The 144179-nt window shown below is 35.0% G+C and overlaps 1 protein-coding gene across 1 annotated transcript; it reads right to left on the reverse strand.

Annotated features, from left to right (window-relative positions):
- Positions 1–29918: 29918 nt before the first annotated feature.
- Positions 29919–97112, reverse strand: LOC149550180 (uncharacterized). Its single transcript, XM_089793289.1, has 15 exons — positions 96919–97112; positions 96745–96810; positions 96328–96656; positions 34664–37048; positions 34518–34583; positions 34296–34414; positions 34011–34214; positions 33825–33908; positions 32903–33652; positions 32504–32792; positions 32250–32336; positions 31500–31685; positions 31283–31360; positions 30918–31198; positions 29919–30815 (listed from the first exon to the last, which is right to left on the reverse strand). The coding sequence occupies exons 3-15, from the start codon at positions 96590–96592 to the stop codon at positions 30084–30086; spliced, it is 5526 nt and encodes a 1841-aa protein (XP_089649415.1). The 5' UTR covers positions 96593–96656; positions 96745–96810; positions 96919–97112; the 3' UTR covers positions 29919–30083.
- Positions 97113–144179: the final 47067 nt, after the last annotated feature.

A 144179-nucleotide genomic window follows, 5' to 3' on the forward strand; every position in this document is an offset into this window, starting at 1 on the left:
ATGCATGGGTTTTTCGTTAACGCCATGGCACCTCGCCATTTTTTGAAACCTCCAGGCCGTGAAACTTGTTTGCTCGCCGCCATGAAACTTCTAACCTGCCATACTCTGCGATCTGCGACTGAACCCATCCCACTCGACGCCTTGTCTGCAACTGCACCGCACTTTGGATGACACCTGGCAATCCTTGGTGAGACTTGGTCCTATCGATCCACATGGCAAATGGTCGCTATGTCGCCATGATAAAATCCCTGCATCTTCGCCATAGTGAGATGGCACCATTCGTCGATGCGACCCAATCCAACGATCATGAGGACTCATCGTTCTTCATGTTTTCGCCCTCCATGTCGATACACCTGGCATCACCTTGAGACATGGCCCCACTTGACATGCGTCACCAGGGCACGATGTCACTGTCATAACCCTCGCGCAACTCCTCCATAGCATGATGGTGCTTACCGTTGATCCAAGCTGATCTGACGGTGGTGATAGTAAGCCCCGACTGTGTTTGCCATGCCGACAGGAACTCTGACCTGGCACCCGTGGTTCCTTCTGATTTGTTGCCGTAACACCTGATTCTACCGGTCATTGAAACTCGCCGCCGTGAATGTTTCTGTTGGGCGCTATGTCGCTATTGAGATTTTTCGACCGATATGCGATAGCGACATAGCGCCAAGGGCATTAAGAACCTTTTCTAACCCGCAGAACGTTGGAGCTACCCCTGCAACGTGTTATCAGGGCATCATCGTGCTATAATAAATATCACGCATTTCCTTTATAGCGCAATGGCACCAACCGTCAGTACCGCTTAGATCTAACGGCCAGAAACTTGTAGGTTGTAACATTAAAAAACTTATTCGAGACTAACTGATGCACGAGCCACACTTTCAAATTTAAATTCTTGGCATTAAAACCAGAGGTAACACTTCTAGCGACTCGCAGGGGGCATGAGCCTGCTCAATGCATGACCAGTGCCTGAGAATGATCCATTGGGCCATGGAGTCAGAAAAGAGGGCCTGGAAGGTATGAAACTGAGAGTTGCAAGAAACCCTAACCCTTAATGAGGAAATCAAAACATTAAAAACTCTTGAACTCTGGTTTTGTCTCTACAACTTGGAAACAAAAACAGGACCTCCTCAGCAACCTGAGACTTGTCAAAACTTCGGGAACTGGCGACTCAAGAAGTGAGTCATGTGCACGCGCACTTATTGTAAAACATGAACAGCAGGGAGCAACTAAACTAACTATGTACATGGATTCACAACTTTTTCAAAAATAGGGCTTCAGATGGATCCCATTGCCTGGAATGGGCAGAATTTCACCATTTGGCCTGCTTAGCTGGAACGCATTGGCCTGTTTGCAGTTGGAGATCAAATAAGGGCCACTCCATAGTGGATCAAATTTGGAGTGCCTTCTTGGTTTTGCTCTGTCTGAGTCCCACTTGAGAACTAAATCTCCCTCTCTAAAGATTCTGGCCCTTGCCTTCTTATCAAAACTCTTCTTCATCTACTACTGGTGTATCTCCAGGGTTTGCATAGCTTTGTTTCTCTTTTCTTCTAGTTCAATCAATTCTGCCATCCTCACTGACATGGAACTATTTTCAACCAATTCTAGCTGATGAGCCAATTCCAAGGATGGGAATTCCAACGAGATTGGAAGTCTGGCCTCCCTACCATATACCAGCACAAAAGGTGAATTCCCAATAGATCTCTTGGGTGTTATCCTATCAGCCCATAGAGCAGTCCTTAATTTTTTATGCCAGACCCTCTGATTGTCTTCTATCATTCTCCTTATGATTCTGATCAAATTTTTGTTGGAAGATTCAGCTAAACCATTACCTTGGAGGTAGTAATTTGATGATGTGCTCAGATAGATATTGTGACTCATTGCCCATGCATAAATCTGGGTTCCAACAAAAGATTTGGCATTATCTGAAATGATAGTAGAAGGAGGTCCAAACCTAGATACAATTCCATCAAGGAATTCAACAACTGATGGCTCTGTAGCATCCTTCAAGGCAACTGCCTCTATCCACCTAGTGAAATAATTAGTAGCAGCCAAGATCCATTTATGACCTGCACTAGATGGAGGATTAATGGGGCCTATAAAATCCAACCCCCACTGGGTGAAGGGCTGATCCACCTGAATGGGGTGAAGAGGAAGAGCTACAAGTCTCTGTCTGCCTGAGAAAAAAGCACATTTCTCACATTTTCTCACATACCTATAACAATCATGGAACAGAGATGGCCAATAATATCCATCCCTCATGATCTTCATGGTGGTTTTTCTTGCAGAGAAGTGGCCACCATTAGGGCAATCATGAAGTTATTTAATCATCCTCTCAACCTGATCCTCTTCAATACATCTCAACAGGGTCCCATTAAAATCCCTCCTGAATAGGATATCATCAATCACAACATAGGGAATGGACTATAGTCTATATTGTCTTCTTTTAGCTCTGTCCAATCCCTAAGGGTATCCATTCCCTGATAAAAATTTCCTCATGTCATCCATCCAACTCCTTGGGGCATTAACATTTCTTTCCTCCTGCTGCTCTGCAATTGCCATAGCAGTCCCTTCATCTGAATCCTGACCTGATAACATTTCTTTTCATAATCCTCTCCCTCTTACCAATTTGGTAATCTGAATATCAACATCATATTCCATTACCCTAGTGATCCATCTAGCTCTCTTTTCACTGATGTCTTTGCTTAACAGGAAGTCTTTTACACTCACATGGGGCACCAACAAATGGATCCTATTGTGGGATAAGAGGTGTCTAAATTTCTTCAAGGCTCTAATGACTGCAAGGGCTTGCTTCTCAACAAAGCTATACTTATTTTCATATTCCTTGAGTCCTTCACTAAAGAAGGCTATGGGCTGCTCCTCATTCTTGTCATTTGTCTGAGTCAAGACAGCAGAAACACTTGACTCGCCACCTAAAGTGTAGAGGATGAAATCTTTCTCAAAATTTGGGTTCATGAGAGTGGGGGCTAAGGCTATGGCTGCCTTGGTTTCTTCAAAACTCTCCTTCCCCTCCTTGGTCCATGAGAAGACCATATTTTTCTTAAGCATGGCTGTGAGGGGTTTCACCATGATGGCAAGATTAGGAATAAACCTTCTTACAAAATTTATCCTACCAAGGAAACTTTGCAGCCCTTTCTTGTGTTTAGGGAGAGGAAGGGCAAGTATTGCTTTTGTTCTTTCTGGATCAATGGTCAACCCATCCTTAGATACAATGTGTCCCAGTAATTTTCCTTGGCTTGTAGCAAAGACACACTTGGCTGGATTGAGGGAAACCCCAAACTCTCTACATCTTAGAAATACCTGTCTCAAATGATCAAGATGATCTTTTACATTCTTGGAATATACAGTTATATCATCAAGGTATACTGAGACAAACTTGTCAATTAATCTTTTGAAAGCCACCTCCATTGCCTTTTGGAATGTGGCACCTACATTTGTTAGTCCAAATGGCATCTTGCAATAAGCATAGGTGCCCCATTTAGTAGTAAATGTTGTCTTATATCTGTTAGATTCTTTAACCAACACTTGGTTATAACTAGAAAATCCATCAAGAAAAGAGAACCTCCTTGACCCACTGACCTTGGACAGAATTTGCTCCATAGAAGGGAGAGGATGGTGATCCTTAAGGGAAGCCTAATTAAGATCCCTAAAGTCCACACACAATCCAATTTCTCCATTATTCTTCCTTACAGGGACAAGGTTAGCCACCCATGGTGAGTGTTTGATAGGAAAAATTATGTTAGCTTCAATCAACTTGGATAGTTCCTTCCTCATTAAGGGTTCAATCTTGGGATTCACTGGCCTCTATTTTTGCCTTATTGGTTTGAACCTATCAACTAAATCTATGGTATGCTGAAACAAACTGGGGTCAAACCCCTTTAAGTCACCATATGTCCAAGCAAACATATCATTATATTCTTGACATAGATGAATGAAATTTTCTTGCTCCACTTCAGAACATACCTTCCCCATGTTAAGAGATTTTCCATCTGCAATAGTAACTGGGGCATGATCATCCTGTTCTGCAGCTAGATTTATTCCTTTGCCTCTTGTCTGATCATCAGGATTAAAGACACTCTCCAAGGTAATGAGACACTTGGGCAACTTGTTGGAACTAAGGTGAATGATCTGATCACCATACTGATCTTGTAGTCTTGACTGATTTCTTTCTGAAAATTCTGCTTCATTCTGCAAGAAACTCACAATCTGCTCATCAGACTCAAACACCTACCAATGAGTATTATTATCAGGAATAGCAGGCCTTACTACCACTCTTATTTGTTGCTTCTTCTCTTCCTCAAGATTCCTTGGCACATCATAAGATGCACCCACTGCTGCAAGTCTATCAGCATATTTGTTTTCTTTCCTAGGAATGCTCTGGATATTAAATGCTTGGAAACCCTCAAGAAAATCCCAGACTCTGTGTTTGTAAGACTTGAGCAGGCCATTTTTGGTGATATTTTGATTTCTCACTTGGTTCACTACCAACTCACTGTCTCCATATACTTTCAAGGCTTGAATTCCCCTCTTTTGGGCAAGTAGGAGACCTTGGATCAAAGATTCATACTCGGCCACATTATTGGTACAATTGAATTGGAGCCTAAAAGAGAAGTAGTATCTTATTTGTGCAGGAGAGATCAACATAACACCAGCCCCTGATCCATTTCTATTCCTTGAGCCATCAAAGTACATACTCCATATTCCACTTATGTCATCATTAGCTCCAACAAGATCAGGAACTTGAGCCTCCTTCTCTATTATGCAATATGTACTAAGGCCTGTCTCAAGAGTTTCCGACATAGGTTCAAACCGACATGTATTTGCCCACTCATCTAAGAAGAAATCAGGAATCTCTACTACGGAGGTGGCAGGCTCATTTACTATGTCATTTTCATCCATCTCCAAAATAGGGCAATTCATATTAATGAAGTTGGGGGTGTAGGGTTCAGTGTGATGAAGGGCTTGAGGTTCTGCTCTAATTGAAGCATTGGCCCCATATCTGGTCTTAAATGACATATAAGACCAATCAGTAGATATGAATCCACCTATTTGGACAGTGAAGTCTCTTGAAAGACAGATGGAAAAATAGGGATTGACTTCAGCAACAGATATGTCTTGAATCACAGTACAACCAGGGCATGCATGTAGGGCCATTTCCACATTCCTAAGGATGCCTACGGTTTTGACAGTACTCCCATCTAGTTGTAACACATTCCTAATAATGGGCTCATATTTCATTCCTAAAGCATCAGCAACACACCTAGGCATTACTGAGCTACTAGCCCCTGAATCTATCATGCAATTATGGACTAACTTGCCCCCTATAATCAGAGAAACATAGAATGGAGGAGGTCTAACCTTTTTATTTTTCTCCACATCACCTGCTGGTTGTACTAATCTAGTGTCACTCTCCATGGTAGATGACTAATCTTTGGGTTCAATCTTTTCCAATTCTTGCTATAGCATCCTTTTCTGCATTGGTATGGTGGCAACGGCATCCCACATGGAAATGCTTACATTGGTTTTCTTCATTTGCTCCACCACACTCAAGGGTGCATTAGGAATTTTGGCAAAAACTTTGGGAGCTGTACCCATGAGAGGCTGAGATGGAGCAACATAGGGATCACTTGCATCCTCCTTTCTTGGACCTTGCCTTTGCTGTTGTGAAGTGTTTGTCCACTCATTTACTTTTTTTGTATGAGGTATAACACTTGAAGTTGAGGCCTGCTCAGGAGAAAGGGGGGCAGTATGTTCCATAGCTCTCTTCTTGCTTCTTGTGTTATGAGCAACGGAATCCTAGTTTACATTACAATGCTCCTCCATCTAGTGATTCATAAAAGAGAAATCACCCTGCCTCTGAACATATGAGGCCTCGTTGGGATGATCTTCCTTGTATGATTGCTTTACTGCGGACTCCTGGACAGTTAGGGCCAAATAAGATTCTGCCTTCTGACATAGGCAGTAGGGATAAGAATAGTTACATGAAGGACATAAGTCTTGATCTTGGGCTAAGTTATTTTGAGGAACTAAGGCTCTATTCTGATTTGAGCTTGAAGCAGCAGCATTACTATTTTTCCTATTCTGATCAAAAGAGCTATTCCAATGATTAGGAGGCCTATCACCACATGGAGCCTGATGTTGTAATTGGGGGGGCTTGCCACTTTGGGCTTGCTGCCTTTCTAAGGCCACCACCTTGTTACTCATTTTTTGTATTAGAGAAAAACTATCCTCTAATCTCTTCCCTTGTTCCTTCAACTCCTTCCCCTGCTCTTGCAATTTTTTATCCAGAGTCCTCTCTCTTTTATCTGTATTCAGCACTAGACCTTGGAGAATTTCCTTGAGTTCATCTATTCTGTTTGACGATGTGGAAGCTTGGGGAACTGGAGTAAGGGTTTGTGATGTAGAAATCATAGGAAGGGGGGCTATTGATGGTTGGTGGTTGGGAACATCAGGAAAGAAAGGAATAGGAGGCCTTGGAGCCAACTTTCCTCCTTGTATTAGGATGTTCTCAGCCTTTATAGCTGTCTCATAAGCATTCGGTAACATATCTCCTCCCATAGTTTGGATTGTAGTGGCAATGTCACTGTTGAAAGCTCTAAGGTAATGCAAGAAGGCATTACCAGGGGTAGGTTTCACTATAGTAGGTATTCTATCCCATGTCTTTTGGAATCTGTAATTAAAATCAGTCATACATTCATGGGGGCCTCTTTTTATTGTAGTCAGCTGCTCTAGTAGTGACAAATGGTCACTCATATCCTCAAAATGTTTGCATAATCCTGCTCCTAGTCCATCCCAATTGGTTATGGAACCATGAGCTAAGCCTCTATACCACTGTAATGCTTTTCCTTTTAAAGATGAGGCTAGAAGTCTGACAACAACATTGTCTTCTGTAATACCATTAATATTGCATACATTCACTACCTCTTGGATATGCTCTAAAGGGGAAATAGAAGTTTCACCAGTAAAATCAGGTATACTTTTTAGTGCAGATACTGGTATATCATGTCTTTGGGCTAACAACAAAGGAATTCCACCATTAAAGGTGGCAAAAGTATGAACTCTTGGTTGTGCCATATAAACAAGTGTTCTATTGATGAGTGTTGATGGCAATCTAGGCTGAGTTCGAATAGTAGGGGGAGTAGAGACAGATCTTATAGGTATATCAACTATTATTCTACCCGTAACTGGTGATAATGAAGTTCTAGTCCTTCTTCTCCTAGGATTTGAAAGAGAAAGCTCTTGATATTGAAATTTACCTCTAGAAGACGCCCTTGTTTCAGTCCTAGGCATGAATCACTGCAAACATGGTCTGGAACTAGACCTTTTGATGTTTAGAGTCGCCAAGTACTTGAAGAATCAGCCTGTTGAAGGCTTGAAAACTAAAGCCAACACTACTATTTCAGAATTTATCTCTGGAATTCTTTCTTCTTGACACCAGTAGACCTAAACTCTTCTGATATGAGTCCCACTGGGCGTGCCAAAAACTATTGTCACTTAGGTTTGCACCCTTGTCCAAGGCCTATGCGTGAGGACAACCTAGTGAAACATGGAAACAACCTCCAAGCTATAGGACTTGAACTGCGAGGTTGAATCTCCGGAGAAGGCCGGCTTCCTCTTAATGTCAGGGCACACCTATCTATTCTTAGAAGGGAAAGGGAGAAAGAGAGCATTAAAGCAAATCTACCTAGTCTAATCTAAGGCGGTGATGCACCAAAACAGAGTGTTTAGACTCATTTTCTGCCCATATATGCACTACAGAACTAGGGTAACATTCAAGGTCATACATTCATTCAGACTTATATCAACCAACAGCCACATACAGATCAGGAGACCAACTGAATAACACCAGGAATAGAAGATTTCACTTGTTTATTATTCAATAGGCCAAAGATAGATACAATATGCAGACCGCTGATCTCAACAATGCATCAACAAGAGGCAAAATGATACACATACACGTTGATGGCTGAAAGAGATGATACAGGATGTTTATCTAGCTCAGGGACAAAGGGATTTTACACTGCAAGTCTGCAAGCAGCAGTAGAGAAAATCAGGAAGAGTCAACCTTAAGAACAGATCACCAAATTGCCTTTATAGATTAGGCATAACTGAAGATTTCTTCATTACATTCACTTCTCACCTACTGGCATTAACTTTCCATCCTGAGAATCCAATCAAAGATCTGATCTGAACATGGCCTGCATACCAAGAAATCTGATATCCCTCTGAGAAAGAGCCTGGAGAAGACAGGAACGATGCCACAACATTCCCTGACATGGTAGATGGATCGACCGGATGGATGGAGTGTCTTCTTGCACTTGGCATTCATTTCAAGTTGGTAGCAATTAATCCCACTATCAGATTGTGGCAAAACCCAGATTTCTCATCACTCATGATTTGTGTACCCATTAGAATCGATCAGCCAAACAGGCTCGACAAGCCAACTGGGCCATGCAGGCCAATCACAACTTCGATCTCGCCACCCTGGCAGTCTTTTACGTTTGACTGGGTGCTTACCACCCTTTCCGTGCGACTGGGTCCCTTTTGTTTGGCACCACCTCAGCGACGCATCCTGGTGAGACTTGACCCCACTGACACATGGCGGAAGGGTGCCAAGTCGCTATGCCAAAAACCTTGCAACTTCGCCATGGCAAGATGGCGCCTGCCGCTGATCCATTTCCAATCTGATGGTCACAAAACTTGACCTCCCATGACCCACCTTCTCTATTGAATTGTTGGGCCTGCTAGTACGTGGCGTCTCCTTGTTGTTATGTTAGCTACTTGAGTCTAACTGCGTCAACGGCATGAAATGTGGCCCCGCCAGGACACGTGGCGCACGGGCGCTATGTCGTCGACGTTAACTCTCGGGCAAGTCTCGATAGCGAGACAGCGTCAATCGTAGATCCCTGCAGATTCGACGATCATGAAGACTCGCCATTCATGCTGAGACTACTGGGCCCGCTGTATGCCGTGCACTGACTCATACACATGGCACCACCTCATTTGGTTCTTCGAAACACTAGCTGGCAACCCAAGACCTGATTCGCAGAGCGACCACATGTCAGCTAGGCACCATGTCACTATGTAGAAATTGAGACCTAATTCCCATAGTGCCATAGCGCCTACTGATAGTGTGCCCTGAGATTTATATGCGTCCCCATCTGATTCGCCACGTCGACTGCGCTTGCACGGCACCCGCTGGGACCTATCCATCTGATCATTCCTTGCCACGGTGAACTTTTTATTTGGGCGCTATGTCGCCATCAAAAAATGCATGGGTTTTCCGTTGGTGCCATGGCGCCTCACCGTTTTTGAAACCTCCGAGCCGTGAAACTTGTTTGCCCACCGCCATGAAACTTCTGACCTGTCGTACTCTACGATCTGCCACTGGACCCATCCCACTCGATGCCTTGTCTGCAACTGCACCGCACTCTGGATGACACCTGGCAATCCTTGGTGAGACTTGGTCCTATTGATCCACGTGGCAGATGGTCGCTATGTCGCTATGATAAAATCTGTGCATCTTCGCCATAGTGAGATGGCGCCATTCGTTGATGCGACCCAATCCAACGATCATGAGGACTCATCGTTCTTCGTGTTTCTGCCCTCCATGTCGATACACCTGGCATCACCTTGAGACATGGCCCCACCTGACACGCATCACCAGGGCGCGATGTCGCTATCATAACCCTTGCGCAACTCCTCCATAGTGCGATGGCGCTTACCGTTGATCCGAGCTGATCCGATGATGGTGATCATAAGCCCCAACTGTGTTTGTTGTGCCGACAGGAACTCTGACCTGGCACACGTGGTTCCTTCTGATTTTTTTCCGTAACACCTAATTCTGCCAGTCGTTGAAACTCACCACCGTGAATATTTCTGCCGGGTGCTATGTTGCATTGGAGATTTTTTGGCCGATATGCGATAGCAACATAGCGCCAAGGGCGTTAAGAACCTTTTTCGACCTGCGGAACACCGGACCCACCCCTACAACATGTCGTCAGGGCGTCATCGCACTATAATAAATATCATGCATTTCCTTTATAGCGCGATGGTGCCAACCATCGGTACCGCTTAGATCTGACGGCCAGAAACTTGCAGGTTGTAACATTAAAATACTTATTCGAGACTAACCACTGCACGAGCCACACTTTCAAATTTAAATTCTTGATGGTAAAACCAGAGGTAACAGTTAATTAAATTAAATTTGATTTACTAGATGTAATTAGTTGTTAATGTTATTATTATCTAGAGTTTTTTTATCTAATGGTATTTATGTTGTTAAATTTTTTAAAATTTTGAATATATATATATATATATATATTATTATTATTATTATTATTATTTTATGAATAATAATGATTATTATTTGGAAAGAAATAAAAACATAGTGCTATTATGAATAGGTTCTTTTGAAATATGGAAATTGGTAAGGGCTTTATGATTGAAATAAACTTTGAACCATATCTACTAGAAAACTTTTACAAATGAAAAATTGAATTTTATTCCAAAATGATACTTATGAAATATTGTTGAAAACTAAAATGGTTCAATAACTATGCTTGTATTTAAAATATCTTTATGTTGTATGTTTTATCTTGAGATGGGTTTTTGGGGAAACCTAGTGGTTTGGCCAAATAGGAATTTTTACCAAAGGCTTGGGAAAGTTGACTTTTATTATGGCTTTATGTTATATTTTTAGTCATGATTATCTTTTGATGATTTTAATCTTCAAAAGAAATGTTTACCAAATTTAGTTGTACAGTGTAGGTTAATTTCTCTTGGGTTCCCTATGTTGGAAATATAAGAGGAGTAATAGAGAGGGGAGGGGTGAATCAATTACCACAAAAATAAATCCTAGATCCCTTAGATGCCAATACAAATTAAAACATAAACACTATTAAACTGAACTCTATTGCAACTCGACAAACATAGGCACTCAGTTTACACTAGAAAATGTTGTAACTTGGCAAGTATTGAAATATCAATTGTAACTTAGCAATAATTGAATATATAGATCTTAAGATTTTAACTGTGATTAACCTTAATTAACTTATTTGCATGTACACATAAAATAAATAGAATGAACACAAGTAACACCAAGATCTAACATGGAAACCCAATTCAGGAAAAACCACCAAATGCAACTAGTTTCTATTTTTCACTCTTCTGAATTGAGCCCTATTAGGAATAAACCCTATTAAAGGTTACAAAACACACTATTAGGTGTAACCCTATTAAAATATTTAATCACCCTATTAGGAGTGGCTTTGTTAGAGGTCTTCAAGGCACTTCAACTAGAAATTCCACCTTGTTAGAGGATTTACAAATAGTTGTTAAGTCAACTTTGTTAATAGATTTAGATTATTTACAATGATACAACTTGATTATTGATGTAAACTTATCTTTGTTGATTTTAGATCTCAATTTAGGCTTGTATATTTGCTCCTTCTAGGTCAAATGCATCTTTCTAGCTCCACAAGGATATTCTACTTATCCTTCCAATTTGCTTCCTCTAAGTATCCATTTATCTTCACACTTCTTCTCATTCAATTCCACAAATTGACATTATATTTATATCTTATGCATTATCAAGTCAACTTGAATACAACCTAGAATGATTAATATTCATCTCCTTAGTTGGATAAAACCATCAAACGATATCATTTAACTCAATAAGCTAAAACAAGAAAATCCTTCATTAGCCAAACCTACTCAATAGACACTAACCAAAACATATTTTCCTTTGTTAACAAAGTGAGCTCGGTTAATACTAATTTTCATGCCAACTTGCTTTGTCTCCCAAGTGAACTAAGTAGACATTGGCTTCTATGAATTATGTTTGGTAACCGAGTGAACTCAGTTAACACTTGTTGCCTTCCAGCTTTCCTTTATCTCCTGAGTGGATTTGGTATACACTATCTTCTAAGTTTGGAATACATAGGAATTCTCGGTGGACACATGGAACTATCTTCATTGCTTGAGTGAGCTCAATAGACATTGATTGGCGATGTGTGACATTTTATGTAACATCAAAGACAATATAAAATTGATCAATTATTTTCAACAATCTCCCTCTTTAGCATTAATGGAAACAGAACATGGCATTATACAATGAAATTACAAAGGAAAATAAAGTAAGGAAAATATCTTTAGTTTGATTCGGATTCTCATCTATGAGAACTCCCTCTATCAGTGTGAACTCCCTCTAAATCCAATTTTCTTCCTTTGTCAGAAAACACTTCTATCTTCAACATCTTCTTCTAATAGAAAACTCTCCCTCTTTGATATAAGACCAATTTCTTCATACAACTTCAACTTTTCTCGGTCTTGATATCTCCATATGACATCAAAAATTTCTCCTATCAAACTCTTCATAGAATTATAACATAAAAACTCTCTCCCACTTTAACATCCAATGCCAAAGACTATGAACAATATATTTTCCAATGTACCTTAAGTACAAATTCATATGCAATCTGCCCTTTCATTACTATACCAACTGAATTGGTCTTCAACATATTTTGGTTGATGCATCACTAAATATTGTGTAGTGAGCTTCAAATAAGGGAATGACCCCTAGCTTACCTCTTAGATGCAAAAAATGCATCCTGGGGTAATGGCTTGGTGAATATGTCTGCAATCGATTCTTTAGTATTCACATATTCCAACCTTGCTTCCTTGTCTTACACCAATTCTCTCAAGAAATGATATTTTATTGCATTGTGCTTGCTCTTGGTATCGATCACTAGATTATTTGATATGTTAATTCCACTAGTGTTATCATAGAAGATAACCACTAGATCCTTGATTTGTACCATAATACCTACCAATAGTTGCTTGAACCAAACAATATTGGAATAATTGACTACTACTGCAACATATTCTGCCTCTATTGTTGACTAACATATGCAATTCTACCTTTTGCTTGTCCAAGATACTTGTCCAAGAATTCCCCACCACTAGTGCTCTTCCTATCATCAATGCTTCATGCCCAATAAACACTGGTGAACACTTTTAACTCTAACCTGCCTCCTTTCTTGTACTATAAGCCATAATCTTTAGCACCTTCTAGATACCTAAATACTCTCTTGATTGCCATCATATGATTTTCTTTAAGATTAGCTGAGAATCTTACCACCATACCAACTGCAAGAGCAATGTTAGGCCTAGTATGTACAACATACTCTAGTTTACAAATAATTGATCTATATGTGGTCTAATCTACCTCCTTGGAATCATCATATTTGCAAAGCTTATGTCTAGTAGACATAGGTGTTCCAATAGGTCTTAAGTCCTCCATTCCAAACTTCTTTAGTATCTCTTTGATATACTTAGATTGAGTAATGTAGATACCATCTTTCTTCAATTGAATCTACAAGTCAACAATGAATTTGATCTCTCCAAACATTGACATCTCAAATTTCGTACTCATTTCTTTCAAAAAAGATTTACATAGGTCACCATAACTAGTAAACAGTATATCATCCACAAAAATTTATGCTAGAAATATCTCCTTCTCTAATCCTTCTTTGATGTATAGATTGTTGTTATCATTTGTACCTCATGTCAAGCTCTGGGAGCTTGTTTGAGACTATATAATGCTTTGTGTAGTTTACAAACCATATCCCTTTTGCTAAGTTCTACAAAACCTTTAGGTTGTTCAATGTAGACTTTCTCTTCTAGAATTCTATTCAAGGATGCAGATTTCACATGCATCTAATACACTTTAAAACTTTTATGTTTTGCATACACAAGTAAAGTCTTAACATCTTCTAATCTTGCAATAGGAGCAAAAGTTTCACTACAGTCAATACCTTTCTATTGAGAATAATCTCTATAAACTAACTTTGCTTTATTTCTTGAAACTTCTTCATCTTCATTTAGCTTATTTTTGAAAATGCACTTCGTGCCAATCACATTCTTATCCTCAGGTCTAGGAACAAGATTACAGGTCTCATTCCTTTCTATCTACTCTATCTCTTTTGTTAGGATAAACCACGGACAGAAATAAAAAACTACATGCAAATATAACCAATAACAGAAAATAATAGATCACATAGAAATTAACACAAGGCACCAAGATTTAACATGGTTCACCCAATCCCTGGGTTACATCCACCAAACAACAAGTCCGATACACTTGTAAGGAAACTTGGCAATAAATAATATAACCATTTCCACATAACCCATAATAGATCTAAAATAAACACGGAATTAAAATCCACATGCAAGAGAATAGACAACATACCCATAAAATGTGACACAAGATATACCCTGACAAACCCTCATTGAGGGAAAAACCCAACCTCCAAAAGTATCCATCATCATGTATTATTCAGCAAAAATACCATTGCCATACAACCATGGAAGCCTTCATGGCCATAGCCACAACTGAGCACACTATGTGAACAAGCATGAATCCACACATCCCATGCCATGCTTCCAACTTTCACAAATGCTCCCTTGGCTAACCTGTCAAGCCTTGTCCCGCTTGACTCTTGCCTTTTTCACTCTTACTCTCTCTCTACAACAACTACCCTTGTGGCTGCTTATATAGTAGCAAGTCTCACAAAACCACCAAGTGGTATTACATAAACCATGTGCTAATACCATGTGCTACCTAACCCACTGACCCCACATTTAATATTGGGCATTTAATTCTTTTTCTCAATATTAAATAATTACATGAAATATTTTCACAATGTTACAATACAACTCATCAAGAATATTCCATAAGAATCTTTACATGTTGCACATCCATCTAGGCACAACATTACATAATAAAATAAAATAATAAAATAACAATATTATGCAATGTGTGCAACACCCATTATCTCAACAATCTCCCACTTGTTGTATACATTGCATAGGGTCAATCCGTAGCCACATAAATGGACAAGGGAACAATCCCTTCCAGCACATCCACTATCATGGATCAAAAAAATACACCAAGTGCTCCATCCTGGTACCCACAACAAAATCAAAGTATCTAGCATCTCAAACATGAATGATCTCACCTCCTATTATGCCACTACCACTGGACATACATAGAAGCCATCCAAAGAGAAAGCCACCCAACCCGTCGCATTAGAAGATCATAAAATCATGTACCAACTAAAATTCCAAGCACAAATAACCTGATCCAAAGGTAATCACATGTATCTGTAGTTGTCAAAATATATCCATAGCTGAAATAGCACCCACAAAAATGTGCTAAACCCATCCAACTATCCATACCTCTAAAGGTATAACAAGTGAATCTCATATCACTGACATATCCAATCTATAACTTGTAATCACAAGCCTCAAGAGAAATACCTACCACATATCTACCAAGAAGCTCCCACTGCAAAAGATAATGTCAAATCTATAACCAATCCACTCACAACATCTCAAAGAAGTGAATTCATGTAGTATCAAGGACATCCACAATACATAATCCAATACCTTGCAAGAAAAAAAAAACTCTCATAACAAGTCTCCAACAGTCTCCCAAATTCTCCACAACCAATAGAGGAAAGAGATAAAGGAATAACCATGTCATCTCTCACATGACATATATGAGCACAAACTAGTGATCACAATCTCCAACCAATCTCAAATCCAATGTAGGAAAAAAATGAACATCTAGGAAGATAACTGAGACCAGAGCAACCATGCAAATCATAACCTTTATCATGTCTTTCTACACACACCTCTAGATGTAAACTGTGCAAGTATGATCTCCTCCATAAAACCCCAAAAATAAGCACCAACAACACCCAAACCATACCATATAACTAATCATGGATTTAAGCCTCTCACAAGAAGATCAAACTCAATAAAACCATTCTTAAACCAAGGAAAATGCCCAATATAAAATCATCTCCCAAATTTAACCAGCATAATAACATATGCACATGGAGATAACCAATGCTAAACTATCTCTCAAATGAACCCTCCAGAACTAACTCATGTACCATAGCTCAAGATCCATATCCATGAAAGACAAGCATAAATATAATGCAACTGAGAGAAACAATGGGCTATACCTCTCAAGTAGAAAACTGCCGAGTAGACCAAGAGTGGGGTATGAGAATGCTCATCAAGATAGCCAAGTCTCCAACCAAGACTCATCTAAGAACAATCTCCTCTCAAGTCCATATCAAGTGACTGCCCCTTGGACTTCCTACTAAAACCATCAACCATCCCAACAAATACTTCTCTAATCCAAGAGAAATCAGCATCACCACCATCTCGAAGTATCCATGAGCACCTGTAACCAATCAATCCATGCCAACTCCAAATGCAACATAGTAATATCGTGAAGTATCCAGCTTATGATTAGTGCACTCAATACCAAGAAACTAAACCAAGATCAATGTCAAAGTTCCAACCATGGCCTCAGGAACATAAACATGAAAACGTGATCTTACCATCTCAACTAAAGAGATAACATGCTCCATATTAACATACTATAACATGTCAAAACTCTAAACGCGTATCAAGAGTATACCATGACATATTAATGAAACCATCCTCATACCAAGGATAACATGCCAAATAAAAGCATAAACCACACCTTTGCCAAGAACTTTGTGAGTCCTCAAGATGTAACCATCTCCACACACCATGAAGAAAACTATCTCCACATACCAAAAAGAACCATCTCCACACACCATGAAGATAACCAAGAACTCCATGATTCCTCAAGATCTAACCATCTTCACACACCATGAAGATAACAAGTGCACCATGCAAATGTCAAAGATGCTTCTGTAGTAACAGGATCTAAGACAAACTTCCAACATCTGCAAACACTCAATAAATATATCAATGCCAAAAACTCCCACTCAACTGTGGTACCAAGTCACCTCTGGCATCATAAAATTCATCTCCTACATGAAGATCCAAACCAAACTAGGAACTAATCCTGCACTGTCACCCCATCACTGTCACAAGCTTCCACTAAACCATGTATCCAAACTATCCATGACATAATGATAAAAAACCATCCTCTAACCATGAGCATCAACCAAGGCATCAAACCATCAAAGGACTCAAAGTGCACATCATGAGCTCCTCATAAGAAACCAAATAACCATGATCCTCAACCAAGAAGATATACCACCATAACTAAATCAAAAAATCTAAGCTAATGAACATCAAGGATGTACCTGTATAACCAATCATGTCATGCCAAAATCCATGACACCATGATCACATCCATGAACCGAGCATCTGTCTCTCAAAGTGTCCAATCTGTTAGCATAAAATAGTCAACCATAATCCTCCACCATGACTATACCTGGTAACAACATCTCATCCCTTCTACATGAAGAAAGAATCAAAAAATCGTATGACTTAGGGCATAGACAACCCAAAATCCAAGCCACCAATCTGAATATGCATCAATAACGAAAGATCAATGGGAAAAGACAACCCATAACCAAGCCATAAATGCAACTTGTAAGTATAGACTGCTTACAACACTGCACAACTTGTAGACCCAACAAGTCATCATGCATATCCGAACCAAATACTGATAACCATATCATCATGAGACAAATCTGAAATATGAATTGAGTATACAATGACATCAAATCTTAAATCTCCAATGCCATAAACTCACAATGTTACCATAGTCAAAATATACCATAAATTGTTTAGATAAATATATCACCAAATAAATTATACCAAACCTACACCAAATCTAAACTAATGTATAGAGCTCTCCAAGAGCTTTCCGTTGACTACTCGAAGTCCAAAATCTGACTCCGTATGCCCAAGTTATGCCCTAATCTGTGCTCAAAATAAATAACATCCAACTTTAGGGCTCTTAAAACTTGACAAAATATCAAAATCGTAGAACCAAACCTACACCACATTGTAGTGCTCTGAATTAGCTTTCTAACACCTATAAGAACTCTAAAATTTGATATTCTGAGAGAAAGTTATGGCCGTTTTACTAAGACAGTCTTTTTATCATTTTCACTGCGATTTTTCATTTTTTATTTTTATTTTTTCAGTGACGAAAATTTCGACGGGATTAAATTTGACGGCCATCATGGGATGAAATCAAAAAACTCTTTCATTTCCTTTCAACATGGCCAAACTAAGGCATATTATATATCAAAATTTATGGAAATGTTGACCTGGATCCAATGGTGAGGTCTATTTTTACCCAGGAGGTCATTTTTCCAAGCTACCCCCCAAAACCCTCATTTTAAATGAAACATCCAAAAAAAAAAAATTGTCCAACAATTCACATGCCCAAATATTTTAACATCCCATCATAACAGCAAATCCAAAACTCTCAGATCTGCAATAAATCATTCATATATCTTGCCATTTTCTTTTATCCTCTCATTGCATTTCGCATCACAACATAATGAAAATAACCCAACCCTAAGCTCTTTTTATACAAGTATTAAACCGCTTTAGGGTTATAACATGTCGGCCATAATATGTCAGCTACCATGTCGACTACAACCCGAACCCCACTATTTATGAAGTATGTACAATACTTTCCTGATCAGTCACCACAATCTAACAATCTCCCACTTGGGGACTGATCAAGCTCCACACTAAACAACAATCTCCCACTTGGAGACTGATCCTGTAGCAATACCACTAACACATGGGGCTGCCACTGGATCAAACCACCCTAGAATCTATTGTTCTTTTATTCATGTTCACTCTAAAAGACCAACCGAAGCTGAAGAGGAGTTTAGCTTCTCCCTTGTTACAACCTTTGTCAACATATCTGCTAGATTGTCTTTGGTATGTATCTTCTCTAGCTTTAACTGTCCATCCTCCAAAACTGACCGAATGAAATGGTACCGCAACTGTATGTGTTTGGTCTTAGAATGCAGAGTTGAATTCTTAGCAACATGAATGGCACTCTGACTATCTGTGAACAAATAATTATCCTTCTGAGGATGTCCCAATTCTTCCAAGAAGAACTAAAGCCATATCATCTTCTTGGCTACCTTTGTTGCAGCAACATACTCTACCTCTGTAGTGGATAGAGCATTAATCTTCTATAACCTAGAAACCCAGCTCACAGCTGCCCCACCAACAGTAAAGACATAACCTATAGTACTTCGCCTGGTATCAATATCCCCAGCCAAATCTAAGTCAACATAGCCTTGTAAATTAGTAGTAGAGAACCCAAAGTGTAAACACTTATTAGATGTTCCTCTCAAATATCTGAGAATCCACTTGACAGCATTCCAATGCTCAAATCCTGGATGACTCATATACCTACTAATGACTCCCACTGCAAGTGCAATATCTAGCCTAGTGCATACCATAGCATACATCAAGCTTCCTATAGCTGAAGCATAAGGTACCTTGGACATCTTATCCTCCTCTTCCTGTGTCTTGGGACACATTTCCTTAGTCAATTTGAAATGATTGGGTAAAGGTGTGCTGACAGCTTTAGCATTCTCCATAGAGAAACATTGCAACACCTTCTCAACATAATCAGCTTGAGATAGTGTCAATGTTATGTTCTTCCTATCTCTGCAAATCTTCATACCAAGGATTTGTTTTGCTACCCCCAAATCCTTCATAGAAAATGCATGTGCTAACTGGCGTTTTAGCCCCTTAATATGATCCATGTTAGACCCAGCTACAAGCATATCATCAACATATAAACATAAAATAATGTAGCTATCATCATCCAACCTCTTAAAATAAATACAGTAATCTGAATGGCACCTGTTATATCCATGCTCATGCCAAAAACTGTCAAATTTCAGATACCATTGCCGAGGTGCTTGCGTCAAGCCATATAAACTTTTCTTCAATTTGCACACTAAGTTCTCCTTACCTTTGACCTCAAAACCTTGTGGCTGAGCCATATATATTTCTTCATCCAAATCACCATAAAGAAAGTTTGTTTTAACATCCATCTACTCTAAATACAAATCTTCAGTAGCCACAAGACTTAAAACAGTACGAATAGAAGTCATTTTAACAATAGGAGAAAATATCTCATCAAAATCAATTCCCTTTTTCTGTGCAAATCCTTTTACAACTAACCTAGCCTTAAATCTTTTCTTACCTCCTTCCTCTTCTTTCAACTTGTAAACCCACTTATTCTATAAAGCCTTTTTACCTGCAGGCAACTTGCACAAATCTCATGTCTTATTTTCCAGCAAAGAGTCCATTTCATTGTTCATTGCAGACTCCTACTGAATCTTAGTATCCACCTGCATAGCTTCATCATAACTTTCAGGTTCACCAACATCAGTAAGTAAAATAGAATACAAAGAGGGAGAAAACCTTTGTGGAGGTCTAATTTCCCTTGTTGACCGTCTAACATTTACTGGTGTGTGTGGTATTTGTTGTTACAATTGTTGCACATCATGAGGAATGGCTGGAACATTAGCTTTTGGAGTATCATCCAGCACTACATAATCATATTCTTTCCTCTCATGTTGCTACAACAGATCTTTGTACAACACTTTCTCATTGAATATGACATCTCGACTTCTAACAATTTTAAGATTTTCAAAATCCCAAAGCATATAACCAAATTCATTAATGTCATATCCAACAAAGATACATTTCTTTGATTTAGCTTCTAGCCTGGTTCTATTTTCAGAGTCTATATGAGCAAAAGCTTCATAACCGAAGGTCTTGAGAAAAGAATAACTCGCCTTCTTACCAGTCCATGCTTCCTGTGGAATACCATAGCCCGAAGGTGTAGAGGGACCTCTATTAATCAAATATACTGTAGTATTAACAGCCTCCACCCACATGTGTAAGGGAAACCTAGCATGCAACCTCATGCTCCTTGCGCGCTCCATTATAGTCCTGTTCATGCGTTCAGCCACTCCATTTTCCTATGGAGTCCTTGGAACAGTTTTCTGTCTATGAATACCATTAGTGGAGCAATAATCTTCAAATTCATGACTGCAATACTCACCACCATTATCAAATCTAAGATATTTTAATTTCTTACCAGTCTCATTTTCAACCAAGCATTTCCATTTCTCAAAAGTTTGAAATACATCAAATTTTTGTCTAAGGAAATAAACCCATACTTTTCTAGTTGCATCATCAATAAATGTAACATAATAATGAGAGCCACCAAGGGAAGATACCTAAGCTGGTCCCCATACATCTATATGCACAAGCTCTAATTTCTCCTTTTTGTTTTCCTTCCCAATCTTTACAAAACTCACTCTCTTTTTTTTTTCCATACACACAACTTTCACAGAAATCCATATTCACACATTTCAGACCTGGTAAAAATTTCTTTGAATGAAGTACTTTCATACCTTTCTTACTCATGTGCCCAAGTCTATTGTGCCAAAACGTTGTATCAGAATCTACAGCAGCTATTTGTTCTCCTTGCTCAACTGCAGCAATTGTTCCTGAACATTCATTTTTCTCTGAAACAATCAAAGTAGTAGGAACAATATGACCTGTACAAAGATATAAGGTTCCTACTTTCACACCTTTTGCTACTACAAGGGAACCTTTTGAAACCTTCCAATTTTTATCATTAAAAGTAACTACACAACCCTCGTCACCGAGTTGTCCGGCTGAAATTAAATTCCTACTTAGTTTTGGAACATGTCTTACCTCATGTAGTAGCCAATGATTCCCATTCTGCAACTTAATCTTAATTTTTCCCTTTCCAACAATCTGACAGGGTTCATTATCCCCCAAATAAACAAGCCCAAAATCCCCTTGGACATAATCAATGAAATAACCTCTATGAGGTGTAGCATGAAATGAAGCACCAGAATCTAAAACCCATGAATCATCAACACTCTCTAAAGACAAAAGCAAAGAATCCTCTTCGAATTTGTTACTTACCACATTTGCCTCCTCGTCTCCATCTGATTTATCTCCTTCATTTTTCTTTGGATTCCAACAATCTTTTTTTTTGTGCCCTGGTTTCCCATAGTACCAGCAATCATTTGGTTCTCTCGATTGAGACCTCCTCCACTTTGACTTTCCTCTTCATTTCCCATGATTGCCAGAGTTACTTCATCTTTCAATCGTTCTGCCCCTGCTTTGTGCATTCAAAGCACTTCTTGATGTAGATCCACTTGAGGATTTCCTACGAGTTTCCTCACTCAAAACAACACTGATCACATCATCATATTTTAGGGTACTAGATCTAGGAATAGAATTACTCACCGCCATTACCAAGCCATTCTAGCTTTCAGGCAAAGAACACAAAATCAAGAGAGCCCTAGTTTCTTCATCAAAATTGATATCCACAGAAGATAACTGACTAGTAATAGTATTAAACTCATTTAAATGATCTGCAACAGATCCACCTTCTGCCATTTTCATATTAAATAAATGCTTCATGAGAAATACCTTGTTTGAAAAAGAGGGCTTTTCATACAGTGTCGCTAGGGTTTTCATCAAATCTTCTGTCGTCTTTACTTTTGTAATATTAAATGCCACCGATGGTGCCAAGCATAACTGAATGCTTTCGAGCGCCTTTCTGTCCAAAAGGTCCCATTTAGCCTCTAACATAGTTCCCTGATTCTTGGCTTTACCTTCCAACGGCTCCCATAAATCCTTCTGATATAGGTAGTCTTCCATTTGCATCTTCCATAACTAGAAGTTCTGCCCATTAAACCTGTCAATCCTTAGCTTACCCTCATCTTCCATCGCTCCCACTCAATCGTGAGACTCCCACTTAACCATGAGACATTCCTGCGGAGGATAATTGAAAGAAAACCTTGCTCTAATACCACTTGTTAGGATAAACCATAGATAGAAATAAAAAACTACATGCAAATATAACCAATAACAGAAAATAATAGATCACACAGAAATGAACACAAGGCACCAAGATTTAACGTGGTTCACCCAATCCCTGGGCTATGTCCACCAAACAGCAAGTCCGATCTTATTACAATCCAGTGATTACAACCTGATTACAATCTGTAATCCCTTACAGCTCAATACCGCCAATTTTGCATCACAACATAATGAAAAATACCCAACCCTACGCTCTTTTTATACAAGTATTAAACTGCTTTAGGGTTATAATATGTCAGCCATATGTCAGCCATGGCCCAAAAATTTTTTTTGGGGCGATGCCCCAAACCCAACTATTTATGAAGTATGTACAGTACTTTCCTGATCAGTCACCACAATCTAACATCTTCAATCATTGCTTCAATCCAATTTTCATTATCAAAAGAATCTTTAACATTTCTAGGTTCAAATTCAGTAAGAAAATATGTACCTTTTAATTCATTCCTTGTCATTGTATCAATTGGTTTGTCTCCAATGATTTTCTTAGCTACATGGTGCCTTTTGACATATCTTGCTAATATAGGTACTTTGGATTTATAACTTCTCTCACAAAGATTAGCATGATCTTCTAAATCAGGCTCAGGTCCCACTATTTTTCACTCAAGTCCTTCTGATGAATCGAGTTGCATTGGTTGCAACTTAGTATCCTCTGTGACTTAGGTCCTTTAGACTGTGATTTTGGTTGCACTAGGTGTAACTCAAGTGCTTTCGAAGATTTTGGGGACTCAGGAGGTGAAGCTTCCTAACTTCCAATTAGATTAGGTAAAGTATTAGGTTCATAATACACAAACCCTCTATAATCCTCAAGTTCTTTGTATCTCTCTTCTTCACTCTTTTCTGCAAATTCATCAATATTCACTTGTACACTTTCTATGACCTTATGTATGGATAAATTAAAACACTTACATGATTTTCTTCTCCAAGAGTACCCTAGGATTATGCTTTCATCACTTTTGATATCAAATTTACCTTTCTTAGACTCCTTCAAGATATAAAATTTTTTACCAAATACCTTCAAGTAACTTACACTAGTTTTATAGCTATACCATAGTTCATAAAGTGTTTGATTTGAGTCTTTCTTCAGTTGTACTATGTTTAAGGTATGAACTATTATATTGATTTCTTCCTTCTAGTATTTGATTGCAACATTCTTTTCTATCATCAGGCTTCTTGTACAATCCATGATAGATGTGTTCCTTCTTTTTGCTATACCATTCTATTGAGGTGTACCAAGAGTTGATATTTGTCTTTTGATTCCTTTCTCAATGTTGAATTCATTGAATTCATTTCAGATGAATTCATCTGATCTATCTGACCATAGACATTTTAATTTCTTTTTTGTCTCTTTCTCAACTCTATCCAGATATCACTTGAATTTTTGAAAAGCTTTAGACTAGTCTTTCAAATGCATTATGGACATCATTCTAGAATAATCATCAACAAATTGAATGAAATACTTATCTCCACTATAGCTCTCTATGTTAATAGGTCCACAAAGGTCTGTATGAACCAGCTCCAAGGCTTCTTCTAAATGATAGTTCTTTCTTTCAAAACTAGTCTTTTCAATCATTCCAATTTGATTTTTTTGCATAGACCCATATTAGGTTTCCTCAAACTAGAAATACCTCTTACTCTTTTGTTCTTTCTTATCTTGACTAGGTTATCAAAGTTCACATGACATAACCTTTTATGCCATAACCAACTTTCTTCCACTTGAGCAGTGAAACATGAACTTTCACTTAGATCTAGGTAGAATAAGTTACCTTTTGTTTGATTATCAGACCCAACTAGATTTCCTTTTCCATCTAGTAGTTTGGCCTTCCCATTCATGAATTTTGCCTTGAATATAATGTTATTAAACTATTCCACACTTGGTAGAATATGCTTCAGTCCTTTAACCCAATAGGCATTGTTACATCTGAGTTCATTGGTTAGTGAAATACAACCTTTTCCTTTTATGCAACAAGACTCGTTATTATTAAATCTAACACTTCCACCATCATAGTGTTCCATATGTTCAAACTTTGATTTTTCACCAGTCATATGGTGAGAACAACCGCTATCAATAATCCATGTATCATTGTTACTAACATGAGAAATAAGTGTCATCATATCTGACTCATCATCTAATTAATCTTTTACAACTATATAGACCATTTCATCATTGTCACTACTATTAGAATCTTTAGCCATAAAACAAGATTTCTTACCATTGTCCTTATAGCCCTTGTGGCTTTTGAATTCCTTCTTGCCTTTGAACTTACTTCTTTTCTTTTCATCCTTTCCTTCTTTGTTTGGATGCCTTGCAGCAATGTGACCAACTTCTTCACATCAAAAACAAATTAGAGGAATTTTACCTTTGTAATTTCCTCTACCTTTGGGATATTTTCTTACAAGTAGGGCTTCAATAACTTCAAGATCACTATTAGAACTTTCTTCCTCTTCTTCACTTTCAAATTTCATAGCTTTTGACTTTCCACATTTCTTCTTGAGTGAAAGCTTGGCTTCAAATGTAGACTTAATGCCTTTGGAACTAGGAACATAGTTATCATAGTTATCCAACTCAAAAGTTGTCAGTCTTTCCACTAAAGCATATAGATTTATCTTATTATTTAGATCACATCTCATATCTTGAATAGCAGATAATCTAATTACATAGATAGGAAGAAGGGTTCTAAGTACCTTGATTACAACTATTTTATCATCAATGTCTCCTCTAGAGGCTTTGATTGCACTTGAACTTTCTTTGACTCACTCAACATACTTTACAATGTTTTCATCCTCTCTCATCTTCATCTAATCAAACTAGTGTCTAAGACTTTCTGCCTTGGCTCTTCATACATTGTCATCACCTCCATAGATATCTTTCAGTTTGGTCCACATTTCATGAGTAGTAGTGCAACCTTTGACCTCATCAAATTTAGCATAATTAAGAGAACAAGCAATATCAATCATCATGATGTAATAATTTTTCCTTTTACCAATCTCTTCAATTGTCAATATTCTAGTAGGAGTTGCATATTGATTATCTAGATATTTCAAACTTGAATCATTGATAGTTTCCAAACACAACCTCATCGGTTCTTGCCATGTTGCAAAGTTGTCTTTATTCAACGTGGGAATCTCTCTTCTGTAAGACATCCTAATCTTTAGCTTGGATCATTGAAAACTTCTCTAAAAGCACCAAAAGCTCTAATAACAATTGTTGGAAATATAAGAGAAGGTTTCACTTACTAAAAAAATAAATCCTAGATCCCTTAGATGTCAACACAAATCAAAATATAAACACCATTAAACAAAATTCTGTTGCAACTCTACAAACACACAGGCACTTGGTATATACTAGAAAATTTTGTAATTTGACAAACATTGAAATCTTATTTGTTACTTGGCAATAACTAAATATATAGATCTTAATATGCTAACTGTGATTAACCTTAATTAGCTTAGTTGCATACACATAAAGTAAATATCACGAACAAAAGTGACACCATGATTTAACCTGGAAACTCAAGTTGGGAAAAACCACAAATTGCAAATAGTTACTATTTTTCACTCTTTTGAAGTGAGCCCTGTTAGAATCCAACCCTATTAAAGGATTTAATCACCTTGTTAGGAGTAGCCTTGTTAGAGGTCTTCAAGACACTTCAAGTAGAAATGCCACATTGTTAGAGGATTTACAAATAGCTATTAAGCCAACTCTGTTAAGCGATTTAGATCACTGCTACAATAGTTAGAGAGTAATAATGATATGATTTGATTCTTGATGTAAACTTGTCTTTGTTGATTTCATATCTCAATTCAGGCTTGTATACTTGACCCTTCTTGATCTAATGTATCTTTGCAACTCCATAAGGATATTTTGCCTATCCTTTCAATTCACTTCCTCTAAGTATCATTTTATTTTCACACTTATTCTCATTCAATTCCACCAGTTGATCTCATATTTATATCTTATGCATTGTCAAGTTAGCTTGAATACAACTTAGAATAATTATATTCATCTCCTGAGTCAGCTAATACCATAAAAAAAATCATTTAACTCAATAAATCAAAACAAGAAAATCCTTTGTTAGCCAATCTTGCTCAGGAGACACTAACCAAAATAGATTTTTCTTTGTTAACCAATTGAGCTCACTTAATACTGTTTTTCATGCTAACTTGCTTTGTCTCTTGACTGAACTCAGTAGACACTAACTTCTACAAATTCTCTTTGGTAACTGAGTGAGCTTTGATAACAATCATTACCTTCCAACTTTCCTTCATCTCTTGAGTGGATTCGCTAGACATTGTCTTCTAAACTTGGCATACATAGGAATGCTCAGTAGACATAGAGAACTATCTTCATTGCCCAAGTGAGCTTGGCAGACACTGACTAGTGAATATATGACATTTTGTGTAACATCAAAGACAATATGCAATTGATTAATTGTTTTCAACACTCTAGTAGTGCATTAAACATTGATTTCCATTAATGGTTTCCACAAGCATTTTCAGCTTTGATGGTTAACCACATGGTCAAAATATATGGTCCCCATGTATGTGTGTTGACTCGATTAGGTATATTAGAATAGTAAAAAAGAGGTTTATGGCCATTCTTTAATTCCAACCTAAAACATTTATCAATCACTAACTAGATACTAGGTTAGAGCCATTAGAGTCCAATAATGTAAAAAGGAAAACTAATATGGAATGGATAGGACAACTATTTATTCATATCCTTAGTCTCTACTATAATTTGTGAGAAAATATAAGGTATTACCTTGATCGAGCATTGGGCAATTGGTGAATTTCTTAAGAATACTTTGAATGATGAAAAAACATAAAAGATTTCCATATAATTGAAAACAAATTATCTTAATTGTTTAAACACATTTCATTAATTTGATTTCATAATTTTTATCACAATTACTATGTAGTTATTTCTTTAATAATAATGATTAATTTTTTAATTTTTTTTTATTTTTTTTTTACCTTGGAAGAAATAAAATAACCATCACTTTCTTTAGATCCACAAGGAATGAGGTTTAGGAGCAAAATGGCTTTCCTCTCTATGCATCAGTATAAAATCCAATTTCTTATTATTTGGGGTAAATATACCAATATTTTGGAGTTATACATTCACCACAGTGTAATTATAAGTTCATGATGCATTTTTCTAGTTGCCTATTTAGATTTCATCTCTCGGGCATGGTTCCTAAAGTATGGTTGAGAGAGAGAGATAGAGAGAGAGAGAGAGAGAGAGAGAGAGAGAGAGAGAGAGTAGAACTTTGGACACCATAAGAACACCCAAACAAATCTACCACAATTGGATTCATGGTAGTGGGTTTAGGAATGAATGACTTTCCACTTCAATAAAAGACTCTAGAAAATTAACTAGTGAGAAGCCATCAAAAACATCGAATAGGTGTTCTTAAACCTTAGGAAGCAAGAAAATAACTTACAGGCATAGAAGTATAATCCACCTCTAAAATAACTAATAAGCACAAACCTCTCTTTAATGGATAATATACTAGAGATGAGTAGGAAGAAGATGGAGAATGATGTGAGGAGTAAGGTACATAAAACATAAATCAAGCATTTACACTTGGTCCTTCTACTACTCCTATACTATGTCCTAGTAGACTAGTCACAACCCTCAAAGAAGGGGAAAAAATCAACTTGCATCCTCAAAGGCCTCCCCTCCCCCAACATGACTTAAGAAATGAGGGGAGAAACTAATAGAAAAATCATGATACGAGCTTATATTTATGGCTAAGTGGCATTAATTGGGTGACCACAATGAGAGTGAAGAACCAAAATGCTCAAAAGATGGAGAAGGGTTGTCAAAAGCTAGAAAAAGGGAAGAGAAAAGAAAGTACATCAATCAATCTCTTCACTAGAAAAACAAAAACTAGAGTTGGACATTAAAAAACATAGAGGTCCGGGATTTGGAGTGCTGATGTAATGCCTAAAAGTCAAACAACCTCAAGGGATGTAAATATTTTTGGATTTAGCAAACATATGAATTGAAAGGGCTTTTAGAATGGTGGATTAATGGTTAGAGTGTAGACCTGGGTTTTGAATAGATTGTGGATATTCATTAGAGGATAAATAATAAGGAAATTTAGACATTGGATAAAACCTACAAATTGAATTGAATACCTAAACTACTCATATTTACTTTAGTGTCATAGTTGGAACTTGTTGCAACAGTGCTTTGAACCAATAGTCCCAATGACCCTTGTCCATAATCCTTTATGAAATGAACAATGCAATCTAATAGTTAACAACATAGACATCTAAGAACACTTCCTACTATTCTTCTACCTTTCACTACTAAAATGCACAACATTTTCACTTTGCCCCCATCTTAATTTATTTATTTAAGACACAACTTTTTTTTAATATCAAACTATTTGAATTTTATCTTAAATAAATGTCTTAAAATTCTATCTTATGTAGTAGTGTATCTATAGAAAAGATACAATAGTCAAGATGTGGATATTCTAGCTTTAAGAATTAATATTTGTAAAAAAATATTTTAACATTCATATCATTCATTTCAATCATAGTTGGATTTAATTATTTCGAGCTTGATCATATTTTTGGTAAATAAATTCTTTAAAATTTTGAGTTTGTAAGTTGTCTTGTGAATTTTTGCATAGTGATCATGTATCCCCTAACCCGTTTTTTTAGATTGAAGGGAGGAATTGTAGATATTTTTTTTCTAAAAAGGCAATTCTTATGCTATAAGTCATGTATGACTTCTAGTATCTATATTTTCTTTACTTAACCAGTTCAAGTGGTGTTGGATTCCCATATGAATAGAGTGTGGTAAATCATAATACTATCATTCAAATTTACTCTTGATCATGCATGTTTCAATATATTGACATTTTAAGATTATAGATATGACCTAGAAATATTTCACTTGCTATATACATATGTTTAGATTTGGTTATAGTATATTTAATGATTTATTACAATGATATTCATTACACTATCATTTGTATTGTACATTCTTGCACTTTTTTGTAAAGTATAAGATATACCTATATTTATTAGTAATTATTTTCATCCTATTTTCGTACTTCCATTTTACATAAAACCTGTCTGCCTACTTAAAATTATATCTTAAAAGTCTTATAAACATAAATAGAATATAATTTTCACAGCAAGTCAAATTAATATCTTAACAGTCTTATAATCATTACATGACATCTATTGAGCTTAAGTGATTATATCCTAGATCACTTTTTCCTCATATACTGGTACTGATTAGAGGGAGAATATCATATCACTGTTCTGGAAGGGCGTGGGAGAAAGCCAGCTATACAATAGAACCGAAATCTTTGGAAAGCCTGAATGCCATCCATTGATACATTGTATCTCTCCAGTGTTGACTTCATTCTCTTCCAACTTGCCAAATTGTGCAACCTTATTTTTTCGTTTTCCATATTTTGTTGCTTCTTGCCATTCTGTGTTTCGAGCATCTGTTCTCTCATGCCGTTTATAGCTTTCTTCAATTCATTGGACATCTCCTTTTTCATTCCTTTCATTTCCTCTTTAAAATCGTGGGACAGATTGAACATCTGCTTTTTCAACTCTATCATTTCTTCTTTCAAATCATCGGACACCTGCTTTATCAATTCCTTCATTTCTTCTTTCAAATCATCAGAGACTGGCTCTTTTAATTTCTTCATTTCTTTCTTCAACTCGGCCATAGATTTCTCTAGTGTATTAAGTTTGTCAATTTCTTTCACCAACCTTTGTGAAGTATCTTTCTCCACGTTTTTAGTATCATCTGTAGTTTCATTCAGATTTTCTTCTTCGTTGTTTACTTTAGCCTCTCCCAATATCTCTTTCCTTTCGGGTTCACTTTCGTCCCTGCCAATCCTTGTCGTCTTTTGGTATTCTCTTTCATGTTGTTCTATTAAATGCTCCACGATTATTAGCAGTGAAGGCTCCTTCGATTCAGAGGTTTCCAAATTACTAATCTCTTTCCACTTAATTTCTTTCCACTTCTGCAAAACATGGAAAAATATTGTTGTGTTAAACTTCATATTTTGTACGACATCGTATCAGTTTCATTCAACAGCAGTTAGTTAAATTGCAGACCGCCATACCTCAATGGCAAGATTCATGTTTTCCTGCCATTCCCAACAAACAAAAATCCAGGTGATCAACTGTACTTGCCATCCTGCTAAAATCTTTGCTTCTTTGCTCACAGAGAAGATGTACCACACCAATCTGTGGTAATTGAGAAGGCGCTTCCACTCCCGAGGAAGTTTCCTACTTTCAGTAGCCAACCTCTGAAAGTAGAAAAAGGCATCCTCTTCTCCTTGGCTATATCTCACGAACAACATTTCTCTTATAAGAATTGATGAACTGTGGTTTTGCCGATTGCCTGAAACCCCAAAGAATATGAATTAGTAAAATACAAAATTGAAATACAAAAAGATATCATTTGTATTTCCAGTTGCAACTTCACCTGTTTGTGAGGGAGCGTCTTCATTTGCATCTTCACCTATTTTTGAGGGCTCAGTTGTTTCTGGTAAATTGGGAGGACCTATAGAAACAGAAACGTAGATAAAAAACTGGTATTTAAGTATGAACATGCATTTAACTTCTGTTCTGCAGAACAAACATGTGTTTATTATTTTAGAGTTCAATAGTAACATAGAAGTTAGAAGCTTATGACGGATTACCTGTTTCTTTTTTTCCTCTCCACAGCGATTGGAGTCCATCTATACAGTCAAGTACAATATTTCTGACAGGAAATTTGAGCAACCTTAAGCAATATATTCCGCTGTAAACCCTGCTTGAACTCCTCTCATCTGTAGGCTGAATTTGATGGTGGACGGTGATTTTTCCCGCGTTGACAATTGTAACAGCTTGTTTTAATCATGCATACAATTAGGAAAATTATGATCCAAACAATTAGGAGTATCAGTTAGTTAAAACCCAAAATTATTTCTGCTTTACAGCAAGGTCAATGGAAAGTAAAATATATAATTTGGAGTTAAGTATGTAGTGATGTATCAGATCGTTTGACAGTTCGGGAGTTCTAGAAATTTCTCATGCAGTTCATACGATGAGCAATTTTCCTGTAATCAGCTTTATCGATCAATCAAAAATAAAAAAATAACTTCTTTTGTGCACATTGCTCTGTTTTCCCTTGTTTTCTTTTGTGTGTCTGTATTCTGTTTTTATCACAAATTGTAGAAAATAATCTTGAGAACCTACGACTGTACCATCACATTTCGTATTTGTAACTAGTGGAAAACTCAAACTGATGTTAGTCAATGATTTCTAGTAAACTTTTGTTCTACAGAATAAACATGTTACTGAACTTATGAGAGATCTGTTCTGATCGTCACCCATTTCTGATATTTCTGATGTGGACGACATATTGATATTTATAAGGATTACCACTAAGAATTGTTTTTTAGCCTTACCCGTTTCTGGCACATCTATGACTTGGGCTTCATCGTTTTGTTGTTCAACTTCTCTTTCATCGCCACTTGTGAATGATTCTCCATCATCTAGGATGAGAATTATGGATAAGAATTTTGTACAAGCAGCAACATAACTTTAAAGGCAAAATATGTGTTTTTGAGGAATCCTGGAAGAACTCCATCCTTATGTTTTAATATGTAATAAATTTGTCCCTACTCTTTATTAAAGATTTATTGTCCTTTATAAAACTTGCCTGGTTCTTCACCGGCAGGGGAAGGGGCTCCTTCTCTATGTTCATATACACCCAATTGTGCTTTTAGAAAGCTGGCCAACTCTTCATCGCTAGGATCAGGGAGGTCCAGTGGCAGTTGTATGATTTTTTGTAAATACATGTCTACCAATTCTTGACTAGTTTTCAAAGACCTGTTAGCCTTTCCATCTCCATATTTCTTCATAATTGCCCTTTGCATTAGTCTTTTATCCATTCCCATCACCACATTGATCTCACACTCTGCCAACACAATATTAATGGCTGACAAAACCTGTTACAGATTATATAAATGTATTAAAAGAAACAGGAAATAATAAATCAGTAAAATCCAAATAAAAGGAATTAGAATATTCCGAAGTGAACAAATTACAGGTAAAATACCTGCAAGATAACTGATTCCTGACATCTATCCAAATCGTCCACAAAAACGATTATTCGAAGATTGCTCCCTGATGCAGGTGTTATCTTCAGAACCTCTATGGATTTTTCAAGGCTTCTATGATGGAAAAAAATTGATGTTGCCCACACATACGATTCAATAATTAGGCGCCATAGCACTGTGAAGGTGGTGAAAATCCAGCCAAAGACAATGAACACTTTGTAGGGATTTTTACCAATTTCGTTTTTTAAAAATGTAATATCTGTGATTACTGTTTCTTGATAGCCCAATTTGTCAGAATGATCCGGAAACGAAATATACTGCATCAGTTGAGTACTAACGGGTTTTAGTATACCCATTACAGACCTTGTTACAGTCCATATGGTGACAACTATGGCTGCTGGCGGCCATGCATATTTTGCTTTTCCCCATTCCTTCAACTTGTCACTGTCAAACAGCACCCATATAATCCAAGTCAACGAACATACTAAAACCAGTGCAAGGATAGAGGGAAAGAATATTTCGATCCATAGATTGTATTTGTTCTTTCTCCATGTATTTCGGCAACAGGTGCTCAGCCATTGAGCTTGGCTCATAACTCCTTCCAATTCTTTGGTAATCTCAACAGCCATACCGGCTAAGGCTTCTGTATCATTTCTATATTTCCATGCATTGTATTGAACAGTTAAGACTGCAGGCACGTTTTCCTCTGCTGATGAATCTCCATTGGGCCGCGGCGCATTTGTTTCAAACTGAGAATGACAATGATGATCAAACAAAATCTAAGATTTCAAAAAATAAGATACTTAGATGCATTATAAAATAATGTAGAAATAATACTGATAATTTTGGATTGATATCTGAACAATATTTCTTTAATCTTTAAGAAATTAAAATAGTTAAATAATTATTTTTTACTCTTACCATATCGCTGCTGTCCATAGCAGCAAGTGATTTGAACACCTTCCGATACTTACTGTTATACTTGTTGTTTAGAAAATTCCCCAACTATCAAACAATAGATTTCGTTGAATATTTAGTCGCGGATTTATTAGATATAACTTGGAAAAGTTTATACAGGAAAAGCAGTATATCGATTAAGATATTTACCTCTTCCTGAATTTTTTTCGGGTTCAAATATCTATGAATGCTGTGTCCATTAACTATCTGTTTGTAAATGTTTTCACACTTTTTTTGCCCTTTCCTTGATAATTTATAAGATTTAATATTAGGCAATTCTAAAGCTGTACTGGGTAGTTTTGAGGATTCCAACAAAGCCATTTGAGCAGCTGTTGTTAATAAAATCTTCTGAGTCTGGAACGTACGAAAACAAGCAAAGTTTAGATAAAGTCGACTGCTCTAGATAAAAGTGTTAAAATTGCGATTAGATGATACCTGGAACATGAGGCTTGATTTCCCCATACCCCAAGTACCAGTGATACCGACAGCTATGGGGGGCTTTGTGTAAGGGTTCAAAAGCAATGCAGCAATACCCTGTGCATAGTCCACTCTCCCTGTTCAATACACATATTGGATTATAAATTTATGCATAAATCAACTAAATTTATGATAGCTAGCTCATCAAACAAAGTAGGAGGAAGTGAAAAAAAACATTACCAAGAGTGTCTACTGTAGCTGGCCTGTCGTTTCCCTGTTCTTTGATCGTGTCAATTAGCTTTGAAACTGAAAACAAAGGGCGCACTTTATCAATAAATTGCTGCTATGATGTTAATATGGCTGCAGAAGTCGGATAGAAAAGTTACCTCTTGTTACATTATCTTGGATTGCTGGATCTAATCCTTTCCTCCACTCACTATCGAGAATTTCTCCCCTCTGGTAACCTCTGATGATTAGTTCTTTCGTCATTTCAAAATCTCCCACAGAAGCAGCCATTCTCAACAAATTGTTTTCTTTCTTGTCAGTCTTTTTATCAGGAAGAAACTTGCGAAGCAAATTGTTCTTGCTTAGATTGTGGTCAGCAGTGCCTAAACCTGCTGCAGAAGCCCATAAGAGGAGCGATTTCTCTTCTTCTGATTCGCATCGCTCGAAAAGAGCTTCTGCCAATTTCTGTTTGTCTCCTTTTTCTGCTTGCACGGCATAATGAAGAGCGGTTCGACCATCGCAGTCGCGTTCTCTGAGAGGGTGGGCACCACAATCCAACAGAAATTTTACTGTATCAATGTCTCCACGTTTTACTGCCTTGTGGAGGGCTGTTTGTCCGAGGAAGTCCCCTCTTCTTAAATACTTTTTTGTAAAACTGGTGTTAGAAAGAAGCATCTTCACAAACTTGACGTTACCTTGTGAAACAGCAACATGCAATGGAGTCAGGCCACTGCGGTCTGTCAAATCCTCCACAGGCAGAACTTTTTCCACCCATTCATTGAGCAATGGCACTCTATCTTTATTCAAAAGTGTCTCCAATGTTATCAGTAACGTCATGATACTTGATGTGGGCTTAGGCTTGGATTTTTCTTTAACTAGGTCAAATAAAGGGTTCCGGCGGTCTCTATCTTTCATGTACAATAGTTTTGGATTTATGTTCAGAAGAATTTTGCAGAGCTCGTCATGTCCATTCAAAGCCGCCTCGTGAAGAGCAGTCCTCCCTCTTCTGTCGCGTTCAGCCACCAAGGTTTTATCTTTTCCCGGAGTACTCAATCTGGATAAAATAATCTCAATAATGTGTTTTGCATTTTCCTCATCATCGCGCATAGCAGCCAAATGCAGAGCCGTTTTCCCGTCTTCATCACGATCACCATGAGCTGGCAGCTTTACACCTTTGTCATACAACTTCTCAACTATATCTGGAGAACCAAATAGTAAAGAATAGCGGAGGAGCTGTTCCTGATCCACTTTACTAAGATAATCTTCTGGCTCTTTCGACTTTGATAACAACTTTGCTGTTGAAGCATAGTCCTTGTTAGCAATAGCATAAATTAAAGGCGTGTTTCCTGTTTTGTCTTTTAAATCAACTAATTCCCTAATCTGCGGACTTTTCATAAGAACATTTATAAGTTCATCACTCCCTTCTCCTTCAAATGCATAGTGTACAGAAGTCATGCCCTTATTGTCTTGAGCATTCACCGAAGCATTGAGTTCAATAAGCAGTTGACACAAACTCGCGTTTCCCTGTTGAGAAGCGATGTGAAGAGCGGTCATCCCATTCTCATTAACTGCATTCACAAAGCGAGTTCGGCTCTCCTCATCACACCTCTCCAGCAAAAGTTTTGCAACCTCTCTACTCACATCTTTGCTCTCATAATATTCCGCAGTGTTGTGTAAGGTGGTGTCTCGTAGGTCGTTATGGATTGCATAGCATCCTGCAGGTTCAGCGCCGCATTTCAATAGCATCTCTACAACACCAGCGGAAAATCTCCCCACAATTCCCAAACGTTGTGTTACGCTGAATAGAAGCTTGTTGAGGACACTGTAGTTACCCGTGTCATCGTAGCACCTCCACATTGCATTATGTTTAAGCATCTCACTGAATCTGTCTGGGTCCCCACCCGCTCTCTCCTCCATATCAGACAGAAACTCTCTCGCGCAATTGTGCCAGCACTTATGCGAGAGTGGCTCGTGGATGATATCGGATCGAGCACATGAGAGGCGTCGGAGAATGGAAGTGGTGATCTTCAAATTATTCTCGCTCTCTCGCTTTGTTTTCATAGACTGTATAATACCAAGATTCTCCCATGAACGGGCTTCTACAACACGGCCCGCAAATGTTTCGCAGACAAAGCTCCAGAATGCCTCTGCAACGTCTCCAGTCTGTACAGACTCTGGAAGAAAATATTCGTCACCCCTCAGTACCTCTCCTCTTTCTTCTCTTACAATTTGCATCAGGCCACTGAGTACCTCTTTGACTGAATCTGTGCCTGAATACTTTGTCGTTCTTCCCTTCTTACGCGCAGCAACTTCCTCAACCGCAAGTCTTCTGGCCAACCTGCCAATCCCTTCATTCATCTTTTTAAACTCCGCGGCATTGGCAAATGGTACATTTCCTCGTCTCACATCACTGAGTTCCATAGTCTGAGAATTTGACCAAGAGTTAACCAACCAGTAAACAACTTCATAATTCCAGTCATCCACGCACAAAAATAATGCCACTTCTTTTCCCAACTTGCTGAGATTAACGTCATGGTATGGAGTACCTGAAAATACATTTGACTAATATTAATTTACTTCAAAATAGTAATTAGTTGACATTATACCAACTTTAACTGCAGCTCGATTGTAATCTTCACGCCGGACGGAATGTGAAGCGACAATTTTAGAATTTTAATCGATAAGCGAGTATTTTCTAACGCTTTCCATTACAAATAGTCGGATTTGATCTTAAATACATTATTATTAGTCCCTGTCTTATTAGGCAGTAGACTTATGTTTTCACCTAGATTATAGGTATTAATCTGCTCCTTGTTTTTCACAATAATATCTATTAAAAACAATTTCTAATAATTAAAAGTTTTTTCTGATTGGTCATATTAATTTTCTTGGTGGTTTAATTATTTTGAAGGCAAAAATAAAAGAGCTATTTTCTAGCACACACTCTATGTACGATGATTACAGCTAGGTTGGGTTGGCTTCTATACGGAGGTGGGAAAAATAGGGTGGCCTTTCTAGGTGTTCGATGGGCATCAATAAATCCAGCCTTTATTTTTGTACCTTCTCTACCATTATATTGTCATTAAAAACTTTTACTTTACTATTACTTTCTTTCAAAAATTGCAAATTCCCCACTGCTACATTCATGAACGGTGCATATTCAGCTGCTACATTTGTGAACGCTGCTTACAGATATTCGGCTGCTACATTTGCAAACGTTGCTTCCAGATATTCGGCTGCTACATTTACGAATGTTGCTTACAGATATTTAGAGACAACATTGCTGCAACCATACCAAGTAAGAGGTGTTCAATGTTGTTTTATTTACTACATTTGAAAATATGGCCGAGATGAATGTTGTTGGACTTAAATTTCTGTTATTCAATCTCTGTTGGGTCTATTTTAAATAAATTTGTAAAACTGAAATATTTAATAATGACATTTTCTGAAAAAGAACCCGAGGTTAAAGGTGTTGATTGAGGAACAAATTGGAGCTTTTTAACGTGCAGAATACCTTTCATTTGAGACTGTAAAAGCATTACTACATTACCACAACTAGAAAACAACATCGACATAGAGGAAATTTGTCATCTCACAGAGAAAACGCCACCACTTGAACAACGGTCATATGCAATAACAACCATGTCCATTTTCATGTACTCTCTGAACTCAAATAAATGTAAAAGGCCCTTCTAAAATGAAACATGTAGATTTTGAGTGAAACCACCATGGTTATCCAACAATGGAGGCAAAATCGAGTAACATATGCAAGAATGGAGGCAAAATCAAGTAACATATGCAAGATGCTTAGCCCAATAGACAATGTGTAGAATGAGCTTGAAGGAGACCCAAACTATCTACATTCTGCTACTGAAAGAAAAAATCCACTATACAACATTTATATATTAAACAGGCCACAACAAGACCCCATGACAAACAACAAAGCTAGAAAAAGGAATAACCTATTTTTAAGACTGTAGAGCAAATAAAAACACCCAAGCCAGAACTAAATACTAGTACCAAGTGGATTGATTCTCTGAAGAAGGAAAACTAGAACAAGGAAGTAGCTAGGAAGGAATCTGTGACCTTACATTAAGGTTGCAACTCAAGGCTTGAGGCTATTGCCAGCTGAAATCCATCCATAGTTAATTGGAACTGTCCATTTCCTTACTTGGCCATTTCCTCCAAGATACTCATCACAAGATCTTTCCCTGTATTATTGTATGAAGTATCATCTTAGGTTCTTGCCTTTTCATTATGTTCACGAAAGAAACGAGATCATCTCCATCATTGTTCTCCCCATCACTCAAGAATATAACAACCGATTTTCTCATGTCCTCTTTTTGGCTTCTGGTTTCCTTGATCATTAGTTTATGTGCAACACCCAATCCAGATGAATATGTGGTTCCTCTAGCGACGTGGTATTGAATAAGTGAATCGATAGTAGCCTCCTCCATATCTTGAATTTCTACAGTGACCCTTGTAGATGTGTTAAGTAAGACCACTGATAGTGAATCTTCACATATTGTTCTTAATCGAGCTTGAATAAACCTCAAAATGGCCTCATGTACACATCCCACCTTACAGTCATGATTGCTAAATTTGGCCATTGTAGGGCCAATATCAAAGCAGCTCATTGAACTTGAGTTATAAATCACAAAAATGACATGATAAGGAATATTATTAGAATGATCATAGCCAAAATGATGTTCATCATCAGTCACATAGCCTGCAGAGTTCATTCATTGCCCTATTTTTGAGATGGGTTCGTGCCATGATTTCTCAATGCAATAGGAGTTTTTAGAGCCCTTGTCCTATAAGTTGTGCTCCTCCGATTTGCAATAGTGATTGCACAGACCAAAACTCATTTCCCTCTTCTTTTGTGCAAGGATCAACAAATCTAACATATTCCCGGTAAGTCTCATGAGTCATCTCATCTTTAGGAACATTAAAATGAGGTCCATATTTTAGAGTCTCATGCCTAGGACCATCATGGAGCTTGCTAGTGCACATCTCAGAGCCTTTACAGGGAAAAAAATGGATATGACCCTACCCCTATTTCTTGCAATACATATTGTAGATCTTAGCTTCTCCTTTCTCTCCCCATTTATACTTTTGATCTTTAATGTCAATGTCTTCCTTCTTTAAAATGAATCTTAAATTCCTCATACACCCATGATTTCTTTCATGGAAGCCAAGGTGACCCATTGGACACCAACATAAGTAACCGCAGACCCAAATATTCAATCATTGCTGCTAATCCCTTTGCCAAGAAGCAGTGAACCAGATGCAAACATAGCAGGGCTAGTATCGTCCACAACAACCTTTTTTCAAAGAGCTCTTATATTAAGTAATTCCACTAAGAACCTCACTCCTCAAAGAACTGTACACCATGCAAAATAAGGTAGCCTGCACAATGTCGGATGGATACATTTTCTTCATGGCCTCTGTTGAGATGTTACTTAACATTGGGGCCATCTACCATTTGGATTGGCACTTGTCATTCTGACAGGCTCAACCTAAGTGATAATCAAAAAATATCCTTTATCATATTTCTTATGTAGATGAATTATTAGAAATTTATGAACTTGAATTTTTTTATCCTTAAAAATGTTGATGTCTTGAACTATAAAATTTTCACTAATTTTTGTTTACACTTAGCTCTATTAAATGTGTTCTCACTGCTGTGAATATGGTTTAATTTCATGCTAGTTTAGTGTATGTTATTTTCTTATTATATACATGTCTTCTTATAGGATCTTTTATGTGTTGGATCAATAAAAGTTTCTTCTCTTTCTACTTTACTAATGTAGAGTTATTATTCTACCTACATCTTTCTCATTTGCAAAGGAGGCAAAGACTTGTGTCATCCAACAATACCCCACCTATACCCCTAATCTACCTTGATAGTCACACATCATTTATGAGGGTTCAAATATTCAAACATGGTTGATGAATGCCATTTTACCAAATAAGTTACTCAATTTTACTAGAGGTAAAATACAATTGGATAATAGCTACAAGTGTTTTCTGATGTGGTCAAGTTAGAGGTCTAAAGTTAATAGATGGTGCAAATGTTTTTATTCATTTTCTATAAACAAAATCACAATTACAATAGGGGCCCCCATGTTTTATGAATGATGTTATGTAAGACTTAATGCAAGGACAATTAATAACTCTTGAATTTCGTGTTCATGTGCAAAGTCTTCTTAGTAATACTTTGTTGTGGAGAAATGGAAAATCAATGTCTACAATGCTTACAAGCTTTTTCATGTTTGTAGATTGATATGTTTAATTTATTTTATATACAATCAATAGTTCTTAATAGTAGATGGTCCTTAGTCAAATAGTTGTATATTTCTAAAGTTGTTTAATTTGTTGAATGTTTCATTAGTTACATAAACAATTGCTAAATGTTTAAGGCACCAAAGAAAAATTTATTTGTATTTTATGTCCTTACAACATATTCTATTGAACCAAAAAAATTATTTAATTAAGTATGGTATATAAGTTTGATTTCCTCATACAAAATATACTCTATCATATTAACCTTTCCAAATTTTTTAGATTGTAGGTTTTTGAAAGCTACAACTCACAGCAGTAAAGAAATTTGCAGCCTCTAGGATGAAAAACTTTCTATCAACTTTCTACTTATCAATTTATTAGTAAACTATTAAAAAAAATCTACAATTAATTTTTTACTAATAAAAAACATGTTATAACTTTTTCTTTTCTTTATAATAAAAAATAAAAACATTCATGTTACCAAATTTTGCTTGTCTTTTGCTTAGCATCCTTCTATGTTTTTAGATTTTTACATTGTGATCCTTCATTGTGTTGTACTTCTTTTATTAGCATCATTCTCTGCTCATGCATCTATTGTATCTTTCAACTATCTACTTGATAACATTATGAATTTCTTCTGAACTAATTGCAATATTTTTTCAAAAAAAGATTATGTTGCTTGCACTCACAATCCTACTTATGCTCTTTTAGTTACTAGATCTAGTTGTCAAACTTGTTAATAACTTTGTGAACTTAATATTTTTGAGAGATACCTGAAGGTTTCTCTACTCTTCTTTGAATGCTAATTGATTTTGTATTTTTCTTACATCCCTTATCATTCAATAAGTTGGTTGGATCATGTTTTGCATGTCTTGTTTCATCAAATAAAACTTAATAAAAAATTTACCTATTTCTATTTTGTGCCAACAATATAAATTGTAGAAGTGTTGTCCAATTAGCCAATTCTTGCATTTTCTAGCAAGGACAATTTCCCATTATGTTTATTTCGCATTCAAGATAGTAAATGTTTAATGGATAGGTCATCTACTAAAAGGTAAAGCTTGTTGATCAAAGAACATGTTGCACACTTCTCCTTTTTGTTTGATAATTTTGAGCAATCCAATCAGGGATGAATTTAGGGGCTAGGCTGAAAGGAACTATGTGCAACATTGCCCAAAGATTCTTTTATGCATAGTTGTAATGTTTTAACCATCCATTTTTTCTAAAAGGCAAGGACTTAAGCTCCATTAGAGCTCTTGTTATTGATAAATCATGAATAATTATATATACTTATGTGTGTGTGTGTGTGTACACCTATTATTATTAATTAAATGATAATTAAATCTAGAGACATATCTCTTCTCGTATTAATGTGATATTCAAACATGCATTTGGAACATATCAATACAATAGCAATGTTATTACATTTGCAAAAGTGATCCCAGTTATTCAACATGGTATTAGAGCCAAACTGCAAAAGTGAAAGATGATGAAATGAAGCAAAGACACCTTACAAAGTATTGTGGCAAAAATTAAGGTCATATATTACAAAGGATCTTTGTCCATTCATCTGCATAAGGATATCATAATGGAAAAATGACATCAAATCACCTTAGGAAACATCTACGAACCAAAATATATTAGCTACCAACACTACAACATCGAAGGAAATAAGTTGTATGTGTTTGGATTAATCCAAGATAATGTAAATCGACATCCAACACAAAAATTATCTCAGATAGTACAATTCATGATATATCCCTCTACTCAGCCACTCGTAAACATCACACACTAACAGAAGAATTAAACTTGGGGAAAAAAAGTCAACTTTGACTATTTAACACTTTTGGTCTAGGAATTAAGCTTAGTGTGTGATAGTTAAGATGTTCCCCTTTGCTCCATCAAAATTCGGTAATCCAAAATATTATCTACATGTAGAAGAATATGTATTACAATATTTTATTGAACTGTAAGGATTCCTTGTGGTATATCTTCCATTGTGAGTGTAAATGAAGAGAATGAGAGCTTCACTCTTAGGATACAATCCAAACCTTTGACTACCTAACATTTGGTAGAGTTCTTGACCTTGACATGTATGCATTGTTGAGTGCAGTAAGTTTTTTGTGGAAAACTATATCTCATTTTCTCTTTGCATTGTCTCCTTTAGTTTGTATCACTATGTATGCGCTCAAAGGGAAAATGATGGATTTTCTATTGCAAACCGAGCCTTTGACTATTTTCATGATTTCATGTCTTCTTTTGAAATGAGTTGGCTGCCATGGGATTACACTCACAACAAATCCCTACTATTTTCCATTCCTTACCAATTATAAATATGTGTTGTAATGTATTATAGTTGGATTTCAAGACCATGGCATTCAAAATTGAGGTGTGCTATGGAATGGTGGTAGACAATAGTACAGGAAGCAAAGGCAGAGACCAAGAGTGAGGAGAGATAAAAAGTAAAGGGAATGCATTCAAATTTAGAATTCAATCTACTAAGAAAAATGTCACAAGTGCAAATCCAACTACAAAAAAAATGACATTTGTCATCTAGGAAATAGCAAAAAGTGCCAAAGGTTTAAATTACAAGGAAGAGCAAATGGGTTGTAGAACGGAGATGAATTTGTTATGTGGGGATAGTGAAGTGTGAGTTCTAAGTTTGTGGACAATAATTTACATTGGAATTTAAAAGTTGCATATCGCAAGCTTGTGAAAGCCAAACATATGAATATTCGTATTTTGTGATATTGTTAATTTGAGTGATACACCCTTCATTGCAACTCCTACAAATGAGACTATGATAGAGACATCACTCATTACTGTGGCAATTGCAAAATGGAGTATGACTAAATAATCATTGATTGTTATCAAATTCTCCAAAAATCGTGTGAGATATATTATATATGCATTTGTAGATAATTTATATTTTATGAAGTGTGACCATCAATCAAGAAATATCATTAGTAGATATTGGATGAAGCATTGCATTTGTGAATTATCTATTGATGTTTACTTGAGGAATCCCGTGGTTTCATAGGAAAACATAGTTGTTATACCATATCTCAAATGCAATTGCCATCACCCATCTCAACTATGTATGACATTGATCAATTATGGATGAGGAACAATGTGAACCTTTAGTCATACATTTGGTGAAGATTGTGATTTCTTATTGCATAGACATCTCTCCCTGAGTAATACAATAATGGAAATGCAAATCAAGCTCTTCCTTATAGTGCTTTTGTTGTTTCTCCAAAATAGTCACTATGTAACAACGTTAAACCGTTTAGAGAATACATAGGTGTGGAAGATCTCAACATGGTATAGTGATAGAATGGAGTAATTCTTAAGTTCATGATAGATTGGGACATCTAAGAACTTAATGTTTGCACCATCAAGTAGAGATGTAAAAATGAAGTAAATGTCACAATCATCTTAGTTGGCACTTTTGTGCAGTTTCAACCATGGAGTGTGTCATTGTACAATGCATTCTTGAATCTATTGAAAATAATATAAAAAGAAACATTAGAAATTATATAAGGCAACAAATAAAGATAGTGTAAAACAACCAAAAATAGGGGGATAACCTACATGTTAACCCCACACAACTTAGTAGATGAAGGACCAAATCACTCGGTCAACAAAGAAACTACTCCAGAAAATCACAAAACTAAGAGTATTTTGAGTAATGTTAACACCTATCAAAGTAGTGTGTTAAACCATGTGAAAAACACAAACTTCTTTCTAGAACAAATGCAAATAGTAAGAATAGAATGTTGCTCTATTTTGCCAGCAACCAAACACACAGTGAAATAAACAAGGAAGGTGAAATGTCCCCTTTTCTGATTTTGTATGATATTTCCAACCTCTAATCAGATCTTTAAGATCAAACAACTAATATCACAAAGATCCTCCAAATTTCTCAAGAAACCCCAAATCGGGTATGCCAGAAATGGTGCCAAAAGCTTCACAGCTTCACCTATTATTAATAAATCTGAAAATGGCCATTTTTACAGATTTTTCAGCAGCATAACAGCCTACAAATGAAATTTCCAGATCTATATAGCCTTTACACAACAGCTCACAAATGTAGGACAAAAACTATGCTCATCGGGCTCCCGAAATTAACACAAAAATGCACGAAAACACCACAAAAACACTAATAAACTATCTCAGAAGTTTAATCACGTCCCAATACATATATTCAGCTCTATTTTAACAGCTTAAATTTTGAAATACAGTAGCAACCAAAAATGATATGAAATGCTCAACTGAAAACACCAAACTCATGCAAAAAACACACCCAAAAACCCACAAATCTACACTGTTCAGCACAAAGGCAAACTCTGTATGAGCATGCACATGGAATGGCTTCAAACTCCCGTCCTTAGCCTTCTTGGAAACCTGAAAACTCCCATTCTTGGGTCTCCCTGGAAACCTGCAAACTCCCGTTCTTGGGTCTCCTTCTCCACAGGTTTGGCAGCCTCTGAAGAATAACAAAGAATGAGCAAAAATCAAGTCTGGAATGAGCCCAAAATGCCTCCAAACCCCTTAAAAGAGGGCATAACTGTAACTCACGTCCAAGAGAAGTTAATGAAACATATTTTAATAATAATTTTCATTTATTAGTCCAACAGTTTCCAAAGATTAACCCCCTTTTTCTGAAACTTCACTTTCTTGGGCCTGCCTGCCTTAGCAAAGATTATTATTTTTTGATTATTTGAAAAGGGGACATGACAAGTCCTCCCCTCCCAAACATTGCTTGTCCTCAAGCAATGGCTGAAAAATAAACCAATCAATCCACCTGGATCCCAAATGTATTCATGAACTATACTACTACCAATTAACATAGGCTCCTGCAATATCCTCTGCAATATGACCAAGAGGAATCCATAATCAAATGGACAATTATAGCTCCACCAAACTTCAAAATCACAACTTCCACAGTCAGAAACCCATGAGACACAAACTCTTAGAACATCAAAACCCAAGTAAAGTGGACTACCAACACAGTAAATACCATCAATGCATTCCACTGGCCTATACAGAATGTACAATCCAACTTTGCAACAATGGTGAATGCTCCCGAATGAAACTGTACCAAGTATGGAGAATCCACACACTATACAATGCCTGTAGTCAACACAACTCTATAGATCATCGACCACTATCTCATAACCATAACTACCATGCGCCCCATGAACAAGTGGTACAACCCACTGTGACTGATCACCAGCTAAGTCAGGAGATGTCATAGCCAAAGGAGTAGAATCAATAACAACACCTGTTGAAGCATCAGTCTAAAACTCTTGCTCTAAGTCATGTATTATCAAGATGTCAACTATAGAACCTATCACCATGTCATGCCCATCACAACCCTCATCCTGAGGTGTCAAACTATCCCATAACTGATGACAAGCACTAGGAACCAAAGTACATCTTTGTATCATCATCTCATCAACATGGTCATCAAAGGTAAATTGATGAGTGTACCTCATAGTGTAATGCCGATAGAATGCACCAATCTCAGTTAGTGGCTCAGACTGTAATCCAGATGAAACTAACTGCAATTGATCATTAACCATGTTGGAACTAACTACTACCTCCGAAGATATCACCAAGGGAGTAGTATTACTAGCAGGAACCATGCCAACTGTCGACTCACCAACATCACACATGATCTTTGATACATCTCTAGTCTCCGTGCCTTTAGTACAAGAGGCCACCATCCTGTCAGGCATACAATAATCTGTTACAATACCCAACTCAACTAAACCTGACTCTAGTGGGAATGAACCTGATATGCCAATGTTAGTATCAATGATGGATGCATCCCCATCTCCACTATCTCTGACAATCTCAGCCATGGACATCCTCGAATCACCAAACACCATAGCTTGTGACTGTATAGAATCAGATAAAGAATGTAGTTGCTCTAACTCCATGGTCACCTTAGCCAAATGAAACTGTGACTCCTTGAAAGCCAACTGTGTACTCTCAAGAATCTCAGAAGTCACCTCAAGCTGCTCAGTAAGCTCACTCACCTCATCTTCCTTGGCCAACAATGCATCATATGCTGTACTACCCCACTCCATAAGATAATCTCTATCAGCTACCAACTGCATATAATTCTGTCTCAAAATCCGAATAGCCTCCTATAAAGAGTGGATCTCTGTCAAGGAAAGATAACTTCCTTCCTGCTCATCACTAGTAGGAGAACCCCATCCATAAACTGCTAACAACTGACGAGCAGCATCAAAATGTTGGCAAGTGATAGCAATGTCTTGGTCACTAACTCTCAACTAATTAGACACATGATGGCACTAGCTTAACTGTCTCCTACAAACCTCCTTTGATGCACTGTCTAAAGGAGTATCCTCAAAGTTACTAGTCTCTAGAGTATTACCATCCATGTCCTGTGAATCAACTCTAAAGCTCATATCAACATACGGAGTATCAAAAACTATAGCACTGTTGTCCAACTCCTCTGTACCCAAAGAAACTAAGTCTTCAAAATTGCCCACTACATCCTCCTGGATGTCATCAATGCCAATATGATCCTGGGACTCATCTGTACACACTGCCAAATATGAAAGATCATCAACACATTCCAGCAAGTATGGTCGACTGGATATATGAACAAAGCCCAACACCAATGTATAAAAACTAATACCAACATTAGACAAGCTGCTAGCACAAGAAAAGACAACACCATGCAATCTACTAATCAAATCCATGATAGCACCCAAAAAAACATTGCTACCAAAAAGTGTTAAAGATCTCCTGTCAACTAAATCCCAAATGCCAATATAACAATCTTGAGTCCATATTTGTAAACTAGAATCAGTTGGTAACTCAAGCAAAATCCTCACTTGAGTAATATGACCAATACCAACTAACTCCACATACCTATCATGATGAGATAATGAAGTCAAAATACTATCTTCACTCACCTTCAGCTGGCGGGATAAATCATGTGAAGTACTACTTGCCTCAACCTCATGTGATGAAGCATCTAACTGCGCCTGGTACTCTTTCTCAGCAAAGTCATTAATGCTCAATGTCTGCTCATCTCTACCAGGTATCTCACCATCCTGCACAACAACATCCTCATAATCATCATCTGAACCCACTACACTGTAGTCACTGCTTGTTGTAACTATACCATCCTGAATACCTGTGGCATCACCCTTTGACAACCTGTAAACAATTGTCTCAATTTGAGTATCAAGTTGACCGTTACTATCAATCTGTGTAATATCCTTTCCCACCACCTCCTGTGGCAAAGTAGAATCTGAGACCTCTACCTGGCTATCAGCTAGTTTCTCAAACTCCTCATGCAAGTTCTTGGGAATTGTGTCATTTGTCCTGCGAAAAAATCTGCCAAATAGAAATCCAGTCAACTTATCCACCTTAGCTGGGTCAGATAACATGTCATTCATTATACGGTGGTGCTCAACCAACTGTTTAGACATGTCATGGCTTATTTTCATAAGTTTATCTCAAATTTCTAAATAACCATCCTTTCTACTATTTTGACTCTGGCTATCAATTGTCCAAGATCGTTCCCTCTGAGACTCTGTACTATACCTATCCATTCTGGATAAAGTAGAGTGTAACCCCAATAGGATATAACTTCTTCAAACACCAAGAACTAACATGCAAATGATTAGAAGTAGCATGCAACCATATATTTGGACATGCAACTGATTAGAAGCAACATGCAACCACCAAATTATGACATGCGAGATCTTGGTAGTTGTCAAAACTGACATGCAAGATCTGGGTAATTGTTAAAACTGACATGCAAACTTCTACAACCACCAAATTCACCAAGAACTGACATGCAAATGATTAGTAGTAGCATGAAACCATAGATTTGGACATGCAACTGATTAGAAGCAACATGCAACCACCAACTTATGACATGCAAGATTTGGGTAGTTGTCAAAACTGACATGCAAGATCTAGGTACTTGTCAAAACTGAAATGCAAACTTCTACAACCACCAAATTCACCAAGAACTAACATGAAAATGATTAGAATTAGCATGAAACCATAAATTTTGACATGCAGCTGATTAGAAGCAACATGCAATCATAAATTATGACATGCAAGATTTGGGTAGTTCTCAAAACTGAAATGCAAGATCTGGGTAGTTGTCAAAACTGACCTGCAACTTCTACAAACCCTCAGGCTGGCAAGATCATGGCTCTAATACCACTGAAATGTCCCCTTTTCTGATTTTGTATGATATTTCCAACCTCTAATTAGATCTTTAAGATCAAACAACTAATATCACAAAGATCCTCCAAATTTCTCAAGAAACCCCAAATCGGGTATGCCAGAAATGGTGCCAAAAGCTTCACAGCTTCACCTATTATTAATAAATCTGAAAATGGCCATTTTTATAGATTTTTCAGCAGCATAACAGCCTACAAAATTAAATTTCCAGATCTATATAGGCTTTACACAACAGCTCACAAATGTAGGACAAAAACTATGCTCATCGGGCTCCCGAAATTAACACAAAAATGCCCGAAAACACCACAAAAACACTAATAAACTATCTTAGAAGTTTAATCACATCCCAATACATATATTCAGCTCTATTTTAACAGCTTAAAGTTTGAAATACAGCAGCAACCAAAACTGATATGAAATGCTCAACTGAAAACACCAAACTCATGCAAAAAACACACCCAAAAACCCACAAATCTACACTGTTCAGCACAAAGGCAAACTCTGTATGAGCATGCACATGGAATGGCTTCAAACTCCCGTCCTTAGCCTTCCTGGAAACTTGCAAACTCCCGTTCTTGGGTCTCCCTAGAAACCTGCAAACTCCCGTTCTTGGGTCTCCTTCTCCACAGGTTTGGCAGCCTCTGAAGAATAACAAAGAATGAGCAAAAATCAAGTCTGGAATGAGCCCAAAATGCCTCCAAACCCCTTAAAAGAGGGCATAATTGTAACTCACTTCCAAGAGAGGTTAATGAAACATATTTTAATACTAATTTTCATTTATTAGTCCAACAGTTTCCAAAGATTAACCCCCTTTTTCCGAAACTTCACTTTCTTGGGCCTGCCTGCCTTAGCAAAGATTATTATTTTTTGATTATTTGAAAAGGGGACATGACAGAAGGAGACAACATAAATGCAATAGGCTAGAAATATGCAAGATTGATTGCTTGCTTTCTATTAACCAGAAATGAACTAGTATAGAATTGAAATGTAAAAACTACAACTAACTACAATTGTTGTTTTTAAAATAAACTTGTAGCAAGTAAAGTTGCATATGAATAAGTTTGGAGCTACTTAAAGCTCTCATAAAATAGAACTAGAGCAATCAGGGCTCAATAGATTAAAAATGTGATGATGTTGTTCCGAAAAATACCCAAAAGTATTCTTTGTTGCTACTGTTACACATTAATAGCTCTACCAAGCTAGACTCTACTATTGAGAACAAGAGTTAAAGTAACTACCCATAAATACAAGCATACAATATATAGAATAGAGAGGAGAGAGGAGAAGACTGAGAACCAAACTTTGCCCCTCAAAATTCAAATTCAAACTCACCTACCACAATGAATGTCTTTGACTATTGGAGCTTTTGCTAGGTAGGTGAATGTGAGGCTCCAAGGACAAATAAATTATTTTATAATTCCAACACTCCCTATTTATTCTGAGCTGACAAAATGAGAATCACTGTTATGCCAAGACTTGTTCTTAGGTGCACAAAATTTGCTATTCCCAACGGCATAATGAAAATGTCTACTAGCTATTGCTCGAACTTCAACTTGGTTTCACCATTTTTAACCATTAAGATCTTTATCTTCTTTACCCAATGGTGGTTGTTTTCACTTCTTTCCTTCATCTCCAGACATGTCTCCTACACAAAGATCTTCAACTCCCAAAAAAATAAATGCCGAAATTCACAAGGATATAGGGCTAATCAACTCTGATACCATGTAAAACAACCAACAATAGGGGGATAACCTACATGTTAACCCCACACAACTCAACAGATGAAGGACCAAATCACTTGGTCAACAAAGGAGCTACTCCACAAAAGCACAAAACCAAGAGTATGTTGAGTAATATTAACACCTATCAAAGTAGCATATTAACCCATGTGAAAAATACAAATTGCTTTCCAGAACAAATGCAAACAACAAGAACAAGGTGCTGCTCTATTTTGCCAGTGACCAAAAACACAGTGTAATAAACAAGGAAGGAGACAACACAAATGTAATAGGCTGGAAGTATGCAAGATTGATTTCTTTCTTGCTATTAACCAAACATGAACTATTAAAGAAAAATGTAAAAACTACAACTAACTACATCTGTTGTCAATAAAATAAAATTGTAGCAAGTATAGTTGCATATAAATAAGTTTGGAGCTACTCAGAGCTCTCACAAAATAGAATTAGACCAATCACTGCTCAAAAAATTAAACAACTGATGATGATGCTACACAAAATACCCAAAAAGATTCTTTGTTGCTGTTGATGCACATTAACAACTCTATTAAGTTGGACTCTGCTCTAAGAACTAGAGTCAGAGTAACTAGACCCAAAAATACAAACATACAATATATAGAATAGAGAGGAGAGAGGAGAAGACTGAGAGCCAAAATTTGCCCCTCAAAATTCAAATTCAAACTCGATCACCTACCACACTGAATGTTTTTTACTATTGGAGCTTCTGCTAGGTAGGTGAACATGAGGCTCCAAGGACAAATAAATTATTTCATAATTCCAAAAGATAGAACAGAAGCATGATGAAGTGATGAAAATACCAACCTACATAAAGTAAGGCATGAAAAGTCAATGAATTAAATAATAAATTGACCAAGACATTATTGATCTGACCAAGGAGGATCAACTAAATAAGGTCTTATATATAAGAAAACTCTCATATTTACTGATGGCACAAACACTTGATCAATAATGTTCATCAAAGGGCCAAGTAAATACATATAAAGATACGAAGTGGATATCAAGCGACAAGAATACTCACACCATTCACAAGGAATAAAATGTTGATAGAGACTGAGTCTATGGAGTAAAGGCTAAGAAATCCATTAAGAAGGAATTCAATAAAATCTATGCTTTCAAAGGAAGAAATGCAATAATGCATGCAAGGATGGAATTTGAGTGTCATTTGATTATATGCCCTCTTTATATCACTTGTGGTCAATGGCGCAATAATTTATACAATGATGAACAAATCAATGGATTATGAGTTGTTATAAGTTGTTGAGTGTTTAAACATCAAATCAATGCACTAAACTCTATCTTGGTGGTGAAATATGGAATTTTGACCACTGTTAAGAGGATATGGAATATATTCATAATAAGATCTAAGAAAATTTGTCTCCAAAATATAGCGAAGGGAAGGGCACAAAGAAGAATTATTAGAGGACAAGGATATGGATTATGGTGAGATAAGAGATCTCTGTCTATATTAAGAAAAACACAATATGTGTATATATGTATGAGGGAGCAGCCTAATATTCCTTACAAAAATAATTTTGAAAATTCTCAAAAATAGAGTATGTTACTGAATTGAAAACATAGGACAGAGACTAAAGAATGTTTTGGACTTGAAATTTTGAGAATTTGATTTTGATTGATAAGTGTTTTTGTCACTATTGCCAAAGGAGGATTTTGTTGACATTATAGTCAAAGTTTGTTTATTAGTGACTCACACTTACTCAAATGTTTAGCAGCTACTGAGCTTATCTTACAGTCTACAATGTTAATCGTTTAATCCAGGCTCCACCAAGTTCTATAATTGCTACTAAGTTCTAGAATCAATATTCAGTTCACACCAAGTAGTATCCATTGAGTTGATAAGTAACAGTGCAGACTGAGCTTCTTAGTATTAACTGGTTGCATAGTATCAACAATGGTCACAAGTATCTACCGACTTCGTAGTATTAGTGATGTGAATCTAGTGTTGATAGAGCCAAGAAGTGTCAATCAAGTGATTCAATTTATACTGAGCTCACAGTGTTAGTGTTGATCGAGTTGTGCAGTGTCAACCAAGTGATTTAGTTAATATGTCGAGTTTCGTAGTGTTCACCAAGTCACCTATGCTGACCAAATTCAGACTACTTGGAAGTGATTAGTATGAATTGGGCTTCTACATCTACTGAGAGCATGATGATGCTGAGTGTTGACAATGTTTGCCGAGTATTAGAACCTCACCAATTTTTTCTTTAAAACCCAAGTGACAAAAATTGAGCCAACTTTGTGCACTTTGGTGAAATTTGTATTGTAGCCAACTTTGATGAATTGTAATTTGGCTAGTATATATGAAATGTATCGTATCACATCCAAACAATAATAATAAATGTGAGATATAATAAGAGCAAAAGTGTGAATTGAGAAAGCTACAAGTAGTATAAGGAGAAGCAAAGATTTATCTATCACAACAAGGTGATCGTTTACACTTCAAAGGAATCTCAACTAGCAAATCAGAGTTGCAAGTCACTGATTACCCATTGGTTCATCTTAACAGGTGGAACAGTTAAATCCTTTGACAAAATACACTTAACAGTCATTTGCAAATCATTTTATTGAATGCATACATTATTGTATGTTTTGTAAATCTTTTAACAAGGTGGAACTTACAGTCCTTATTGCTCCTAACAAGGAAGATCATCAGAAGTGATCAATTGTAATACTGCAGTATAAAGCTTGTGGGTATCATCCCCACCCCAGTTTTACTTTCTATTTGGAAGGTTTCTGGGTCACCATATCTTGTGTCAATCTGTTATGAATGTTTTATTACTTTCAGTATTTCATGCATGCAATCAGATCAGTATATAAACGAAGGATTGCTTGGTTTAATAAGATTGAGCAGTGGCTCGAGTGCAATTTCCCCAGCAACCATGCTGGACTGGCTCATGGAGAATGGAAGTAGCGATCATCAAATTTTTCTTGCTTGTTCTTGTTGTCTTCATTGTGAGTATATTTTTAAGATCCTCCCATTAAAGAGCTTCAACAACATGGCTCGCAATTTTTTTGCAAACAAAGCTCCAGAATACATCTGCAACATCTTCCCTTTGTACAAACCCTGGAAGAAAATATCCATAACCTCCGTAGCATATAAAATCCCCCATCTGATAGCTAGTGAGTTATTCTTCTTCTCTTAAAATTCGCGTCATGCCACTCAGTACCTCTTTCACTGAATCTCTGCCAAAATACTTTGTCATTCTGCCCTTCTCACGCACAACAACTTCCTCACCCGCGAGTCTTCTAGCTAACCTACCCATGGCATTGTTCATCTTATTAAATTCCATAGCATTGACAAATGGTAGATTCGTTCCTCTGACATCACTGAGTATCATCATGGTTGGAGAGTTTGACTAAGAGTTGAGTAACCAGTAAATAACTTCATAGTTCTAGTCATCCACGCAAAAGAATAATACCACTTCTTTTCCCAACTCCCTCAAATTAACGTCCGCATATGGAGTACCTAGAAATAAATTTGACTAGTTAACATCATACCATCTTCAACCATTGGAACAATTATACTCTGTATCCGGGATGGAGATATTAAGAAGGCTTTTTGGTGTTTTTTAACCCGGCTGAAATGAACTAAGGATATATATTTTCCCGCTCCCTTCTGCTAATCATCTAGGCCTGAAATATGATGGTCGTATTGGCTGTTTTAGCATTTTGGATTGTATATGATAGTTGAAAATTTGTTAGACCATACATAAATTCATTATTCATAGATTAAAATTCTAGAAAATCATTGACATAACATTTAAATTTATTACTAAATCATTAATATTTATAGGCAACTCAAGATTTTACTTAATAATATAGTTAATGTAATTTTATAATATGTATAATATATATGTATCATAAATCTTCTTATTTTATATTATATATGTTTCTATAACAAAATATTTCTATATTTTTATTTTTATATGTTTCTATTTTGATTATTAAACATTTAAAATAATTTAGAATCTTGATAAAATAGAATATAATACGTTTAAAAATTTAGTTTTAGTCACTTTTAGTATGTAATTTATTTATTTTTTATATTATTTATTATATATTTATATTAATTTGAAAATTTGAATTTAGAAACTTACTTTTATTTGAGATGTTTTAAATATTATTAATTGAAAGGTGATATGTTACTAGTTTATATTTATTCTTTTTTAATTTATAAAATATTTAAACTTAAAAAGATTTGTTAAACTTTTTTTGAACTAAACAAATTTGATAATCAATTTTTTTATGAATAAGTAAAATGAAAGGTGTTAAAATAAGTTACCCATCATTAAAAAAAAAAATCATATGACAAGTAGGGGTGACCATCAAATTCCAAGCCTAATCATGGCTTAATTTATAGGGCATGTTCATTATAATTTGATAAGCTACGACACATTTTTGAAACGTAGGATGTTATATATATATTTGAGTGTTAAAATTTGAATTTATAATTATGATATACTTTTTTTTAATTATTAATTTTACTTTCATTTCATTCAGTTTATTGGTTTTTGAGTGAAACAACAATAGAATTTTACATTATGTGTAATATTGACACAATTATTTTTTATATAAGTACAATCAAGAGGTTGAACCACTTACAATCAACCAACAACAAAAGAACACATCAATAGCTTAGCCAATACCCTTATTTAATAGTCTAAAAAATAACCACAACTAAAATAAAATCAGCAAGAAAGTAGCTCTACTAGCTATCCACATAGAGTAGTTCCATATAACATTATAAATAGTAAATTTACAAAATTACTTAACATACTAACACTATTAGCAATTGTCATTACAATCTTCAAAATAAAAGTTTTCAGCGATCACACAGAGTATGATGATGATCAAAGAAAAGAAATGAAAAGGGGATTTGAGGGAAAACCTTCATTCTTCCTTGTCCCTTGGGGAGAGAAGTTAGAACACTAGAATTCGTAACCAATCACCGAGAAGGAACTTGTAAAGATGTAAGGAGCTTATTTCATCACCCACAATCATGCATTTTTCCTTTTCCTAGAGAAGTAGCTAAAGAGTCTTAGTCGTTACATGTATGGCCTTAACTGAGAAGTCTGCCAGAATGGTGTTCATGTCCCAAATCTATGATCACCCCTTTCAAATTCTCAACCTCCTAAGAATTATCAGGTCCTTGCCCTATGAACCATAAACCTCCTCCTTAACATTGGCATGGCCCATAGTAACTTCCTAAAAGAGACAGAAATCCACATCCTTAATCAAAGAGTGGGGTTTACAAGTGGGGGAGGTGGAGAAAACCTAAGCTAGTGCAGAAAACTTGAGCCATCATGGTGGAGACATCCTTCAAACTTCAACACCCTTCTCAATGGTAAGGTCAACTATTTCCAATTTAAAACTGGTAGAAACACAAGTGATCTCCCTACTCATAGTAGAAGCATCCATTTCTGAAGAGGTTTTGGCACTCTCTATCATTCAACCCTCTTTCTCCACCTCAACATGTTTGTCCCTTATATCATTCTATTTTCTTTTGGTCATACTCTACTTCATCTCACTTTCCTTGGAGTCAAAGTTAGAGTCCAAATCTTTTGGACTAAGCTACCTATTTGTCATATTCTTCTTCTGAGGATATGAGTGCCAATGCCCACCCTCCATCTCTAGCACAGGTCCCCAAGTTAATAGAAAGTTCAATCTTAGGTTTTTTTGTTGTAGAAATATTGACACTAACATTATTCTTATATATTGAAGGTATATCAACTCATGCTCATAAAACATGTAGGTATTGCCAATTAGGAAAAGTAATTTTAAAAAAAATTAATCTATAAAAATAGTTTTTGAATTTATATATATATTAAAATAATTATGTTGGTTAGAAATTTTTTCATGCCATTTTTCTAGCTCTATAAATGTCATGGTATGTCCTTCTATTGATTAACAACCTAAAGAATTCAATTTAGTAGGTCCTATTGAATTCTTGGAAAGCCTTTAAATATTTCCTCTATATATTTAGATTGTAATATTGAATTTGTGTTCTTGATGAAAACTCTTTTTTGATCTACAATGATAACTCTACCTATGGCTCATAGAAATCATAAGGATGAGTATGAGATTCAAATAAACTAATATCAAATTTTTTTTTATAACAAACTAGACAAATACTCACACCTGACAAGTTAGTCACAACACAGATTCTCTAAAATGATCATTGCAACCTAGTCCCTAAAATTTCCATGTTTCATTCTAACAACAGACTACCTAATTTATGGTCATGGTTTTAATTGAAGAGATTAAAAATTTATTATCATTGAAGGCTTCCTCTTCATAGAAAATTAAGAATTCTATAGAAGATAACAAGTCATTACAAGGTTATTATGCAAACAGGAGGCAATACAAACCTTTTGGAAAGGAAATAATGTTATTGAAGTACCATTTAATGGAGGAAAAAAAAATATATAGTGTAAATATTCCTAACAAGATAATTAAATCCTTTAACAAGATTACACATAATAGTGTATATTGTACCTTTTAATAGGGTCGGCTCAAAACCAAGCTCACTTCAGAAGAGTGAAAAGTGGTAGCATGTTACTTGGTGGTTTTTCCCAAATTCAATTTCCACTTTAAATATTTCTTTCATAACTGTGCGAATGTTTTTTTGTGATGCATGTTATTTACTATTGTTTATTTCTATTATTCAACATATATTGAACATGTAGCTAGGTGATGTGATTCAAACAAGTTCAATTACTAATGAGTTGTATTGCTGAGTGATTTTATGAGTTTGAATAAGTTGTTTAAAGTTTTTAAAATTGGAATTGGTCCATCTGGACATGAGGTTAGTAAATCATGATAGTCATAGATTCAGCCAGAAATATATATATTTCAAAGGGATATAATTGTGTATAAGTCTTTTTTTATGAAAACTCGAACATGAGATTAAGAAATTGATCATATTTTGCCTCATTAAGAGGGAGTGTTAAAGTAATAGCTTCAATTGGATATGATAAAATTGATATCAATATATTGAACAATTCTACACACACACACACACACACACACACACACACACACACACACACACACACACACACACATGCTTATAGCTAAATTGGCCAAAAGCGAGTTAAATTGGATAGTGATCTGAAGCAAAAAAAGAGGAAGGATTAATAAAGATAACAAGGAATTAGAAGTAGTTCAAGGATAAGAAGAATCTATCCAGCCTCTATGCAATTTGTAGGAAGTCCTTCCTTTTGTTAATCCAAGTAAATTTTGCTTTTGTTGGAGCTAAGTCTATCAGCCCATTGTCTTCAATAAAAGAAGAAAACTCTTGCATAGCCATGTTTGATGGTAGGATTCCACCTTGCTTATCATGAGGGGAGGTAATAGCATTAAAATCCCCACAAATAATTAGAAGCTATGAAGGATAATTTTGAATTATTTGAGACAATTCACTCCAAAGTCATTCCTTATTTGTTGATGGAATATGGGCATAAACATTTAGAAGCATAAAGTGAACATCATAATGGAATACTTTTGACAGAATTCAATGATTAGTGGATTAAACTTTCTCCAGATGGATTGATTTTGGATTCCATAGAGTGGCCAAGCCTCCTAAGGCACCATGGATAGTGTAAAGTCCCCACTATCAAGGTTATTTTGGGATACATAATAAATACAAAAATTGGGTATGTAAATTTAATTGAATATTGCATCTCTTAATTAAGTTATCTAAATTGAAATAATTAACATTCATAATGAATGTTCTCCACTAAGTTATACTTGGATCATTGCATGACAATCAGAACAAATGTTATCTACCAAGTTATACTTGGATTATTCTATGACATTCACAATGAATACCCTCCACCAGGATATACTTGGATCGTTCCATGACATTCAAAATAAATGCCCTCCACCAAGATATACTTGGATCATTCTCCACCTAATGCACTTGGATTATTGTATGATATTTGAAATGAACATCCTCCACCAAGAATTATACTTGGATCATATGTGACATTTAGAACCAATGTCCTCCACCAAACTATGTTTGGATCATTATGTTTTTATTTTATTATACAATTCATAAAAATAATAATTATTCATTTATCTTATATATATGAATATAAACTAAAAATTAAATGTTAATAAATTTCATAATGGAAAGGAAGATTCACTGAATTGATGATAATACCTTAGTGATTATTATGGGGCCAATGATCTTCCAAACCTAGCTACTTACACTATATTACCTTTATGACTTTATGCAATAATGTTTTATTAGTGTGCCCAATCTTGGCCACATCAGAGGTCTAGTTGAAGGAGTTCCTTAATGCTTGACCTTGTTGTCTATGCTTCTCTTGCCACGATGTCAAATGACTTGTATTCACTCATCGTATTAGTGATCAGGGAAATATCACTGATGTCATTGCTTTTGCTACAATGATTCTTCTTCCAAAAATGATGATTTTCTCCAATTAGTATTCTCTTGTTCACATGAACAAAAATTACATCTTCCCCAAGTCTATGTTCATTCGCTCAAACTATGCAAGGGTGTGCTGATAGATTGTATGATATACCAAATTATTGATTAGTTGTTCCCTCCTTTTCTTTGTAAAAATCTAATATATTTATTTCATTTTTCTTCCTTCCCCTCCTCTATGAGTTCCCTCTCTCTTTGATTTATATGTGTTTTTATGATCGAGGGTCGTGACCCTCCCACTATTACTATTTATATAGGAAGGTTATCACTTTTAAATAAGAATACTATATTATCAATGTAATCATTTATTATATTATTCCATTTATCATTTAAATGTATTAAATATGATTGTTGTAATCACTTGTCAAATATGATCATTTATAAATATTTTCCTATTTTATAGTTTGATAATAATACCCTATATTGTGTTAATGTGAATGGTCAACATATAATAATTAATGGGACACAATGATTTACAAAAATAATGTTTATATTTACATTAATTATAGGTCATTATGGGGTTATGATAGTCCACCTTTCCAAATTTTCTTGTCCTCAAGCAATACCAATTCTTCCAATGTTAGATTTATTGATGCCTTTAAATTGAACCTTTGACTTTTAAAAATTGGATCATTCTTGAGTAATGACTACTAACATCCCATGTTTATGTTCATCAAATCTTCCCTTTTTGTTAGGGTTTTCTTCATCTTAAGTTATTGTATTTAGGTGTCTTCTCTTACATCGATAATTATGCTCCCAAGGCTCTTTACATTTGGAACATAACCCATTATTTAATTGATCATCTCTTGTTGGGAACTTAACACCAATATTCCATGGTCCATGGCATAAGAGGCATTTTGTTTCTTGGTGTTCTTTCCTTATCTCTTTATGGTCAAAAGATGTTTTGGAATTCTTAGGCCTCTCATCTATCCTATTTGTTTCAACCTTCTTTGCTTTTTAGATGGCTTCTTCTAAGTTTTGGGGCTCAAGAGGTTTTACATGGGTTTTGATGGTATATTTAAGTCCTTCTATAAATATATGATTTAGTTGACTTTGGGTAGATTTGGAACCCTTACTGATAGGTCTTGAAACTAATTAGCAAATTCTTCCACTTTCCCTGATTGTTTGAGGGGAGTTAACTCTTCGAAGTACCATTTAGGATCTCTTTGATTAAACCTCCTCATTAATTTTTGAGTGAATTCATTATAGGTGGTAATTCTGTTGAGTCCTGATGAATTTTGACCATAGTATGGACTACTTAATAGCACCCTTTCTTGTCATAGGAGTATATGATAGATACGTATCTAACTTTTTCACCCATGATTGAGCAGTTTCCTCTCTAGACCCATCAAAGCATGGTAGTTTAACTTTATTTACTTTCTCTTCTCGGTTTTAATCCACATGATTTTCCTTTTTCTTTTCCATAATTTTGGTTTTGTAGTATTCTTAGAAAGGAATAAGTTGTCAAATGTTTGCTTTCAATTTCACATGCATTTCTATGATTTCTTCCACACTATTTGTGGTTGTTTCCTCTTTTACAACAAGTTCTTCTCTTGGAATGAATGAAGGAAAGGTATCTTGTGGAACTGAACTTTGTGATGAGGGCTCATTTTCCTTGTGATTAGAATGACCATCTCTTTGTGGATCTGGTCGTTCATTTTGATTTTGATTTTTTCTTAATCTTTTTATAGCTTCTAGTAGTATTTTTTTGGAGTTTTCAATTCTCTAATTATTTTTTTGCATAAAAATTCTTAATTATTGAGCTAGTTGTTTGGCCATTGTTCCTTAGATGCATAAATTAACCAAGATTCCCTAAGATGAAAGCTCTGATACCACTGTAATGTCCTCACTATCAAGGTTATCTTGGGGTAAATAATAAATACAAAAATTTGGTATGTCAATTTAATTGAATATTGCATCTCTTAATTAAGTTATCTAAATTGAAATAATTAACATCTATAATGAATGTTCTCCACTAAGTTATACTTAGATCATTGCATGACATTCACAATGAATGACATCCACCAAGCTATACTTGGATCATTCTGTGACATTCACAATGAATGTCGTCCACAAAGATATACTTAGATTTTTCCATGAAATTCACAATGAATGCCTTCCCACCAAGTGCACTTGGATCATTTTATGATACTCAAAATGTACATCCTCCAACAAGACTTATGCTTGGATCATAGATGACATTTAGAACCAATGTCCTCCAAAAAACTATGTTTGGATCATATCACGACATTCCTAGTGAATGTCATCCACCAAGATATTCTTGGATCATCATGTCTTTATTTTATTATTGTTAGTGAATAGATTTTTCTTTCAAGAAAACATTTACAAATTGACCTAAAATACCTAGACAACAAGACTCGATCAACACTAATAGTTGGATTGTTTTGCTATTGGAATGTGTAAGCACCCTCTGAATTATTCAAGTATAGCTCCCTGTGTAAGATTTATAATGAATCAACTACACTATAATCGATAATGCTTTTAACATGAAAATATGAAAGACTCACAAACATCTATCCATAAACATGGACTAGACACAAAAAAGATAAATGGGAAAATAAACCATGAATGACTGATACAGAGACCATTCATTCGAACAATACATGAAAATAAAAATAGGAAGAAAAACATATTATTCTTTTCAAATACATGAGTAATTGTAGCTCACAATCTGAATGATAATCATGATGTTGATTAGATGTAATAGATACAAATTCAGAGAAAACTAATGTCATTCAAAGAGAAATACTAATTAGAAAATAAGCATCTAAAATGAAAGTTTTAGCATGCTAGAATTTCTTCTCTCTGAGCAAAAAAAACTAACAAAGATTTTGGTGTTCTTGTGCAATAATCGCTATCTGAAAATAAAATATCCCTTTTTCTGAACATTACAATCAGAACAAAAACTCCCCCTACTCCTGTAGGACAAAGTCTCTCAAAGAAAGAGGAAGGAATTTCCAGCCTATCATTTCTAAGAAGGAATTGCCAGCCTATCATTTCTAGTGCTCTTGATAGCCCAAATTATACCCCCGAAAGCCAAAACTGGAACCCATCTCTCCTGAGAGTTTTACAATAAATAATATTTATTGTTGCATTTCGGTTCTGATGATCGTTTCTTGGAAATAACACTTTCTCTTGTCCTCTCTTCTTTTGTATTAATTTCTAGGTTCCATAAATTTTAAAATCTTAAGAAGGAAAAGTCAAGCTTTGAATGAATTCTTATAGTTTTTAGCAACACCTGTCCTTTCAGGATGACAGGGGTGCTCATTATGTGGATTTTTACATAAGTTTGTTTCCAAGTGTCAATATCTAGCAACAACCACAAAATTTGTGTAAGAGATACTATGGAATTCAATTGCATAAGGAAGCATACGTTAAGTTCATTTCCCCACACATGCCTTTTTAATAGAACAAACTCTTGGCCCTTGGTGATGATAGGTAGAGTCATATGAGTTTGTAGAATTCAATTGGTTCTAATTTTCAACTTGAATACTAGTTCTGACAATCCATTACCACACACGATGACGGGCGTAGAACTGCATGCCACAATATTTCCTTTTGCTCAATCATCCTCATGGCAAGCCATCAACCTCATGGCTTTGAACATTTCTACTTGGCTTGATTTTAATTTCAAATATTTGAGACTGACATGAATTGGTGCAGTCACCAAGTCTAGTGTCACTTTTAACTTTGTGGATTTTGTATCTCCCGATCATTGGGAAGTCACCAGTGCATGTCTTTACACATCTATTGATGTGATTACTAAGAAAGTGATGAATTTGGGTGCTCCTTGATGCTGGTGATGACCATCGTGTTAGGAATAAGGTGTCTCAACCTTGTATAATTCCTATTCTTATTATTATTTATTTTATAAATTTATTTTTGCAAATAATATGTAAATGTGAGTGTACATGTCTAGTTGGCATGTTGATCACTTACATGTGTCGGCATCTTGAAGTGTGTGAAGGAGATCATGGCTGAAATGGTTATGACGGATTCCTATGATGCATAAGAGCTATTTAAGGAATGAGCTATGATAGGTGTAAGAGCATCTTATTACATGAGGCCTATTTGGGCGCCCAAGAATGAGTGGTTGGTGTGTGTAAGAGAATATGCCAAAAATAGGTTGGTATGACGGATTCCCTTACACTTCTCTTGTGACCGCTATTTTTGGTGGATTCTATGACAAGCTGTCATTATCTATTCAAGGGATGGGCACACTTTTCTTGGTATTGGATGTACATGTGGCATTGTGCATGGTTCTTGGTGGTTGAGCCATGAAAAATGCCCAAATCCTTTGTGGGCATTTTGTTGGGTCTTAAGATGTTCATAAAAGGAGTATTGCATGTTGTAATGGAATAGAGTGAAAGAGTGAGATGAGAAGATATTTGCACAGGGTTATGTTGCCAGATTTTCTCTAGAATGGAGCAAGATGTAAATCTCCATGTGAAGGCTGAAAATGTATTGTAACTTGTTACTGAATAATACATTAGCTTGATGGTTTGGAGGGTGGGGTTTTTTACCTGGACAGGTTTTCCCCACGTATATCTATGTTCTCTGTTCTGTCTAATTCTTCTAGTTCTATGATTGTAGAGTAATAATCTATATGTTGTAATGCTGCTGAATTTTTTTTAGATTAGTAAATTGTAATCACTTTCCTTTAAGGTTTTAATTGTGGGAAATCAACTATTTCTGTTTTTTCTTTTATGGCATAGTAGTATGCACTTGTATTTGCTGATTAGATGTTGTACAAGAAACTATTGCATACAGGATGTGCATACTGATCTCAGATGAGTTTTTGGGGTGCTCTCATTTCCCTTCATTTGGTATCAGAGCCCATTTTTGTGAATTGCATGTTGTTTGCATGGTAGGATTCATAGAGTTTTTGGTTCTGGGTATTTCTCCCATTAAGATTTCTTAGCTTCCAGAGCTTGAAGAAGTTTGTTTTGAAGAAATTAACTGATAATTAATCCTCTGATGAGTGGAAGTCTTGCAGTTGATTTATTCTTTCAGGAGATAGTAGACATTTCTCGAAGGATGGTGAAGACAGAAAAAATAGAGTTGGTCATGTTGAAATGACATTGATCTGGAGCTCTTGGTTGATAGCAAAATAACTCTTGATGCATGGGTATTTGAAGGTGTCTCTTTTGTTACCTGGAATGCATTGAGACTATGGAGTTGATAATTGGATGATTTGGAAGCTTCTGGATAGTCTCTCTCTCTCAGATGCATGTACTAGTAGTGGTTGTTGGATTGGTCTACAAGTGGGCTTGAAGTTCCAGTACTATGTTTTCCTCTTGGATATTTATACATGCATGGCTTGGATTCTTGTTCGTTGGATTCAAGGGGTTTATAGATTTTCTGAAAAAAAATAATCTATGGTGATGTTCATCTATGATAATCCATTATTCTAGGTTTAGTTGTTTTGTATTTTATTTAGACTTTGAGTCTTCCAGATGAGAAGTGGGTGTGGATGTGCATGGGTGTTCTTCAACACAATGTTTTTGCAAGTTTTGCATGCTGAAATAAAAAGCTTGTAGTTTTTTGTAGATCTACTAAAGAGCTATTTTCTGGACTCTTGTTCCTTTAGAGTGGTACCAGATGAGAGTTGTATTTCTACATGCATGCATTCTTTGTGCATGGTGAGAGGATGTGTTTTTCTTTCTCTGCATAGAGATGTTGGTACATGATCAGTCACTCATCATTTCTATGGTGATGCTTTGTTGGATTCCTAGACTATGGTGTTTGATGTGGACATAATTGGCAAATCAGATTTGTGCTTGATCTAGTGTTTGAGTCATGTTGACTACATGATTATTCTCTTTGATCTCATTTGTATATGTCACTAATGTGATAGTGGGTTTTCATGTTGCAATGATTGGATCTACAAGTTATGCAGTTAGGTGGGAAGGCTACCCATTTAATTGCAGTAGGATAACTTGGATGTGGACTGTCTATATCCACTAGATTTGATTCAGTGTTGCTACAAATTTGTTAGCTGACCTTGTTTGTGGTCACTTGTGCATTTGTGTGGTTTCTTTGAGATGAGAGGATGGATGATATTTGAGTACTTGGATAGTTAGTTATGGAGTCCTAAAGCATGGTGAATTTCCTTAGTGTGGAGATCTTGGTTTCACCCAATGTGATGTGTGAACCTAGATGATTTTTAGATTTGGAGGATGCTGTATCATTATGTCATGGATAGCTTGGATACATAGTTTAGTGGGAGCTTGTGATAGTGATGGGGTGACAGTGCAGGATTAGTTCCTGGTTTGGTTTGGATCTTCATATAGGAGATGGATTTTATGATGCCATAGGTGACTTGGTACCATGGTTGAGTGGGATTTTTTTGGCATTGATTTATTTATTGAGTGTTTGCAGATGTTGGAGGTTTGTCTTAGATCCTATTGCTATAGAAGCATCTTTGACATTTGCATGGTGCACTTGTTATCTTCATGGTGTGTGGAGATGGTTCTTCATGGTATGTGGAGATGGTTATCTTCATGGTGTGTGGAGATGGTTGCATCTTGAGGACTCACAGGGTTCTTGGAAAATGTGTGGTTTATGCTTTTATTTGGTGTGTTATCCTTGGTATGAGGATGGTTTCATTATTATGTCATGGTATACTCTTGATACGCGTTTAGAGTTGTGACATGTTATAGTATGATCACATGAAGCATGTTATCTCTTTGGAGGAGATGGTTTAGATCATGATGTCATGATTATGTTCCTGATTCCATGGTTGGAGCTTTGACATTGATCTTATTTTAGTTTCTTGGTATTAAGTACTTTGATCATTTTCTTGATACTTCATGATAGTGCTATGTTGCAGTGGAGTTTTGCATGGAGTGATTGATTAAATTTGCTTGTGGATACTTGGAGACTTAGGTGAGGCTAGAGTTCTCTTGAGATGAGAGACATGTTGTTGAGATGTATACTCTTGATGAGATTTCAGAAGAAAGTCCGAGGAGCCTACACCTTTGTTGGACATGAGTTCAATAGAGGCCTATGAGGAGTTTGTTCTTAGATAAGTCACAGGGTGACTTGCATATCTTGGAGGAGCATTCTCATTCCCCACTCTTGGTCTACTTGGCAGTTTATCACTTGAGAGGTATTGCCCAATTTTACTTTCAGGTGCTTTATATTTTCTTTCATATTTGTGGATCTTGAGCTGCAGTTAGATGGTTTTGGAGGATTCATTGCAAGAGATGGATAACATGATTATCTCCTTGAGGTGTACTTTCATTTATGATGACAATAGGAGATGGTAGTGGGCTGATTTCCTAAAATGGGAAATGGAGTTTGTTTGATCTTCTTTGAGAGGCTTACATCCATGTAGATTTATGATATTAAGTTATGTTTGATCTGTTGAGGTTGAACAATTTTGGATGTAGTTGTGGCTTTTCTATTGGGGCTATGAAGGAGATCATACTTGGCACAGTTGACATTTAGAAGTGCTTGTAGAAGGACATGCTACATGCTTATGGTTTGTAGTTTCTCTCTTTGACTTTGGTTATCTTCTTGGATGTTTAGGTTCACATAACATTGTTTTTGAGATTTGTTGGAGCTATGTGGTCACTCTTTTGTGGTTAAATTGTTATCACTTGTACTTCATTATTTTTGGGTGATGACAAGTTGGTTCCTTTATCTCTTGTCTTTGTTGGATGTGGAGAACATAGGAGATTTGTGGAGACTGGATGAGAGAGATGTTTCTTGCAGTGTTTTTGCTATAGGATTTGCATATCTTTGTGGATGGTCCTTGGTACTACATGGTTTCACTTTCTTTGTGTTGTTATTAGTAGACTCAGTATGCCATTGATTTTTTAGATTCGACATTATCCATGCAGTGGGAGTTCTTGTATGTGTTTGGTCTTCATCGACTGGTTTGCACATAGAGCTTGAGGTTGCAGTTTATGGGTTGGTTATGTTGCTGGCATGAGTTTTCTGGTGTTCGATACCTTTGAGGTATGGGTGATTGGATGAGTTAGCATTTACTGTGGATGCTATTTTCAGTCATGGGTTTATCAGTTGGATTGGACAAATCAGTTTGGTTGTTGTTTTGGCTGATGTTTTATCTTGTTTTCTGGAGGATGACTTCACACTTTTGTTGGGCTAAGAAGTTGATATTTTTTATGCTTCTGTGTAGCTCATGAGCACAGTGGAGTGGTGGCAGTGTGTGTAGCATTTGTTATCGCATGGATCTTATGCTTGTGTTATTTGGACATGTGTCTAGTTGGAGCACGAGAGCATATGTTATGATTTATGTTGTTTCATGGATGGCTGTGATGATATAGTTTCATCGAATTTGATGCTTGTAAGGAAGCCATTTGGCTTAAGAGATTGTGTTCTGATGTTGGTGTTGATGCAGAATAGATTACTATTTGGTGTGATAGTCAAAGTGTTATTTTCCTTGCGAAGAATCCAACTTTCCATGCAAGAACGAAGCACATTGATGTGCAGTTTCACTTTGTGAGAGATATGGTGGAAGATGGAAATGTAAATTTGGAGAAGGTAGATACTATGAAGAATGTTGCAGATGCATTAACAAAACTAGTGGGCACTGAGAAGTTCAGATGGTGTTCGGAGTCTATGGGCCTTTCAACCTATAGCGGTTAGTTCCTGTAATGTTCCTGTTGCCCTTATAAGGTGTTCGACAAGTGGGAGAATGTTAGGAATAAGGTGTCTCAACCTTGTATAATTCCTATTCTTATTATTATTTATTTTGTAAATGTATTTTTGCAAATAATATGTAAATGTGAGTGTACATGTCTAGTTGGCATGTTGATCACTTACATGTGTCAGCATCTTGAAGTGCGTGAAGGAGATCATGGGTGAAATGGTTATGATAGATTCCTATGACACGTAAGAGCTATTTAAGGAATGATCTATGATAGGTGTAAGAGCATCTTATGACATGAGGCCTATTTGGGCACCCAAGAATGAGTGGTTGGTGTGTGTAAGAGAATATGCCAAAAATAGGATGTTATGACGGATTCCCTTACACTTCTCTTGTGACCGCTATTTTTGGCAGATTCTATGACAAGCTATCATTATCTATTCAAGGGATGGACACCCTTTTCTTGGTATTGGATGTACATGTGGCATTGTGCATGGTTCTTGGTGGTTAAGCCATGAAAAATGCCCAAATTCTTTGTGGGCATTTTGTTGGGTCTTAAGATGTTCATAAAAGGAGTATTGCATGTTGTAATGCAATAGAGTGAAAGAGTGAGATGAGAAGATATTTGCATAGGGTTATGCTGCCAGATTTTCTCTAGAATGGAGCAAGATGTAAATCTCCATGTGAAGGCTGAAAATGTATTGTAACTTGTTACTAAATAATACATTAGCTTGATGGTTTGGAAGATGGAGTTTTGTACCTGGATAGGTTTTCCCCACGTATATCTGTGTTCTCTGTTCTGTCTAATTCTTCTAGTTCTATGATTGTAGAGTAATAATCTGTATGTCGTAATGTTGCTGAATTTTGTTTAGATCGGTAAATTGCAATCACTTTCCTTTAAGGTTTTAATTTTGGGAAATCAACTATGTCTGTTTCCGCTTTTATGGCATAGTAGTATGCACTTGTATTTACTAATTAGATGGTGTACAAGAAACTATTGCATACAGGATGTGCATACTGATCTCAGATGAGTTTCTGGGGTGCTCTCATTTCCCTTCACATTGAAGTACCATATAACTGTCAAATAATCCATCAGATTTTCCATCTCGGACTTCATCAAGGTTAATGTCCTCTTTCTAATTCTTGTTACTAGACTTGACCATTAATTTCATGGACATGTCTTTGGTCTCCCTTAGTAGGAGAGGGAAAAAAAATGTTTTTGCCCAATTTGAACTATGGATTCCATAGTCCAACATGAGTCCTTGCTTTATATTAATAGAGTTGACTTTTCATCAGTTGAGAAATTATGTCAAATAGTTTGATAGAATTCTGTACACTTGTGGAACCACTCGATTATGATCCTAACTGGAACACGACAACACCTTCATTGTTTCCTCTGTATGTTTCCATGAAACCTTTGGCATTTAATTTATTAGAACAAATGGTATATAATCACTTATGTGCAAAGGCATGTGTTTGATATGAATGAGCACAGAAATTACCATTCGGGATCTCTTCAATGAAGAATTACTATTTCACTTGGATTTTTCTTTGTGAATCTACGGCTTGCCTCCTAGGTGCTAAACATTATAAAATTTGAAATGAGGAGCACCCATAAATACACCTTCAACCTTCCACTTCATGGTAGAATCCTATATAGTCCATTTCCATTATGGAAGCTCGATGAAAATCCACAAACTAATGGCAACATCAAATTTCTATATATCGTGTTGTGACAAATGTGTATATCCTCAACTATGAAGGTGATCTCGATTTGCTAAAGCACATAATTTATAATCCTACCACTATTGTTGTAGACTGAGCATGACTTGATATAAATGAGAATATGTCCTCAGTTTCATCCTATTAGCATTGTCTTAGTAATCTCCATCCTCTAACCATGCTTCCATATGAATGAATCATCTATTAGTTTTAGGTAACTTGGACAATTTTTTGTCCATGTGCGATTAACTGGTGAATAATTATTAGAGTTATGAAAAATAATTAATTATTAATTAATTGACTCTATCTAGAAGCCACTAGTAAACTATTGGTTAGGTTGTTTTAATTGAGAAGCAACTAGAAAATTCTTGGTTAGGAAACAATTGGAAACTTCATGGTTGAGTTGTGTTTATCAAGAAGCAACTAGAAACCTCTTGGTTAAGTAGTATAAAAGGGGGTCAAGGGAGGCATTTGGAGAACATAATAGTATAGAGAACAACAAGAGTTGTAAGAAACATTTGCACTATTAGCAAATGAGTTTGTAGTGATAGCAAACAATGTTGTAGTGTTGGCAAGGATGTAGTGATAGTGTTGGAAATAGCAATGGAAATATCAGCAAGAGAAATTAAGAAATTGTTTGAATTCTGCTAGTGAGAGACAAGGAATTTTGTAGCTCTTAATTTGCTAAAGTTAATATATTTTGCATCTACAGAACTGGTTTTCCCTTAGGGGTTTTTCTAGGGATGATTTGTCCAAAATTATTGTGTTCTCTATGTTTTGAATTTATTTCCATATTTTATTGGTGAAGTTGCAGTTGTGTTATTTTTTGATATTAGCTATGAATTTGTTTCCAGCAGTTTAATAAACATTTATGATAGGAGATTAATAATTAGTGACTACAATAGTGTTAATTTTCATATGGTATCAGGGCTTTGTTAAGGGTAGAAGAGTTTTACCCTAGGAAATAAATTTTGATCTCTTTAGATTTATTATTGCTTTAATCCCTTGAGATGGCTTCAGCTGGTTTGAGAGATCAGGACAGATTGGATGATGCATCAAATTTTTGTGTCTGAAGGTTAGAATTTCTTTATTGTTGGAAGAGAATGGTATCAAGGATTATGCTACCATTGGTATACCTATACCTACAGATGCTATACAACTTGCAACATACAAGAAGGATGATGTCAAGGCAAGGAGGATTATCCTTGATGGTGTCAAGGATCATATTGTTCAACATATTGTGGAGCTAGATACAATGAAGAAGATGTGGGACACAATTATGAATCTATACCAGAATGCTACCACCAATAGGAAGATGATTCTTAGAGAGAATTTCTAAAATACCTAGATGAAAGAAGGAGAAGACATTACAATTTACCTCACCAAGCTTAGACTTGTCAAGGATGAATTAGCAATAGTTGGAGATAATCCCAATGATGACAAGCTAGTGAGAATAGCCCTAAATGGGTTTTCTAAATAGTAGAGTGTATTTGTTCAATTTGTTAGTGGATAAGATAATTTATCAAGTTGGGATCAACTATGGATCAATTTTACTCAGGAGGAGTTTAGACTAAGTCTTGTCAACAGGGCCAACAAGAGTAAGAAAAGTGAGGTGGAACAGGAGAATGTTGCCCTAGTGAGGAAAGGGAAAGCAAAGAAGGGATCTATCTCACAAAGTGAGAAGAAGAAGAAGGACCTTTCTAAGGTAAAGTGCTTTGAATGTCATGAGTATGGTCATGATGTGAGTGATTGCCCAGAAAGGAAGAAGGCAAAGAAGTAGGTGGTAGCTTCAACAAGTGTAGAAGAACTCTCTAGTAGACTAGAAGATGAGTTTGCACTTATAGCTTGTATGGTGAGCTCAACTTCATAGAATATCTGGTATATAGATAGTGGGGTGTCATTTCATATGGCAGGAGTTAGAGAGTACTTCTCCAGTTATAAGGAGGAGAACACCAATATCCAAAATTATATGGGAAACTTGTCTAAGCTTAACACGGTTGGGAAAGGGACTATTCAGTTTCAGAGGGAGAATGGAAAGATAGTTCTAGTTCATGATGTACTACATGTGCTAGCCTTAAGTATGAATTTGATTTTCATATTTATTCTTCAGGATTGGTATAATGTACTCTTTGGAGGGACACATTTTGATTAAGCACATTGATTGGAAATCACCCATAACTATTGGAGTTAGGAGTGGTCACCTTTACAGGTTACAATTTGATACTCCTAAGCCACTCATGAGCATCACTAATCCTAGAGATCCTAGAGAGTTATGACCACTCAAATTGCTTTGTGAGACCATGATAGGTGTTCTAAAGGTTAGCATAGAGCATGATGATGTATGTAAGGGATACATGTTGGGGAATTTTTTGAAAGCATATTTTTGAAGGAGTGAAACCAAATTTGAAAGTGTTCTTCATCTAGTACATTCAAATGTTTGTGGATCAATGTCAGAAAAGTCTCTCAAAGGACATAAGTACTATGTTACTTTTATCAATGATTTCTCTAGTACGAGCTAGACATACTTCTTGAAGACCAAGGATGATATTTTCAACCGATTCCAAGAGTTCAAGGCTCTAGTGGAGAACTTGATAGGAAGGAAGATAAAGGTTCTTTAGTTAGAAAATGGAGGAAAATACAAAGGAAAGAACTTCTAGGAGTTCTATACTAGGGAAGCAATCAAGAGAAAGTGGATAGTTCATCACAATCCAAATTAGAATAGGGTTGCGAAGAGGAAGAACTATTCTATATCGAAGGTGGTAGGAGCTATGCTACATGACTAGGATATGCCCCACTACTTATGGGTAGAGCCATGTAGTATAAAAGTTTATATTCAAAACAGGGTTCCACACAAGGTACTAGGAAGGATGAAACCAGAGGAAGCTTTCAAAGATAAGAAGCCTGATGTTAGCCATTTTAGAATATTCAAAATTTTGGCAAATTGTCACATTCCAGGTGATACACATACCAATTTAGATCAAACTGTAGAGGGGGGGTACTTTGTTGGGTACGTTGAAACCTCAAAGGCATATAGGATTTTTATCCCCAGGACCAAAAGAGTTATTGTAAGACATGATTTCAAATTCATGGAGGACAAGGCTTTTAGAAGGTCTAGAGATTTGCTAGTAGATGATCAAAGTGAGTAGCCAATAGAAGCTCCAAGGCCTAGTCAAGGGCAACAAAGCACAAGTACAGTTACCAGTGCAAGTGTAGGCTTAGGTGGTGAAGTTTCATAGAGCATGGAGTAGTAGGAAATGCATCTAGAAGACTTAGAGATTGATATCTCATCCTCTAATGTTGGCAGCAAGAACAATGAGGTTCAAGAGACACTAAGGGATACTAAGGAGTTTGTGGGAGCTCCTAGGAAAAGTACTAGATAGTGGAGACAACTAGCCAAGTTCAATGACATGTGGCCTTAGTTAGTCAGTTGGTATATAGTGAACCTTCCAGCTATCAAGAGGCTATGGAGCATTAGGTATGGTGAGATGCTATGGTTGAGGAGTATAATTCAATAATGCAGAATGATGTGTAGGAGGTAGTTCCTAGACCAATAGATAGAATAGTAGTTGGATCATACTAGATCTATAATATAAAGCACAATGCAGATAGTAGCATTGAGAAATACAAGGCAAGGTTCATGGCCAAGGGGTTCTCTCAAAAGGAGGGAATAGACTATGAGGAGACATTTTCTCCACTACCCAGTTATACTTCTATATGAGCTATGATCTTAGTAGCAACATAGATGGGATGGCAGATCCATCAAATGGATGTCAGGATAGCATTCCTTAATAGTGAGTTAAAGGAGGAGGTATACATGGAGCAACTAGAAGGCTTTGTAGCACAAAACAAAGAGACCCACGTGTGCAAATTGATTAGATAAGTTGAAAGTGAAGGTATTAGGTTGATGGGCTATACTGATGCAGATTAGGCAAGAAGTACAATGGACAAAAGGAGCACTTCAGGGTGTTGTTTTAGTTTGGGATCAAGAGTTGTATCTTGCTTTAGCAAGAAGCAAAATTTTGTGGGTCTAAGTTTAGCGGAAGTAGAATAATATATAGCAGATAGCATGGTGACATGTGAAGCTATATGGCTTTGAAAGTTGTTAGTAGCCTTATTTAGTCAGAAGGTTAAGACTATTGTTACACACTATGACAATAAAAGTTGCATCAAGTTGTCTAAGAATCCAATGTTTCATGATAGGTCTAAACATATAGACATTAGATATCACTTCATCGAAGATTGCATACAATGAGGGATTGTTTAGCTATAGTACATACCTATAGAGGAGCAAGTAGCAGACATTCTAACAAAGGCATTAGGGAAGGCAAAATTCATTTTCTTCAAAGATAAGTTAGGTGTCATGTAGAACAACCTCCTTGCTAAGAGAGAGTGTTAGTTTCAGGTAGCTTGGATAGCTATTCAGCCATATGTGATTAATTGACAAATACTTGTTAGAGTTATGAAAAATAATTATTTTTTAATTAATTGTCTCCTTCTAGAAGCCACTAGTAACCTATTAGTTAGGTTTTTTTAATTGAGAAGCAACTAGAAACTTCTTGGTAAGGAAACAATTGGAAACTTCTTGGTTAAGTTGTCTTTATCAAGAACCAACTAAAAACCTCTTGGTTAAGTAGTATAATAGGGGGTAAAGGGAGGCATTTGGAGAACAAAACAAAATAGAGAAAAAGAAGAGTTGTAAGAAGCATATTCTATGTTAGAAAATGAGTTTATAGTGATAGAAAACAATCTTGTAATGTTAGCAAGGGCATAGTGATAGCGTTGGGGATAGCAGTGGAGAATATCAGTAGGAGAAATTAGGAGGTTGTCTGAATTCTATTAGTGAGAGGCAAGGAATTTTGTATCTCTTGATTTCCTAAAGTTATATATTTTCCATCTAGAGAACTTGTTTTTCCTTAGGGTTTTTCCATAGATGATTTGTCCAAAAATATTGTGTTATCTGTGTTCTGAATTTCTTTCCATATTTTATTGGTGAAGTTGCAATTGTGTTATTTTTTGATATTAGTTGTGAATTTGTTTCCAACAGTTTAATAATTGTTTACAATATGAGATTAATAATCAATGACTATAATAGTGTTGATTTTCACATCATTGACAATGAGAATGAACTAACTCATCATTTCATGATTATGTTATGAAATATATTATGCAGGGACCGCAGATAGTCTTTTTCCATCCAACATGTCAAGCATCACTAATGTGACTATTCTATGAATTCAAAGATCGACCATTACATATTATCAACATGATCTACCATTCTATTCATGGGGACAGGGGGGGGGGGGGGGGGGTGTTTCTGATCAAACTAAGAAAGAGTTGGCCTCTTCAAGAGTAGCCAGTCCTTGTAAGAGTTCTTCTACAATTGCATGCATTGTTCCTCATTGCACCTTGACTTTGAGTTTAAACCATCACTTTTAGATCTATGGACCTAATCCTTTGGATTGTTATTCTTGAAAAATGATGGCTTAGATCATGAACAATGTATTTAAAATAATTGAGGAATTTACTGAGTTTCCACCAAGATTGGGTCCTTCATGCTTGAACTTTGCATTAGCAATCTCAATGTACCATCTATGACTTAAACCAATCCAAAAAAATTTGAACCTTGAGTAACTTGTAATTTTGAAACTATGAACTTATTGAAATCAATCTGAGCCTATAGGGTGAACTTCCTTGAACCAAATGAACCAAGATGAATCAGGATAACCATTTAAATCTGCTTTAGCAAATTGAACCCCTTGGAATTGCTTTGAACTTAGTATATTATTAAATATCATAATAGAAAGGAAGATTTATTGAATTGATGATAATAACTTAGTAATTGTTACAGAGCCCAATTATCTTCTAGCCCTAGTCTCTTACACTATATTACCTTTATGAGAGTCTAATAATGTTTTATTAGTGTGGCCCAACCTTGGCCATGTCAACAATCTAGTCAAAGGAGTTTCTTAACACCTAACCTTGGCTAGGGCACTAGGTAAAAAAGACATAGTAATAAGAAATGACAGACTAAGAATGTGGATTTAATCAAGAATTATCCTCATTAAACAAAGACATAGGAATAAATTCTTTAGTAGGTACTTCTTGAGATGCCGATTGAAGAGTTGGAAATTTTGTCTCATTAAAGAGCATATTTCGACTGTGTACAATCTTCTTTGCAACAAGATCCCATAGTCAAAATCCAAACTAATCTTAACCATAGCCCATGAAGATACATTGTTGTGATTTCAAATTGAGCTTGCTCCTTTTTTATTTAGAAATGTGAACAAATGCTTGATACCCAAACACTCGAAGATGTGAGAAGAAAATCCTTCTACCCAACCATTTCTATTTTGAAATCCCAAAGTCCAAATAGATAAAGGACTTTGATTAATCAAATACATTGTTGTATTATAGGCCTCCATCCATAATTCTTTTACTAAACAAGCATTAGATAGTATGCATCGAACTGTATCAAGTATGGATCAATTTAGCTTTTTCGCTGACCCATTTTCTTGAGGGGTAAAATGATACCATGATCTAAACAAAAGTTATCAAAATCCAACAAACAAAATTGACCTCCATTATCTAATTTTAAACACTTGAATTTGTGCCAATTCTTATTTTCAAAAAGGTCTTAAATTTTTTTCAATTTTGAGAAAACTTTAGACTTTCTGGACATCATATTGATGCAGGAGCATCTTGGATTTACTTGGTGACTACTTTGGAGTTCATGGAGCTCGGCATGGTCTTTTTCTGCTCGACATGGTCTAGAAATTTGGTGCCTATTGTAGGCCATGTATCTAATTTTCTACAATGAGTTAGAAGATCAACCTTTTAGGGATGAAAGAGGGCCTAGATTTCTAACTATAGTTTGAAGCTCGAATTTTAATTCATCCAGAGCTAGGAGATATCACAATTTTACTAAGACATCAATTTTGGGAATTTAATTATTGTAGGAGGCCGACTTTGACATTTAATTTATGTATTTGTATTTAATTTGTGTTTTGGGATGAATTGTGGCTTACATTGGTATAATTAAGGGTTGTCGGAAAGTCTTTAGGCATTATTCATCCATGAAGGAGAAGTAGAGGAGCTTGGAAGAGCAAATTTTGAGAAGGGCTAGTAGCTGTGGCTTGGAAAATAAGGAGATTGCTTGGTGGGCTTGCGAGCACAAGTTTAGATCTTCCTTGGAGGTTTCTACCAGAGTGTAATCTAGACTAGCTTGGGTTTGGGATTGGATCTTGAGGGATCTTGCAGAACTATTACTTGCTTTGTATTTGGCCATAACCGAGAAGGCCTTACAGCCTGGCACATTGCATGTAATCAATTATATTTTATGAATATATTATTATGGTTTGGTATCAGATCTTGCATTATTGCTCCTTGTCCTTGTGTTGTTTCTACTACATGGTTGTATAGCTGGGGGCTAGGAAATCTCCTTTGGGGATTCTCCTGCCTTGCACTGCGTCAGATGGTATCAGAGTACAATCGTTCCTAAGTGTGTGGATAGATCGCTGAAGTTGAGGCAGTTTGCGCTAGGACTTGGGTTGGAGAAGTAGATCTGAGTTGATCTTGATTTAGTGGTGGATTTTCTTTCTGGAGCCCTAGATCTCTTGGTTGTGAGGTGGCAGAATATGGTTTTGGCTTGCAATTACAGATGGATCAATGGATGCAAAGAAGGATGATTGATCTTGTTGAGGCATGATTGTAGAGAATTTTTGGATTGCAAATCCATGGTCCTAGACTTGTGATGTGGTTCCTGATTGTTTATGCAAGGTGGCAGGTTACAATTTGACTTGCAAACAATTCAAAGTTGCCACAAGGAGCATGGGAAGGATTTGTTGCAGAGGGTTTTTAAAGATCTTGGGAGATGGCTCTGAGAGGACTAGACCCTAAGATGATTGCAAAACTCTATTATAAAGTGGAGAGGAGAATCCCAAAAGGAGATGTCCTATCCCCCTGCTATGAAACCATACAGCAGAAACATAATAACAAGAAGCAACAATGCAAGATCTGATACCAAATCATAAAAATATATTCATAAAATATAACTAATTACATGCAATGTGTCAGGCTGTAAGGCCTTCCCAGTTACAGCCAAATACAAAGCAAGTAATATTTCTATAAGATCCCTCAAGATCCAATCCCAAACCCTATCTAGTCTAGATCCACACTCTAGTAGAAACCTCCAAGGAAGATCTCAACTTGTTCTTGCAAGCCCACCAAGAAATCTCCTTGTTTTCCAAGCCACAACTACTAGCCCTTCTCCAAATTTGCTCTTCCAAGCTCCTCCACTTCTCCATAATGGATCAATAATGCCTAAAGACTTCCCCAAAACCCTTATTTATACCAATCTAAGCCACAGGTCAGACCAAAATACAATTTAAATGCCAAAGTCAGCCTCCTACAACAATTAAAGTCCCAAAATCAATGTCTTAGTAAAATTGTGATATCTCCTAGCTCTAAATGAATTAGAACTCGAGCTTCAAACTATAGTTATAAATCTAGGCCATATTCCATCCCTAAAATTTTCAACCTCTGACTCATTATAGAAAATTAATTACAAAAATTTCAAAAGGCACCAAAGTTCCAGACCCTAAACCCTAAACCTTTGAGCCTCCTCCCATGAGCTCCAAAGTAGTCACTGAGAAAAACCAAGATGCTCCTGCATCAGACTCCCTAGGTAAGTAGAAAAGTGTGTCCCATACTTTGATGCCCAAAGAAAGATCACCCATCATCTTCATCTTCACCAAAGGCTTCCACTCAAATAGGGACAAGAAAACCAATATGCAAATCATCCACATCTGCATCATGCTATTAAACACAAAAATCTCAATCATCCAATCAGCATGCTCATTCCTAAGAATAAACTGAACATAATGCTTCATCAAAAAATCATCATCCACATTAATAACTAGTGAATCCATACCAGCAAGAACTAACTCCACATTAGCAACAACATGAAGATCTCCATCAAAACATGCTGAACTCACAACACTAGCAATCTCATTGCTCACAACAAGATGCTTTGCAACACACAACTCGCCACCAGTAGTAATCGGATCATCCATGACCAAGTGCTCAACCAATTAATTATAAAAGCCAATGTCCATCCCAACATCAACAAGGTTAGGAATATCCGCAACAACAACCTTTGGCTGCTCTGTAGGTTCTATATCAAACTCCACAAAATGATCAATAAAACCAACCTCAACTTTGCTATGCCATCTTTTCTCATGAATGAGTCTCTTAATTAGCCAAACAAATCTCTTTTAGATCAGTAGACTCCAACTCCACAAACAGCTATAAAATTCCTTCCTTACCTCATCTCTAACTTGATCAGCCAAGTTAGCTTCAAACTGAGCAACTCGCTCAGCCAAGCTAGCTTCAAATCGAGCAGTCATCTTAGAAAACCTCCTCTCCACCATATCATGGAGATTCAAAATCATCTTAGGGTCCAATCCTCTTGGAGCTATCTTCCAAGATCTTCGTAAACCCTCTACAACAAATCCTTCCCATGCTCCTTGTGACAACCAAATTGTTTGCAAGTCAGATCGCAACTTGCCACCTTGCATGAACAATCAAGAACCACAATTACAAGTCTAGGACCACAGATTTGCAATCCAAAAATTCTCTACGATCATGCCTCAACAAGATCAATCATCCATCTTTGTATCCATCGATCCATCTATAAGCCCTCTGCAATTGCAAGCCAGAACCACAATCTGTCACCTCACAACCAAGAGATCTAGGACTCCAGAAAGAAAATCCACCACTAGATCAAGATCAATTCAGATCCACTTCTCCAACCCAAGTCCTAGTGCAAACTACCTCAGCTTCGGCGATCTATCTACACACTCAAGAATGACTATGCTCTGATACCACCTAACGCAGTACGAGGTAGGAGAATCTCCAAAGGAGATGTCCTAGCCCCCTATTATAAAACCATGCACCAGAAACATAATAACAAGAAGCAACAATGAAATATCTACTAGCAAATCATAACAATATATTCATAAAATATAATTCATTACATGCAATGTGCCAAGCTGTAAGGCGTTCCCAATTATGGCCAAATACAAAGCAAGTAATAGTTCTGCAAGATCCCTCAAGATCCAATCCCAAACCCTAGCTAGTCTAGATCCACACTCTAGTAAAAACCTCCAAGGAAGATCTGAACTTGTGCTTGCAAGCCCACTAAGCAATCTCCTTTGGAGATGCTCCTGCCTTGTACTACGTCAGGTGGTATCAAAGCGAAGGTTGTTCCTAAGTGTGTGGATAGATCGTCGAAGTTGAGGTAGTTTGCACCGAGACTTGGGTTTGGAGGAGTAGATCTGAGTTGATCTTGATTTGGTGGTGGATTTTCTTTCTGGAGTCCTAGATCTCTTGGTTGTGAGGTGGCAGATTGTGGTTCTGGCTCGCAATTATAGAGGGCTTATAGATGGGTCGATGGATGCAAAGATGGATGAATAATCTTGTTGAGGCATGATTGTAGAGAATTTTTTGATTGCAAATCCCTAGTCCTAGACTTGTGATGTGGTTCCTGATTGTTCATGCAAGGTGGCATGTTGCGATCTGACTTGCAAACAATTCAAGCATTGTCACATGGAGCATGGGAAGGATTTGTTGTAGAGGGTTTTTGAAGATCTTGGGAGATGGCTCTAAGAGAATTGGACCTTGAGATGATTGCAAAAATCCATGATATAGTGGAGAGGAATTTTTCTAAGATGTTTTCTTGGTTGGATGCTAGATTGGCTTATCAAGCTAAGAAGGTCAAGGTGGCAGAGTTTAGTTTTGTTGATCAGTTTGGGGAGTCTGATACAGAACTTGCAGAACAACTGGAAGTTGTTGCTAAAGATATTTCTAACCTTGTTGATGCTGGGATTGACATTGGTTTTCATGATCAGTTGGATGAGTCTGACATGGAAATTGCAGAGCACTTGGTCGTGGATGATTTGGTTGCTGTTGGTGGTGAGTTGTGTGTTGTAGAGAATCTTGTTGTAAGTAATGAGATGGTTAGTGTTGAGAGTTTGGCATGTGTTGATGGAGATCTTCATGTTGCTACTGATGTGGATTTTGTGGCTGATATGGAGTTTGTTACTACTAGTGTGGATTCACTAGTTGTTGTTGTGGATGAGGATTTGATGTTGAAGCATTATGTTCAGTTTGTTCTTGGAAGTGAGCATGCTAATTGGATGGTTGAGATTCTAGTGTTTGATAGAATGATGTGGATGTGGATGATGTGAAAATTAGTTTTCTTATCCCTGTTGGAGTGGAAGCCTTTGGTGAAGATGAAGTTGGTTGTTGCTCTTTCTTTGGGCATGAAAGTGTGGGACACACTTTTCTATTTACCTGGGGAGTCTAATGCAGGAGAATCTTGTTTTTGCTCAGTGGCTACTTTGGAGTTCATGGGAGGAGGCTCGGTAGTTACTTTGGTCGATGCTTGGACTAGTACTTGGTTGAAGAAGGAATTTGGTGCTCGTCATACACTAGGATCTCGACATGGTCTATGGAGCCCGGCATGTTCTTGGTTTCTCGGCATGGTCTTGGTTGCTCAGCATGGTCTATGGTTGCTCGGCATGGTCTTGGGACTTGGCATGGTCCTTGGTTGCTCGGCATGGTCTATGGTTGCTCAGCATGATCTTGGGGCTAGGCATGGTCCTTGGTTTCTTTGCATGGTCTATGGTTTCTCATCATGGTCTTGGGACTCGGCATGGTCTTTGGTCACTCAGCATAGTTTTGGGTTACTCGGTATGGTCTGAGAGGAGCTCGGCTTTGCTTAGAAATTTTGTTACTATTGTTGGACATGCATCTAATTTTCTAAAATGTTTTAGAGGATGAAAATTTCAGGGATCAAAGAGGGCCTAGACTTCTATCTATGGTTCAAATCTTGAGTTACAATTCATTTTGAGCTAGGAGATATTTCTATTTTACCAAGATATCGATTTTGGGAATTTAATTGTTGTAGGAGGCCGACTTTGGCATTTAATTTGTGTTTTGGGCTGACCTATGGCTTAGATTGGTATAATTAGGAGTTGTGTGAAAGTCTTTAGGCATTATTCATCTATAAAGGAGAGGTAGAGGAGCTTGGAAGACTGAATTTTGAGAAGGGCTAGTAGTTGTGGCTTGGAAAACAAGGAGATTGCTTGGTGCTCTTGCGAGCACAAGTTGAGATCTTCCTTGGAGGTTTCTACCAGAGTGTGGATCAGGACTAGCTAGGGTGTGGGCTTGGGTCTTGAGGGATCTTGCAAAACTATTACTTTCTTTCTATTTGGCTATAACTAGGAAGGCCTTATAACCTGACACATTGCATGTAATCAATTATATTTTATGAATATATTATTATGATTTGGTATCAGATCTTGCATTGTTGCTTCTTGTTATTATGCTTTCACTGCATGGTTTTATAGTAGGGGGCTAGGACATCCCCTTTGGGGATTCTCCTACCTTGTACTGCGTCAAGACTCCCCAAGTGAATAGAAAAGTGTGTCCCACACTTTGATGTCCAAACCAAAAACAACCAACTTCATGTTCACCAAAGGCTTCCACTCCAATAGGGATAAGAAAATCAATCTACACATCATCCACATATACATCATTCTGTCAAGCACTAGAATCTCAACCATCCAATCAACATGCTCACTCCTAGGAACAAACTGAACGTAATGCTTCAACATCAAATCCTCATCCATAACAACAACTAGTGAATCCACACCAGCAGCAACAAAATCCATATCAGCCACAAAATCCATATCAGTAGCAAGATGAAGATCTCCATCAACACATGCCAAACTCTCAACACCAACAATCTCATTGCTTACAACAAGATGCTCTGCAACACACAACTCACCACCAACAACAACCAGATCATCCACAACAAAGTGCTCTGCAATTTCCATGTCAGACTCATCCAACTGATCATGACAACTAATGTCCATCCCAACATCAACAAGGTTAGGAATATCTTCATCAACAACTTCTAGTTGTTCTACAAGTTATGTATCAGACTCCACAAACTGATCAACAAAACCAAACTCTGCCTCCTTGACCTTCTTATCTTGATCAGCCAATCTAGCATCCAACCAAGAAAACATCTTAGAAAAATTCCTCTCCACTATATCATGGAGTTTTGCAATCATCTCAGGGTCCAATCCTCTCAGAGCCATCTCCCAAGATCTTCAAAAACCCTCTGCAAAAAATCCTTCCCACGCTCCTTGTGACAACCTTGAATTTTTTACAAGTTAGATCACAACCTACCACCTTGCATGAACAATCAAGAACCACATCACAAGTCTAGGACTATGGATTTGCAATCCAAAATTCTCTACAATCATGCCTCAAAAAGATTATTCATCCATCTTTGCATCCATTGACCCATCTATAAGCCCTTTGCAATTGCAAGCCAGAACCACAATCTACCACCTCACAACCAAGAGATCTAGGACTCCAAAAGGAAAATCCACCACCAAATCAAGGTCAACTGAGATCTACTTCTCCAACCCAAGTCCTGGTGCAAACTGCCTCAACTTTGGCGATCTGTCAACACACTCATGAACAACCTTCACTCTGATACCACCTGACACAGTGCAAGGCAGGAGAATCCCCAAAGGAGATGTCCTAGCCCCCTGCTATAAAACCATGCAGCGAAAACATAATAACAAGAAGCAACAATGCAAGATCAGATACCAAATCATAATAATATATTCATAAAATATAACTAATTACATGCAATGTGTCGGGCTATAAGGCCTTCTCGGTTATGGCTAAATACAAATCAAGTAATAGTTCTATAAGATCCCTCAAGATCTAATCCCACACCCTAGCTAGTCTAGATCCACACTCTAGTAGAAACCTCCAAGGAAGATCTCAACTTGTGCTTGCAAGCCCACCAAGCAATCTCCTTATTTTCCAAGCTGTAGCTACTAGCCCTTCTCAAAATTTTCTCTTCCAAGCTCCTCTACCTCTCCTTCATAGATGAATAATGCCTAAAGACATTCCCACAACTCCTAATTATACCATTCTAAGCCACATGTTGGCCCAGAAGACAAATTAAATACAAATACATAAATCAAATGCCAAAGTTGGCCTCCTACAATAATTAAATTTCCAAAATTGATGTCTTGGTAAAATAGCGATATCTCCTAGCTCTGAATGAATTAGAACTCGAGCTTCAAACTATAGGTAGAAGTCTAGGCCCTCTTCCATCCTTGAAATATTCATCCTCTAACTCATTTTAGAATATTATATACACATCCTACAACAGGAACCAAATTCCTAAGCAAAGCCAAGCTCCTCTCAGACCATGCCAAGTAACCATAGACCATGCTGAGTGACCAAAGACCATATCGAGTCCCAAGACCATGCCAAGCAACCAAGGACCATGCCGAGTCCCAAGACCATGAACTCCAAAGTAGCCACTGAGAAAAACCAAGATGCTCCTACATTAGCTGATGCAGTGCAAGGCAAGAGAATCCCCAAAGGAGAGATGTCCTAGCCCCCAACTATACAACCATGCAGCGAAAACATAATAACAAGAAGCAATAATCCAAGATCTGATACCAAATCACAATAATATATTCATAAAATATAACTAATTACATGCAATGTTCCGGGCTATAAGGCCTTCCTGGTTATGGCCAAATACAAAGAAAGTAATAGTTCTACAAGATCCCTCAAGATTCAATCCCAAACCCAAGCTAGTCGAGATCCACACTCTGGTAGAAACCTCCAAGGAAGATCTCAACTTGTGCTCGCAACCCCACCAAGCAATCTCCTTATTTCCAAACCTGCAACTACTAGCCCTTCTCAAAATTTTCTCTTCCAACCTCCTCTACTTCTCCATGATGGATGAATAATGCCTAAAGACTTCCCCATAACCCTTACTTATATGAATCTAAGCCACAAGTTGGCCTAGAACACAAATTAAATACAAATACATAAATTAAATGCCAAAGTTGGCATCTTACAATAATTAAATTTCCAAAATCGATGTCTTAGTAAAATTGCAATATCGCCTAGCTCCGAATGAATTAAAACTCGAGCTTATTACTGTAGTTAGAAATCTAGGCCCTCTTCTATCATTGAAAGTTTCATCCTCTAAAACATTATAGAATATTAGTTACATGACATGAAATAGGCACCAAATTTCTAGACCATACCAAGCATCAAAATACCATGCCGAGCTCCATGAACTCCAAAGTAGTCACCAACTAAATCCAAGATGCTCCTGTATTAGACTCCCTAAGTAAATAGAAAAGTGTGTCCCACACTTTGATGCCCATAGAAAGAGCAAAAATCAACTTCTTCTTCACCAAAGGCTTCCACTCCAATAGGGATAAGAAAACCAATCTGCACATCATCCACATCCACATCATTCTGTCAAACATCAGAATCTCAACCATCCAATCAACATGCTCACTCCCAAGAACAAACTGAACATAATGCTTCAACATCAAATCCTCATCCACAACAACTAGTGAATCCATGCCAGCAGCAACGAACTCCATATCAGCCACAAAATCCACATCAATAGCAACATGAAGATCTCCATCAACACATGCCAAACTCTTAACACCAACCATCTCATGGCTTACAACAAGATGCTCTGCAACACTCAACTCACCACCAACAGCAACTAGATCATCCATGACCAAGTGCTCTGCAATTTCCATGTCAAACTCATCCAACTGATCATGAAAACCAATGTCCATCCCAGCATCAACAAGGTTAGGAATATCTTCAGCAACAACTTCCAAATATTCTACAGGTTCTATATCAGACTCCACAAACTGATCAACAAAACCAAACTCTACCACCTTGACCTTCTTAGCTTGCTCAACCAATCTAGCATTCAACCAAGAAAACGTCTTAGAAAAATTCCTCTCGACTATATCTTGGAGTTTTGCAATCATCTTAGGGCCTAGTCCTCTTAGAGCCATCTCCCAAGATCTTTAAAAACCCTCTGCAGCAAATCCTTTCCACACTCCTTGTGACAACCTTGAACTGTTTGCAAGTCAGATCGCAACCTGCCACCTTGCATGAATAATCAAGAACCACATCACAAGTCTAGGACCATGAATTTGCAATCCAAAAATTCTCTACAATCATCCATCTTTGCATCCATCGATCTATCTATAAGTCCTCTACAATTGCAAGCCAGAACCACAATCTGGCACCTCAAAACCAAGATATCTAGGACTCCAGAAAGAAAATCCACCACCAAATCAAGATCAACTCAGATCTACTTCTCCAACCTAAGTCCTAGTGCAAATTGCCTCAACTTTGGTGATTTGTCCACACACTCAGGAACAACTATTCTCTGATACCATTTGAAGTAGTGCAAGGCAAGAGAATCCCCAAAGGATATGTCCTAGCCCCTAGCTATACAACCATGTAGCAGAAACAACACAAGGACAAGGAGCAATAACACAAGATCTGATACTAAATCATAATAATATATTCATAAAATATAACTAATTATAGGCAATGTGTCAAGCTGGAAGGCCTTCCCGGTTATTGCCAAATACAAAGCAAGTAATAGTTCTGCAAGATCCCTCAAGATCCAATCCCAAACCCAAGCTAGTCTAGATTACACTCTGGTAGAAACCTCCAAGGAAGATCTAAACTTGTGCTTGCAAGCCCACCAAGCAATCTCCTTATTTCCCAAGCCACAGCTACTAGCCCTTCTCAAAATTGCTCTTCCAAGCTCCTCTACTTCTCCTCCATGGATGAATAATGCCTAAAGATTTCCCCACAATACTTACTTATACCAATCTAAGCCACAAGTCAGCCCAGAACACAAATTAAATACAAATACATAAATTAAATGCCAATGTCGGCCACCTACAATAATTAAATTCCCAAAATCGATGTCTTAGTAAAATTGTGATATCTCCTAGCTCCGGATGAATTAGAACTCGAGCTTTGAACTGTAGTTAGAAATTTAGGCCCTGTTTCATTCCTTAAATTTTCATCCTCTATCTCATTTTAGAAAAGTAGATACATGGTCTACAATAGGCACCAAATTTCTAGACCATGCCGAGCAGCAAAAGACCATGCCGAGCAACCAAGACCATGCTGAGCTCCATGAACTCTGAAGTAGTCACCATGTAAATCCAAAATGCTCCTGCATCAGATATAAACTCAGACCTTTCTAATACTGTCATCAAGAAATGAAACAAAGTAATTTCTACCTCCATGAGAGGTTCCTCTATTAGACCAAGGACATCTGAGTGCAATAACTCCAATGGTGTTGTCTTCTTATCATGACCATTCTTCAAAAAAGTGACACATTTTTGTTTCCCATGAAGAAAATGCTCATAGAATTCTAAATTTTTTGATTGGAAACCTAGAAGTTGATCTCAATTAAGCATAACATCTACCCCTTTTCTCTCATGTGGCCTAATATTTGACACCAAAGTGTGGCATCATTGTCTACAATAGTCATCCTTGCTCCAACCTCATCTCTATCTTCCACAACATATAGGCTACCCAATTTATCCCCTTTGGCAATAACCATGGAACCCTTCATAATTTTTCATGTGTCTATGAGAAGTGTAAGAAAACCTTGAGCATATAAGTATCTGATAGAAATCAAATTTCCTTTTAATTTGGGAACATCTCTAACATATTGAAGCAATAATTGAGCACCTATGTCTATTGATAACAAAATATCACTCTTATCTACAATTTCATAAGCTTTTTAATCACCCAAATAGACATTCACAAACTTACCTTCCTTCTAGTTTGTGAAGGCTTCACTAAAAGAACATGCATGAAATCAAGCCTTGGAGTCAATTACCCACAAATTTGATGTTGTGTCACTTGTTGCAAGAACCAAAACACCATCATCCTTATCATGAATGATGTTTGATCCAATGTCCAAAACATTTTCTCAAGACCTTTTATATTTTCTGCAATTCTTTTTAAAAGTGACCAAACTTTCCACAAAACCAATTGCTATTTTGTCTAACTTGACATAATTAATCTGCCATTATCCAAATTTATCAAACTATGTTAATTGCCTCCAATTTTTTTGAAAGTATGTGCACAATCATCCATGGACTGTTGACATACTTGATAGACTTGTGCACAATTCTCAATTACTGGCTCTAACTTTATGACTTGCTCAAGCTGGTTGTCATCCAATGTCTCAATAATAGTCTTGCCCATTTCATGTTCACTCAAGCATCTATACATATGCCCATTCACTTGGTTGCAGGTTTGGTAATCCCTATGCTAGCTAGATGTGTCATGCATCATACAACATCCTTCAATTTTCTTGCTAGAATCATTGTTCTTCGCATGTGAAGGAAAATCAAACCTCTCACTTACCAATATCTTGTGAGATCTTTCACTAGGCTTTCTTTGAGCTTTTCCATCTTCAAAAGACAACATTGATAAATTGTGTACCTCTTCTTGTTGATGAGTAGTAGTTTGCATTTCTTGACCTTCTCCTTGATTGATATACAGACCTCTCATCTTGGCCTCCACCAGCTTCCTATGCCTAGTAGCATGTTTGCAAGCTTCATTCCCCTTAACTTGAGAGGAAAACTTCACATCAGTTTTGACTTGGGATTCTAATGAAAATTTTTTTGAACCTTTATCATTCATAAAATTAATATCTGTCTTCACCTTCAACACAGGGAAAAGAAGTTGGAAACTTGTCTTACAAGGCCAACAATTATTCTAAATAAATGTCTTAGCAACATTGATATTGTGAAAGGCAATATTTCCATCTTTTTCCTTGTCATTAGGTGAATTCTCCTCTTTTTTCCAACCATCTCAATAATGTACATGATGTTCCTTTCTTACTTTCACATTCACAACATCTCTTTCTAAATTATCAATAAACTCATTGATAGTAAAATCAACTTCATCTTCTTCCATCTCTGCTCAACCTCATAGGATCTAATACGGATTGTAATTATTAAACAAGTAGATAAATGGAATAAAACATCACTCAAGTAGGGAATACTTTATTAGTTAAACTATAAATTACATAGGATGCACATAACCATTATATAGAACTCTACAAATACGAAGAGTCAAGAGGGAGAATGAAAAGACATATGACTATTGGGCTTCATATCCCAACAAATATATCAACTTTAAGGTGGATGGTTGTTGCTGGTTACCATCACTAGATTACAAAGGTTTCCCCTCTTGATGCAAAACATGTTTTGTAATAGGCCACATGGCCAAAATCGCTCATGTCCAAGTTTAAAAGCTAGTTGTTTGGACTCTTGTTGAAATGAATCTAATGCCATGAATTGTTTCCCTACTAAAAAGGCTTTCTCTTTGCCCAAATATCCATTGAATAAGGTGTTTCCCTCCACCTATCACTTGAGGCTTAACAATGAATACATAATGGTACAAGAGGTGAAACCAAGTTCATTGCAAAAATGTTGAAACCCTTGCATCCATTTGGCCAAGGGAATAAAAATATAGGAATTGGAACTATTATTCTGGAATAGAAAATGGGGTACATATTCCTATTCTTGTTTGGTTCAGTTAGAATTCAATGGGGAATTGACAAACCCAAAAATTTATTGTTTCAAAAACAAATAAAATAGGAATAGGAATACGTTGGCAATAGAACTACAAATGCTCTTACTGAGAAAGTATGAGAAATAGAAAATGGTGGAATGGTTGTGCAACTCTTGATCATTCTTTATGTTTCTTGTATGGAAGAAGAAAGCAACAATGCTTCAGCAGTAGTAAAAAGACAAATGAACTCTCATATTAAGGGATATGAATCAAATTATAATATAAAACTATGCTCCCACACCAAAAATTATGTTTAAATATAGTAATTTGAAATTATTTACATTCTTGAATTTCAGGGGCCTCAAAGATGATGTTCTGCACTCCTTTCTTTGGGTTGCTTACTCCTTATTTCTACGACCCTTCATTTTGGAGTAGTCTAAATCATATTTTGTTTAAATGAACTATATACACCACACTTTTGTGCTGCACTATACAAATTTAAAAAATATCTTTTCAGATGAACATTCATCTAAATTTAGATTTGTCTAGCCAGAAGTTAGGAGAGTACATCCATCAAAGTCAACTAGAAGTCAAACCTAACCTGAACATATCTACAAAGATTTGAAATTTAATAAATAAAATAATTGAATTATATAACATCATTCTATCAAGTGTACTCAACCAATTCACTATGATCTTTTACTTTTTCAATTATTTTCAAAATTTTAAGTCATATTTCATTATTATGACCACCTACTTCTTAATCTATTCATACATAATTGTTGCCCAAATAATTTTATGAGAGAGGGGGGGAGTTAATTGAGTTAAGTAATAGAGAGATGGAGAGAAAATGAAATAATACTTATTTTCCACTATTTCAATATTTTCTCTCTCCTTGTACTCCAACTTCTAGAGAGAAGTTTGGAATTTGAGTTTGAGTTTCATTCTTTCCTCAACATTTTCTCTCTCCCTATACCACCACTCTCTACGTACTCAAAATTTTAGAGAGAAGTATGGGCTTGAGTTTGCCTTCTCTCACACAATCCTCTATCTCACTCTCTATGTACTAAAATACTCTCTCACTATGTACTCCAACTTTTTAACCTAATCCTAACCTTGAGATTGCAAGAACCCAAACCCCAATATTTTCAAGAAAATAAAATAGGGGTTTGGGTGCATATGGTCTTCCTCAGTATTGATCTTTTTCTTTAGAAGAGTTGAGAGAAGCAACAAACAATTTTGATGAGTCAACATTGATTGAAGAAGGCTTCCATGGAAAGCTATACAAGAGCAAAATGCAGGATGAAAATCAAGTTGCCATAAGGTGCTTAAAACTAGAATGAAAACCAAGTATGCAAAATTTGAAGCTACATTTGGAGCTCTTTGCAAACCTTAGACACCATAATTTGGTCAAACTTATTGGGCACGACATAGATAGTGAACTTGATGGTTCAAATGTGAAAAATGTGTTTCTCATTTTTGAATATGTATCCAATGGAAACATAGTCAAGGCACATGACACGTTTGGTAATAAGTTTCAAACAAAGGCACTTGAATTGTTTGATTAAATTCCTAACTAAAATAAGCTATTTCTAAGTCAATACAAACATTAGACCAAACACACAAGCAGACCAATGAGAAGAAAATTTGGAGCAGATTTTGTATTTCAAATGATTGACACAATGCATTGATGCATTAGAAGAAATAAAACTAAGTTTAATTAATACTTTGTTATGCACAGAATTGAAGAAAATGCAAGCAGCAGGTGCATAGTAAGATTTCCAGCAAGTCTCAATGTAAACAAGGCATGCGACTTTACTCATTTCTCCAACTTGCAGTATCTAATGGAACCATAAACAAGGCACGTGCATTTTTTGTGTGACCTACGGCCTGACATTCATTCCATCATTAAAGTTGCTAATAAGAGACAAAGCATAAAAAGGGAGCAGCAGTAGGTAAGGGGTTCCTCAAGAATGAGAGCTGCTTAATATAAGTTTTACATCTCTAGCCTGACTATAAAAAACAATAAAAAAGACATTTATAGTTGTGGCATGGTTGTTCTGGAGGCGTTTACTAAAAGAGGCTAATGAATCCAATGTTCGATAGTGAATTAACTCTGCCTAGACAAGTTTCTCAATCATTTCCTCACAATTTGGGAGATGCTATTATAGTGGTTGTAGCTGAAAAGATGAAGTACTTACAAAGGAAATAAATAAAATAGCACTGAGAAGACATGTACACTTTTCAATAGAATGCCTCATTGGTTTCTTCTGTATAGGTCTTCCATTGTATAAACAATCAAATGCCTCAAACCATGCGTGCAACTTTATGAAGCATAAAGTGCCAAATATAAACCCAGTATGTCAATTGTTTGACAAAATGCTAAATCTAAGTGTACCCACATTCATCTAATAGAGCTACTGAATTGTTTGACGAAATGCCTTAGTTGCAAATGAAATGTGTGCATTTCTTAGAAGAAGTAAATGGGCCAAAATGGTATTGGTAAGGGATTAAAAATGTCTTGTGAATGCTCCAGATAAATGTTGGATCCTTCAAGTGAAATAGAGATTTTGATAAAGTTTCACAATTGCCTGAAGAAAATAGAACACATAGTTTGATACGAAGCAAAACAAATATTGACTTTACATTTGACATTGCACCAAGATAGGGATTTGGTAAGCGATACTATAAGGTACAAGTTTCAAGGTAAAGAGCCTCCTATGATATTAAAAAGCACACTTCCCAAAATATTAGATACAAAGATGGGACATATGGAAGTTGCAAACTTTTGGAAAATGATGAGTAGAGAAGATAAATCACCCATGGCACATCGAACATTGGAAAGTGGTCTAGCCCATGTAGGACGACACCCACTTGTAGTTCAATGTGCAGAATTGGTTTTAGAATATATCAAGGCATATGATTAGAATTCCAGGGACATTAAGACTTTAGGAGGTAATGTCATGGCAAGGCTAGATCCAATATCTGTCTCCATCACGTTCAGATCGCCAGTAAGAGAGGAATTCACAAAAATCTCTAAAGAAGGTGCCCAAGGATGCTTCCATCATAATAAGAAAACATATTTGAATGACATTGCTAGGACTTAGCTTGATCAACCTAGACGAGGATAGTCATAGTTGCGAAGAGTGTTACGCAAGCATATCTTTAACGAAGACATTTTTGATATGATAATTCTTCTCAATAGAGTGGTGGGAAATTAGACGACTAAGGATTTTTAGGATTGGATGTTTTTGTACATTAGTACATTCACCACTAGAAATCAATTTATAGACTGGGGAGAAATGATTAGCAATGTGCTTCATCACCAATTAATAGGATTCAATGCATGTCAAGGGGTTTACATGTCCTCATACCTAATGTACCCAATTACTAGTATGAAGTCATGGCCCAGTCTTAATCCTTATGGGGAGTATAGCTTAACCACACAAATTTATAATTATTACCCCCAATTGTAATTAAAACAGAGAAATGTACATTTCGGCAGGGTGAATGATGCTTTTTCCATGCTCACTGCTAGGGAGCTACATGTAGATATTGGAATCTAAATTTCCCCTAAAGCAGCCAATCTCATTAGTACCTATGGTAGCTTCTTCATATAGTACCCCTGATTCACTTACATCAGCATCAAAGGTTTTCAAGATTGTCCTCTCATGTTGCCTTGCTTCGTAGATGATAGGTTGGTAGTTTCAAAAGATTGCAGGCAAATTGGCCAAGTAAACAAGATGTGCAAGAACAAAAGATCAATTCCTTTCCTAATTGGCATTGGACACTATAGTTGTCTTTCCTCTTTGGATGCTCAAAATATCAAGAGATCCACAGTGAATATAACTTTACACTCTTTCCATGGTCACTTCCCATTTCATGGCTATGGGTATGTTAAAAATAACTCCGCACTTGGACCCGACTATCTTCATTTTCCTACAATGGAAGATTATTGGGAAAACTATGAAAATGACTTCAAAGTGAGGAAAAGGGACTGGATGAGATTTACAGTACAATAAATTATTGATTACAAAATGGGATGGGATGTGATAGGCATAATAGAGGATGGCTCAGACCTAATTGATCCTTTCTTCTTTGAGTGGATACAATTATTAGAATTGCCATATATTAATTGGTCTCTACCAGAATTGAAAGACCTCAAGGAAAGGACTTTCTTTGTGATTCAAACAAACTGAAAACTAGTTAAGGAATAAGGTCAAAGAAGTCACCACTACTAAATTAACATGAAGAAGTAGTCTCAAGAATAATAATAATTCTTAGGAAGGTACATCAGTTTCAACCATTCCATCTTCTATTCCTACTTCCTTGGGCTCTTTATATGGCACACAAGGGGGAGATGATGGTGAAGATCTAGATAAAAGAGTTGATCTAGTTTCAACATGTGAACTCAATGCAGTCACAAAGAAGAAGAGATCAAAACCCAAGGAGAAGACTTTAAAACCAATTCAATAGATGATAGATGAAGCTCTTGAGATGAATACTTTACCATCATTCATAGATGAGATGATTCAATCCATAGCACCTCCTCCAAGCTCACTATCTCTTAAAAGTGCAAAAGCAAGTCAAGAGATGCCAGTTGTAGAAAATGTGCATAACTTGGATTTATCATCTATAGTTCTATAGATTCCTTCAGTAATCAGCCCATCTACCAGTATTTCAACATCCTAGTTACAAAAAAGTTTGGAGAGAAAGAAGAAAAGGATGATTCAATTGGTAGCACCAAATCTAGATGTCATGGCTAATTTAATGCATAAAGGTACAAAGATAAAGAAGACTAGAATGGATTCCAAACTAGCAGTGAATCCTACTTCAGGTAACTTATTTGTTGAAATTGCACAACCAGTCATAGAAAGGGACTTAAATGTGGCAAATGAATTTGATTTTAGCATCACTAAAATGGATCTAGAAAAAAAACATAATTTCCAAGTGTCAGTTGCTATCCTAATGGAATAGTCAAGGAGAGATAAGCAAGCTAAAAACCAATTCAAGTGTCAAGTTTGAGCCCTTTCTTCATGCATCTAATTAATGGTTAATGATTCCTTTCCGAATCCTAGTTCAACTATGGAAATTACAAGAGATCCCAAGAAGATGTTTGATGAAGAAACCATTCAAGATATAGGAGAATGCCAAACTTATGGTAAGATGGTGAAAACATGGGTAAAAAGTATGAAAGAATGAGCATCAAGCTTATTTTAGGAGGTTAAAGTTGCATTTGTCAAAGTGGATCATATACAACAAAACATTCAAAACGAGTTGACAACTCTCAAAGAACAACAAACATTCTAAAGAGAAATTGATGCTAATTTAGTAGAAAGAAAAGCAATGGATAGCAATATAATCAAATCGCTGAAATTAATCACTAGTGGAGAAGAAGAGAAAATTGACATATGGCTGGAAAACATCAAATGGAAAAATGATAGCATGAATCAACAATTGAGTGAAGAGGAGCAATTCCTAAACTCCTGCAAGTTACTAAAAAGAAGGCCTTGGGGCATATATTGATGATTATAAAAGGTATTCCTATTAGTGAATACAATAAAAATCTACACATATCTTCCATTTTGGAATACATAGAGGCAAAAATCAGCACTAAACTTGGCAGTAAACAAAGTTTAGATGCTAGCATTATGACAAGATTGAGTAGTCACTTAGCGGCATTGGACTCCTATACTCAAAACTTACTAGGTTATGTCATAGAGTTGGATGAAGTTAGAAAGAGACATGAGCTATGCAATCTAAAGGTGTAGAGTTTAATCATCATTAAACATAAGACTTTAGCTCAAGTTATCAAATCATTTAGAGCATACAAGGAAAACTTGACTTAGCTGCTCACAACACCTATAGATCAAAGAGAAAGCTTAGGGAATATCAGTGATCACAGTTAAAAGTTAGAAGTAGAATATGTCTAAAGTTGTCTTAGGATTTTATTTATGTATTTTATAAAAAGGTCAACATTAGAATTAACTTTGGTTTTGGTCAATGTTTTAACTTTTTCTAACTGTAGTTAAGCATTGCAAGTTAGAGTTGGTTATGAACTATCTTTGGAATAGTCCAAACTCTAACTTTCTGAGTAGTTACAAACCTAAAAGGTTAGTTATTCTACAATAGCTATAAATTCCTAAAAATTAATGTAAAAAGAGACTTTTTGCACTTGGAGATAGGGAACACTTATGTTTTGATAACAAAGCAATTTTTGGAAAGTGTGTAAAATTGTTGTTCTTGTAATCAGTCATTTCTTATGTTCTTGGTGCTAAGAAATAAAAGAAAGTACATATGGTGTTCTCTTTCTAATAAATTTGAATTGTTGAAGTGGTGATTTATCATATGATTATTTTCATGGTATGGTGTGAGTATTCATAAATCTCTGAATTATCATTATGTCAGTGATAGCTCTCAAGCATAGTTCTTGATTGCTTTCATTAATAGTTTACATTGTCTTTATGGAAACATTGAAGTCATGTGGTGCATTCGCTATCAATGGTTTCCCTTTTATTTTCTAAGTTCTTTTTATCTTTATCGAAAAACTGAAAATTTTATCTTATGAGAGAGCTGCCCCTCTAAACATAGAGGAAGGCTGGATATCAAGGGCCTATCCAACTGTTGGAGACATTGATTTGCCACACACTCCATTAGGTCAAATCATATATTTTCTAAGTGACAAATCTGTTTACCAACAATAACAAAATAACACTGACCTTGCTGTACGAGATCTACTTTATAAAAGTCTTTCAACTAGGGTTGAACTGTATACTACGTACGATAATGCTCAGAAGTAAAGATCAATAACAAGAAACTTTAGAAAAACACAAAAGTTGAGATTAGACTGAGATAATATCTTAGTTATATTTTAATAACGCTATTGTTGAATCACGATTAGACGGTTTTATGATTGTAAAATATATTATGGGTAACAACTTCTGCAGGCGATTGAACAAGAAGAATGAATAAGAAGTGTTCTTGAAAAGAGAAACTAACAACTTAGAAATTGGTTTATTCGGATTATTTAATTAAGTCGATAAATCTAACCTATGTCTAGGTCGGCGAAAGTTATAGCGTTCAAGAATGTAAGGAGAAAAATAGAATGTGAACTAAGGTCTCTACAAGACATTACTCTTCAACTATAGCTTGGAATTGACGTTAATGTGTGGGTAACATTAATTTTAAGAACATTAATGCTGGAAAAGGGAAGCCTACCAGATGCATTCTGTGCAGATGTATGGGTCTCAATGAGTAGCATGTAGCCCACGCACCCTCTGAACTCATTTTTTATCTCAAACCCATAAGCAGATCCGCTCATCCATCCATCCAGAAGACGCGCTCTCTCCCATCTGCCCAACACTTCATTCTCCTTAATAATCTCCAGCCCATTCTTGGCTTCTTCAACAGTTGCCAGTCGCCATCCATTTGGTGTACTGCGATAACTCCTATCAACCTTCTTGAATCTCCTTGCTATCTCCATTTCTTCCTCTATTTAGAACAATTGTTTACTATAGCACGTACCCTTTCAGATCTCAACATTGAAGCTGTAGAAGAAAACATATAATATAAAACAAGATCATCTGCCTCGTTCAAAATATTTCTAATGCGAGTCAAAAGAATGACGATACTAACCTGAACGAATTTCTGCATCAATAACTTCGTTGATATCAGAGTTGACATCTCATCTGAAGAAGCCCACTTCAAAAAATACAAGTATCCTCGCAAAGGAGCAACAACATTTTACATCTGATGATGATTTGATGATTTCAAGTAACAACGAAAATAAGTGTAGAGCTCACCACTTACATTCTTAGACCGACAAGGGTTCCCCTTTGTCAAAGATGAGGACCTGACGATTTTAAGCGCAAGAAAGATGCTGGGCAATCGCAGAATTGATATAAACCAAAAGCTGGCCTTAAATCACAAGTAGTGAACTGATTAACCAGATAGACTTTCCTTTCTGAGACATAGCAACAGGTCATGTGTCTCCTACTGAATGCAATGGATTCTCCTTAGAGAGCTTCCATTTATGCAGGGCTGAGAACCGCTAGCTGGATAACCATAGAGCTTACCTAGACCAATAATGTCGAAATCAGATACTTTTTCTCACAGCGTACATCAAGATTATGACTCATGTTTAAGGCTCGCTGTTTTGTTTTCCACCCTTTTCCACAACGTACATGTTAATAATTAAATAAAACAAGAGAATGCCCAATCAAAGAAATCAAAATTTAAGGGGAAAAAGGGAATGAAAGCTATCTGATAGTTCAGTTCTACCAAATTTGATGACCAAGTAATTAGTTCTCCAGAATAAAACAATACACCTCACCAAGAGAAACAAATTTTGAAAACCTACGACCTGAAAGTCACTGTTCTGATTAATTTCAGATACGGAATATTGCTCAAATGCCACCGCATTTATGCCAATAAGGACGACGCGTCTCATTGTTTGATTTGTCGCTTGATTGGAGTGGGGCATTCCAAGTCATTGTAAAGCTTGATCTTTTTTGTGGTGGAAAATCCAAAGGCTATAATGTCGGTAACATAGCTTTCACGTAACTATCATACTTCATTCCCAAACTCAAGAAGGAATCCAAGCTCATCAAAATCCCTGGTAATCAGATAACCCCTCCTTTTGTTTCTTCGGAGGGAACTTTGCTTGACATTATTTCGACTAAGGGGAAGGACCCCTCTAAAAAGATTGTGTCTGTTAAGAGGAGGAAAACCAATACCCTTAATAAAAAAATTCTTAAGGTGAGGAAAACATTTAGGTTTAATAGAAATTTTATTGAGTAGCAGAACCTCCTTTGTCCATTTTCAAAGAATACAATTTTATTCTCAGAAATAACTTATTTACCAAGGATTTTTTTTGATAAATATTACCAAACTTTTTCTAAAGGCTAGCTGCAGTCTTCTCTTCATGAATATTTAGGAGTACAGAATCAGCCAAACAAATTCTTACCAAACCCTTGGCTTTTTTATCTGCCTTATCCCAATCTTCTTGCAATGTAGTTTGAGGTTTTGTTGAAGAAATTGCATCCCATAGATCTCTATCTACAATCATGTCCTCCATTTTAAGTTTCTACAACTCAAAATTGCTGCCATTGAACTTATCCACCTTTACTCTATTGGATGTGCTTGCCATATCTAACCTACAATAATATTATTGAAGAAACTATGCAAAACTTCCATTGAAACTAGATCAGCAAAAAAAACCTATCTACCCAACAACAATAAGAAAATTTGGTTAGGCTTTGATACCAATTGAAAGGAAGCCTAAGTGCGAAAATGCTTCCAAATGCTAAATCTTGCAGGAGAGATGATGCTGAAATTTATCTCAGAAAACCTTAAACTATTGCAAGCTAAGTAAATACATAAACAAATATTCAACTCATAAATACAGAACGAACGATAAATGTGGGAAACCCTTTTTGAGAAAAAACCCACCACTCCAAAGCTAGACTCAACTATATTATCAACAACAATAGTTACAATATAATCTATAGAGCCACAACTCTCCAAGAGTATTAAGCTCTAATATCAAATCTAAAACAATTTTCGTGGCATAACAATGTTCTTAAACAATGCTCTCCCTCTCATAATTCTTACAGAGTTTTCGTAGAAGAAGAAATAATTTCTAAAGCTTCTACATTCAATGCATCTATAACTTATTTTAGAAAATTCCTTATGCACAACCCTTGTATAAAAACAAAGCATAAGAGAACAAATCACCGAAAAATAGGTTTGTTTTTTGTTTTTTTTCTCCAACTCTTTTCTTCTAGAAGAATTTGGTTTTATTTTAGAAAATTTCCATGAAAGCACAAATAAAACAATAAATCATGGTAAGATTAAGTCACCTTATAGTAACATGGAGAAGGCTAGTAGATGGTGTTATCAGTCCTTTCAAAAATTGGAATTAAATATTTGTGAATTTAAATTCGTACTAAATGTTGTTCAAAGAGAAGCCACAAAATTGAATCTTTGAAACGATTTATAAGTTGAAAAGCCTTAAAAATGCATTGTTTATATATGATGTACTATACTAACAAAACTAAACTAGCACTTGCATCTTTAAAGGGTGCAAGGGTTACATGGATAGTTATATATATATATATATATATATATATATATATATATATATATATATATATATATATATATATATATATATATATATATATATATATCACATAATGTCATTGTAATGTTAGCACATAAGGTTTTCCCATAATATTTTCTATGCAAAGTAAAACATTTGCAAGATAATTGTTAAATCTTTATGATTTTCTCTTCCTTGGTAGCTATAGAATACACACTTTTAAACTCTTCTTTTGTCAAGGCACATCCTATCTTTTAAATAATTTATCTTCTTCATAACTTTTCGCAGTATCTTTGGACCCTATTTCATATGTAATTAACTTTATAAGCTCTTGGTCATTATGGTTGTACATTGATTATCCTTATCTAGAATTATGGATGCTACAAGAGCATTGACATTATTATTAATGAAGTACAAACTATTGTAGTGGTTTCCATCATGATATGAGACATGCAGCGTGGGTGTTTCTAAGCTATCAAAATTATGGATTTGGAATACTTGGCCCTTCAAATGGTGCACATGAATGTTAGTTTGAGTGATCATTGAGGCTATATAAATCTTGCAATGATTTGCCCAAGTTCCATGTTCTACCATTTTTTCATAGTAATCTTTAAAATTCATGTCATCTTTTTGAGAAAAGAAAGGCTCAAATTTTGAAGGATGCTCCAAAATGTACAAGTTGATCTACTAAGGCTCTGAAAAACAATTGTCATCTAGTAGTTGATCCATTATGTTGAGCCTTTATTTCTTCTTGGTTGTCCTCCTCATTTTCTATTTCATCTAAAAAGACAATCAATTGATATTGCTTGTCTTCTTCTTTGATGGATATGTTCAACTCAGAAAGAGATAGTTCTGGTTAAATAATTCATTAGCATATAATTCAGATAGATAATAAAATGTATAATTCATCTTTAGATATAAATCATAAGAGATTATTTCAAAAGAGCATAATATTATGTTCAACCAATATGTAATGGTCTCAACCTTTACATTAATTATCAAATTTATTCATATGAGATCCTAGAAAATATGAAGATGGCCAATTGTAATATTGATTTCAATACAATCCTACATAATACAAATTAAATAAATTCAAATTTATAAAATTTACAAAAAGAAAATTACCTCTTAAAGTGTAGCAGAAGATTCACTATATTGTAGTACATGTTATAGAACTCTACCAAATATGTTTACTTATTACTTATAAGAAATCAAATTTAAAAAAATTCCCTATAACAATACTATAAAAAAATATAAAGACTTTGATTTTTTTTTCTATTAAATTACAAATTTAGTTATGAAAATTATTTTATTACATGTTCCTAAGAAAGAGGTAAAAGTTAAAGAGAGGTATATATCATATCTAACTCTTATACAAATAATTGATCTATCCATATCTTCTTTTTAAAATGTAATTATCATTGCATCCAAAGATCTTAGTAATAATATTAATTTACATGACATGTGGTTGCTAAGATTGCTGATATATATATATATATATATATATATATATATATATATATATATATATATATATAATTTAAGTGACAAATCAACTTTGTCCTCATTCATCTGAATCAGATGCTTTAATTATTTTAGTTATTTATACACAATGGTCAATGAGTGATAATATAATAATGATACTAATAAAAAGGACGAAGATTAGCATAAAGGTGATATTTTATTTATTTACACACAATCATCAATAAGTGATAAAATAGTAATGATAATAATAAAAAGGAGGATACACTATCCGTATTGTATGGGAAATAGGGATTATATTCGGCTAGTTGAAAAATTTAATAGAGTATTAATAGGTATGTAAATAAATGCCAATGAACAAACTTCTCCTTGAAAGTCTAGCACGTTTGCCGCATGGAATTTTATAGTTTTTACGATTGTGAAATACTACGAATGGGATAAAATCTATCCATGTTGACAAGTGCACGAGCGGTTGGCATAGAAAGTAAATTCTGAATAGCTGGTGCAAAGGTTGACACGCGTATGCTTCATCCACAATGGACATTTTTGAGTAGCCAGTACTGTTATTCCAGTTAATGGGCACCGCTTTCAGAGAAAATAATTGATGCAGCCATATAGATCTTAAGATAAATAAAGGTTCAATGAAAACAACACCAAAAGGCGAATCAATGGCATTCCCCAAGAAAATATCAATGGTGAAATAAGGACTGACGTAGAAGGGACTCACCATGGCCATGTGCAGAGGAAAAGTCGTAAGTTATATTTCTCTGGGGAATCAGATCGTAGAAGGAATGTAACTGAGATCAACTTATTATTTAAGTAGAAAACCTTATACCAAAACAAAGTAAGTAGAGCAAAGAATTCAAGCAAATTTTTAAATTCAAAATGCTTGAATGTGTTCGATCAGATTGAATTGGCTGTTGGGTTAAAAAATTTCAGACATAAATATGTATGCACTGCATAATCAACACTTACAGATCTAAGCCTGCCAGGAAGTCAAGTCACTCTCTAGATGAATGCAGTATTCCGGGTGAAAGCCCATTGTGAAGATGGTAATTTTTTTTTGATAATGTGACTAACTGTATGCTTTTACCATTTTACTTTATTTTTGATGTTTCTAAATTTTATTGATGTGTTTCACTTCCTTTAGAGTCTGTATCCAGGGCACCATTCTTCATGAACAATTGATTTAGGATCAACTGGATGAATTGACGAGACACGCTCTGTAAGATTGGCTAAAACAAAATGGTATCAAGGACTGCAGGAAGATTGAGGGCGGCCTTCTAAGACCGAGCAGCCTGAAGAGTAACCGTTGTTTTCAATGACACTTGGCTTCCAAGTCACATGCATACGCAATGTTTTCCTCCCGCTTAACTTTCACGGCACGTTTTTTTCCGGAGTATGACTGCCTGAAAATCCGAACAATCAGGCCAATGTTTTCCAAGGAGTGAAGTCTATCGGCTTAATTATCTAAGCTGCCAGACTGAAATAAATTGTGGACCCAATACAACAGAATGTAAAATGACAGACCCTATACAGAGGCCTCCTGAATTTCCACAGGCTTATTCCCCATATAAATTCGTTTTTGAGTATGTTTAATTAATTTTTCTGGGAGCAATATTTTCATTTGATGCCTCATGAGACCATCTTGATGGGATAAATGATTGTAACTGAACTAAAATTGTGGGAAAGAGAATATAACGTGGAAATGGAGTAATGGAGTAACTGTAATTGAAGTGGCGATGGAAATACATCTCAATCAAAAGTTTAAAAATAATAACATAAGACCTTTGAAAGGAAGAAACCATGACATATATCCACAATGTTCATGGCTCCTTTGTTAACATCAAGATTTGACAAACACACAGTTTACGATGCCGGACATAAACACTGAATGAATGAAAGCACTAAGAAATGATTCGCAATGCCATTTAGTTTGGGATGGAGAAAATGTTTGAATACGACATTAAAGCAAGAAATGATTATTGTGACAACACTTACAACTCTTAATAAATTTAATGGTAAGCCATGCCGAAAAGACCATAAAATAGTATCATTGGTATTACTATACAAATATGGGTCCTGCTTAAATTTGAATTCCTAATCTGTGGGCTGCCCTGCTCGAGATGGGACCTGAACTCAAAACTAAAACCCTAATCTAGGCCTTCGTCTCTCCAGAAGGAACGCATCAATTTATTCTTTTTTGCTTCTGATAAATTCAATATTAGGTTTACTTGCCCAACTATATTTAAATTTGAATTTTCCCAAAATCTGAAACCCTATTCTGTGTTGTGCTCAAATAATGAAATCCTAATTGACGGCCTATTAGGAAAAATAAAACTCAAATTCATACCCTGGTAAAAAAAAATGCCTTATCTTACAAATGACGGTCGTTCAACATATAATGCAAGAAGTGTACATCCATGTTGTGAAGAAGGAGAGCAATACCAAAATGACCTAGAGCATGTTGCTCAAGGACATTGTGCAGGTTAATTTTAGTATTACTAGTATGCCAGAAAAACATTTACTCATACGTCTATTAGACTATTTGTCTTTATATGCAAAGTGACATTATTTAAAGGGTGTTTAGGGCTACGAATCACTTTAATGGGTTGGAAGAAAGAGGTTTGGTTTGATCAGCATGAGGATGCTTCGATCTATGGAGACTCCCTAACAGGAATTTGCACTGAAGCTCCAAATCTGTAATTATTTCAGGTCACCAAATCTCTTAGATTCAAAAGAATCTTAGACAAAAAATGAAGCTTATAGGCTTTGCGAAGGGAAAACCCCAAATAAGCTTGTCTCACAGAATTTTCCAGTGGAAAATCCAAAGAAATTCCCGTCACAAAACTTTGCAGATTCTGTACAGAGGGAAAAAACCCAAACTAACTTATAAACAAAATTGGAAAAATCCCAAAAATATTTATGAACAACTCTTACCTTGGGGAAAACTTGATCAACGATAAATGTATACCCAGAATTCTCAAAGCAATATGCACAAAAATTGGGAAATCTCCAACCTCAAGTTACTGTGGAAGGTGCAAATTAAAAATTTGGAGTTCATTTTATCTTTTTATTACGATTATTAGTGCATTCACCAAGGCCAGCTATAACATTAATGCAGCACTTTAAAATATTAAAAAATATGCACCTACAAACTGTTTAAAATGTGTCTAGGACATGACTATCCTCTCTACAAATTGCACTATTGATTAAATTTCAAAAAAAATAAAAACACAATGTAATTTTTTGAATTTTTTTGAAATTTTCATGATCTATATATATTTTGTGATCGAAAACAACAAAATTTTTGAGAAAATTTCACTTTGTTTTCATGAATTTGAAAAAGAATCATGTTTGACCTTTGTTTTTTTTTCTGTTTTTTTTTTTTTTTTCTTTTTTTTTCTTTTTTTTGTCTTTGGTGCATTTTGTCTCAGCTTAGCTAGTGCCTTTTGATTCTGGCATGAATTTGTACACATAAACATTAGATGATATTATTTAAAATTCATTCCAGTTTCTAATTCATAAATAACTAGCTTATATATATATATATATATATATATATATATATATATATATATATATATATATATATATATATATATATATCGATGAAAACAAGTGCCTTGAGAACAATTACTATAATATTGTAGTTCTATAAACTTACTATAAAATTATTCTTCAATATATTTTAAAAAAAATTCTATATAGTGTTTGATTTGCATGACTTTAATTTGATTTTATTTTAAGGATATTGTTATGTAAAATGTTACATTCAGGAGTAGAGTTATGGTTAGGGTTAGTGTTAAGGTTAGGGTTAGGGTTAGAGTTAGAGTTAGGGCTAGCATTAGGATTAAAATTAAGTTTAGGGTTTGAATTAGTATTAGAGTTAAGGTTAGGGTTAAGATTACAATTGGAGCTAGAGTTAGGGTCAGGGTTAGAGTTATAATTAGAGTTAGAGTTAGGGTTAGGGTTAAGTTTAGAGTTAGAGCTAGAGTTAGGGTTAGGGCTAGTGTTTGAATTAAGGTTAGAGTTAGGGTTAGGCTAGGGTAAGGGTAAGAATTAGGCTTAGTGTTAGAATTAGGGTTACAAATACAATTAGGGTTAGGATTAGGATTACAATTAGAGTTAGGGTTACAATCAAAGTGTTACTGTTAGTGTTAAAAGTAGGGTTAGGGTTAGGATTAGGGTTAGAACTAGAGTTAGAGTTAGGGTTCAAGTTAGATTTAGAGTTAAAGTTGTAGATAAAGTTTGGGTTAGTGTTAGATTTAGTGTTAGGGTTAGGGTTAGAGTTAGAGTTAGGGTTGGGGTTAAGATTCAAATTAGGTTTAGTATTAGAGTTAGAGTTATATATAGTGTTAGGGTAAGGGTTAGAGGTAGAGTTATATATAGTGTTAGGGTTAGGATAAGGGGTAGGGTTGGGGTTAGAGTTAGGGTTAGGATTAGCGTTACAATTAGAGTTATAGTTAGTTAGAGTTAAGGTTAGAACTAAGGGTAGTGTTAGGGTTAGAATTAGAGATAGAGTTAGAATTAGGGTTAGAGTTAGAGTAAGAATTAGAATTAGGATTAAAATTAGGGTTACAGTTAGGGTTAGAAGTAGTGTTAGAGTTAGAATTAGAGTTAGAATTAGGGTTAGAATTAGTGTTAGGGTTAGAGCTAGGGTTAGGGTTAGAGTTAGGGTGAGAATTAGAGTTAGAATTAGGTTTAGATTTAGAGTTAGAGCTAGGATAAGAGTTATATTCTAGGAATAGAGTTAGGGCTAGAATTGGGGTTAGGGTTAAAATTAGGATTCAAGTTAGGGTTAGGGGTAAAATTGGAGTTAGAGTTAGAGTTAGTGTTAGAGTTCAAGTTAGAATTAGAGTTAGAGTTAGGGTTTGTGTTATTATTGTGGTTAAGGTTATTTTGGGGTTACTAATCATATTATAGCTTATGTTAGTTCTATTATTGCACTTTATCTTAGCATTAGGGTAACTATCATGTTAAATTTTTATGTGGGTTATTCTTATTATAATGCCCATGATTAGCGTTATTATGACACATGTTATTAACTTTTTTATAATGCTCTCTCTCTCTCTCTCTCTCTCTCTCTCTCTCTCTCTCTCTCTCTCTCTCTCTCTCTCTCTCTCTATATATATATATATATATATATATATATATATATATATATATATATATATATAACTTATAAAAAAATACAATATTATTTAGAGTTAGAGTTAGGTTAGGGTTACAATTATAGTTAGAGTTTGATTTTGAGTTAGAATTAGAGTTAGAGTTACGTTTTATGTTATTATTGTGGTTAAAGTTAGTTTTGGGATTACTAATCATATTATAACTTATGTTAAAGCTAATATTACACTTTATGTTAGGGTTACGGTAACTGTTTGGTTAAATCTTTATATGGGTTAGTCCTATTATTGGTGCAAGAGGACCTAGGATAAGCATGATAAGCAATTAGGCGTAATGTTGCATTTATTGCCAATTAAGGGTAAAAGTGCAAAAGTTGATTTAGAGGGCTAAATAAGCATAGAAGGGTAGTTAGACATGGGAATAGTCTAAATATGACCCAAATACCTTCCATAGATGATTTTTAGTCATAAGGTATATTCATACCAAGTCAAAGAAGTAAAAATGCAAAAATTGCATATTGACAATTTTGTAAAAAGTACAACTCTTCTTGGCAAAGTTGCAAAGTTGGTTTAAAAATACTAAGAGGTTATCAAAAAATGAAATTTGGTTGACTTAGTTGTGAAATGAGTATGTAAAGCCCTCCAAGTCATTTTTGTATGGTTGAGAGCTTTGGCATTGTGTGGATTCATATAACAGTTTAGCAAACCTATGATAGTTTGAAGGAAAGGAGTTTTTGAATGGAATAAGATTGGACCAATTCTTTTGTTTGGATTTATTGGTTTTTCATTGTAATTAATTATTTCATATTTTGATTAGGAGTTTGCAGAAATATTCTTGTGTTCAATATAAATTTTTTGCTAAGTTGAATGTTTGCTGGCTTGTACTAGGTAAACTTGGCAAAATGGTGTCTACCAGCATTCCCCATGGTTGAAACCTTATGAAACCTTGAGGAATTGTAGTAGGAAGGATGGAGCTAGGATTGAGGCCCAAGCCAATTCCTTGAAAGCCCTAGGCAATATAGTGTGGTGCTCAACTAGAAATCGAGCCAAGGAGGGAAGTTTTCTTGTAAGGGTGTAGTGATTTGAATATAGTGGGTGTTATGGAAGATTAGAGGATAGATTAATGGTGCTAGGGTTGAAAAAAGAGACTCTAAAAGATTTTAGGAAGTGAGGAAGAGTGAGTTTTCTTTTGACTAGTTTAAACTACTGATAAACCCTAGTAAACCCTTCAAAATAGGGTTAAGGCATTTGGTAGAAGTCTGAAAGTTGAAACCTCAGGAATCTCAAAGGTCTTTGAAAAGGGTATTACCATATGGAGTTTTTTTGGAGCCTTCTTGAGGAAGGTTTTGCACAAATCCGAATTTATTACATTAGGAGGGCTACTAGGCCTAATAGGAGATTTTGATTAGATTGAGGCAATTGTATAGAAACAAAATGAATGAATTGTGGGAAATATATGGAAAGAAGTATAATACACCCTAGCTAGATCATCCAACCCTTGAAAGATAAATTAGGGAGGCCTAGAATGAAGTTCAAGTTAATGAGCCTTGAATAGATAGGTTAGCCAAAGGGGAAAGTTGTCCCTAGTTGACTAGGGTTAACTTGTGTGAGTAGGGGTTGTCTAGGATTGGTTATCCACTATCTACATTAACCTTGACTACTCCTATCAATTATAATGCCCATGATTAGTGCTATTATGACATATGTTATTAAATTTTTATAATGTAGTTCTCTCTCTCTCTCTCTCTCTCTATGTGTGTGTGTGTGTGTATATATATATATATATACACTATCATACCACTATATATTTCCTTCTCTCTCTCTCTCTCTCTCTCTCTCTCTCTCTCTCTCTCTCTCTCTCTCTCTGTGTGTGTGTGTGTGTGTGTGTGTGTGTGTGTGTGTGTGTGTGTGTGTGTGTGTGTGTGTTTCCAATTAAAAAATTTATAATATTATTTCTAGTTACTAGTGCATATAGGATTAGAATAAGGTATATAATTGACTAAATTCTTAGTACAGTCACATATCGAGTAAGAGTTAGATGTAGGATCCAAATTCATGACTACAATACTCACAACTATTATCATATCTAAGATGTTTTAATTTATTTCCAGTCTCATTTTAAACAAAGCATTTCCATTTCTAAAAAGTTTGAAATACATTAGATTTCTTTCTCAGGAAATAAGCCCATACTTTTCTAGTTGCATCATCAATAAAAGTAACATAATATGAGACCCACAAGGGGAAGATACCTGAGTTGGTCCCCATACATCTATATGCACAAGCTCTAATTCCTCACTTTTCTTCTCCTTTCTAGTCTTCATAAAACTCACTCTCTTTTTTTTCCATTTACAAAACATTCATAGAAATCCATATTAGCACATTTCAAGCCTAGTAAAAATCTCTTTGAATGAAGTACTTTCATACCTTTCTGACTCATGTGACCAAGTCTATTGTGCCACAACACTATATTAGAATCTACAACAATTATGTGTTCTCCTTGCTCAACTGCAACAACTATTCCTACAGATTCATTTTTCTTTGAAATAATCAAACTAGAAGGAATAATATGACTTGTACAAAGATATAAGGTGCCTACTTTCACACCTTTTGCTACTACAAGAGAACATTTTGAAACCTTCTAATTTTTATCATTAAAAGTAACTACACAACCATCATCACTAAGTTGCCATGCTGAAATTAAATTCCTACTCAAGCATGGAACATGCCTTACCTCAAGTAGTAGCCAATGATTCCCATTCTGCAACTTAATCTTAACTTTTCCATTTCCAACAATCTGACAGGGTTCATTATCCCCCAAATAAATGAGCCCAAAATCCCCTTGAACATAATCAATGAAATAACCTCTATGAGGTGTAGCATGAAATGAAGCACCAAAATCTAAAACCCATGAATCATCAATACTTTCTAAAGAAAGAAGAAAAGAATCCTCTTTGGATTTGTTACTTACCACATTTGCCTATTTGTTCCCTTCTCATTTATCTCCATTATTGTTTTGAGACAAGCAATCTTTCTTCTTATGCCCTAATTTCCCATAGTACCAGCAATCTCTCAATCCTCTAGATTGAGACCTCCTCCCCTTTGACTTTCCTCTTGATTTTCCATCATTTCTAGAATTATTTCCTCTCTTAGCCATTTTGTCTTTTCTCTGTGTGTTTAAAGCACTTCCTGATGTAGATCCACCTAAGGTTTTTGTACGAGTTTCCTTACTCAAAATAACACTGATCACATCATCATATTTTATAGTATTAGATCCAAAAATGGAATTACTTACAACCATTACCAAGCCATTCCAACTTTTAGGCAAAGAACACAAAATCAAGAGATCCCTAATTTCATCATCAAAATTGATACCTACAGAAGAAAGCTAACTAGTAATAGTATTGAACTCATTTAAATGATCTACAATAAATGCACATTCTATCATTTTCATATTAAATAAACACTTCATATGAAATACCTTATTTTAAGTGGAGGGCTTTTCATATAGTTTTCCTAGAATTTACATCAACTCCTCTATTGTCTTCACTTTTGTAATATTAAATGCCTCCTATGGTGCCAAGCATAATCAAATTCTTCCAAGTACCTTTCTATCTAAATGATCCTAGTCATCATTTGTCATAGATCCTTGATTCTTGGTTTTTCCTTCCAATGACTTCAATAAATCCTTTCCTCGTCTATCATCACTCCCACTCAACCGTAAGACCTTCTGGCAAAGGATCACTAAAAAAAATGATGATGGTCTGCCTAAAACAAATGATGACAACCTAGCTTTGACACCACTTGTTACGATTATCCTTAGATAAAAATAATGGTTACATGCAAATATAACCAATACCAGAAAATAGTAGATCGCATAAAAGAGAACACAAGATATCAAGATTTAATGTGGTTCACCCAATCCCTAGGCTACGTCAACCAACAACTTGTTCAATATTATTATTATCTGGTTACAATATGCAATCCCTCATAGCTCAATACCCTAGGCCAGTTTATACAAGCTTTTTCTCCTTGCTTTCAAAATTAGGGCTAGAATAATTCATCCAATAGGAAAAAATAGCACTTGGGGCACTACCCCTTGACCCCATCTTAGGGGTGCTGCCCTGAAACCCCCATAGAAATAATTTGGGGAGAAAAACCACACTAACTAAACCTACGATTCTGATTAGGCTCCATATCACAATATTCAAGACATTCATAACTCAAATAGTAACCTACAAATTTATAAACAAAGATCAATAAATAGAAATAATTAGAATAAAAAGTATTAATAATTAACATAAATTCTTTCAAATGAATAATGTTCAAAAGTATTTTGAGTGAAATATTTAGATTGTAAAGTTTAAAATATAATGGCATTGCCTTCCACTTTTCAAATGTTACAAACATAAATATTAATAAAAATCTATATATAATATGAAAAAAATTAAATAAAAGACATACATAATATAATTTGTTTATTTTAAATTAATTATTAACTTTAGTTAATACAAATTTTATTGATATAGTGACCTTGTCATCCACATTAATGATAAAATTTAATTATATAAAACTATTGTGTAAGAATTTGCCTTAGGGCTACATTCACCCAAGACTAAGAAGCACAATAACTAGCACAAAATGGACCAAAAAAGTATGATCAGAATAACAATATGATATTCAATTGATTGTATAGTACACTAGAGGTGCCTGTATATAAAGGCCTCTAAGATGCATCTAGTATGTCTCTAGAATGAACTAGGAGATAAGCATGACAACTAAGCACACGTCCTCCATTGTGCATGAATATACATTCATCAATGAGAGGATAAGTATGACTACGTGTCTCACATGTAGAGATGTTGTAGACACCATGTGCTTAAATTAGATGCTAACTCCTATGTTGTCAACATGATAGCTCATATGATTGCGCATACTCCAAGGTGTCTAACTTAATAAATAATAAAATAATGCATTTAACCTAAGTAAACTTAAGTAAAGTGTAGATAATAATTATTCACACTAACACCCCCCCTTAAGTGCAACTTAGGGGAATGCACTTAAGGTCACAAAAGCTACAATGAAATGCATAATGGGTCCAAGCTACTAGGCCATGTTAGGTACCCATGTACTAATGCAATGTTTTATATACAAGGAAATACAATGAAATCTCTCTACAAATGGAGAAAGAGGGAAAACCTCATGGGAAAAACCCTTCCCCAAAAAGAGAGATATGTATAATAGAGAAGAGAAGGATCATGTGACCCTCTTGCTGAAAAATCCCTCACCCCTAAGAGATCTCACAAATGAAGATATTTGACCTCTATGAAGGGCTTGGTGAAGATGTCGGCTACTTGGTACTTAGTAGGACAATACTATAGTGCAATGACCTATTCGTGAATCATCTCTTTGATGTAGTGCATATGAACCTCAATATGGTTTGTCAACTGATGCTAAACTGGATGTTTTGAGATCTCAATAGCACTTTGGTTATCACAATGTATGATGATGGGTCTAGTGATATCAAAACCAAAATCCTTCAGATCTACTACAACTAAATAGCTCCTCGATACTCAGCCTCAGTTGATGAAAGAGAAATGTTGCTCTACTTTTTACTCTACCAACAAATGAGACTAGAACCAAAATGAAACATATATCCTAAAGTAGACTTGCAAGAATAAAGGTCCCCTACATAATCTATGTCTGTATAACCCACTAACTTGAGTCTTGTACCAGCTGTATAGTGTATCCCATGTGTATGTTTACCCTAGATGTAATGTAGAATGCATATGGCTACCTTCCAATCATGTTCATGTGGCTCTTGCATGAAGCAAAAGAAATGCCAACTACAAATGAAATATCATGGCATGTATGTGTCAAGTAGATGAGGCTTCCCACCAATTGTCTATACAAAGTCACATCAAAAAGTGGAGAGGAACACTTGGTTGCTAACTTAACACTTGAAAGGAATGGGGTGGATGCGGCCTTGCAGTCACTCATGTGAAACTGAGCTAGAAGATTAAGAGCATACTTGGGCTATGATAGTGTGATCCCTGATGAAGACTGATGTATCTCTATATCAAAAAAATAGTGAAGGCGACCCAAGTCTGTCATCACAAACCTGTCTTGTAAAGTAGCCTTAACATTGTTGATAATGGATGCAGTGCTTCCTATAATGATCAAGTCATCCACATAAAGCATAAGGAGAAAATTTGAGTCATCCCTTTGAAAAATGTAGACATTTAGATCAGAATGACATCTGGTGAACCCTTCAGAGACAAGGAATGAATCCATCTTGGTGTACCAAGCTCTTGGAGCTTGTTTAAGTCCATAGATAGACTTCTTCAATTTGCAAACCAAGGTAGCATCCTGTATGAATCCCTGTAGCTACTCCATATATATCTTCTCATATAGATCACCATTCAAAAATGTGCTTTCACATACATCTGATGAATAACACATCCCTAAGCTACTCCTATAGCAATTTTCAAGCGAATGGACTTCATTTTTGCCACTAGTGTAAAGGTCTCAGTATAGTCAATGCCTATTACTTGAGAAAAACCTTTTGTAACAAGTCTAGCCTTATGTTTATTGACACTTCCATCTACTAAAAATTTGGTCTAATAGATCCACTTACACCAAACAAATTTTCTTTCCTTAGGAAGAGAGACCAAGTCCCATGTATCATTCCTCATAAGAGAGTTATATTCTTCCTCCATTGTCCTATTACATTATGGAATACCTGATGCTTCTGTGAATTACTCTGGATTTGAAGCAACTACAATATAAGCATGTGGGAGTGAATTGTGCCATGATCTTGTCCTCCTTGTATCAAAAGGATTCCCTGCTAATGGTCCTGTTGAATCTAATGTCTGCTTGGCCCATCTAGGTCTAGTGGAAGAATATAGAGTAGAAGTATCCTCAATCTCAATTGGCTGATGCCTCTATGTGGGTTGGGGATACTCATCTTCCAAGTCACTTTTATCACTATCACTCTCTTCAATGAAGGAGGAAGAATGAGGAGTTGAAGAAGAAAATCTTGGACAACTTTCTTCAAAATGTACACTCCTCTAATAGAATATATCATGTGTCTCTAGATCTGTTAACTTGTAGGCCTTATGCGAATCTATATATCCAACAAACATGCAAGGTTTTCTTTGAGCTTCTAATGCCTTGTGTTTCTATAGAGATATTCATGCCCATGTGAGAGAACCAAAAACTCTGAAGTGATTAACCGTAGGTTTCTTGCTAGTCTAAGCTTCAAAAGGAGTTACACCATTCAAAGCTTTGCGAGGACTCCTATTTTGGATGTAGTTAGCACAATTGTTTGCTTTAGCCTAAAAGACTTGATCAAGAGACTTGTTTTGTAGCATGCAAGTGGTCATGTCCTTGAGAGTTCTATTTTTCCTTTTAGAAACACCATTATATTGAGGTGTATATGTTACTAAATGTTAAAGGTCAATACCCTCTCAAGTGCAAAAGTCTATTAGTCTTGAGTTCACATGCTCCCCCTCATTATCTGTCTAAAGAACTTTGATGGCCTTTTCTGAATGCTTTTCCACTTGAGACTTGAAGCTAAGAAATTTTCCAAATAATTCACTCTAATGATCCAAGAAGAAAGCCCAAGTAAAGCTAGAGTACTCATCTATGAAGGTGAGGACATAATGAGACATGCCAAATGATGGCACTAGAAATGGGCCCACCACATCACTTTGAACCAATTCAAGAACACATTCTACTCTCCAAGACTTACCCCTTTCATACAATTTTTTTGGATGTTTCCCAAGTGAACAAATCTAACAAACACCTTCTAAAAACTAAACTTGAGGTAGACCATTAACCATTTTCTTGCTGCTAAGCTGCTAAAGATATCTATAGTTGAGATGTCCAAATCTCTCATGCCAAAATTTTCTTTCTACATTTGCATGTAATAACAAGGCTTGCACATTTGATTTTGGAACAAACAAGGAGAAAGTGTAAACTCTTGAGTCATGATTGGCTTCACTAATTGCAATCATAGAGTCATCCTTAATGCTTTTCACTAGCACTAAATCTAGAAGAAATTCAACTTAATTTCCACCCCTGTAGTGAGTCATTTGGTAGACTAAAAGAAGGTTGGAGGTATGATTAGGAACGTGTAGAACATCCTTGAACATTCTATTGTCCACCTCAACTTTGTATTTACCATCAACATCCACCTTAGTGTCATCACCTATGAAGATGTGTGGTACCTCTAAATGTGTCATGGAAGAAAAATCTCTTTCTAATGCACCTATATGATGTGTGGCACCTAAATCTATAATCCATTCCCCTTGACTAATAGTGTTTGTGTGTAAAGCATTCTCTTTGCCCTTAGAATTTGAAGATGAAGAACCTTTCTCCTGATAATCATTAGTCAGTGAAACATTGTGTTTCTTTATGATGTTTGTTAACTCATGAATATTTTTATGATAACACTGATTTTCATCATGACCCAACTTCTTGCAATAGGAAAAAATTTTCTTCTCTTGATTAGTGTCCTCCTTCTTGTTTGTATTCAAGGAAGACTTGCCTTGTTGATTTAATGGTGATGTTATCTTTTATGTATCCTCTTGTTTGTTATTCTTTCACTTCTTCTTTTTTCCCTTTCCTTTATTTGAACTTTGACCAACTAAATTTTGAGAATCCTCATTATTAGCCACCAATGCCTTAGACTTAAATGACTTGAGAATTCCCATTGATTGCAATTTCTTTTCTTCATCGTCTAACAGTTAACCATAATCATCAAAACTGACTTTCTTATAGGCAACTCCTAATGTAGTCTTTATGCTTTTGTAAGAAAAAAAAAATGTGGAGTACTCAGATGATAGCTTATTATGAATGAGATAGATCAACCTATCATCTTTGATAGAACTACCACAATCATCAAGCTTTGTTCTTAATTCATTCACCTTAATGATGAAATATTGTATATAATCAAATGTCTTAGGATCTAGGGAGACAAGCTCATCTTCAATTTTGTAAACATCATCCTCAGTAACTTTACCATATAGGTTTTTGAGGGCATCCCAAGTTTCCTTGGATGTATTATACTTCTAAATTTGATAGAGGATCTTGTATTCAACCCCCATCATAATATCACCTAGGGCTTCCCTATCTACCTATTACCAAGCAGTAATATTACTTTTAGATACTTGATCACCTATTGGTTTACTAAGGGTACCATCAACATATTGAGAAGCTTCATTATGCATTAATTGACACCACATTTTAATCGACCATGTAGCATAGTTATGTGGTGTTAATTTTGGAAACTTAAGATTTCCCATGATGCAAGAAATGAAAGATAACAATAGGAAAAGAGGAACACAACACCAAGGGAAACACCATCCCCACCCTCAAATTTAAGAGTTTGGCACTTTATACTTAATGCATTTACAATAGCCACTTGCCAATTTTGGCCTTAGTGGAATTTTGATTTTTCTTTCTACAACCTCCTTTTAAAGTACAAATCTGGAACTTTACAATGTACAACAATTTTAAAGCAATACAAATCAAAGAAAGAACCTATTTTTGAAAGTGATATTTTTGTCCACACAAGCCTATAATCTGATTGTAGATCTATAAAGTAGACAAAAAATTGCACACTTCAAAAAAAATAGAACCTAATTTGGTGTCTAGATGAGCTCGTACAGAGCAATTGAAGTTGCAAAATGAAGGATTAGACAGGTATAGTCACCAAAAATTGAAATTTTTGACAAATTTGAGCACCAAAACCAAAAAAGAATAGCACCACTGAAAAGTTTAGAAAATTCTAGCCAAAATCAAAAAATATTGCACCTGATTTGGAGCATAGATGATTGAGATATGACCTCCCAAAGTCAAATTGTCAAATCAAAACTGAATCTAAAGAAGGGCCTAGGAAGCAAAGAAAAAGGTTAAATTTGATGTTCAAATAGTCGTCATAGCAGTTCTATTTTGCCTACAAATGATGGTAAGGCAACCATCAAATTTAATGATAGGGTCTACTGACGTCAGCAAAAAATTTGGTCCCTTGGCTAACGTGGTAGATGACATCACTATATGAATTGTACGAATGCCTCCATGGAGGATGACAGCAGCATAACATGTTTAGGCCAGTTGTGCATACAAAAAATGCTTGTCTAGATGTCATGTTAGAGTTTGACATGGTAGTAGGGTTCCCTATAGACTGTAGATTATCCAATGTGGTTGGCTATTGAAGTGCCATATGGCAAGTAAAACTATTGAACAAAGATTGTTTTTAACATGGCCAGAATACTAGAGTTTGACGAGAGTTACCGGAGGGCTAGTGATGGAAGGGCTAGAGGTGACTATTTGAAATTTCAGTAAGTGGATATTAGTCCCACATTCATTGTGGGTTTAACCTTTGAGGTGTATAAAAATAATAGCCCACAGTGATCAACCAAAGTTAAGTCACTCGCCAGGTGAATTTTTCGGTCGCTAGTTGAGTGTCCACTGATGATCTAATATGATAGGCTGGTTTGTAAAAGAAAAAATGTTTGTAGGCCAGAATTTGAAGACTGACGGGAATATGATAAGTGGCCCAAATGTGTAAAATGTCGATTTAGAAAAGGAATATTCCTTGTGAATATTCCCTATGGAGGTCAGGGTTTCACTACCCAGTTCTTGCTAAATAAAATTCTATGTAGGCCTAGTAGGCCTAAATTTCTTTTGAAAAATTGCTCCAAAAAATGACATAGAAAATAAAATGTAGATTCAAAACAAAATAACTACACAGATCTAATAGATCATACTATACTTGCAAATCAAGCCTTCGAGTGCCAATTTTCAAAAAGAATTTTCCTCAAAATTGACTATGGCCCAGCATAGGTGAATTTATAGTCAATTTTCACCGAATTGATGCACCAAACACAATGATGAGGTCTGCTTTGGCTCTAGATGCTCCTAATATCTATGGATACTCTAGACCTTGATCAAGGTGTCCTTAGAGAGGTGAAGCAAGATTGGTCTCCAATAGCTATGAAATGACACTACTAAGGCTCTGATACCATGTAAGAATTTTCCTTAGGAAAATGTTCACCCTAGACCAAGAAGCACAATAACTAGCACAAAATAGCCCAAAAAAGTATGATCAAAATAACAATATGATATTCAATTGATTGTATAGTACACTAGAGGTGCTTGTATATAAAGGCCTCTAAGATGCATCTAGAATGTCTCTAGAATGATTAAGGAGGTAAGCATGACAACTAAGCACACATCCTCCATTGTGCATGAATATACGTGCATCAATGAGAGGATAAGTATGACAAGGTGTCTCATGTGTAGAGATATTATAGACACCATGTGCTTAAATTAGATGCTAACTCCTATGTTATCAACATGACAACTCATATGAGTGCGCATACTCCAAGGTGTCTAACCTAATAAATAATAAAATAATATATTTAACCTAAGTAAACTTAAGTAAAGAGTAAAAAATTATTATTTACACTAACATTATGAAACATACAAATTTCAAAACATGCAAACCAAAAGTATTTTGAAATATGCAAATATAAAACTAATATAAAACATGCAAATGTAAAACTAAATTGAAACATGCACATTAAAAATGTGTAAATGAAAAGCATTATCAAATATATAAATTGAATAGATTTTGAATACAATTTGAATTCTAAATCTAAAACAAACATGCAAGACTAAACTATTACATGCAAATCAAAACAATTTTGAGTGTAATTCTAGATCTGAGATGAAACTAATTGAGATTGAAATCTAAATGAAAGTAAAATATTATAACTAATTTTGAAACAAAATCTACATATAAATCTAAATACATAACTAAATCTAAATGTAAATTTTTAAAATAAAAATAAATATAGAAAATAGAATAGATATATCACCTGCAAAAAAATTACTCCAAAACTTTAGTCCACTCCTCTTCAAAAACCCCAATCTACTCTCATAGTCTCCACCTCTTCCTCCCTACAAAAACACAAAATAAAAATGAAATGAAGAGCATTTGTAATTATAACCTATAAGAGGCTCTTCATATCCCCCCCATAGATGTCTCTTAACATTCCATGAAATTGTTTCAAATTCCCCTACACCCCTTGGAAAAATAAGGAAAAATATATTTAACAAAATGAATATGTTTCGTATTTAAAATTTCAAAGAAATTATTTCAGCATTATTTTTTTCAAGTCCTATTTTAGCAGCCTATTTTTTCAAGTCTTATTTTTTGGGCCCTATTATTTTGGCCTTCATTTGACTTCCTATTCTTAAGTTAAGATAAAGTATATTACATAGTTGTTAGTAAAAATATTTGGTGCTTCATTTAAAAGTAGAATTTATATTTATAAAATAATTATTTTTTTAAACCATTTAAACCTTTTTACTAAATTCAAATCAATAAACAATTTTTCATTAAATAAATTTTTTAATTTTAAAATATTTGAATGAATCATCAAAAATGTTTTAAATAAATTTAAAACTAAAGTCTAGATTTCAATAGAATCTTTTTATAGTTTTTCTAAATATTTTATGAATATTCATATTCTTGTTTTATATTTTGCATAAAAAACATTCTATATTTTTTTCCAATTAAAGGAAAAAAGCTTACTTTCTAAATATTATAGAAAAACTATGTTTTATTTCCATTCAATCTTTGATATAAAAAAAGTATCTAGCTAAAATTTTATATTACATATTATTATGCATAATAGTATCATTGAATTATATATATGATTTTATGATAATTATTTGTATATACTATTTATAACAATTAAGAATATTTTATTTTTAAATTTATTTCTAAGTTGTTTATTATTTATTACTTTTCAATTTTTTTGGTGTTATATTATTTTGACATTTTTATTTTGGTATGGTCATCTGCCACCCTATTATTTGGGGGCCTATTATTTTTGGGCAAACATGTGTCACTCTATTATTTTGGGATGACCATGTGTCACCCTATTATTTTGGGATGATCATATCTCACCCATTATTTTGGGGCCTGTTATTTCATAAATAAATTTCTTTTTATTATTTTATAAGGTGTCACATGGCTATGATGAAATAAAATGCATTTATAAAATGAACTGGCATCCATATTGCAGAAGTATTAAATGACCTAGAGCATCTATAATGAATCTATTCAATAGATTTTGGATAAATACATCAATCCTCCACAATTGTGATTACTTGACCTTGGTCAAAACATAGTTGAAACTGATACTACAAAACAAGTAGGGACCATAGAATTCTATAAGAAAAGCTACCTAACAGACATGAGGAAATAATCACTTAATTCTTATAGAAAGTTTAAAGAAAGTCAAACAATTTATCATTGTACTCATTAATAAATTTTAATCATGGAGTAATTCATTCATAGAATGTCTATCCTCTTTCATGTGAAGATACCCATCGGTTTGTTCAAATTTATCGAGAGTCTTACGTCGAACATGGTAAAGATGCACTAAAAAATATTGTTTTTAATTGTGGACATTAATTTACAATGTGTTTTGTAGAAGAACAATATGAGTTAAATTTAGTTATCATGTAAGCTAGAGTTGATTATTTTAGCCTAGTTAGAAAGTGATCATTGGCCCACCAAATATGGGTGTGATACAAACACATTTGCATTTTATGGGTTCTAGAGATTATTAATTGAGATTAGCATCCAGACATTTCATTTCTTCAATCTAACAATGTAAGACATTTCCATTGAAAAGGCTAAGATCTAACAGACACTATGTTATGATCTTTGAATTGAAGAATTTAGATTTCAAATTTGTGGATGACCAAATTCAAGGCATGCACTTTAGTGCTCACATACACCATTCCATTGTATGTGCATGTAGTAGTGATGTATTTCAATGCATTAATTTAGATTATTTTATTAATTTCACGCTTAATAAAACTATATGCTGTAGTTAGCTTTGTAGACATTGTTTTAAATTATTTTTTAATTAGGTTGCATAGAATGCAAAACTCTTACTATCATGCAATCTCTTTGCATGTTATTGTTAAGGATTTTTAATTCTAGTTTTCACTATCTTCCTAGATCAACATTTAAGGCTAAATTTTTTAGTTTTTCTATATAATGTACCATTTAAATTTAGAAACATGTATTCAATAAAAATAAAGTTATTATTTTGATTTTGGTTATTCATTTTTTATGCTCTACTTTTTTATTTCTCTAATTTTTAGTATAGAATAAGATCTTTTATTTTAGATCTTCAATTGGTATTAGAGCTGATTTTAGAATATTTTTCTCTTGTAGGTGGAGCAATAGTTTTCTCCAAGATCTTTTAGAATGACAAATGGTGGAAATTTTCCATTCTAGCTTCTACTATTTTTTGGAGATAACTATGAATATTGGAGAATCAACATGAAGGCCCTACTATTATCTCAAGATCTTTGGGAATTAGTAGAAGGAGGATACATTGAGCTTACAAACTTAAATTCTTTAAATACCTTAAAACAAGCTCAACAAAATCAATTGAAAGAAGACAAGAAGACGGATAATTGAGCTCTTTTCCTCAATCAAATTGCATTGCATATGTCTATTTTCTCCCGTATAGCTAGTATGAAAGATTCAAAGTATGCATGGAATGCCCTTCAAACAACATAACAAGGATCTAACAAGATAAGATTGGTGAGACTTCAAATCTCTCAAAGAGATTTTGAAATTTAAGGATGAGAGAACCTTAGTCCACTCATGAGTTTATTATGAGGGCTCAAACTATTATTAATCATCTTAAAACTCAAGGGGAAACTATCACAAAGAAAAAATTTATAGAGAATATTTTGAGATCTCTTCCTCTAAAGTTTTATCCAGTGGTTATGGCCATTTAACAGAGTAAAGATATATCTACCTTCAAAATTAAAGAGTTGATAGGTTCTTTGCAATCACATGAAGAGCACATGCAACATTAAATAAAGAATTTAGTACAAGTCTTCCAGTCTACAGTCAAAATGGAAGCAAAACCTGCAACCCCTTTCAATCAAACAAAACTCAAGGGTGGTCTTCTACATCAAGAGGATGTGTAGAGGATGAGGAAAAGGAGTTTTGAGGATTGAAACAACACTAGTATAGATATTATGAAAGGTATGGATACTATGAATATGAATGTAGACAGAAAAAAAATGATTTGAATAAGTCACAAGTCAACTATACCGAAGAATCTCTTGAAGATGCAATGCACTCCATGTTCTTTACATGAAATTTGGTAAAAGAACCTCAAAAGGTAGTATGGTTTCTTGATAGCAGGTGCTCAAATCATATGACATGCAAATATGATCTCTTTGTCAAATTAGATGAATCTATGAAAGGTCAACTAAAATTTGGTGATGATAAAGAGGTTGATTTTATGCAAAAATGTACCCTTTCTATGAAAAATAAGCAAGGAGAAATTACTTATATTCATGACACCTTGCATGTGCCTAAGTTAGATCATAATCTTTTGAGCATTGGGCAACTTGTAGTGAAAAATTATAAAGTTGTTTTTGAGGATAACTACTACAAAGCTTTTGATAAATTACCTAACCATGATCTTGTAGCAAAGACTTGTATGATAGAGAATATAGATTTTTTCCTCTCACTTTGGTTTCTGCTAATACATATGATCTTAAGGAAACCACAAATGATTCGTTGGCATGGCATCAAAGGTATGGTCATTTTCATTTTCAGGGCATAAGTTTGCTTCATAAAAAGGACATGGTGAGAGGACTTCCTATCATTCAGGAAAAAGAAGAAGTTTGTTTAGCTCTTGGTTAACATGAATTTTTTATGGTTAACAAGTCATTGGAGGAAAAATATCCTCTAGAGCTTGTGCATTTTGACATTTGTGGTGCTATGCAAGAGAAATCCTTGGGTAAGAATATCTATTTTTTGACATTTATTGATGATTATCATGCTACACATGGGTTTATTATCTTAAATAGAAATCTGAAGCACTTGGATGCTTTAAGCATTTTACAGCTATGACACGCATTAATCTACTCTGAATAGATAGAGGGGGAGAATTAATCTCCAAAGAGTTTGTTGATTTTTGTGACATGCATGGCATTCAAAGACAACTTATAGAAGCCTTTACCCTCTAGTAGAATGGTGTTGTAGAAAGAAAGAACCATACCATTATGGAGATGGCACAAAGTATGTTAAATTCTAAGAACCTTCAAAATTCTTTTGGGGACTTGTAGTGGAAACTACACTTTATATTTTGAATCGAAGCCATAAAAAAAGTGCTTCAGAATATCACTCCAAATAAATCTTGGAGTGGACACAAGCCCTCAGTAGCTCACTTATATGTATTTGGTTGTCCTGCAAATGTTCATGTTCCAATTCAAAATAGGAAAAAGTTGGATTCCAAATCCAAACTTTGTATCTTTGTGGGATATTCTAATTCCACCAAAGGAGATAAATTTTATGAACTTGACACAAAGAAATGGATTATTAGTCGAGATGTGGTTTTTACTGAAGGGGGATTATGGAAATGGAAGAAATAAGTTCAACAATCTACACCATTCATTATGGGTAATGAAGATGTTCAAGTCCCTCCTCTCCCCACAAGCTCAATTGGAAGCTCAAGCCCAAGTCCACCAAGTTCACCAAGTTCCTCTTCAGGTGAAAGTTCAAACTCACAATTCACTCCAACATCCTCATAGAAGGTAGAAAGTTTAAATGAAATATATCAGAGGAGTTCTACTATGGATCTATTTTCTAACTTTGCATTGTTAATTTCCATTCAAGTTGAATCTTCTATGTATGAAGAAGCTATGACAAAACCAATGTGGAGTGATGCTATGAAGAAGAGATGCATGCTATTGAGAAAAATGATACATGGAAATTAGTTCCACTTCCAAAAGACAAATAGGTGATTGGTGTCAAATGGATTTACAAGGTGAAATATTATGCTAATGGTTATGTGAAAAGACACAAAGCTAGACTAGTTGCCAAGGGATTTGGACAAACACCTAGAGTAGATTATTTAGAGACTTTTGCTCCATTTGCCTGATTTTATATAGTTAAAATTATATTGTCTATTGTTTCTCAAAAGGAGTGGCCAGTCTATCAGATTGATGTAAAATCAGCTTTCCTAAATGGTCATACTGATGAAGAGATTTATGTCGACCACCATATTAGCTATGAAATTTTAGGAAAAGAACACTTGGTTTACAAGTTGAAAAAAACACTCTATGGGTTGAAGCAAGCACCATGTGCTTGGTATGCACGAATTGATATTTATTTCTTAAAAAAAGGATTCATTCAAAGTCCTTCAAAGACAACCCCCTATATCCAACATGTTGGTAATAATATGCTAATTGTTTACCTTATGTTGATGATCTCAATTTTAAAGGTAATGGCCCATCTCTCATGGATAAATTCAAAGAAGAAATGAAACAAGCATTTGAGATGTTAGATTTGAGATTTATGCATTATTTTATTGGTGTAGAGGTGCAAAAACAACCTGATAGTATATCTATTTCTCAAACAAAGTATATTGTTCACTTATTGAAGCAATTTAGAATGATGTCATGTACGACAGTTGCTACCCCTATAGCCCTTGGTGAACATTTAACCAAGAATGATCCAAGTCCTCATGTTGATCCTACATTATACAAAAGTTTGGATGGGAGCCTCATGTACCTTACTACAACAAGACCTAATATTATGTATGTCATGAGCCTCATCTCTCAATTCATGCAAGATCCATATGAATCTCATCAACAAGTTGCAAAAAGAATCTTAAGGTATGTGATTGGTATACATAATTTTGGTATTTGTTATTCTCCTAATGATAAGTTTGAGCTCATGGGTTACATGGATTATGATTGGGTCAGTTCAATGGATGATTGAAAATCAACCTCTAGTTATGTTTTCTCACTTGGTTCTAGAGTTGTTTCATAGAATATTAAGAAGTAGGAAATCATCTCTCTCTTTGCAAAAGTAGAGTATATTGCAGTAGCAATAGCCAATTGTCAAGTGATATGGATTTGAAGGATTCTAGAAGATTTGCATTTTGGTCAAGAACATCATATAACTATTTTTTTGATAATAGTAGTGCCATTGCAATCACCAAGAATCCAATATTTCATGCTAGATCAAAGCACATTGAAATCCATCATCACTTCATTCAAGATTTGGTTTAGAATGGTATAGTGGAGTTATAGTTTTGCTCAACTTCTGAGCAAGTTTCTAATATCTTCACCAAAGCTCTCACTACATCCAGTTTTACTACCTTGAGAACTCAACTCACTCTCATTCCCATTGTTCATGCAAGCGGAGATTGAAGGCATGCACTTCACCACTGACATGCACCGCTCACATAGATCATTCCATTGCATGCACCTGCAATGATGATACATTTCAATGCATTAATTTATATTATTTTATTAATTAAATGCTTGATAAAATTGTATGTTACAGTTAGCTTTGTAGGCATCATTTCAAATTATTTTTTAATTAGTTTGCATAGAATGGAAAAATGTTACTATGATGCAATCTCTTTGCATGTTATTGTTTAGAATTTTTAATTGTAGTTTTCACTATCTTCCTTGATTAGCATTCAAGTTTAATTTTTTTAGTATTTATGTATAATGTACTCTTTAAATTCAAAAATATACATTCAATAAAATCCGTTGTCCATTGTTTATGCTCTATTTTTTTCTTTGATTTATAGTATAGCATAAGATCTTTTATTTTAGATCTTCACAAATATCAATATTTTAACCCATCAGCTACATCCAATTAAGAACATGGTAAGGACAATGAAACAAAAATAATTTTTTAATATGCTCTCATAAGATTTTAAAAAAAATTTAGTGCCAAAATAATAGGCCTGAACCCATTTTAAACATGCAAAGAGTCCCCATCATTTCAAGTGGAACATATAAACAAATTACAGCTTTCATATACCTCATAATCTTTATCATTCTATCTCTTCATCTCCCCATCCTCTCTCTCTCTCTCTCTCTCTCTCTCTCTCTCTCTCTCTCTCTCTCTCTCTCTCTCTCTCTCTCTCTCTCTCTCTCTCTCTCTCTCTCTCTCTCTCTCTCTCTCTCTCTCTGTCCCTTCCTATTTTTATCTCGATCAACCTTTTCACATCTATATCTCCATTCTATCATTCTCTTATTCATTTTACTCACTATCTCATCTCCCTATTACTCTTTATTCCTCTAACTATCATTTTCTACATGAAACTACCAACATAATATTTCAAAATCAATAATTCAAAATTGGCTCTATGTTGTCATCTCTACCTCTTTCTCTCCATATTACTATATGTTTTTTACTCTTTACCTCCTCCTACCGATCTTTCCTTTTTAAAATCTCAATATCTCTCTATCTTTACCTTTTTATTTACCTCTCTTTGTCCAAAATACTTCTTTATCTTCCTCACTCCCTCTCCCCATCTCTCTCTCTCTCTCTCTCTCTCTCTCTCTCTCTCTCTCTCTCTCTCTCTCTCTCTCTCTCTCTCCCCCCATCCTCATCTTCCTACACATATACAACATTAAACAATTAAAATATTATACTTTTATATTAGTTTTAAACACATAAAGAATTAATAAATATTTTATGTAATAGTTATCAGTTTTTAAAATTAATTTTATTAAACTATTAATAAAAATGAAGAAAAACCTAGAGACTAAATGACTTGGTTAATTATTATCATATAAATAATCCAATTTTATATTTTTTTGTATTATATATTTTGAATGTAAATTTTTATTCTATGAAGTCAAATTTATATAATCATTTTAAATATAATTGTGTTAAATAAAAATATATAGTTATAATTATATTATATTCGCATATTAATTTTGTGTCTTATTTCATTTTTATTGTTTATAGAATATTTTGGACAAAATATATTTGAATATATTAGATCAATTTTTCTTTGTACTATGTATTTTGAGTATATAAACATTCAGTCTATTATCCATAATTAACATTATTTTCTAATAATTTTCTTTTTATATATTTATCATCTAAATATAAACATATCATCTAAATATAAACATATCATAATTTTAAAATTATATTATTATGAAACTACTCATAATAAAATTTAATTCTTAAAGCCCATATTGGTAATAAAATCAAATAGCTCTTAATTGTTTCTGGGATTCAACTTTTTGGGACATGCAACTCAACCATTGAGCTATTTGATATGCATAATGCTTTGTATATAATGGAATCCAATTGCAACGAACCAACCTAGTTGTAGGACTATCATCAATATGAAAGCTAAGTTAAAAATAACTGAAGAGGATGATTTCCACTCACCTATCACATTAATTTTAATATGGAAAGTGCAAGCAAGTTGAGATAACAAACTAGCTTTTCTTTAATATTGGTAATCCTCAGGCTGAGCTCAAAGTTATCTAATATTATCTCTAACTCCTTCAACCCAAAATTTATCAATAATAGTCCTAAATGTAGCTTTTTTCTTGTTCATTGTTTCATTTGTCATTTCAATTTGCCTTTTGATTATTTGTGTTCATTTTTGAGGTTTGTGTCTCAACCTTGCAAGTTCTTTTTCTGGAAAACTCTAGAAAATTGTAGCCTAAAAACTCTAGAAATTTTTAGAAAATTCTAGAAGTTTTTTTGTAGAAGTTTTCCACATGTTTATGAGTTGGAAAAAGGTGTACGAGTTGTTTTGGCTCATGGTTTTGGCTCATGGTTTTGACTCATGGTTTTGTAAAACTTCAAATGGTTTCCAAGTGGCAAATCACTATTAAAGAAGGGCTTGGGGAGGTGTTTGAATCATCAAGTTCAATTTGCAAGATTGGTGCTAGAAGGAGTCTCTTTGAGTATGAGTCTGAGTTCAAGTTGTGGTGATGCACTCCTATAAGAACTTGCATTGCAATTATATTGCAATCTTTCAGATTTGATAATACATTGTGCTAGTTTTGGAGGGTCGCATTTTTCTCTTAGAAGGTTTCCCCATGGTAATCATTGTGTTATGAGTTCATTATTATTTTTATTATGTTATTATGAATTTATTGAGATCTTTGTAATAGTTAGTCGTATTTGCATAATTATCATCTCAAAGATTAGTGTAGGAAGCAATTTTGTGCACCTTTGCTTCCTTACAAGTGGTATCAAAGCCTAGCCAATTTTGGTTTTGTTTGTTGGGTATAGGGTTTTTTGAGCTAATCAAGGTTTGAGTGGGAGCTTGTGCAGAGGTTTTTATTTCTGTATTGCAAGATTGTAAAGATGGCAAGCACATTAGGGAGGATTAATGTAGAGAAGTTTTTTGGCACAAACTTTGAAATGTGGAAGTTGAAGATGGAATATATATTGGTTGATTGTGATCTATGGGATACAGTCAATGAAAAGAAGCTGAGGCCCATAGATCCAACTTTAGCTATAGAGTATGATGTGGGAGATAGAAAAACTAAAAGTCTCATTAGATTATGTCTTGCAAACTCTATACTGATTAATGTCCATGAAGAATCTACCATGAAGAAGCTTTAGAAAAAGCTAAGTGAGATCTATCAAGTGAAATTACTTGTCAACAAGATTTTCTTGAGGAAGAAGTTGTATTCCTTGAGAATGGAAGAAGGTGGATAGATTTTTGATCATCTTGAAAATTTTAATATGTTGGTGACTCAGTTGACCTCAATTGGGGTGTGAATGGAAGAAGAAGAAAGGTGCCAAATATTGCTATGTTTGTTGCCAAACTCATGGGACAGTCTTGTCATTGTCATAGGGAGCACTTTAATCATCTTGAAGATGGAGGATGTTGTTGGTTCTCTACTTTTTGAAGAGATGAGAAGGAATGTATTTCTAAATGCTAAAGAGGCTTTGAGTGCTTGAGGAAGATCAAAGGAAAGAGTCAAGAATGAGAAGTAGCATGGCTGTTCTAAGTCCAAGAATAAGGAGAGATCAAAATCTCATGATAAATCCAAGGAAATCTGATGGAATTATAGCAAACTTGGACACTTCTAAAAGGACTACAAAGAGGAAAAGAAAAAGAAGAAGCCAGATTCTAGTTCTAATTCTGAGAAGGAAGATGGAGATGCTTTCATTACAGCCTTGGCCACTCATGTAGGTGACAATGCATGGTTGATTGACTCAGGTGCATCTTTTCACATGACTCCTAATAGAGATTAGTTTAGTAAATAAGAAAATTTTGATGGTGATAATGTGTATTTGGTGATAATACAATTCTTGAAATTTTTGGTCATGGAAGTATTTGTGTAAAAAATTTTGATTGTAGAATTAGAAAGTTTGATGCGGTCTTGCATCTCCTAGAACTAGCAAGGAATTTGTTATCTATTAGCAAACTAATAGATGCAGCTATGCATGTACAGTTTTCTAAAGTAGGTGTGAAAATGGTTAGAGGTGCTATGGTAATAGCAAGAGGAAGTAGATTGGGTGCATTGTACTAGCTTGATGCATGCATGGTTGAGTGCAATAGCACTTTAGATAAGATTTTGAAGAAGACTAATTTGTTGGAGAAGGAGAAGGTTTCTCTTTCAACAGATGATCATGGTTTCTGGGTACCCAAGGGTGCTCTATCTACTGAATCAAAGTTACCTGCATAAAAGACTATGTTATGGCACTAGAGACTTGACCACATAGGTGAGAAAGGTCTACAAACCTTAACGAACAAAAACCTTGTTGATGGCTTGAATGACTACAATCTTGATTTAGATTTTTGTGAGCATTGTATCTATGGTAAAAAAAATTACATTTAGTTTTACTCAAGTTCTCATAAGTCCTCATGCATATTGGATCTAATCCATTCAGATGTATTTTGTCCAGTTGATGTTCCTTCTATTGGTAGATCATTTTATTATGTTTCTTTCATTGATGACTTAAGTAGAAGAACATGGGTTTATTTTCTTAGAAGTAATGTTGAAGCTTTTAGTTGTTTCAAAGAATTTAAAGCAATGGTAGAGTTGCAAAATAGAAAGAAGATAAAGTATTTGAGAACTAATAATGGAAATGAATATTGGTCCAATGATTTTGACACATTTTTTAAAGATTTTGGTATTAAGAGAGAAAACACAACTCTGTATTCTCCATAGTAGAATGGAGTTTCAGAAAGAATGAACATGATCTTGATGGAGAAGGCTAGGAGTATGCTGTGGGGAGTTGGACTAGAACAAAAGTTGGGTGGAAGCTGTAGCCACTAGTTGCTACCTAATAAATAGGTCTCCTACATCAACTCTTGTTGATAGGCACCAATGGAAGTGTGGTCAGGCCAGAAGCCTTCACTTAGACATCTAAGAGTTTTTGGTTGTGAGGCATATGCTCATGTGCCAAAGGAGAAGTGGACAAAATTAGACAAAAAATCTATCAAGTGTATCTTCAATGAATATAGTTATGGTATGAAAGGATATAACCTTTGGGATCCCATTGTACAAAAGGTATTTTACTCTAGAAGTGTTATTTTTAGAGAAATTGAGCCTTCTTCTGTTATAGTGCAACTAGAGTAGATACAAGAAAAGAAAGATGTGATTCAACTTCTTGCTACACCTAACAAAGTTGAATCAAGGCCCTTAAAAAAAGAAGTTATTGAAGAGATCTCTACGAGTTCTGAATTATCAGAGGAAGAGGGAGAACCTAATCATGAACCTAAACCTAATCCTATTCAAAGGTGTTGTAGATAGAGGAAAGCACTAGAAAGGTATGGATATTCTACTGATGATTGGAGGTGTATATTTACTTTGACTACGAATATTGATGAACTAAAATCTATAGAAGAGGCTCTTGGTATGAATGATTCAGAGCCTTGGAATATAGCCATGGAAGAAGGAGATGGAAACTCTTAAGAGGAATGACACATGGGACCTTGTACCATTGCCTAAAGGATGGAAATATGTTGGTTGTAAGTGGGTGTTCAAAAGAAAGATGGGTTCAGATGGAAGCATTGAGAAGTATAAAACACGTTTGGTTGTGAAAGGTTACTCCTAGGTTGCAGGAATTGATTATGGTGAAATTTTTTCTCCTATAGAAAAAATGACATTCATTTGATTTTTACTCTCTATTGTAGCAGCTTGTGATATAGAAGTTGAGGAGATGGATGTGAAAACAACTTTCCTTCATGGAGATTTGGAGGAAGAAATTTATATGAAATAGCCAAAGCACTTTGTGGTGAAAGGTAAAAGTCATTTGGTCTATAAATTGAAGAAATGCTTGTATGGTCTAAAACAAAGTCCTAGGATGTGGTACCAGAAGTTTGATACATATGTATTGAGTTTGGGATTTGTGCAATCCAAATCTGATCACTATATGTAATACAAATTTGATGGTGATAGTTTCCTAGTTATTTCCTTATATATTGATGATAAGTTGTTTATGGGAAAAGGAAAAGTTTTGATTATAGAATTAAAATCTCAGCTCTCAACAAAGTTTGAAATGAAAGATCTTGGTGCAGCAAGGTACATTCTAGGAATAGAGATTATAAGAGATAGGAAAAACAAAAAGCTTTGGCTAGTTTAGAGTAAGTATGTTGATACTATTATAAGAGGATTCAATATGCAGGATTCCAAACCATTGAGTGTTCTTGTTACTATGGGAACACAACTTTTTTTAGCTCATAGTGTCCTACATCCCCATTGGAGATGGATGAGATGAGTCAAGTACTGTATCAGAGTGTTGTTGGAATTTTGATGTATGCTATGGTTTGTACAAGACCAGACATTACACAAGCAATGGGAGTACTTTCCCATTATATGTCTAATCTAGGAAGAGCACATTGGGATGTAGTAAAAAGAGTTTTTAGATACTTGCAAAGTACCTCATAGTAATCTATATATTTTCATGGAATAGGATATGAGCATTCCCTGAATATTCGAGGCTATGTGGATTCAGACTGGTCCAGTGATGTTGATAGAAGAAGATCCACTAGTGAATATGTGTTTACATTATTTGGTGGTGTAATCAATTGGAGAAGCAAGCAACAAGCTTTGGTTGCTTTGTCCACTATAGAGGTGGAGTATATGGTAACTACTCATGAAGCAAAGGAAGTTATCTGGCTAAAGAGATTGTGTTTAGATATAGAATTCAAATAGGGTATAGTGGCAATTTATAGTGACAGTCAAAGTGCAATCTGTCTAGCAAAGAATTTGACATTTCATACTAGGACCAAGCACATTGATATACAATATCATTTTGTGAGAGATATGGTCAAGGACGGCAAGGTGAAGTTGGAAAAGGTAGAGACTTTGGTGAATGTTGTTGATGTGTTAACTAAGCTTGTAAACACAAAGAAGTTTAGATGGTGTTTAGAGTCTATGGGCCTCTCGACCCCTAGCAATTAAGTCCATGACACTTTAAATCCCCTAACTCATGCAAGGTGTTTGACAACTAGGAGAATGTTGAGATTTGTGTCTCAACCTTGCAAGTTGTTTTTCCAAAAAACTCAAAAAAATTGTTGTCGGAAAACTCTAGAAATTTTTAGAAAAATCTAGAATTTGTTTGTAGTAGTTTTCCACATGTCTATGAATTGGAAAAAGGTGTATGATTTTTTTTGGCTCATGGTTTTGGCTCATGATTTTGACTCATGGTTTTGTAAAACCGTAAATGGTTTCCAACTGGCAAATCACTATAAATGGAGGGCTTGGAGAGGTGTTTGAATCATCAAGTTCAATTTGGAAGAGTGGTGCTAGGAGAAGTCTCTCTGAGTCCAAGTCCAAGTTTGAGTTGTGGTGATGCACTCCTGTAAGAACTTGCATTGCAAGTGTATTGCAATCTTCTAGATTTGATAATACATTGTGTGTTTTGGAGAGTGGGGTTTTTCTCTCGGAAGGGTTTCGCCATGAGAATCATTGTGTTATGAGTTCATTGTTATTTTGATTATGTTATTATGCATTTCTTGAGATCTCTGCAATAGTTAGTGGTATTTTCATAATTGTCCTCTCAAAGATTAGTGTAGGAAGCAATTCCGCACACCTTTGCTTCCTTACAGTCATAGCTTTTAGTTATCAATAAAAATATTGCACTTATCATGTATTCTAAAAAAAACATAAAATTATGAGTGAAATAAAAAATTTCTTCAGCCACTTTCTTATAAATCTAAGTAGATCGTATATGCAGTTGAAATTAAAGCCAACTTTCAATCCTCTCCATAAATTAAGCAAAAAATTTACATCTTCCTACAAATTAAGTAAACTTTATGCATTTTCTAATAACCTAAGAGGAATGTGAGTATTTTCTAGTGATGAAAGTAAATCATATGTAAAAAAAATTAAGTAGAATTGACAATCATTTACTTAGCACTCATAGATTGGTGGTATTGATTCACGCTCCATAAATTCTTGTTCTAAAATAGTGAATTCTAGATAAAATTTAAATAAGATATCATATTTATAGGTACTGGCTAATCTCACAAAATGCTTCAAAAATAATTGAAAAAAAGTCAAATATGACTTTTTCCAGATTCACGAAAGCATAGTTAAATTTTGATTTAAAAAAAAGAAATTAGTTCGTAGAACAATTTGTAGGAGGATAGCCTTGTCCTATTTTATATGGACAACATCTATTTTCTCTAAAATGAAGTGGGGATAATATGTATTTATCATAAATTATAAAGGAAAAGTGTGTGTTATGTAAACTAAATAAGGTTTTGCAAATTCTGATAAAGTAAGTGAAAAACAAAAGATGGTAGATCATCACATACGTCCCTGGGCCAAATCCTTTGAAAAATACATGGAAAGATCCTACCTAAAATATCATGTCCATGATTATTCTATTATTACCATGAAATGCTCATGTCGCTCAGATGACTCTGCAGGGTCCTCGGGTCTTGTAGGTAAAATTCCCTAGTCTTTCACTAGTGGCATCTGAAACCACCGCTTAAGACGGCGTTCATTCTAAAAGCCCTCAACGCGCTCCTTGGCGGTATCTGCCATGGATTTGACGGCATCTGGGATGCTTTTAGCAACTTCAGCGACCTTTTTGTGGGCTTCCTCCATGTGCTAGGTATTGAAATACCTCCGTCGCCACATCACTAAACTAATTCAACTAAACTACAGAGCTTTTGTCCACGCCTTCATTCCAGACGCTTGCTGGAAGTCCTCTATTTATAGAGGTTATGTAATATGTTTCTGTGCGCAATCAGATACATAGAATATATCTATTGTAATAGTTCTTTGTTGAATATATATATATATATATATATATATATATATACTTAGATTATTTCTGCGATCTGCTGTCACCACTTTTTTTTAAAGATTCAGTTCTATTTTTTTTATCACTAGGAAGCTCACACATTGAAATCATAGTGGATGGCAGCATGTGTCCTTAATGAATTTATGTACGTGGGATTTAATTCTGTTGTTTGAGAAAAACTCTGAATTCAAGTCTGCAGATGGAAATTCCATGAATAATACTTGAGCTCGGTTGATGTGAATTTATTGGCCGAACAGCTCGTGGAGCAGCCTGTACAACCATTGAACTGGATGGCTACCAAGTCATCCTTTTGCTCTACACCACTGCCATCATGGATCTCCCAGGAACTCAATACACTACTTAATCTTGTAGGGATGATTCTGTCACTAGGCAATGATTTGGATATTACCGATTTCTATATTTAGCGACATGACGTTCCTGTTTATCGACGTAAGACTGCCCAAAAGTACGAACAATTCAACTCAGTGTTCAGAAGCCTATCAAATTAATTAAAATCAAACTTCAAATTAAGAAGATTTGTGCATTTTCTTCAGTTATGCATATATTTACAAAATATATATTAATTTAATAATAAAATAAATTTTAAATTATACTATAATTGGAAGAGTCTATAATACAACAATAAATTGTCAGCCTATTATCTTAGAGATCTTGCATTTGAACTTGATTTTCATATATATAATAATAATAATAATTAATTTTAACAAATAATAATAAATAATAAATAAATAATACTAAAAAATATTGAATATGATTTTTGTCAGCAATTGAACTAAAAAATATTCATGATTATATGATTAATAGTAGCCAAAAAATATTCCTACATATGATCTTACATCTATACTCATAAGCTTTAAGCTTTATGACCATACTTATTACAGTTGTAACAATGATCATTACATGGTATACCTCTTCAAACATTCAATCATCTACTTCTACAAACATGTAATGTATGACAAATATTTCCACAATTATAACTAGTGGGTTTAATGGGCTTCTTACTAATATATAGTTAAATTAAATTTAAATAATTAATATATAAAGTAAATTAAATTCAAATAATCAACTCATAGTAAATAATTTTTAGTTAAATTAAATTTAAATAATTAATTCATAGTAAATATTAGAGGAAAACTTTGTATATATTTTGTGGATTTTATTAGAGAAAAAGGAAACTAGCCAAGCACAAGACACTTCAATGGATGAGGACTTCGAGAACAAACTAGATAATAAGAAAAAAATTTCAGGATGCTAATATGACTCACAAGACTTAATAGTGTTGGTCAAATTTCCAATGCTACCCCCATAAATATTGAATGATAGTCAACTTAACCATAGGCTTGCCATTACCTTTGGAATTTTGGTTTTAATATGCTTTCATCTTCTAGACTCGGTCTTCCTATTCTCTAGTGGAAATTGGCATTGTTAAAAGGGATAACAACCAATAGGGTGGCATAAACAATGAATTCCCATTTCATTTTTTCATCAAAATCAATTTCTCTTTCTTTCACCTTAATCTCTACTTGTTCGATTGGATTGAATTAGTGGTTGTAATGACTAAGTTCTGTTTACTTATGATTTGATTTATATGTGTAACCTTGATAATTTACCCAAGAAGTTAAAAGAAAGTTTAGTTCGAGAATGAGTAAATGCAAAATGCAAAATCATTCTCTCTCTCCATACTAAGACCTTCTCTCACTATGAACTTTTCTCTCTGTGTGTGTACTAAAACTCAACTCCTCTCTCTCTCTCTCTCACTCTCTCTCTCTCTCTCTCTCTCTCTCTCTCTCTGTATATATATATATATATTGAAGCAGCATGAAAAATGTGGATTGTTAAATCATACCAATCAATTGTTTAAACAAATGCTTGAGAAAATTGGGTAATTCCAATAGAAGAAGCATGGGAGTTGTCTAAAACAATGCTACCACATAGGATATAATAATTATGGATATATGCATAACATGTCTTCTAAAGAGACTTAAAAATTCCCAAGTTCCAATATCCTTACCTCAAATAGGTTGTGAACACACAACGTGGTTGAACGAATAGGCTTTTCCTCCAATTGCTTTCTATGAAAATGTGCTAAAGGATTTCAAGCTCAAATGAAAATTACTCAAATTGCTTTGCACTGTTTAACAAGGGACAAGATGCATCTCCAAAAGAATTATCATCTAATAAATGAATGGATACATGGGCCTTGTTTCTTATTTAAACTGTAATATAAAAATTGATAGTCCAAGTCACGAGTGCTTACAATCTACATCATTGGATTGGGAAAACTTTAATAAGATATAATCTAAAGAGAAATTTTTCATCAATGAGAAGACTATGAAAAGCTCCATTGCCTCATATTTATACTAGGATGATATGTAGATCTATTTCCATTAGCATCTATGTTGCTTGTGAACATTTTATCTTAAAAAGAAAGAGGCTTGTTAACAATCAATTTTAGTTTGAAAAAGTTTGAAGGTGGTGAGCTCATGCTTCTGAGAAGACGTCTGCATATTGATACACATATCTTTCCAAATATGCATTATGAATTTTTGAACTCTGACTTTTTGGGTGGTTTTGAACCCGAGAGAAATAGCTTCTAAGTAGTTATTTTCTAAAGCCTACAAATAGAGGACATTGTCAATGTAAATAGGGAGGACTTTTTGGACTTTAGAATTTGGGAACACTCGTGTAAGAATTTTAATGATAACACAATTTTTGGAAAGTGTGTATAGTTTTTATCTTTGTAAGTGACAATTCCTCTTATGTTCTTGTGCAAGAAAATAAAGGAAAGCACATTTGAGTTCTTTTTGTAAAATCTAAATTGTTTAGGCATAAAATTGTTGAGCCTATTTGCATTGAATGTTTTCATGGTATTCTGTAAATGTTCCTGAATAGTGAATCAAAATGGTGATAATGATCATTTTCAAGCATAGTTTTTTATTGTCTTTATTATCGGTTTACGTTAATCTAAGAAAGCTTTGAAGTCATTTGGTGCATTCGTCATCAATAGCTTTCTCTCTAACCTTCAATTTAAAATGCATCTTCATGTTGAAAAATCAAATACACCCATCATATGAGGGATCTTCCCTTGTCAAATATAGAGGAAGGTTGTAATCTGATAGCGATCAGTTGCAATCTCACCAATTGTTCACATAGTTGTCACTATTTACAAGATAGACAAGGTCATTTATAAAGGTAATTTTATAGTGAAAAATCTATTTACCAACCATATGTAGTTTTGTTAATAAATAAATTAATAAGGCTTCTCATTTTATATGTTTCTTTTTCCTTGGAGTGTGAAATGAATTGGAATGGAGAACAAGTTCTTCACAAACTATAAATAAAATAGAGAAGAAACTCCAATACAAAATCTAAAGAGATGTTAGATGGTGTAGCCATTATATTTAATAAACTCTCTCTCTCTCTCTCTCTCTCTCTCTCTCTCTCTCTCTCTCTCTCTCTCTAGGCTAGGTATATTCATAATAAAATAAAAAGAAAATATTTATCCATAGATGGTGCAAGGAGTTTCTCATTTGTAGCATTTTTGAATATAAATTGAACAATGTCAGAGAGATCCAAATCACTATACAATTGTTTCACTTATATAACATTTTTATCACAAAATACTGTTGTCTACAACTAACTCACATTCTATCCATAGGATAATTCCCCATTTCTTGTTTTCTATTGGGAGCACTAGGGTTTACCTTGCACACATGTTAATGCAAGAGCAGCCTAGGGTATTTGTCTATCCCTCATGTTGGAGGGATTTTGATGGAGTTGCGTAGACCTATTTGAGTCTTGGTTAATTATTTTTGATGTATTTAATAAGTGTTGTAAGCTTTTGAAGGCATTTGGTATTTAATTTTCTATTAGAGGCCGAATTGTGGCTCTTTAAGTATTTAATGTAAGTGATATTTAATTTGTAGCTTGCTAGGCCGACTTGGTGGCTTAGTTGGGTATAAGTAGGGGGTATTGTGAAGTCTTTAGTCATTGTTCATCCATCTTGGAGAAGAGGATGTGGTAGAGGAGAAAATTTCAAGAAGAGCTAGTAGCTTAGGCTTGGGAAACAAGGAGATTGCTTGGTGGGCTTGTGAGTAATAGTTTGCATCTTCCTTGGATATTTATACTAGAGTGTGGATCTAGATTAGCTAGGGTTTAGATTGGATCTTGAGAGATCTTGCAAAACTATTACTTTCTTTTTATTTGGCCATAACCATGAAGATCTTACAACTTGACACATTGCATGTAATTAGTTATTTTAATGAAAAAGAAGTTGTTATTTGGTATAAGATCTTGCATTATTTTTAATCTTCTGCTATATGGTTATTAGTTGGGGATGAGGAAATCTCCTTTGGGGATTCTCCTACCTTGCACTGCAACAAGTGGTATTAAAGAAAAGGTTGTTCCTAAGTGTGTAGGCCAAGCATCAAAGTTGAGGTAGTTTGTTCTAGGACCTTGGAGGATATGCAGATGGATCTATGGTTTTTAAGATGGATGGTTGATCATGTTTGAGAAGATAGATCTATTGGTAATTTGTTGCAGAGGGTTTGTGAAGATCTTGGAAGATGGCTCTAAGAGAATTTGACTTTGGGATAATTGTGAAGCTCTGTGATATAGAGAGGAGGATTAATGAGACAATAGCTTGGGTGGAAATTTTTGTGGATTCTACTTTTTGGAAAAGAGTTGAGAAACCAAAGAAGAAAGTTGTATGCTATTGGAGTTGGAGTCTACCAATCTGAAAGAGAGTTGTTTGGTTCATTAGAAGACTTGTTCAAGAGAGAAGATGGCATCACAAAGTCAAGGTGGAAGAGGTTGGTTTTGTTGATTAATTTGTAGAGTCTAATAGAAAACCTCTAGAGAAACTAGAGGGTGTTGGTGAGGATATTCCTAATCTTTTTGATGTTGGGATGGAGATTGGTTTTCATGATTAATTTGTTGAGTCTAAAATGGAGATTGTAGAGCATTTGGTCGTGGATGATTTGGTTGTTGTTGGTGGTGAGATGTATGTTGTAGAGCATCTTGTTGTGAGTAATGAGATGGTTGGTGTTGAGAGTTTGGCATATGTTGCTGAGGAGTTAAATATTTTTTTTGATATGGAATTTTTTGTTGTTGATGTGCTTTCACTAGTTGTCGATGTAGATGATGTTTTGCTAATGAAGGATAATGTTCAGTTTGTTCCTAGGAGTGAGCATGTGGATTGAATGGTTGAAATTCTAGTGTTTGATAGAGTGATCTAGATGTGGATGATTTTCATGTTGGATTTCTTAATCTTGTTGGAGTGGAAGCCTTTGGTGAAGATGAAGATCGTTGTGGATTTTTTTTTTATTGGCCATCAAAGTGTGGGACACACTTTTCTTTCGTAACTAGGGAGTTTGATGCAGGAGCATCCTGGGGTAGTTTTCTATCCTGCATTTTGAAGGGATTTTGGTGGGGGTTTTGTGGACCTATTTGGGTCTTGGTTAATTATTTTTTATTTATTTAATAAGTGTTGTATGCCTTTTAAGGCATTTTGTATTTAATTTATTTTGGAGTCCAACTTGTGGCTCTTCGAGTATTTAATGTAAGAGATATTTAATTTGTAGCTTGTTGGGATGACTTGTGGCTTAGTTGGGTATAAGTAGGGGGTACGATGAAGTCTTTAGTTATTATTTATCCATTTTGGAGAAGAGGATGTGGTAGAGGAGAAAATTTTGAGAAGAGCTAGTAGCTAAGGCTTGAAATAAGGAGATTGCTTTGTGGGCTTGCGAGTACTAGTTTGGATATTCCTTGGATATTTCTACCATAGTGGATTTGGACTAGCTAGGGTTTGGATTAGATCTTAAGATATCTTGTAGAAATATTACTTTCTTTGTATTTGGTCGTAACTAAGAAGTCCTTATAGCTTGGCACATTGCATGTAATAAAATTTTTTTTATGAATAAAGAGTTGTAATTTGGTATAAGATCTTGCATTTTTGTTTCTTTTCAGTTGTGTGGTTATTAGTTGGAGGCAAGGACATTTACTTTTGGGATTCTCCTACCTTGCACTACAACACATGTCATCATGTAAATACTACCCCTATGGAACATGAGCCATGTGAGAAAATCCCATGAAATGTAGAAAAATCAAAGAGAGTCAAGGACATATGAATTTTGACTAGTCAATAATAGTTTTTAATTACCATTAAATTTAAAGGAATATATATATATATATATATATATATATATATATATTTGTAAAAGTATGAATATAAGAGATTAAGACAAAGTTTGAAAGAGACCATAAACTACTCGATATGATTCCATTATGTTTCAATGAACATGTAATCCATGTTGGCAAAGCTTCGAGAATCTATCCAATAACATAAGAGAGTGAAAATATTATGGGAGTGCTTTACCACCCTACCATGATTCTATAAAACTTCCCTAGAATCTTTTCTGACTCAAAAGATACCCATCTTGGCAATGAGGAAGAGTAAGCAAGAAAAACTTTGAGCAGTAATAGATTTGTGTGCAACAAGTACACTTTATCTTCTCTCTACTATAAATGAAACTCAATCTCTATTAAATAGTATTCCAAGTATATAATCATATATTTATCTCTTCTCATAAGATTTTATGCATATTAATGTAGTGTAAGCAACATTCTTATAGTTTCCAAGAAGTATAATGTAATGCCCCGCTAGGGAACCCAAAAGAGTTGACCTAAAGTTTCACCAAGTTTTCCAAATATTGTTTTTTTTTTTAAAGATAAAAAATAATAAGAGATAATACAGTGGAAGAAATAATAACAAGAGATAAAATAGTGGAAGCATTAGCTCACATACGCAACAATAAATCATCATAAATAAATTACATCTCTAAAGTGTCCCATGGCATTGAATCACATTTAAATTTAATAAATACTAAATATAATATATAAAAAATCCACATTAAAGAATAACTAGAATTTAAAATCTATTTAGATAATATAAAATTATAGGATGCCACTTGGCAATAAATAGAATTGACAATCATCCATTATACAAGGTTGAATGTATGAGAGGCTGAAAGAATATGCACCATAAAATAGATTACATCATCTCTTAAGATCTATGAAATTAAATACAATACACTTAGAGTATAACCATCCATCATAGAAATACAGGATCAGATAGAAAGGAACATCTTCTCAAACACATTGAACAACAACATCCAATAGCTAGATCTCAATGGTATAAGAAAAATGCATTACCACCTAACCTCGTGGAACATAAATGGCCCACTCCCACCACACTAAGGAGATAAAGTCAAGTTCAATGGGTGAAAGTATAGATCTTTGTCACCTTTGGGGCTAACTTTTGGGTTTCAGCATGACTGGATTAGACCAAATGGGTTATGGGGGGACCAAATCTAGCCAAAATGATGTGGCACTGACTTTGCACCAAGTGGTGTGGACAACTTCACATGGGTTTAGCCAAAATGGACAACTCCCTTCTAGCCAAAAACATAAAAAATATATAACTCACTAAAAGATAAAATCCGCATATCATTTTCATCATACGAGTTTTTAGGAACTATAGAATAGGAAGAGCTATAGGAGAAATTTGGCTGGATCAGGAATGTCAGCAATTCCACCTAATTTTTTAATATGTTTTAAGTTTTATTTTATGTTTTCTTAGGTAGAAGCATAGTTTTTAATGTAGATTGTTTTAAAGAGTTCAATTATTTTATATTATTATATGTTTATATTTTTAAGTACTGTAATATTAGATAAAGTTTAGAAAATGTATTGAAATTTAGTAAAACCTAGAAATTATTAGAGAAATTGTAAAATATTATTTACAGAAAATAGTAGAAAATTATATAGAATTTTTAGATTCAATTAGTTTTTAACAGCTAGAAAATTTTGAAACTTTATAAAATATTAGAAAATTTAGAAAACATTAGAACTTTTTGAAAATGTTAGAAAATTTAGAAAATACTGCAACAATTAGAAACTTTTGAATCTTTAGAAAACAATAGAAAAAAATTATTAAATATATAGAAAACTAGTTAGATGTAAATTTGTTAGAATTGGTAATCTTTCTTTGGTTGTATTTATTAAATGGGATAAACCAAGGTATCCCTTATGTTGTTTGTCCTCTAGTCCACATGTGAGGACAAGTCTTTTTTGTAATTCCTTTATTAAGGAAAATAATTTATTCTTGCTTAAGAGGATTATGACACTTGTTATGCACACACTTATGAATGTGACAATCATTCACATAGGAGTTACACATAACTCCTTCTCTCATCTCTTTATAAGGGATGCTTCTCTCACATTATAAACACAATCACTATGTAGTTGGGTATGTGTAGGATCATGGTCAACCAAACTATGCTCTTAAGTGGTAATAAAAGATTAGAAAATAGGAGTTATTTTAACTTGAAATACAATTTTTTACTTGTTATTAACTTTATATCAAAAAGTTGAGAGAAAAGAATCCCTAGAAAATTGAATCTAGTTTCTAAACTACTAGGACCTATCTCAAAAAAATAAAAATTGATTGGTCAAAATTTTGAATTTTAATGCAATATTACAAAAAATTTAAAACAAAAATAAGAAGTAGACATATGTCTGACCACCTTAATCAAAATCAAATGATAATATTTTTTAATAATATTCTAGATATAAGTAGTAGACTCATGCTTGGATGTGACACATGTTTTGGGGTATTTTTATTCTAAATAAATAATAAATAATTGATTTTTGACTTTAGTATTTTTGGAATTGAAAAACTCTCGTGTCTAACCACCTTAACTAATTCAAAACTCTACAGAAAAAAAAAATTTAATTTTTTTTTCTCATAGTAGAAAAACATAGAATGTGATGCATCTTTTGGATTTAAAAAATGTTGTACCATTTGAAAGTTATAGTTGTTTTTCAAGTAGTGTGTCAATCAACACTTTATACATAACTCCATTAGAAAATAAGTAATAATTACTTACAAAATTCATAATTTAAAAAATGTTACATTTATGGAAAGATAAGAACACTCTTAAGAAACCCTTTTCATTTCATTAAATTTTGGTGAAAAAAAGTTGTCAACTACATGTTTGAAGTAAAACTCACATAAAAACATGTCAAAAACATTTTTTAGGATTTTTAAAAGTTGAGCATATTTGGTTGGTATCAAAAGATATAGTAGACTTTATAAATATATTAATTGTTTTCATTTAGTATTAGGGTGGGTGCAAAAAAAGTTGGAATAAATTTTGAAATAGTTTGAGGCATTTCAAAACTACATATTTTTTAGATCGCCACTTTTTGGCACACCATAATCCTGCACATACCCAATTCATGTAATGAGTATTTTGACTCCACATTATCTCATTATCTCTCTCATCATTCTTTAAGAATTTTCCTTATTCATATAATTCACAAGGGGTTTTCATTGCTTTCCCCTTTCAAAATCCTTGTCTCCTCTTTTGTGTTGATCTTGGAAAGGTCATATAAAGTATGGTTATTATGTTCATCACAAATTCTCTTGGATTAATTTATGGTTCTTTATTTTTAGTTCATTTTGATTTTATTATTTATAACATGGTATCAGAGCAAAGTAATCCTTGTTTTGAGTTTTGGGATGATGGATTGGAGCTCACCATATTTCAACCTAGGTAACTCTATTTAAAAATGTTCATTTTTTAAAATATCTAAAATAAAAATTATATTATGATTCCCTAACATTTTATTGGAGGGAACACTTAAATAATAATAATAATTAATGATATTTATAGCTTACATTATAGTCATTCATAATTATTTTTAATTTTCTCTTATCTATAACCTTTTTAAAATATATATATTTCTTTCTTTCTATATATATTCGTTTTAGAAATTTTCTAAGATTCTATTATTAGTTTTTGACTTATGATTAAAATTATTATTTTTATCTTTGAAAATATTCTATTTTCTCTAATTTTAAAAATAATATTTAATACCAATTTTCTTTTGAAGGCCTGGAAAGTTTCTTTAGTGCTCTTACTTTCCTTTTGTTTAGAACTTTCCTTTTATTTTGAAATCATATCTCTCTATTTTTTAGAAGTTTCCTTGTTTACTTATGTTTGATATGTCTCTCATATTCAACTATCTAATCTTAGCCCTTCTTTGTTTGCATTTTTTTTACTGCATTTCTCTAGTATTTGATTGAATTTAGTACTCATTTAATTTCTTTGTGTATTTGACGTAAGTTTTTTTTGTAGTCTGTATTTTTTTTCGAAGCTCAACCTTGTTGGTTTCCTTTGATGTTTAGCCATTAGCAGGCTTTGAGGCCATTTTTCTTGCTCTATTGACGGTTGAAACCAAGGTGGGAGGCAGATTTGTTGATGAGTTGTGATGTTGTTTCTTATGCTTTTCTATAATAGATCTAGAAATGTTAGTAGGGTTTTATCTTTAGTTTTTTAGTTTTTTCATTTTTCCTAATCTTTATGAGTGTTTCTCTATTAATACCGTGTCTCTAGAGCTTACATGAGCTTTTAATATTAAATCCTCTCATGAGATGCTCGATTTGAGATCTTAATCTAATGAGAACAATGCTATGTTAAATGTGTCTAGCAATGTGTGCTTAGGGTTTGGAATTGGGTTGGAATGCATTTTTCTTTGAACCCATGTGTGTGTAAGATTTTATTCACATCAAATTGGGTTTTAATGTAAATTTATGCTTTGTTGAATACATATATGCTCTATCTCTTACCTTTTAACACTTTCTACAAGGAGCGTCCAACAATGTGTGATTAGGGTTTTCATACAATGATCATGGGTATTTATAGTTTTTTTAGAAGTCAAAATCATCATACCTATTTGGTGGGTTATTATTGAACATGCCCTTCCTGTACAACATGTTTAACCACTATTTTATCAATACATTTGGTTGAACCTACTATGTAGCACCATTTTATATCAATTAAAATTTCATTTTGTCCTTCAGTGCCTTCTATTTCAATTTTTTAAGTCTAAGAATGACTGTTGAAATGCCCATCTAAAACCAACCATTTTAATAGTCTCGGGAATTTTGCATACCCATCTGAAATTCGAATGGATTTTCAAATTTCTATTATTGTCTGTTCAGGTTCTTCTTCATTATCTACTGATTCAAAAATTTTATAGTAGGACAAATTTTGGGAGTTACTTAAAACTAGTTTGGCTTCTTCTAGCACATGTTTGACACTTTTTTTAGGCCATTGAATTTTGGAGTGCAAGGTAGTTCCTTATAGTAGAT

The sequence above is a fragment of the Cupressus sempervirens genome, chromosome 7 (assembly GCF_028749045.1).
Source record: "Cupressus sempervirens isolate cs-2001-9-10 chromosome 7, ASM2874904v1, whole genome shotgun sequence".
Taxonomy (NCBI): domain Eukaryota; kingdom Viridiplantae; phylum Streptophyta; class Pinopsida; order Cupressales; family Cupressaceae; genus Cupressus; species Cupressus sempervirens.

Excerpts from the sequence above, each read along its gene's own strand:
- LOC149550180 (XM_089793289.1), bottom strand. The coding sequence starts at position 96,592 with ATGGAGATAGCAAGGAGATTCAAGAAGGTTGATAGGAGTTATCGCAGT. Across the intron at positions 34,584-34,663 it reads CCAAGATAATGTAACAAGAG|TTTCAAAGCTAATTGACACG; the intron begins GTAACTTTTCTA and ends CTTTGTTTTCAG. Across the intron at positions 30,816-30,917 it reads ACATGAATCTTGCCATTGAG|AAGTGGAAAGAAATTAAGTG; the intron begins GTATGGCGGTCT and ends CATGTTTTGCAG.